The sequence below is a fragment of the Amblyomma maculatum genome, chromosome 1, assembly GCF_055883805.1.
Source record: "Amblyomma maculatum isolate TAMU_Amacu chromosome 1, ASM5588380v1, whole genome shotgun sequence".
Classification (NCBI taxonomy): Eukaryota; Metazoa; Arthropoda; class Arachnida; order Ixodida; family Ixodidae; genus Amblyomma; species Amblyomma maculatum.
In genome coordinates, this window is record NC_139344.1 from 432,885,860 (window position 1) to 433,030,038 (window position 144,179).

The 144,179-nt window shown below is 45.1% G+C and overlaps 2 protein-coding genes across 2 annotated transcripts; both read left to right on the forward strand.

The window, feature by feature from the left end:
- The first annotated feature begins 6,439 nt into the window (after positions 1-6,439).
- LOC146209416 (uncharacterized) lies at positions 6,440-61,008 on the forward strand. The gene is made up of 5 exons (XM_084587406.1): positions 6,440-6,646; positions 37,010-37,161; positions 46,776-46,873; positions 46,973-47,053; positions 60,657-61,008. The coding sequence occupies exons 1-5, from the start codon at positions 6,560-6,562 to the stop codon at positions 60,809-60,811; spliced, it is 573 nt and encodes a 190-aa protein (XP_084443532.1). The 5' UTR covers positions 6,440-6,559; the 3' UTR covers positions 60,812-61,008.
- A 30,410-nt stretch (positions 61,009-91,418) lies between these two features.
- On the forward strand, positions 91,419-139,316 carry LOC146209417 (fatty-acid amide hydrolase 2-A-like). The gene is made up of 7 exons (XM_084600155.1): positions 91,419-91,802; positions 121,981-122,200; positions 125,306-125,515; positions 131,022-131,141; positions 135,273-135,424; positions 137,506-137,601; positions 138,395-139,316. Exons 1-7 carry the CDS (start codon positions 91,614-91,616, stop codon positions 139,004-139,006), a joined length of 1,599 nt encoding a protein of 532 aa, XP_084456281.1. The 5' UTR covers positions 91,419-91,613; the 3' UTR covers positions 139,007-139,316.
- The last annotated feature ends 4,863 nt before the right edge of the window (positions 139,317-144,179 follow it).

The following is a 144,179-nucleotide window of genomic DNA, read 5'->3' on the forward strand; positions in this document are numbered from 1 at the left end:
TCTTCACTTAAACAATATGCCATAAGCAAAAAAAAATCGTTCTTGCGGATTTCTGACCCATACCGTGTTATTGGTAATTGCAATAGAAACAAGTTTCGCAACACATTGCCGTTGGTGCGACGCGCGGCTCATCGTCTGCACGCTTGCTCCGCTGCTAAGGCGCCACCGAAATTTACTTCGTTTACTGATACAATGAGATCGTCTGTAAGGCAGTTCTATGAAAGACCATTTACTCTAGCTCTGAGCAATTACAAAGCGCCGTCGGATGTGCCTTCGATGCGAAACAATTTAGGCCGAGCGACGACTAGGGAGTACAGCTCGGCGAGAGTGCCGTCGTCTGCCGTTCCAGCAGGCGGCGCCGCTTTCGTAAGCACTGCTGTAGGTGCTACGAATTTCTCTTCTTCGTTCATGGTACAGCTGAGAACGCACGTTTTCCGTCGTTTTGCTCAACAATACGTCGTGCAAACGATACTGCTACGACGTATACACAACGGCGATTCGATGTTGTTGCGCCTCAGGATGAACACCAAGGCTGCATAAAAACGTCTACTGATGGCACTTTAGAGTCTATTTCGTTTATGTGCCTTTTAAACAGTTGTTTAATTTGAATGTATACATTATTGAAGCAGGGCAGCTCAATCGTATATCGTAATGGGTCGCACTTTACGTTAAACCAATGCGGCGATGACTGGAAAGCATCTTTCGTAGTATCTGAATTCCGCGTTCGGTAGCTGCCCGTACGGTTCATTCGATGTGTGTTTGTGTGTACAGTTACCATTGTCATTATAAAATATGATTGAAAATACATGTATCGTGAAAGATACAACATATACATCCCAATAGGTAACTCTGACGAGTTCGGCCTGCGGAAGCGGAGCGCAGTCCTTCGCAGTCGTCCCAGCCGCTAGTGCTGTTTTCAACAGCTCGCGCCATGCCAAACGGATGATATATGGTTGGCTGGCGCTCATACAAATCACAAAATAGCACCAAGGTGTCGGATAACTTTCACGAGCACCGCAAAACAGCGCTTTTACTCTGCCGCATCGCAGCATCAACACACACAGCACAGCCCAAGATGGCGTCAAGTGGAGCAGGAGCGTACTTTCCCAATTTGGCTCACATGGGGCGCCACCTTAATCTGAAGACTGCGCCCAGGCATCGAAACTAAAATCGTCTATAGGTACACACGTTGAATCATGTGGTGCACCTAAGGACGGGTCCCCTACTTTACCCTGGGATGTGCACAGAGCCCAAACCGATACAATTTTGTCAGGTGTCACACACCTACCTTCAATTCACGCGTAAGAACCCCCGTCGAGCTCACTTTGCGTCGAGTTTTGCGTTCGACAGGACTCACCCCTTTCCCTTGTCTGCTTCGTTTGTAGCGCCCTTTCTGCCATACATTTTACATAGAGATTCAGGGGGTTCGCTGAGCTGATTCAGGGAATTGTACCTGCGCTAAAACACGTTTTTCATGCGGTCCGAGGTAGCTTTTGTGGTAACGCGCCATTCACATCGGAGACCATCGGACTGGCGTCCCCGGTACAGCTAACCTGAACATCTTCTTCATCAAAAGAGGCACTCACTAGCCCAGATTGAGTGAGAGGGCATCTTACTTGAACTTGTTCTTCCTCCAAGCTCTTCGGTTCTCAGAAAAATGCACATTTAACTGCTTGCTTTTCTCACACTTCCCTGTCGGTTCGATCATGACCTTGCCTTTTCTCATAGTGTACATGCTTTTTTGACTATTATAAGTCGCATCATTATCAATTGTCTTCAGTTGCTCATGACGGGGGAGCCCAGTTCCGGTATTTGCATCCAGTGGTGATGGGAAAGTTGTGTGGGATTTGCACACTACGGGAGCTCAGATTGCTTTCCGTAACTTTGTAGAATCAACTTCTAAAGCTCCAGCTAATTCTGGGGCCATGACATGTGTGTTGTTTACAGCGTCTCCTCCTTCCGCATGGCTGTTTTCAATAGCTGCTGTTAATGGGCAGGTTTTGCTGCCACATTCATTGCAACTTACCGGTATTGGCGCTCCTTGTTGCTGCGCATTGCAGAGCCTGAAATTAGACGTCTTTTCCTAACATTGTAGCACCTCTAAGCTGTTTTAGCCTAGCTACCTTCTGCTCTAACTCCTGCCCCCTTGCTACTGCCATCATGAGCAATTTCGGGGCGTTGATCGTATACAAGCGCTTTTCCTCCGTTTGCTTTGGCCATGCAGTTCAGCCGAAAGGTGGTTTAGTTCGCCTACTCCGCTCACAGCTCGCCCCTCACACTGAGTGAAGTTTGGCAAGCATAAATATCCATTCCTCCTGAGTAAAACTTTCCCTCCTGCGGCTCGAACACATGCACAGAGGCGTTCACAATGCGCCCGAGGAAACTCACAGTTTCGATGCGTGTGTCCACATTATCATCCTCCCGCTGTTGTAGTCTGCTTCCACCTTCGGTGTAGGTCTCGATGACTTCACGCACGCGACTGGACACATTCTTGTCGCCGTCGCCTTTCTGTGGCTTGCTTGAAACCGGTCAGTCTTTCCCGAGTGCAGCCACCGCAGCTTCAGGTTACTGGTCCACCGACGTGTCCTTGCTGCTGTCTCTCCTCGCATTCTTGAAAGCAGCTGCTGCTTTCCTGTTTATAGCCTTCTAGGCCTGTCGCTTTATGGCTTGCTGTTGCCAGGTTGTCGCTCCGCTTCCTCGCAATCCTTTGCTGATAGTAACATGATCTTGTTTGTTGCGTCGGTAAAGTGGCCGACCTGGTGGGCCCGTTCCTCTGCTTCCTGAAGACTTTTCGAGAGTTTCCCGTACCAGAGCCAGCCGTGACGCTTCAGAGACATCCTTGAGACGACGAATATTATGGTAGGAATACTGAAGGATCAAGATTTGATTCTTATTTGTAAGTATTTCAGAATTGCAACTTTAGGCGCTTAGAGATATAATTGCAGCAAATAAGGGTAAAAAGGAAAATCAAACACACTTGAAACTGGCTGCCAAGAGGGGAAACCCCGTGCTCGGCGAAGCCGCAGTTGGATGACATTGGAAAATAGCCCAGAACGTTGGACTTGACTTCCGGACTATGTTATAAAACCTCGAAACAATACCTTACTTGTTTAGACAGGGCCTGCAGCGTGAGCGGTCTGCGAGGCCGTCTGATCTTTTCCTGTCAGCCTTTGCCATTACGGTTAAAGAATAGGACATTAGCGTGGCGCCCCTTGCGTAAACAACGCGAAACTACTTCTAACACACACATTTAGAGACATGTTCACACTTCCCGAAAATTGGCACTATATTTGCACTTATAAAATACTGTCTGCATTATTATTACTTACAAACAGGAATGCTAAAAAATGAAAAATTATGAGGTTGGTCGTTAAGACTAGCGTCAGGACACAGATCCTCAGTAAAGCGGACGCACAATCTCAACACCGTGAGAATGTGTGTGACACTGCAGGCACTGTATTGCAGGAGTAGTAGTAGTAGTAAGGAGTTTTTTATTTACATAAAAAGGAAGTAAAAGATGTTCGACAGCCCCGACATCTGCTATCTAATCATCAGAACCACCTGAACTGCACTGCTCGAGTTCCTGACTACCTTCAACCAGTCAGAACCAAAAATCAATGTGGTTGGTTATATTCATTTGGAATGCCGACAACACCATTTTTACCACGGAAAGGAGACCCCGACGCTCCACAGAGCAAACATGCGGCAAAGCGTGGAACATCAGGAACATTCGACTAAACAACGCGAAAACAGAAAGGGGGCCCCGTCTGGCCCAAACCATCGTCCCCTGTGCTTTGAAGCGAGGAGTATATGGGTACGTTACTGGAAGTGCGCCCCTTTTTTCCGCCGACCGTTTAGTCAGTGCGTCACTGTACACTGGCAGAAAATGACGTTCAGAACGTGTGAGGAATCGTGTCTGTCAAAGCGTTGGCGTGCCGCATGGACCAAGTCGACCCGGCCTTCACTTGGTAGAGTGCAGAGACTTCGGGTTGAAGAAGGATTGAATCTTCGAAGTTGGTAAAATATATACAAGCAGATTTAATGGCACTCTGAGAAAACTTATTTACATGAAAAAAAAAAGGCTACTTCCAAAACAACTGTGCAAACTACTAAACCTAAAAGCGTTTCAACACTCTTTACCAGTTCTAAAATCTAACCCTGTTCTAGAACCTGGTCCACATCAGAAGAAAAGCCAAGCACTCACCCACACATGCGATCGATCATGCGAGCTGCTCTCTTGCTGGCCGATTGTTGCTCCTGCTTGTTTCTTGAGATGCCACCTCCGATCACCAGATGTTGTGGCTTGTAGCTTCAGATGCCACCTCCGATCACCAGATTCTGACCTAACGCTGGTCACCAGTTGTCGTGACGCTGGGACTAAGTCGACCCGGCCTTCGCTTGGTAGCTTGCAGCGACTCCGGGTTGATGAAGGATTGAATCTTCGAAGTTGGTAAAATATATACAAGCAGGTTTAATGGCACTTTGAGAAAACTTATTTACATGAAAAAAGGGTATATCAGCAAAATCGCAAGCGTTCAGAGTTCATAGCGAGAAGCGTCTGGATGAGCCATTTACCCAGGGCTCAGAGCGTCATTTCGTGCTCTGCAACGTCCTTAAATCCCCTATGTCCAGCCCCTCCCTGAAGATGCTGACCAATCAGTTCCAGGGCACATCCCTCAGATATCGACAACCAATCGAACACATCCCTGCACTGATCGTCTGATGCACTGACTGGTCCAGTATTGTTTCGTCGGGAGTGGTTACTTGTTGTCGGGTAGAGCTTGGGAACGACGAGGAGGTAAATTTCGATTCTTCTGTAAAGATCCGCTATGTTGGTTCCGGCAAGTGGATTTCCTTCTCAGAAACCCAAGTGTACGTGCGCGCCACGAATACTGCTCCCAGCATTGTCCTTTTCCGGCAACTGCAACTCTTTCCTGCATTCACGGGAAGTCCTCTAATGGCCATAATCCTCATGCTCCTTTCTTCTCCTGTACGTCAGCGGACGTGTCACTCCGATCGTCTCCTTTGGACAATAGGCATTCCTCACTTGACAATAGCGCCTCTCGACGGGAAGGGTGAACATTTGAACAAAAGCACTTCCGGCTATTTCTCACAGGGCGACGTTTCTTTGTATGTTTCTTGACGTTCCCTTGACAGGGCCAAGTTGACAATTGTAGGGTCACGACAAAGCAAACCATGCTCACTCAAAAAGATTCATGTGAACACGCTCACTTAGTGCCCTTGCACAAACAGCACATATCAGTACCATGCCCACAGGCGCACAATAATGCGCGCAAGCGCGGACCATGCACGGTCACAACAGCGTGGTGACTTAACCGAAAGGCTTACAATGCTCCTGCTATTCTGCTGCTCCCTTAAAGGCCAACTGAAACCAAAACAATTTTAGCTTCAATGTGATTGGTGAGTTCTACAACTAAACCAGATGAAGTTTTATACTCCGTAGAAAACTAATTCTGTGTTTATAGGCGTTTCAAACCTCTGTACCAGACGGCGCGTGGACATGGCACTGTGTCATGGAGTTGGGAAATTTACCGCATATGACAGAAACGGGGGAAAGCGTCCTCAACTCGGACCCATTCTATGCTAAGGGTCTCCCATGATGAAGTGTTTATAATTCTTGACGCGTTAACCATGCCGAAACAGTGTGCAGCCATCAGGGAACTAACGCGCGTGGCGTACAAGGAACACGCGCGTCGCATATCTTTCAGGAGCACGGAGGGCGGCGAAACTGCCTTCCTTGCGGATGGTTTACGTTCGTTCGCAGCGCTGTAAATTCATACGGTCGACTCTCACACCTCTCATAACATCCGCATAAAACCACTGTCCAGTCGCTGAGGTTTCTTCAAGAAGTTAGAAGCCGCCGGTATGCTACAAGTACAATGCCTGAAGACCCGATCGCGCAGCTTTCTACGTCATTTATATCTCTTAGTAATGGTCGCTCTTTTTCTAGTTTCAGGTCGAGAAATGACAGTTTTTGTGAGAGAGTCTTGCTTCGCTCGATTTAGTTTGAATATTTAACTCTTGGTGTGTTTTTCCTGGTGTGCTAATATAAAAAGCTGCTTTTATGATGCGAAAAATTTTGTTGCAGTTGGCCTTTATCTTCAGCTGGTGCCAGCCTTCGTTACGCATTTCCCACTTTCCTGCTCGAATTCGGAACCTAATGCGATAATCTGGATAACGAATGGATCTGGAATGCGATAACGATAAAACCGACGTTTTACAATACTTTAGAAAACCATTTACTTGGCATAAACTTGGCAACAAACAGCTTCAGTTTGACCTTTGCGTTTTCCTAATGTGCAACGATCAATCAGACCGAACACACGAAATGTCTCACAGCATTAAACTTCCACTTGGCGAGGTGTGATGAATATTTGTTGCTAAGGCGATGAAATGCCCAACGCAGCTGCTCAAACAGATGGCACTGCATAGATAAGACACGACTGGTGTGTCTCTTTGAAACACGTCTCAGTAAAGCCGACACTTACGGTTGCGAGACATAACTCCCGGTTTGTCGGAAAAACAAGAGAGGAAAGAAATGTTCTTGTTTAGCCAAGGCTTATTATTATGTGCTGCTATAATGGGTAGAAGTGCCACTGAGAATTTGTCCGGCGGAGCGAGAAAGGTGAGAAGCGTTGAAGTCCGTCTCTTCTAAACAACTAAAAGCAATCGATTTCGCATTGAAGGGCCATGCTAAGACAATTCTCTAAATATGCTTCTTTTTATATTTGGATATGTGATATTTACTTAGTCAAGTTTCTGTGAAACTGTAGTTAGCGCATGCACTCTAAAGCGGTGAAATGAGTTCTAAATGGCATGCATATGTGCCATGGCCTTATGACGGTGCCCATATCCTCGTGGCGCGTTGCCCTCCCGACGGAAGCTTTTCTATGCGGATAAGGTGCTATAGGTACTGTTCACAGCCTTTCTTCTTTCGTCGCTGTAAATGATCCTATTTATCTTCAGGAAACATAATAATATTCCGACTCAGTGAATGAGGATAGCGTCTCAGCCGAGCCGATACATGATTGGGATAAATCACTTAAAAGTCCCAACAAGCCATAAAGTTTTTCACCACCCCCACAATGTGCAGAACTGATATCTCGAGATATTTCGGGGAGTAAAAGAAAGCGGGAGGTCTATCTGTCGTACTTAAATGGGCCACACGAGTGCATTCTTGGCACTTGGGCTTTAAATATGATGCCTATAAAATATGTTCACAATATATTATATTCTTGCGCAGAGTATCTCAAGGAATAAATGATGTACATTGTTGGATAGAAATAGAGGCTGGTGTCTGCTCCCTAGCGTCCGCATCATTTTCAAAATGATTGGGATAGATTACATTATAATAACCTTTGATATAAGAGCTGTTGCACTAAACAAAAACCCAAATCGATTTGTTCAGACGTTGAAGAAAATTTGTGATTATCACAGCTGGAATGACAACAGCGAACGCCGATTTAATGTCATTGCTTTCTTGATGCCCAATAACGCAAACTTTCAAAAGGGAGGGTAAACCAAGCATCTAAAAAAAACAACTTTTTACTTTGTCTATACAGCCGTCGGCAGTTGATTGTTGGTAGGTTTTATCACAACACAAAATTATATGTGCTCTTATTGAAGGTCATGATTACAACGATATCAGTATTAAAAGAATCTATTTTCAGGAGAATTACTCTTTACGTAAGAACTTAATCGCAAGTTCCCGCAGTTAGAAACTGCCGCCCGAGGTACAGTAGTATTCAGTAAGGGGTGTGTGCGACAACCGGATGTTGTGATGGTGTCGCTTAATACGTGTGTCGCATGGGTTGGATTATCCGTGTTTGTGGTAGCCGCAGTTCTCACTAACAGCGGGCGGTTTACACGGCGGACCCAACGGTGGTCAACCAGCTGAATACAACTGTCTCGAAGTGAACTCACTGAACGGTTCCCCTTGTAATCGCGAAATGGGGGCGTCTATGTACTTAAGGGGCCCGTCAGCGACCGAGAGTGAAAGGTGCACGAATTGAGCGGCTTCAGCATCACTGACCTGCCGTGTATATGATGTTTCTAGACCAACACGTACATAGGTAGTTTCTAGAGAGCCTTAATTGGCGGTTTTATACAGCCCTCAATTACGGGCAGGCAGCGTAGTAATGCGCAGGCATGGTTTGTGTCAGCTGTTGCTAAGCCGAACGTACATCGAAAAAGGAAAGAGGAATCTGACTTGAGCGGGTGAGCGGGGGGGGGGGGGGGGGAGTTGTACCATAGAATCTGGCAAGTATTATATATTCGTGGCACCCTAGTGTGCGAGCTAATCTTAGCAGTGCCATCCACATCCACAGCGGACATGGCGCTCTCCCGGCCGCTACTCTCTAGTCGTCGCTAGGTTTAATTTGCTTGGCATCGAAGCCACAAGCGGCTGGGACTTCAAATTGGCTACCGTGAAAGCTAATTGTTTACGCATGCCACTGCCTGAGTGGTAAACCTGTTCGCTGTACTAAAACAATATTTGACTGAATTCAGCGACTCCTAAGCAGTAAATCTGCCGTACAAGTTAACCGGATGAGCCATGCTACACCACAGCAGCTGCTATGAGGCTGTGAGCACGGGGAAACATTTTCTTATCATTTAAAAAAGCACAAACGAAGACAACACGAAAGGGATACCCGCTAGTTTTGTTAGTGCTGTTTTAGAACTCTCATAAAATTATTCCATGAAGGCGTTACCAACAAGCTAAAGTTACAGTGTCAAGTTATCCTACATACTGATTGATTTTTAGCATGCCGTAACCCTAAAGGTTAGCATTCGCGAAAACAACACAATTTAGCATTAGTTACTGAGAATGGCTTGTGTATCCATAGACGAAGAGTGTTAGCGCGAACGGTTGGAGGGAGATACGGCTGCAGATGTGGGGTGGATTTCATATGGCCCCTCAGCGCACTACAGCAGCGGTATCAGATGTTTTTCTAAATATTGTGTTCCAGTAAACAAATGTATTTCTAGAAACACTGTGCTCTGCTTCGACGGCACCAGTTTGTTTCATTCAAGAGGCAAATGGTTGCCTTAAGTGAGAATGGTCGCAGCCAGTGCGACAATGACGAGGAGGAGGAGAAAACATTTATTTATGATGATATGATTTAGGAAGGGAGGTGCGTTTCGTTGTGGAGCTGAGTGGCAGACCCTATTCCGGGATGCCATTGGCCGCCGCCGCTGCCCGAGCTCTCTGGATCAGGACACGCTGGGCCTCCAGGTCCGAGCTGGACAGGGCCGCCTCCCAGCCCTCCCTAATTGGCTGTTTTTGCGTTTAGTTTTGTATTTTGCTGACAGGCCCACACCATGTGGTATAAGTCAGCATACTGCCCGCAGAATTTGCACCTACCCGTGAATGTCGGGTCCATATGGTTTAGTATGGCTGTATTTAGAAAACACCTGGTTTGTAGCCGTCTAATGTGGCACATCTCAGATCAGTCGAGACCTTTGGCGGGTCCCGGGAGTGCCCTCCTGCAGAGGCGTAAGTAATTTGTAATGTCCGCATAAGTAATTCTTAATCATTTGCACTTGTAACTGCAACTACGGATTCAAATAATCGCTTCCCTTTTGACTAGGGTGTATAGTTTGTAGAATAGGCGTCTCTCCTGCACGCACGCCTATATAAATCCTGGTTTGAAATAAAAGGCATAATAACGAACGATTGAGATAAACAGGAGGTTGCACACCATAACGTTATAGCAGCACATTGCCATACAGCTCTTTCTGTACCTCGGCGGGTGCCCCTGTCATGGACGCCCTTAATTTGTTTATTGATTAGCACTTTTTGCTTCGCTATTGTTCGTCTAACTTTGGGGGAGTACCACGACTGAGAAGTTGAATTATTTAATTATGAAGATTTCAGAAAGTATCGATGCTCTACAGAGGTCTAAGAAAAGAAACATTTCCCATCGAGTTTGGTGATTTTTTTTAATATATTTAAGTATTATATTCTTTCGCTACCACTGCAAGTATGAGCACAAACAACGCAGCCGAACATACTCCACTCACTTGCCGAATTCCAGCATGTAGACAGCTGTCCGCCAAAAGACATGAGAAAGAGTCTTGTTTCTACAATGGCTGATTCTGTTATTGTAGTTAGAATGCTGCAACTGACATATGGTGCCATGGATTTAAACCCACGTCCGAGCTCTGACTCGGATTCTGAGTCTAGCACTAACTCTGAAATGGTGAAAAAATTCTAAAATAACGAACTTGAAGCAAGTAGAATCAACGGTTACTTGTATACAAGAAATCATCACGGTAATCAAGACGAAAATGAGCAGATTGAAGCAGTGTGCATAGAAAATAGCCGAATACAATTCTTCTTGTATGAATAAAACTAAGCAAGTGCTATGTTTAGCAGCCAACCTAAATTATCTGGAAAACAGGAGCCGACGCAATAACCTTCCCATTTATGGTGTAAAAAAGAAGATTCAAGGAAAGATGCCTTAGTACTTGAGGATAAAGTCATGCAAGATATTTTTAAATACATTCTCGCAATAGAAGTAGCCCCAATACATAGAATACGTCAAATCGGAAACTCCAACAGCGAACGCCTCCGTCCAATCATGTTAAGACGTTTTGATCTCTATGAAAAAGCTAAAAGGTTATGTCCATTTGTTTTAAATCTACTGGGTCAGGTATTTCTATAGGTGAGGACGTTTCAAAGAGAGTAAGAGAGATACAAGCAAACCTTTGAGCGTTCTGCAGCGGGAAAAAAAGCGAATGGAGTGAAAGTGTCACTTGGGGTCGACAATTTGAAAGTGGACGGGAAGTTGTAGATATAGAATCCACAACAACACTGCAGTACGGAGGCATCTCGCTTAAAGGCTTCGGCAATTGACAAAACGACAGACCGGCGTAAAAATTGACAAGGGGGCAAATAAAGCTCTTAGACATAACTCCCAATGGTCACACTTTTTTTAACAAACACAGCATTCCTAAAGGCATAATACTGTCTTATCAGCCACATATTCTGGTCATAACTGAAACGTAGTTACATACAGAAGTGCACGACTCGGGATAATCCCGCAATGGTCCTAAACTATTCGTAAGGACCCAGGCACAAGAAGTGGAGGAGTCGTGATGGCAATAAAAAACAATATTAAACTTTCTCGCTTGGATGGCATTGATGGCCATGAAAGGGTATGGTGCAATAGAGTATACGCGTGCAAACGCATACTCCTCGGAGGCGTGTATCGACCTTCCAGTGCTCCCGCTGACTATCTCAAAGTAATGCACGACTACCTCCTCCTCCTCCTCCTCCTCCTCCTCCTCCTCCTCCTCCTCCTCCTCCTCCTCCTCCTCCTCCTCCTCCTCCTCCTCCTCCTCCTCCTCCTCCTCCTCCTCATCATCATCATCATCATCATCATCAGCAGCAGCAGCAGCAGCAGCAGCAGCATCATCATCAGCATCATCCTGACTATACCCACTGCAGGGCGAAGGCCTCTCGCATATTTCTCTAACCCGGTTCTGTGCGAGCTGCATCCCCTTGATTACCTCATACAACGGGCCAATTCGAGATCCAAAATAATTAATACAGGAGTCTAACTTGCCAGGAATCAATTGGTTAGACTCGTCGCACTACAAAAAATATGCGAAAAGCCCAAATTTGAGTACCTTTAGTTTCTCATTATTTCAATTATACATTTGATATTCAAACTGCCGGTTCCAATGCTTTCTTACTCGGTCTCATGCATGCTTGTTAGAAATTCACTTGAAAACTGTTCAGCAAATGCTACTGACGGAAGTGTTAATCTAGACATGTCCATTTTATCTTTCAAATAACACTGTCAAACCATCTGTTACAATTGTTAAAGATTACAAACGGGCTTATAACATACAGCACTAGCTCACCTAGAAGCTTGTTACCCAGCATTTGAAGCAACCCACAAAGTTTGCGCTATGTGGTCCTATTTAAGCAAACTGTTCACTTCTGCGAAATACAATACATTCCTTTGAAGAAAAAACGCGTCAACCCACAATATCCGTGGATAAGGAGAGAAATTATCCATCGTAAAAGAAAGATTAAACTGCAGCGCAAGCGCTGCCCATCAAACGATCTTGATAGCCTTGTCAGTGCGCTCGAGGATAAAAGTCGCACCTCGAAAACGCATTTCTTCTCGGAGACGTCACCATCATTTATGAAGCATGACCACCGATCGTTTTGGCGCTACTTAGCAAGCGATGAATCCTCATTTTCTGAAATAAAAACATGCGGTGGAATCATAACTAATCCTGACAGTATTGCAACAAAATTAACGCGTTTTTTTTCAGTGTGGTTACTGGCTTTCGGTTTCAAGTGCTTGCACTGATTAATACTCCGTCACTCATCCCACGTCTGAAATAAACATCAGTGAAAATGGCATTTTCTGCCTGCTGCAAAATCTGGACATAGAAAATCTCCGAGGCCAGAAGACATCTCAAATAGTTTCCTAATTAGATATGCTTTATTGACTTCCAAATGCCTATTCAAAGTTTCACTCTGTCATTTGAAACCTTAAAAATCCCAGATGACTGGCGAAAGCCTATACAGTTTCAATTCACAAGGCGGTCCCAAAAATGAGCTAAACAGCTATATGCCGGTTTCTCCAACAAGCTGTACTTCTAAGATGCTTTTTTAAATCCAAGCCCCCGAAAACTTTATTGTAGTAAGTACAAGCCACAAAAAAAAAATTGCTTATAAATTATTCTCTGGATCGCAAAACTCGAAGAAAGCGGGAAGAGTACAAGGTCAAGGGAAATATCTCTCGCCATAAGGAGATAAGATGACAGAATTTAGGGCCTCGGTGGGGCCCATGTAGGCAAGTTGGATTGGGGCGCCAATCATAATATCTGCGTTGGTTCGGGATAGTACAGGTGGCTCCCATATATTCAGTACTTGAATTAAATAAGGTCTCATTTCTGCACTCAGAAAGAAGAGTCCCTTTTGGCGTAGTTCAAGACAGATCTAACAGAAATAAGTACTCTGTGTGTCCAAATCAGCACGAGCGCATACGGGGCAGCCCATACTACATCGCTCTTAGTCCCACGTAAGCAGTGGTGCTGCAAAATAATGGGCGGGCCCCCATACTGTCTTAATCTTTCCTTTATGTACTGCCAGAGATCGGTGTAGTACGAATGAGAGCTCTATACGGGCAAACCATCGTCAAACCCAAATGTGGCGGCCTACGCTATATCGATTTATGCCCGATATTGGCTGTAATGAGGCGGGAAGACGAGCAGCCCCCATACTTCCCCAGATTGGTCCCTAGACATAGTATTTGAAGGCACGTGCAAGAGTGCGCTCAATGCGAAAATGTCTACCAGGCCAATTGGAGCTGTCCACACAAAACCGCTGCATGTCCCATACTGGTCATAATAGACACTTGCATGTCCTCGTGTTTCTTAAATCATAAGTAGAGACCGGATAGTTGGCAAACGCCTATTTTTTCTGCGCATCGTAGGCGCACCATTTTACCATATCACCAAGAACATTGTTTTGAGAATGTTTTAATTACTAGTGTTCGAGCGCCTATAATTGCTAATCTCTAGATTTAGTGCCTATAAAAGCCTGGCGAGCTAAACTCTTCTTCAGCACTCGTCTCGTGTTCCTTTGCTGTCGTGTTCGTCTGTCGCGCTGTTTTTCCATCCAATATGTTCCACCAACTCCCTCGTTTGGCTATACTATAAAAGCCTATTTCCGACGTTCATGCCTAAACATGGCGATAATTTGGCTAAAGCACCCCTGAAACACCATGCAAAACACGTGAGCTGAAAACGCCGTAAGAACTGTTTCCCCGTTATTGATATTTTCTTATATCACAGTAAATTGGATAAAGCACACACGGGAGCTAAAGCCGACGCAGAGCCGGAAGATGCGAGTTCTGAATATACACACGATGGCTCCGAATAACAACAAAGAGAGAACGTCGCCACGAGCCGTAAAAGAGGGAAGTCGAGCTGCACATCTTTCCGACCGACATAATGAAATCTTCAACTCGTAGTGCAATGCGATTTGGAATAGTAGTCATTCATGAAACTCACACCAGCTCACCTGGTATCCGGTGGTATGAGAGATACACGCAATAAAATAAAAATCATTCCTCACTTTGGTACAAAAGGCTCTCGAAGCACGACACAACCATGTGAGCAGCCTTATCGAGCACACCATTGTTGCTAAATTCCCAAGAGGGAGACTAAGAAGGCAAGTAGGTCTTTCTCACAGTTCTCAAAAAGGTGCCCCGGCAGAATTCCATGCCCTAACGTGGGCAGTTGACTGATGCTACCAAGGACAATATGGGATCGTGGTTGGAGTCCCAAACACCCACCACACTGCCTGGAGATTCATACCTACAAAAGGAGGGTCAAGTGCACGATCTATGTAGCATATAACCATGTGGAATTGCTGTACACATAACTAGAACTGGCTTGTGGTTGAGAGACACTTGCGACTTGAAGCTCATTAGGGGCACCGAACAATTGGCATATATCAGCCTCCAAGAGACCCTTGGTAGTAATAACCTCTAAATAGAAACCCAAATTTCCCATTTAGATCAACACTAATTGCACGCCGGACGCTCGCCTTACGAGCTGGAACACATTCGAGGCGACGCCGCCTACTATCGACTGCTTACCGAGCCGCAAATGTCACAAAAAAATAAAATCCACCTTTCAAAAAAACACAAGCTGCGGACGCCCTCCTCCTCCATCTTTGGGGCGCTGGGCGAGGACCCTTTCGATTATGTAAAAGGCTGGAAGAAACAGGACACTAAAAATCGGATTGTCGAAATCGCCAAACTGAGCAAGTTATAGGGCGAACACATTGGAAGACACAGTTCGAACTTATTTTGCGAGGCTTTTAAGGAATTCTGAGCACGCGCAAAACAAGAAATATTCTCAAACCTCTCAACGGCTCCACGGAGGTGTAATCAAAATCCGACAAAAACTTGGCTCGAAATAACATGCCCAGAATGAACAAAGTAAGAAATTCTTAATGAGGTGATGCAGCAATTCATCAATGGCCTTCTGATACCTCCATGCTACATTACGCGCCCAACATTAGAAGGGAGCCGAGAAGAGGCTCCAGACAGAAATTTTATGAAACCAGTACTACTGGCGACCCTGGAGCAACTCACTCAGAATACCGCCCATGGCAAGGGTCGACTAAGCAAATGATTAAGAAGGGTTCAATGCTGCTCAACCGAAACTGAAGCGAAAGCATTAGCTGCCGGGAACCGAGCGTTCTTCTTCTTCTTTTCCTACTCCTTCTTTTTCTTTTCCTTCTTCATTTTCTTCTTCTTCTTCTCCGTCTTCTTCGTTCTACTTACTCTTTTTTCTTCTTCTTTTATAGTTCAAACACGGACATGGCACGCAGAGACGAGCGGTTAGACCTGGCGTAGTATTGCTTTCGCAATAAAAAACAAAAGTAACTTTGCCCAAGAGACAACGATATGCCTCCTTTAGCAAATTAACAATAACTGAGGTGATCATCCTGAGGTGATCAAGATTTCCAAGAACAACAAACCAAGGCTATGAAACATGGGACCTACACCCTTCACCTCATGAACAGAGATGCAATATCAGCACAAGGTCCTTCCTCATAGAGCACTTTCAATATCCAGAAAAATACTCAATATGCTCCATATACTCAATATTTTCAATACCACCGCGACAAATACAGTAAGGCTGTCAATCTTGCAACAAATATCAAAGGGGTGTAGGACAATGTCTTATATGCCGCAATTCTTCCTAACGCGCAGGTTGGAAATTGCTGGTAGCGACTACAATATTCCTTCCTAACATCGTAAGCCCGGTGAAACCAAAAATGGACGAATTATGCGTTGCGGAGTCCACTCCGAAATGGTGAATTATATCACCCCTCTTGATAAATATTGCGAAGCTGATACTCCCGAAAGTTATCGATAAAATAAATAGCATGCCTTAATTGTCGGCGATAGAAAAATTTGCATTCGCGCCACCTGCCCAAGAGAGCAACAACACGTCCTCCACGAAGCTGTCCCTTGCACGAACTGCTACTTGAAAGATTACGGAATGATTTGCATCCAGGAAAATATTCACTCCTGCTTCTCAAATTGCGAATTCGAGGAAGCGCGTATAGATGAAATACCTCATCTAGAAAACATTCTTGATGGAACACTTATCCATCAAATCGACGCTCTTCATTCATGGCTTAAACATCCAGAAGGACGGCTCGGGCTCCATAACGTTCCCCGAAATATCTGGCTACTGTTACTCAGGTGGCACACCTGGTAGGCAGCTTGTTTGCAAAAAACACAGTATAAAAGCCAGACAGCTTACACGTCATCCAGGCGGTAATCATAAGCAGCTTATTATATAAACAACATATTTAGTTCTAAAGAAAGCCAAAGTCGAAAACGGCCGCACTTTCAATCGCCAAGTCACCAAAATTATCTAAGGAGCATTTACTCGCGGTTTCCGCTTTCGGCTTCACAACACGAGGGAGGAGCTTACCAAGGCCCACGATGTCAGCTAATTGAAACGCTCAAAAATTTAATGAAACATCATGTGCAACTGTCAAGAAAATTGGATACAGAGGATACATGTATTCAAAATCCAAGCAGCACAATTGGAACAAAATAAGCTAATATATCACCGCCTCCCCCTATCCTAAATATATGCATCCTACCTGCAACTGCGACTGTCGCCAAAGCTTGAGTTGGCGCCCTTAGAAAATAGACATACTATTGCTGAAAGATAAATGAGAAGAGAACCGGACTCATCTAGCGTCAAAGATTCCATATTTACAGACAGGACCCCTGAAACTAAGTCAAACAGATGACACTGACGCCGCATAAGAGGGAAGAACTACCTTAGCTCTCTCCACCTTTAAGAAACATGCTATATTCCTCACTGATTCACAGTGTAAATGCAGCAATTACCAAAGCGGAAGAATGTCCGGCACAGAAACTGAAATCCCTCGTCGTACCGCAGCACGCCACCTCGATCATATGGACTCCAGGACATATGCACGTAGAAGGAACCGAAGCCGCAAATACCTCTGTCCGGGGATATGCTAAACAGGGATCATAGCCACTGTTATAACTGAGAACCCAAGAGTTCCATCCTTACTGACATTCATAATTTAATATTAGAGTCAGGAAACTCTCCCGAAAAAATGAAAATAGGCCGAGTATCTGTACTCTTCAATGGTGGTCACGTAAACATGGCCATAAATTATCATTCAATATCTGTTCTTCCAGTGTTTTCTAAGAGAATTGGAAAAAAATTATTTGTAGACACATAAGATTTCCGACAAAAAAAAAAACGTTATCATAACTGCATAATAGGAGTTTATAAAAGGTAAGTCGCAGATTCCGCTTTGTTTGCACTAAGGAAAATAGCTCACTGAATATTGAAAAAGACATGCTTACTGCTGCTGTTTTTGCGGATTTCAGCAAGCCATTCGTTTGACTTCATCACGACGACCTTCTTATTAGCCTGCAGTATCATGATATTCTTGGAAATTGTTTATCTCTGCTTGAATCTTATCTGAGGCCTAGGACTAAGTGTGTTTCTATAAATGGGTACATGTCTTCTAGCCTACCAATTACACACGGCCTCCCGCAAGGCAGCATTTAAGGCAGCTGTTATTCAACACATACATCAATGATATTGTAAACAGATACATCGACACAATTATCATATATGGTGACGATAGCACTATACATTTATTTGGGACGAATAGCGACAGACTTATAAAGGAGTGCAATGAAATCATCGAAGAACTTTCCACTTAGTCACAAAAAATGCCATTAAGGCAAATCCTAATAAGGAAAAGGTAAATATATTACGCGCTCTATATGAACCTGCTAAATAAGAAGCCATATTAGTTTTGAACTTCACAATCTAGAAGTCGTTAATGAGCATAAAATTCTTCGTGCTTATTTTTCGTCAACCGTAAGCTGGGATACACACACTAACTACATTGCGGAAGAACGTTCATCCGTAGCAGGCATTGTATCGCGTTTTCAGAGGCTGCTCCCAGTAAAGGCTTATCATGAGATGTATCCCGCCTCCTTCATTTCGTATTTAAACTATTGTTCTTTGGTTTGGGGCACCACAACGCAGACCAACCTCACAAAGCTCCGTGGTTTATAAAAACAGATAATCCGCTGTATTGCAAATATTGCCCAAATGTTAACTACAAAGCATGCTTTCCATTCCTTAAATATCGTTCAAATAGACAACCTAAAAATATATTGATTACTTTAAGCAGCCTTTATTCCATCTACGTAGAATAAAGAATTTTTATCTATAGTCGCTCTTACCCATTTAGCTTCTAATCTGCACACAACAATGCCCAGATGCTTCGGAAATCCCACATTTCCACATGAATTGCAAACGCAAATTAGTAGCTCGCACCTGCCATTAATGCTTAATATGTATAAAGACAAAAGCAACCTAACTCCAAATCAACTGCGTCAGTACTTTGTGAAATTATGAACCATATTGTTTGCTTGCTCGTAATCCTATATTGCAGCAATGTGGTAACAATATTACTTTCTTTACTGAATATTCATTTCATGTCTTATTGTTTCATATTGAATTCTATCTTTATTTTGTCCCAAATGACATTCTCTTTTATCGGGTTCTTGCTTTTAAGAGGGCTGTTCTCCTGAATTTTAGTGTTTCATATTACCTTTCACGCAGCCGTATGGGTCGTGCAGGAAAAGTCACGTGCATGATTGCGGCAAATGGTCATTAGCAGGAGACATGGCAGGCTCAGATTGGCGCGGTGCTTGTATTAGAAAAATTATATATTAAGGCCAAAATTACAGCACCAGTTATCTCTGGGTTTTCGTTCGAAATGGGAATGTTAGGTGGGATACTGTCCACTGGCTGCCTTGAATCCGTAACGATACGACGCTACAAGGCGCAGCAATAAAGCTCCTGAGGCTTGTTTCAATTGAGGCTTTATAAATGTCAGGTGTTCTTTCAGGTGAGTGCTAGCTTCGAAAACGCTGGAAGTACTTATCTACAAACATTTTAATACTGATTACTTACTGGAATGAAATTCTGACGTCAGCATAATGCTAAAATATTAGGGCAAGGCAGAAATGTAGAAAAGGTTGAATCCTACGTGTACCACCCGCCAATAGCACAAGGGCACAATGGTTTTGAGGGAACAAATTTGAGTTGTTTAATGTGCAGTACAAATCAATGCAACAGGTAGACATGGGCTAGCACATACTGTAAAGGTGAAGCTATTCAAGCTAAAGCAATTAAGGGGGGACTTATAGAGAAGGTTGCCAGCGGATCATGGCTGAATTGATGAAAGTAGCAAGTTTAATGAGGAGGTTGTAGAATTGATATAAATGTGGCTTGGCTGACTTCCGTTGTGCGATGCATGCGCGACGGATTCGTAACCGTTGGCTTTGCGGAAAAAGACGTCTGGTTCTGTGCTCAAACGTGAATTTTAAAAACGTTTGTGGCAATCGAACCAGGAAAGTGAGTGCTTTTCTGTTCGTGAGTTCATCATAGCCCTGAAGAGATATACCTAGCACTCGAATGGCGCATGCCAGCGCCGTTGCCGGCTTCCCGGCGATGGTGCGGTGTGGCTTGCCCACCGTCAAGTGAGCTCCGTTCAAGCACTTAGCAGTGAGAACATAATCTGACATCTCGAAAATAACTCAAAGGCACAGGTACGCGACGACTCTAACAAGGCTCAACCTCTTTTACCGCAGGAATGCATTTAATGGCTACATTTTCGGCTCGTTGTCCGTCCTAGTTCCGTACACCAAGATGGATCGTCATCACCGTGTCGACCAGTCTATCCAAACATTTTTAGAAAATTTGTGCGTTAATTCAAAATAATGTCAGGTGATTAAGTACTAAACGTGAATGTCGTTTCCTGATTTCCTACATTGAATAATGCATTGCAAAGATATAAGATTGTTATTCTTAGAAAAATGATACCGTAGTCGAGGCTAGACAAGTGGCGCACAAGGCACAGTTTATGTGCGCCGCAGTTTTGCTTGAATGGCGCTAATCATACCAGATGATACCAGTTGTCTGAAAATTAGTCCTATACTTGTGCTGTGAAGAAGAAGATGAGCACTTTTTGCTTGACGCTGACGAAGAGGAAGCAGTCTGTGGAATTGTGATCAGCCAGGTCATCGTACGCTTCCTCGCCGATGGTTAGGATAGGATAGGATTGTGATAACAGTCACAGAATGCATATCCAACGTTCTGGCAGCTCACATTTCTCACACTGTGCAAGCTGCTATGGTCTCTCCTAGGGCACCTGGGCATTCACTATCAATGCAGCACTCATTAGGTGCAATGTCTTGCGCGCAAAATGAGTCTCTTTCCGCATCAACTATGCAAAATTCCGACAAGTCAAACGAGGCTCATGATGCAGATATGGGAGAGACAGATACGCGAATTCTAAAACGCAGTGGATCTCCGTTGTCAAACCCTTTATCACCGCGCCCACAGGCAAAATAAAAAGCAACAGCTAGGCTCTAAACCAAATGAAAACATTTTGGGGCAGGCTGTTGCTGCTGCCCGTACTACACAACCATAAGAACGTTAAAAGTTCTTCAGTGGAACTGTAGATCTCTTCTTTCAGCTACTACAGATTTAGTTTATCTTTCTTGAAAGCAGAATTCAGTCATAATTGCTTTGCAAGAAACTTGGCTTACAACTGAAAAACATTTTCACTTACAAAATTATCGATCATTCCGACAAGATCGGCAGTCAAGAGGTGGTGGGTTTCTTCATAATTTTGTCATAGGGCTAAGATTTCTTTTCAATATTCTACTTTAGATTTTGAAATTCCAGGGTTCAGTCCGTTTACATAAGCGAATGTTTATTTCCCTCGTGGTGTTCAGGACACCAGATCTCTAGGCCACCTACTAGTTAATTGGGAAAATTCGGTTATTTTGGCTGGAGATTTTATTTCGCACCATGTTTCGTGGGGTTACAAGACGGATCCCTGCGACAAGCGTCTGTGGGATTGACTTTCAGACAATAACCTTAACTGCGTGAATTCTGGTTAACCAACTTTTTTCCGTGCTCACAGTCAATCTGTGATAGATTTAACTTTTTCCAGCACAAGTGTTTCTATACTAAATTGGTCGACAGTTGATGGTGGCACCTCTAGCGACCATATACCTATTGTTTTTGAAGCTAACTGCCGCTGAACTTCGCCGACATCTCAGTTGAGACCATACGTCAACTTTAACCAGTTTCACTCATTTTTGATTTCGCCTCTTGAGTCTGTGGTTGAGGCTACAGAAGAGTTAAAATCGCAAACATTATGCCAGGCTTTTGCATCATGTCGTAAGAAGTGTGAATTCTTAGTACGTGCATCTAAAGGCAATACATCGACAAAATGGTGGAATGCAGACTGTTCGCGTGTTTATAGAAGAAGAAAGGCTGCATGAAAGAAGCTCCTTCACAACCAGTGCCGCAAAAATTGGTATGATTGTAAATTTTTTGCAGCTACATTTAAACGGAAAGTCGCACAAGCGAAAGATAATTATGATACCGAGCATTTCAATTACCTTTCACAATCTAATAACCGACGTGCACTTTTCAGGTTTTTAAAATCACGGAAAAAGATTCCTGTCTCAGGAAATTTACCCTCTTGTGTATCGACTCCTAAAGAAGCTCTTAAAACAGAGAAAACATCGCTAAAGGTTTAGAAAAGCGTTTTTTGTCAACACTTCCCAAATCTCCGATTTTGTGGGCCCAGAATATACGGTTAAGGATGTCCCTAAAATTACATTTTCTCAGCTTTCTTCGATTGTAATTACATTGCCAGCTGCTGCGCCTGGCCCTGATGGAGTAACGTCAAAAATGTCAAAGATCCCAGGTAGCACAAAGTGGGCTACGAAGGGTGGGCCCCGGCGGGCTCGGTTTAGGCAATGCAGGACAGCCCCGGTGGGCTCAATGTGGGTGCTGCAAGAGGGGCCGACGTAGGCCCGAAGGGGGCTGCCGACAAAGCCCCAATGGGCCCCACTAGGGGCCGATGCAGGCAGCCCTTGCGGGGCTGCCCACATTTTTCCGGCATTGTTAAAATGGCACAACCCGCCAACTCCCCGAGATGGTCCTACTTTGGACCGATTTGGGCAGCCGCTTTGGAAGAACATTTTTTTTTAATTTCATTTAGCCCCTCAGATAATGACATAGGACCAATGCGGGTTCTATAGCGATAGCCGCACTTGGGCTTGCCCACATTATTCTCATAGGGGTCCGACGCAGGAAATTGACGGAAAGCCCTAGTCCCAGTTTTCTCAATCAATATTTGTACACATAATTAAGTAATTATTTTATACATGTCTGCACTTTCTAAACAGCCACAATATTAAATTTTATAATAATTCATAACATTCATCTAGCCAAAATGACTTCATGTACATCTTGTTCAGGCTATGGAGATGTGTGTTCTGAACAGTAATATTGTGCTGGGAGTTGCAGGCTGTCCAAAGCAACCACATAAGAGGCAACAGTCAGCAATCAGTTTGTTTTAGTATTTGTAGCGCAATTTGTATGAGTGCGAGAACTAAAGGCGTGTACATTTCTAATCGACTAAACATGGCAACAACTGTTATACAAATCATCTATAATAGTAACTTAGGGCAACATCTAATGCAAATAAAGGTTGGAAACTGATTACGCAATTGCACGCACGCCTTCTAGCCCCATTACGGCCGATGTGGGACCTACACCGGTTTTGTGTGGGCAGCCCCAAGTGGGCTGGGTGTTGGTTTTGAACCTACAGCCCACTTGCTGTTGCACGGGCCTTCAAATTCCCCACTAGGGACCAATTTTAGTATCATGCGGGCCCTTCCGCCTTCCAGCCCCATTACGGCCCATGTGGGATATAAAGCAGTTTTATGTAGGCAGCCGCAATTGGGCTGGACGTTGTTTTTGAACCTAGAGCCTACCTGCTGTTGCACGGGCCTTCAAAGTCCGCAGAAAGGAGCGATATCGGTACCATGCGGGCACGCCCGCCTTCCAGCCCTATTACAGCCTATGTGGGACCTAAAGCGGTTAAGCTAAGGCTGCCTCATTTGGGCTTCACGAGGGCTTGCCCAAATTGAGCCCTTATTCATATTTCACCTGCCCTCAAGTAACCTACAAGGCACCGATTGGGGCAGCATGTGGGTATGTCCGTTTTCTTGTCCCACTACGGCCGATGTTGGTCCGACAAAGATTTAATGGGGGCGGCCTCATTTCGGATCTATGAGGGCTTTCCCATAAAAAGCCCACATTTAGGTTGGATTGCCCTCAAATATCCGGCAAGGGACCCTTGTGGTCTGGATGCAGGAATGTGCTCTGCATTAGCCCAAGAAACGCCGCTATGGGACCGAAGTAGGAGGAGCAGGGGCAAGCCCAAATGGGGCTTGCCCACTTTTGCCCCATCGGGAACCGATGCAGGTTTTATGATGGTTGCCCCAGCCTTACTTGCCTACATCGGACCTACTTGGGCCCCACATTCTGTGCTACCTGAGATCCTATTTGAGGTGTCTCCAAATTTCTTGTTAGAATTGGTAAATTACTCAATTATTCATTCTTGGATACCTGGTGACTGGACAGTAGCCAAAGTGATTCCTTTACTGAAACATAATGGTGGTGGCTATACCTTGGACAATATCAGACCAATATCTTCAAAATTAAACTTGGTAAAATTAATTGAAAGGGTCGTACTCCAACGGGTTACCGAGTTTGTGGAACAAAAACATATCCTTAGTGCCTGTCAAATCGAATTTCGCGCAAAATGTTCAATATGGAATGCACATACCGACCTTGAGAGTCGAATTCTTCTTGCGCGGCGCAAAAAAATGCATGCTGCATCAGTGACTCTCGATATAGAGAAGGCTTATGATAGTGTAGAGCCCCGAATTTTATTGCACAGAGTAGAAACTACGTTTTCCACAATATTTAATTGAGTGGATATCTACATTCCTAATAAACACAGTTTTACTGTTCATTGAATGGATTGCTTTCTGGCAGATATCAACAAACCAGAGGTGTCCCTCAAGGGGCAGTTCTCTATCCCGTGCTCTTTAACATTTCAATGAATTCAATTCCCACTCATCAAGATGTTCGCACGTATGTCTATGCGGATGACGTGTTCTTTACGGCTGCACCTGACATTCAATCCCTCAACAGGCACCTGCAATCCTGCAATCGTACCTAAGCTCCCTTCAAAATTGGTTATGTGACTTAAGATTTACATTAAACGTTAAAAAGTTCACTTTCCTTGTTTTCCAAATTCAGGATCCGGTAAATATGTCTCTAACATTTAAGCAGGAAATGATTCCTCAAGTTAAGTGTTTGAAATATCTAGGGGTGATTTACGATGACCATCTGGCATGGAGGGATCACATGGAACATGTTGCTGCGAAGGGGGCTCGTGGTGTGGGTATGTTGCGCAGGTTAAGCAATCTAAGGTCTGGGATGCGGCGAGATGCACAATTTAATGATTTATGTTATGTATGTCCGCCCAATTATAGAATTTGGATCTGTGTTATTTTCTGGTTCACCTGCTTACAAAATTCGCCCGCTTGTTCTTTTAGAGAGGGAAACGCTTAGATTATGCCTTGGGCTCCCCAAATTTGTGGCTAACAATGTATTATACCTTGAAGCCTGAATACCACCGTTGTTAACCAGATTACAATTCTTCACTGTCCAGACGTATCTAAAAATAAAAAAATTACAATTCCACCGCTCCCTATCAATTTTTTGTTGCGAGCCAGACTACTTTTTTGGAGTCGGATGGCCTCGGTTACATACCCCGCAGGTTTTGTAGTGCAAAATATGTTACAACCATTGCACGTAGTCCTTTCTAACATCCTTCCAACAAAAGTAAGTGCATCGTCGGTTCAAATTTTCTATGATGACATTTTACCAAATAATGCAAAACACTTATTGCCTCACATTTTAAATGGATTATTAGAAGACCATTTACAAAGTTTTTCCGTTAGCATAATGATAGCAACTGATGCTTCTCAATTTAATAAAAAAGCCGGCGTTGGATTATACTGTCCGCTTTTAGACTGGGCTTCTTCAGTCCGTCTTCCGGATTTTACTCCAATTTTCCAGGCGGAGTTGCTGGCTGTGGTGCTTGCTCTGCGCAAATTAGACCCACCATACACAACAGCGGCTGTAATTAGAGACTCTTATTCCTTGTGCTTGTCGCTTTCTTCGAATATGAATTTGTCGATTTTAAACACCTTTCTTTCATTGCTCCCCTCACATTTTAGCCTCATACATATGTGTGGGTACCAAGCCACAATAATGTGACTGCCAATGAGACTGCTGATAGATTAGCTAAAGAATCTCTGAATGGCCCTGTGTTGCCCATCCTTCCGGCAACAGCGTACATAACAGCAGCACGATTTCGGAGGCGTGCCTTATTAAGCACGCAGTCTGGATCTGTTTTATCATCGGATGACTAGCTGCATATCAAGTATTCTTGGAATAGGAAATCATGTCAATCAAGGCAGACTGAGGTCTCTCTAACCAGGCTACGCTGTCGTATTCCGCCCCTAAATTTCTATATACACAGGTTTGGTTTGGCGCTATCTTTGGGCATTCTGCTGGGAACTAGAAACAATAGATCATTTCTTGATATTTTGGCGCCGTTTTACCATGATGAGAAAACGATATTTAGAGAAGCCGTTACAACAGCTGGGTCTTAATTTGAGCAGGCAAATCTTATTATCGTTCGGTGCCACCATGCTTGGGCACAGCCACAGGCCCGTTTTTAACGCCATTCAAAACTTCTTAATAGAAACAAAACGTCTACCTTGCTAATATGTTTTGAATATTTATTATGTACATATAAATCTTGATATTCTCCTTGCGTGCGTTAGTATTTACTCTTTTTTATTTTTGTTTTTCATATTTACATTTCCTTCTCTATTCCCTAGCATTTATTTCTATTTATTTTTCCGATGTAGTTATACATCTTAAAATCTAATATCTCTGCACCCTAATTCTTGGCCGATCCCCCTGTGTGGGTATGTGCCATCAAATTAGAGAACAACAACAACAACAATCGTGCTGCTTTGATCATCGTGCGCTCCCTCGCCGACTTCGACATGTAGATTAAACCTTCTCTCACAGTGCATGTATGATTATTTTGTTTTTTGCATACCCAACTCGTGAACTGCCCGCTGTTTTGCTATGATGCCGTGAGCTCCTATAATGGCGTCGATATTAGTGGAACTTGATCGGCGATCGTCTAGAACGTTCAACGATTAATCAACTGTCTTCTGGAGCGGCAGGCGAGAACGCTAACCATGGGAGAAGATCGGGCGCTCCTCTCATCATCTGCGTCGCATTTACCTCGACGGTAAAAAATTGCAGTTGTTCCGAGTCTGCTTTCGTCAACTTCTTGGAGTCATAAATATTATTTTACTCTCTTCAAACCCGTACCATAAGTGTATCTTGTATTGATTATATCGTTGCCCGACCAGTCCATTTAACTATCATGAACGATGTGTGTAGCTTCAGTTACCACATGCCGGTATTCGTCGTCTTGCGAGATAGCAAAGTTGCACAGACATGATTAAAATTGTGCTTCCTCTCAATCTGTACATTGTTTGCGCTAAGAGAACATGCTCCAAACGTATGCTTTCATTCAGGGGAATAAGCTAGGCGTAGCATGGATTCGACCACCAATTTTTGTCGAGGTCGTGGCTTTTGCGCCATTGCTTTTTTCCAGAACCAAGGCCCTTGTACTTGCAACCCCTATCACTTGACCAATAGTACAGCACCTGTTGGAAGTGAAGGTGTTAGCTCGATATGCTTGCTTTCATCAACATGTATTAATCATACGCTTTCTCAGTCAAATAATTTGTTGGTGCCTCATTGACGCAATTCTAGCGTCATTTAATACCCCTTCAGAACAGTGGGAACGGCCGCTGGGCGGCGGCGAACAGCATCACTCTGTTGTTGGTATTGCCAAACTCCCTTGTAGAGTCGGTGTTTTGCTCTTGAGATTTTGCGTATTTACTCGTGGGATTTAAAAGAAGGTTCTACTTAAGCTATAGGACAACTCAGAGGGCTATGGAACGAAAAATGGTAGGGGCAACATTAAGAGATAGGAAGCATGCAGTGTGGGTCAGAGAAATAACTCAAGTTAGTGAAAATCTAGTGGAAATTAAGAAGAAATGGGCATGGGCAGGACATGTAGGGCGAAGACAGGACAACCGATGGTCACTTAGGGTAACAAACTGGATTCCAAGGGAAGGAAAGCGTAGCAGCGGGCTGCAGAAAGTTAGGTGGGCGGATGAGGAGAAGTTCGCAGGGGTCCAGTGGATGCAGCTAGCAAAGAACCGGGTTAATTGAAGAAATATGGGAGAGGTCTTCGCCCTGCAGTGGATATAGTCAGGCTGATGATTATTATGACTCATGGGATTATAAGTTTCATGTCCAACCATTTATCTGGGGGGGGGGGGGGGCGGCATATCTTCGCAAAACGGCAAATCTTTTCAAAAACAGTTGGAAATATTTTTAATTTTTTATAAGACAAATGAAGCTGATGGTAGGACGGAAGGAACGAGAGCCACTACTTTATAATCACCGGGACAATATATTTTTGAAACAAAATTTCATATCACCCTCTATGGATTCTACGCTCTGCACTGTATGGCTCATTGCTCAGGCCTTCCACTGATTGTAACGGCATCGATATTTGAGGTCAGGCATGTTAATTAGCCGAATTTCGCATTCGACTTTTTAGAGTCAAGATGGAGTTAAGAATTGTTACAGTGTGAACTTCTGATAGTTGTCTATACTTTAGGTATTTTCATCTCTGGAAACATCGCCTGCTGTGCTAGGTTCAAATCAAACGCTTTGATTGGTCTGAATCCTAAACATTGTTGAGAAATATGCCATGTAATCAGGTGGAAATAATGTGTGGAGTGAGATGTGATGTTGGTCATGTTACGTCGCTATTATAATGAAAGGCGTTGCCAAAGAGTGTCCAACTAACGCATGACCACAGTTAATTTTTATACCAGTAAGTTGATGCTGAAAATTATCTTCCAAACTAGGCTGCAGCAGTACCTTGATCGGGAGACACCAGACGTGCAAACTGCGATGATTACGGGAAGAGGAACTGCAGACAAGCCTTTTTTGGATCATAGAAAAACAACAGGATTTCAAAGGCCTATCTACTTCTACTTTATTGAGTATAAGAAAGCGTTTGATTGCGTAGATCACAACAGATTGTGGCAAGCTCTCCAAGAGATCGGAGTTCCAGCTCACTATATCAGTCTCCTGAGGAAACTATCAAGGACATGAACATAAAGTCTGAACTTAGTATAGTCTCACTGATTGGTTCTTGATTGAAACAGAAGTGGAACAGGGCTCCATACTGGCGCTTTACCTATTCAACCTGTAGGCTGAGTGCATAACGAGGAAGGCCGAGCTGGATGACTCTTCAGCTGGAGTGAATATTGCTGGAAAACGAATCAACAACCTTATATAGGGATGATACCGCTTTAATTGCAGAAAGTGACGGGGAACTCAAAAGACGCCGATACGTATGAAAGAAGAGGGTGAGACGCTTGGCCTTCAACTGGACATTAAGAAGACAAAGATTATGGCATCTTGCACTATTACGACCTGGACCATAAAGGGATAAAAGTAGAAGACATGATAAATTTTATCGTCTTGTGTTTCATGGTTACCTCGGAAGGTGACTGCTCATGAGTCCTGACATTAGCAGACACAGGCTTCTGAGAAAGAGAGCCATGGCTATAGCCACGACCTGCTAGCAAAGATCACAGACATCACACTGCTAACTTAGAAATGAATAGTTCGTGCTATTGTTTTTCCAGTTGTGACGTATTTAGCCGAGAATTGAACTGTGAAGAAGATTAATCGCTGAGGATTTGACGCTTTTGATGTATTGTGCTGTCGGTGACTATTGCGTTTCTCGGAATAACAGAAAATAAAATCGGTCGATACTGGCGAGCTTAAACGTTTGTGCTTACTGGAAAGTCAAAATTCATAGTTAAAGCTCCGCTAATTTGGTCATCTTATGCGAAGAAAGGTGTCACTGGAGAAAATCTCAATGCTGGGACTGATTGAGGTACACAGGAGAAGTAGGCAGCAAACGTGGTGCTTAGATGGCATCCTGTAGACACTGAAGCTGAATCTGTGTGATATTCAAAAGGTAGTGTGCGACCGTTCAGCTTAGCCTGATATGGTGTTTATGGTCACGAAAAGTCGGACACGACTGAATGACTAAACTGAGGCAAGTGGTGATTTTCGCATACATGGCAGAACTTGAGGATGTTTCAGGTAGGAGGAGTATGCTATCTGAACCCAGTAGCCACATTTGTAGGCGCCCTTAACCAGACGTGATGTCCTGTAGCCATCATCACTTCTTTCCGTATAATTTGTTTGGTTCAGTAGGATCATCAATCGCAACACAGGATACATTCTCAAGTACATTTTCAAGACACTTTTTAGAGGCATGTTCATATTGTTTCGCTGTGCCGAGGCTTCAAACTGAGGTGCACGGTTCTCTACTCTTCAATTCCCATTTTACCAATCACTAAAAAGCAGCTGATCTCAAAATAAGACACTTTGCCGGCCAGGTATTAGTGTGATTGGTTACATTAGCCCGACAAAAATGACATGTGATTAGTTACATTAGCCATAAAGAAATGAACATCACCGCACAAAGGCACGTCCGGTATATAAATGAACAGCAATGTCACCTGATAACTACCTCCTTCCCGAGGCATGTGAGAAGGAGAAAATACACCAGGCTGCGTATAAAAGTGTTTAGTTCCAATCCGTTTATCACAATATGGCACTTTGTTACCTAGTGAGTTTTTAAAGACATGCTCAAATATTCTGTATGCTTCGCATCGTGACTTGAAAAGCCTCTCAGGCAACTGCTGAAGTATGCATCCGGAAGTTCGCAGCCGCAGCGCAATGTTTTATACTTGCGCCTGTGAAGACAATGCAATTATAATCACCATTTGTCTTCTCATTTCCTTCTTCGGCCTTGCCTTCCTGTCTTCCTGCGTTTGTCAAACGGAATTCGGAATGCCATGCTACTCGAAGAGTAGTTTTCTTTGTGGTAAAAATGTGTTTTCTCCGGAAGCTATTGCAGGTAACACGAAAATCTTCTTGACAGTGTTACGTAGCACTAGAGACGGGCTCCACGCGGTGCACCTCGGCCTTTTTCGCAGCCTCTGCATTGACAGGTGTGTTGTCTGGAATCCCTTTTGCAGGGATTCCTCTATTCTCTGCTCTATTCTTTCCTTTTGGAAGTCTGATTTTCAGAGCTCTGCGAGGTAGCCTGTGTATACCTCATGTAAACTACAGATTTCGAATTGCTCAGAACGGATGTATACTTTTTCAGCCATTTTCCGTTTTCGCTTTCTTATTTTTTGTGTCAGGCCGTTCTCCTAGTGTTGAATACGCAGTCTCTCCTCGTCCTTCTCGTACTTTAACCGACTAACAGACTCGATGCGTTTAGAAGACTGCATGATGGGCACTTTCTCAAGTAGGGACTTAACGATTTAGCTGCTTCGAAGTCTTTTTTCGTTCGCTTACCAGAAGTGTTCATTTATTAACCTTTGCAACAGCTTTCTCTAGTTGGCTCCCATATAAGCCAATTGGAGAGATACGGTTGCCATAAATACGTAAATTATTTTCTTACACTAGGAAAGCGGCGACGAGGTCGGTACTTGTTTGAAACATGTATCTTTTAAATGTGCATCGATCAGTAAGGCAGCCACTTCTCAGTGGCTGCGCGCATAGCGTCATAGATCTCGGCTTTATAAATAAACTCAGTTGTCACTGGGAATAATTCCTCCAAGGGATATTTAGGATATTTAGGTATAGTGGGCTTCATCTGATGGAGCTTTGAAGTTGCTCAAGTAACAGGAATTCGGGCATTGGTCTGAACGAGGTGGAACTTTCGACATGCCACCCGTTAGGCTCCACAGTTAGGTCGAGCAGTCATTCACTGAAGAAACATTTCGGTCTTAAACGGTTTCATTGGACAGCATTCGATATAGTCTTGGTGGTGGACATGTGCTGCAAATACTGGAAGCTTTCTTTCGTAGCATTAGGCAGATGTTAACTACAGCGCAGGACGTCTCTGAGACATTTTTGTTTATGCAGAGCCTTCGATCTTTCCAGGGATTCACTTCTAGCTGTTGTTTTCATAGCGTGCGCCGTATGTTCCTATCTGTGAGATGGGCTCCGGAGGAAAGCAAGCAGGTGAGGCCTGTCATCCTCGGCTGCTTTTTTCTCAACAGCCTTGTACAGATTGGCTTTTTTTTTCCATAAGCGGGGAAACTATTCTTCAATCGAACTGATTTCTTTCAGGAGGATGCAGCTCCTCCAGGGAACGCAACAGCTGTGTTCTTGAAACGGCTATCAGTAGTAGTGATCGCCTGAAATGTCCAGATGTGATGACGGAGTAGCGCCAAGGTTTCTTCCTCCGGTTTGCATACTGCAGAACTGGTGTAGATTTTCAGCCACTTCATCATCATCATCATCAGCCTGACTATACCCACTGCAGGGCGAAGGCCTCTCCCATATTTCTCCACTTAAACCGGTTCTGTGCTAGCTGCATCCACTTGACCCCTGCGAACATCTTAATCTCATCCGGCCACCTAACTTTCTGCCGCCATCTGCTACGCTTTCCTTCCCTTGGAATCCAGTTTGTTACCCTAAGCGACCATCGGTTATCCTCTCTTCGCACAACATGTCCTGCCCATGTCCATTTCTTCTTCTTAATTTCCACTAGAATGTCGGTAACGTGAGTTATTTCTCTGACCCACTCTGCACGCTTCCTATCTCTTAATTTTACCCCTACCATTTTTCGTTCCATAGCTCTCTGGGCAGTTGAAAGCTTCTACGAAGATGTGGAATCGGCAATGCGAAAAGTAAAGACGCAGTATACTGTACTAATGGGAGACTTCATGTCAAGGTAGGGAAAAAACAGGCAGGAGACAAGGCAGTAGGTGACTATGGCATTGGTTCTAGGAATAGCAGGGGGGAGTTACTAGTTGAGTTTACAGAGCGCAATAACTTACGAATCTTGAATACCTTCTTCAGCAAACGGAAGAACCGGAAATGGACATGGAAAAGTACGAACGGGGAGACTAAAAATGAAATCGACTTCATAATGTGTTCAACCCCCGCCATTATGCAAGATGTAGAGGTAATCGGGAAAGTACGATGCAGTGACCACAGGATGGTGAGGTCCCGAATAGCTTAAATCTGAAGAAGGAACGGAACAGATTAGTAAGAAAGAAACCCATCAACGAATTAGCGGTAAGGGGGAGGGCAGAAGAGTTCAGGTTCTCGCTACAGAATAGGTATTCAGCTCTAACTGAGGATGGCGACATTACCCTAGAAGCAAGGAACAATAATTTCAGAGATATCATTACTGAGTGCGCGGTAGAAGTAGCCGGTAGGACAGTTAGAGAGGATACCGGTAAGCTGTCTAAGGAGACAAAAGATTTGATTAAGAAACGCCAGAGAATGAAAGCTTCGAATCCAACAGACCGGGTCGAATTGGCCGAGATATCAAAGCTAATCAATAAGCGCAAGGTGGCCGATATAAGGAAGTATAACATGGAGAAAATTGAGCATGCTGTAAAGAACGGGAGAAGCCTTAAAGCGGTAAAGAAGAAATTGGGCATAGGCAAAAACCAGATGTATGCGATAAGGGACAAGGCGGGCAACGTCATCACGAATATGGATAAGATAGTCAAAGTAGCCGAGGAGTTCTATACAAATCTCTACAGTAGCCAAAGTAGTCAGGACCGTAATGAGATTGGCGGTAGGGAAAAACATTCAGACGTTCCATCAGTGACGAAGGACGAGGTCAAGAAAGCATTAGAAACTATGAAGAGGGGGAAATCAGCTGGAGAGGATCAGATAACTACGGATTTGCTGAAGTACGGGGGGATATCGTGTTAGAAAAACTGGCCACCTTGTATACGCAGTGCCTAGTGTCATCGACGGTACCGGAACCATGGAAGAATGCAAACATTAACATCATTCATAAGAAAGGGGACTCTAAGGACCTTAAAAATTACAGACCAATCAGCTTACTGTCTGTTACGTATAAGGTATTTTCTAAGGTAATCGCTAATAGAACCAGGACAACCTTAGACTTCAATCAAGCAAAGGATCAAGCAGGGTTTCGGAAACGGTACTCTACTATCGATCATATCCATACCATCAATCATTTGATAGAAAAATGCTCGGAATATAACAGCCCTTATACATAGCATTCATTGATTACGAAAAACCATTTGACTCAGTTGAAACCTCGGCGGTGATGCAGGCATTGCGAAATCAGGGGGTAGACGAGCCGTACGTGAAAGTGCTGGAAGATATACCGGGTGTCCCAGCTAACTTGAACCAAGGGATACAAAATAATACATTTGAGGTAGGTCAGTGAAACCAATTGCATTCAACTGCCAGCCTCCTTGTGCACTACAGGCAATTTTTTGTTTTGCAATGACTTAATTAGCTAATTATGTTAATTTGTCTAATTTTATAAATATCGACTTTAGACCGAACATGTGAATTGGAAACTTGTAGAGCACCTTCAGAAACCCCCATTCCATTAATTGCGATAAGGAAAGTCTCACGTGTATCTTTTTTTCTGGGCTCAAAAGAAAGCCCGCGAAATACAAACAATACCACGTGACTAGCGCATTTGTGCGCCGCGATTGTGGTGCTCTCAGTCGTGGTTTGAGCGAACGAAATTAGCGGCGGCCGTGTCTCGGCCCCGTTAAAGCGGCAGGCCGATATGCCTGCAATGGCTTCTTCGCCCGCTTCAGACAGCCGGCCCACGTGACGGTGCAAGTAGCGGCGAGAGCGGCGAGCCGACACCACGGAGATTCTAACAAGGCCTGCTTCTCTCCCATCAGCGAACGTCACGACAAACGGATGAGCGATACGGTATCAGCCACTGAATCTGCGCATACTGGCTTGGGTAAAAGGGCGAGATGACATCATGTGACTCGACTAAAATTAGCGCTGCATCTTCATTTGCCGGTTCTTTATCGTTATCCGCTTGTCGTGGTGTAGGCTGCTGCAGTGCGTAGGCCTGGCCAAGATCGCGGTGGCGACGGGCGAGCTGGAGCTCGCTCCAACCATCGTCAACATTTCTGCCTGCCGCTGCAACGGGACAATCGGGTCACGGCCACAGCTGATTTCGTTCGCTCAAACCACGACTGAGAGCACCACAATCGCGGCGCTCAAATGCGCTAGTCACGTGGTATTATTTGTATTTCGCGGGCTTTCTTTTGAGCCCGGAAAAAAAGATACACGTGAGACTTTCTTTATCGCAATTAATGGAATGGGGGTTTCTGAAGGTGCTCTACAAGTTTCCAATTCACATGTTTGGTCTAAAGTCGATATTTATTAAATTAGAAAAATTAACATAATTAGCTAATTAAGTCATTGCTAAACAAAAAATTGCCTGTAGTGCGCAAGCAGGCTGGTAATTGTATGCAACTGATTTCACTGACCTACCTCAAATATATTATTTTGTAACCCTTGGTTCAAGTTAGCTGGGACACCCGGTATACAGTGGCTGCACCGCAACCATAGTTCTGCATAAAGAAAGTAACAAAATTCCCATAAAGAAAGGTGTTAGGCAAGGAGACACAATCTCCCCAGTACTATTCACAGCTTGTTTAGAGGAAGTATTCAGAGACTTGGAATGGGAGCAGTTAGAATACCTCAGCAATCTGCGATTTGCTGATGACATTGCCTTGCTAAGCAACTCGGGGGATGAACTGCAAATAATGATTGATGACCTAGACAGGAAAAGTAGAAAGGTAGGCTTGAAAATCAATATGCAGAAGACTAAGGTAATGTTCAACAGCCTCGGGAAGGAACAGCAGTTTACATTAGGTAGCGAAGTACTGGAAGTAGTAGGCGAATATGTCTACTTAGGACAGGTAGTACCGCAGATCCGGACCATGAAAAGGAAATAACAAGAAGAATAAGATTGGGATGGAGCACATTTGGCAAGCACACTTCATCATCGTAAAGAACTAAAAAAAAAGCTTTTTGATCAGGCATCGCAAAGACGCCGTTGCCGGCTCTGAGGCGAGTTTAAAACTGCCTAAAGCTAGCGTCGTGTCTCCTTCGCTTTCGGTGATTTGAGCAGCCTCGTTCCGCAGCCGGGTGTGTCAAGCATGCTAGGAGGTACACTTGGCTTTGACGCGCTTCCTTTGGAGTCAGATAGCCAGCTGGCAAAAAAGAGCTTCTCTTTCTCCTGGAGGGTTTACTGGTGTAACTCCTGGTAGCCTTCCAGGATGATTCTATCGCCTTCTACCTTGTAACCGTTAGGCGCCACGATACTTAAAGGGCCACTGTCCAGGGAAGGCCCTTTTAAGCAAAGGAGCCCAGTGTTTCGATCAGGTACCGGAGATAGTCTGTGCAAAATGCTACAGTGACACGCGCGCCGCAAAGCACCGAAAATACAATTCAAAGCTCTCCCATGCTCTCCTTTGGGAAGCCAGCTTCCCCGTTTCCTGTGCTGGCCCGACGGGCCACAGTAATGACGTACGTACCGCTGAACGACGTCTGTTGGTCCGTCTCGCTGACTGACGGGAGAAGGATGGTCTACCGCTCGCTGCGCGCTTTTCCCTCGCCACGGCCAGACTGAATCCAGCGGCGCGCGCTCCCTCGGCCGTTTTTTTTTTTCGCACTCGCGGAGTGCCACGCCCACCTCCCGCCAAACGCGGAGGAGGAAGGGGAATTTGTCTTGCGGAGGCTAGACGACCTCGGGCAGAAGAGTGAAAAACCTTTGCGAGGAAACGGAAGGAGAGAAGCATGACAGAATCGGGTGATTGCGGTGGCTGTAACTGCGTTATTAGTTACTCTTTTCAAAAACATTTTGCGGCCTTGCGTTCTAGGGGCGAAGTCTCACAGTCACCGGGGAAGAAAATATTTTCGACCGGAGAGTGGACAGTGGGCCTTTAAGCTCGCGATGACTTTCCGGAATTCCGCACTAAATGTGCAAAAGACGGATGCCAGGCACCCGGTCGTGTTTAACTGCGTTTAATCCCACACGCAGCTTATGCAAAAGGCCAAATGGCCACCTACGAATAACTACCAGTTGGAAGCATTCTCGTTGGTTATTAGGCTGCGAGGCCTCAAACGGGGCTGGGAATGTGCAAAGATTTGATTGCTGGTCAGCATCATACTACTATGGGGCAGGAAAAATTTCGCGATTTTTCGTAGATGCGTAGTTTCATACATGCAGTGCGGGCATCTCCATCCTTGCTACGTTCCCACTTAGAGTGCCAGGTACTTATTTGAAATAGTTGGAAGCTGGATTTATCAAAAGCTCGACGACCATGTCCGACAATGTTCTCACGTGGGGTTCCTAATGGCCTCCAATTTCAAGCCTCCCGTATCATTGTTTTCATTTTTTATTGCTGCGAGGCTGGAAACAGTCGACACCTGGCACTGGCAATGGAAACGCTGACGAAGAATGTTGTGACAATTTACACTAAAGCCCTCACGGTAAATATGGATGTAAAGTTCTACAATGAGCACGTTTAGGCTCTCCATCTGCCATGACATAGCTAATTTACAGGTTTCTTGTCACGCAGGCTCATATGAGGCTTCAGATTTGTTATGTAGGAAGAACTGAGCGTGAAAGCTGATTGACGCTAGTGTACACAAATACATTAGCCATAAATGTCGCCGTGCAAGAAACTGAGCGCTAAAAGTGCCCGCGCAGGGCGCCGGTATGAACGGACGTCTCACTTGGAGATGGAACCGGACAGAGGTTCTTTACCAGGGTAAATGTGCTGCGCATGGCGATCGTGAAGATCTTTCATGGTTTGGTTAAATATTGTGCGGCGAGACCTTGCGCCCACATGTCCCGTAACCTGTAGGTACCCTGTAGGTGCTCGCAAGAGTTGTAGATGAATTTATGGCAACTTCAGATATATTTTGTGTTACATTCCAGCTGCTAAATGGTCAGCAACCAATAAAATATGGACTGAAAGAACCACTAAGGACCCCATTTCTCGGCTTGCAAGGGAGCTGCATCACTGTTGAAACGCGCGTGGGAAATTCTCCATACGTTACTCCAGTGGACGTATTCAACGACAGTGACTGGTAAGTGGCAATGGCAAACAATATTGTGTAACAACCTATAAAGCGTTACATAAATTCTACTTTTATTATTGTTTTTTTCCTACTAGCATTGCGTCTTCAAACCTACTAGCGAAATGCATTTTTGGTAGTGAAGATAAACTGCGTTTTGTTCTAGCAGTACCAATGTAAAGGCTACAGGTGAAGCTTCAAAATAAGTAAGGACAAGAATACGAAGTATGAAGGGACTATACGCACTGATAAGCAAATGGTAGTTAATGAAAACGGGAAATAAAATGTTTCTCTCGTGCTCCTTATGCTCCCGAAATATTTGCTGTTCTTTTTCATGTTCATTCTCCCCTTTGAAGCACTCGAGATAGATTAGTTCTGATATTTTGTGTCTTCTATTGCATTAGCTAAGATACGGTAGCACACTGCGTCAGCCTACGTAACAAAACTTTATTTTTTAACGATACTGCAGAATCACCCCGGGAGAATGTAGGGGTGGGGAGTAAATGAATAAATATTGCAAGACAAACAAAACACTTACATTTCATTCAGTCTTTCTCTTCAGATATACAACACAAGGAAAATATTGCTACTTCATGAAAACAGCTGCACATTGCCGCAGTCCTACATTTTCTAACCAACATTTCAACATTAGTGCATGAACTTTGATGAGTTCGGGATTGTATTTAGCAACAGAGGTTATTTCTTTATACCGAAGTGATTAATCGGCTGGTAAAATGCTATGCTGTAATATATTTGCCACGGGTGTCTGAAACGTTCCTTCAGTATATTCCTTAGGTTGAATTGCCGTGGTATTGCAGGTAAATAAACTTGAATATGGAGGTTAGCCGCGGATGTAGAGTGCATATATAAAACAGAGGACAAACCTCTAGGGTTGTTCGATGTTTCACACTAGCATTTTTGGTGTACGAACGAATGCATTTCTTTTTGCCAGAAGATTGTGATTCTGACAGGACGATGGTCCAAGTCATAAATGTCATAAGTATTCTGAGTGCTCCGGAGGTATACGGAATCTCCCATATAATCCCTGGTTCGTCGTTTTTGTTTTATCTGACAACCTAAATTGTTGAGTACCTCAAGAACAAATGGGATGAGAGATCAACGATATTGCAGAATTTGTGAACTGGACACCATCATATACATGAGCAATTACAACCACCGTTCTGACACAGAATACGGCCTTTCAAAGATAAACTAATCTGCAAAAAGCACGTCAGCCGTTCAGTGTGGACTATGAACCAATTGCTCTACCTAAATTCGTTTTCTATTTCTTTGCCTAGCGCATATGTCCTACATTAGAACACCCGCTCAACAATAAACAAAGTGGATGCCTTCAATAGCTTTTGTAGCAAAAGACACACTACTGCAGATTTTCAAGCCTTTGGCGTGGCACCGTTGCACCGTGGAAGACGAAGAAGAAATGAAAAACGGGTAGTAAAGGACGAAGACCAACAAGAATAAAAAGTAGTAAAAGGAGAAGAAGTAAAAGAAAAGGAAGAAAATGAGGAAGAAGAGGGACAAGAAGAAGAAAAAGAAGAGAGAGTAAGAGAGAAAAAAAAGAACCAAAATAGGAGGAAGAAGACAAAACAGAAGAAGAAGAAGAAGAAAACAGATAACTCTGTGGTTGGTAGAGTCGAACGACTACATCGAGACGTTAGGACAGAAGGTTCGTACGAATAATGCGACGGCGATCCAATAAATCCACGTGTCCGCACAAACATTCGCTGCAGCACTCGCAACTTTTGCTCTATCAGTAGGGTCAAGCCACGCTAAAACCCCCCAACTATTTAACCGAATTTAGCTGAAAGTTAATAAACACCTGTTTATTAAAACATGGTACTTCGAGGCGTGATTGCGTTCACGCATAGGTAGGGTCCTCTGAGCAGCGTCACCTGTCGAAAGGTAGCCCAAATGTTGTAAAAATGAATAAGATAGGATATAAAGTCTGTCGTACTGGTTGCTTCAGTGGCGCAAAACACAAGACGAAGTGCCTGAGTGGCTTCTGAGAATGAAAGTGTTTTGATTTTTAACGGATCACGCAGCCTGAAATCGCTGTTTTTAACCAACGTTGTGTGTTTGTAGAGTTAGGCTCTTTGTGGTGTGAAATCTGATTATAAATTTGGCAATAAAAAAAGCTGTGAATTGACCTTATTTATCTGAGCACTGAGTGAATGAAACATTTGTTTAATTCTTTAGGTGCAACTTGTTTTCTGATTTTTTTTAATCGAAATGTTAAAATAAGCTACCACGATCTTTTTTGTGGTGTGTTTCCGTTCGGGTTGCTTTATGTGATGTTTCTAAGTCTTAGCAGCCGCAAACCCAGCCATGAATACAGCCACGAGGTGGCGGCTCGATGACGGTAACATTATTCAATTACCTTCACCGTAATCATTTACTGCCTTCAGTGAGTGTATGTTACCTTTAGGTTACGTTCAGAGGCACCTCTTGGTAGCAATCGCCGTTTAACCTACTTGGAGGCAACCAGTGAGGAGAAAGAATTTACGGGAGCCTCCCGTTGAAGGAATAGAATTACGCTACTCCAAGGGCTGTAATACCTATAACCTGTGTGGGTGCAGGGATTTCGTCCTTAATCGTACACATCGAGGAGTTGGTGGTGCTGGAATGAAATACAGATGTGTCTAAATTTATATTTTTCCTGATAATAGCGAAGTGACCGTAGTCTATGAAATGTTGGTGTCATGAAGCAGAGATGAAATTCTGTCTGTTGTTTGTCGCCCTCCCAGTGGCAGCTTGCCGTGCTTTCTTGAGTTTTTGAAGAATTTCTAGAATATGTCTCTAAAACCAAAATGCAACTGATTTCTTCTCGAGATTTCGACACTGATATTTTAGAATACAGCAACGCACCTTTGGATTTCACATTTAAAATATCCTCAAGTGGCGTTACCAACATAATTTCTAACCCACTGGCATCACATTGTCAAGATAAATCGCCACTGGATCTAAATAATATGAACGTCGTAACAACCATTCACTGCACCGGTAGGCGTGTACGTGACGTAAGCGACCACTGCCCCATGCATCTTATTCCAAGGACACAAAAGGTAATAATTTGACAGTCTGCGACTCTTTCTTTTCAATGTATTACAGCTGATGCAATGTAACCTTTTAAATCAAAATATGTGCGTTTGACATAGACAGCTAGGGCATATTCCGCTTTTATTAACACCTTTGTGCGCTTACCCGAGTATTTCTCTTTCAAACAACCGGAACACGCTCAAAGAAAATAAAAACGCACGGAATCAAGCGATGTCGCATGACAATATATATCTCATTAAAACCCCTGCACCATTGGTTCCTGTGAACGAGTCCGCCTGGGCCTTTTAAAGAATGCAAAAAGACACCGAATAAACTGAATGCCAAGATCGAACGGAAAGCTTATGTGTTATCAACACTTAGGGGCAGATATATCTAGAGATCAGCATAACCTAGCTTGTAAAATAGGGAACAAAGTATCTGGCCGCAGTAGCTTCAACTCCGCCCAAGCTAAGATGCTTGTGGACGGTAAGAAATTCACAAGCAAGTCATTTGTAGATTACTTCGATAAGTGCACTCTTCGTGACACAGAATAAAATATGAAATATAATGGCTGTGTCTATATAGCCGAGAACTGGGCCGGCTTGCACGATAAAGTCCGAGCTAGGTCCAGACTTAAATGGTGTCTTTAGAAAGACCAAGCTTATTTAAGACGGCTCGTGTTCCGAACGTCGAACTCTTCGGGTTCATGTTCACCAGAGTGGCTTCCCAGAACGGCTTCAGCAACCACTTGGGGAATTTTTCCTCGTAACACAATCTTAAGCCGCAAAAAGCAATGGCACGGATTTTGCACAACGCAAAATTGACGGAATGTGTACATCTTACAGCAGGGACAGTGCCAGCGCATCCCTGTATTTCCCTAATTTCTCTACTTAGACACCTGGCGTCCTTGTGTCTTAACCATGACAGCACTAGAGTCGTAATCATACAAGCGACTTATTCAAGTCACGACTGAAGCCCAGTCTTGACTCCAGTCTTAAGCGTCCATGCTAGTGGCCTATTCTTTAGACTCCAGTTAAGTCTGGACTTAGCTAAGACAGTCTTAAGATTGTTTTGTGCAAGCGGGCCCTGGTGTTCTTTGTTTAAGCTCATCTATGTACAGTTCAATCCCTCAAAGACGTAAACCTAAGTCAGCAATCATGTTTTCAGTTTTAGGTTTTATATCTACTATTTCAGCGCGTAGTAAGTTCTGGCCATCAACGATTGATTGCAAGATTGCTGCATTTGTAGGGCCAGGATGTGGCTCAACATCAGCGCACACAAGACGTTTCAGGACAAGAAAGCATTTATAAGTAATTTTACAGCACTGGTTTGGACACGGGAGGATTAATAAAAAGCGACAATCACTCCTAATAGATTTATAGCAAAAAACAACCAGCACAAGGAAGAAGGGCTTAGTTACAGCCATTGTTCCACCTCACCCGCCGTGCCCACTGAGGAGGAAATCGTGCGTGAACTCTTTTATAGATGAAGCATCCGATGACGTCACAGTTCTGGGAGAGATGTCTGGCAGAGTGGCACTGTCATGTAGCGGTGGTTCCAGTTCAGTCACATGCTTGCCGATTGGTGATATGTTGATTGAAGACAGCGGGGAATCGCCAGGGAACACGCAACAGGTTGGGGCGCCTCTAGCGACTCAGAGCATGAAGCCCTGCACAAGGAAGAATGGCTTAGTTACGGCCATTGTTCCACCTCGCCCGCCGTGCCCACGGTTGCATTCGAAGCTTTTATACTCTAGCGTTTCTTAATCAAATCTTTCGTCTCCTTAGACAGCTTACCGGTATCCTCTCTAACTACCCTACCGCCTACTTCTACAGCGCACTCAGTAATGATATCTCTGAAATTATTGTCCATTGCTTCTAGGGTATTGTCGCCATCTTCATTAAGAGCTCAATATCTATTCAGTAGCAAGATCTTAAGTTTTCTGCCCTCCCCCTCACCGCTAATTCTTTGGTGGGTTTCTTTCGTACTAATCTGTTGCGTTCCTTCTTCAGATTTAGGCTAATTCGGAACCTCACCATCTGCATCGCACTTTCCCGATTACCTATACATCTTGCATAATGGCGGGGGTTGAACACAGTATGAAGTCAATTTAAGTTGGTTAAGTACCACAATTATTTTAATCTCTGAGGCGCTTCGGTTTGCCAGGAAAGTATATTTGCTTTTACAACATGAAATAGCTCACACTGTAGCAGCTGCATTGAGGCAGAAGCGAACTTATGCTGTTCTCCTTTCCTACTGTTCCTTACCCGTCGACTGAACTGGCGTTGACGCGCCACTGAGCAAGCTAAGAGTGAAGGATGTTGAAAAGACACCTGTGTTCAGCTCCAAGAGGGAGGAAAATAACAATGAAGGTAGCACTATGGCCAACAAAAAGAAGAAGGCTCTGTTTGAAAGGTCTTATTTAGCGATCCTTACCGAGTTCTGCAGGATCCTACATGTTCTGCGCTCCCCCGAGTTTTATTCGGTTGCGCGCGATGGCAGTCCGTTAATGCAGATTTATTGTGAAGCGAAAGGGTATAAGACAATAAAACACCGAGAAAAGCCACACGAGCGCACCCTACGCAAGCTACTTCACTTTCCAAACAACGAAGACTGAGCGACACAATGCGCCAGTGCCGCTTATGGCTGTCGGTGCAGCATCGATACTCAATCTATCATGAGTCATTACTAACCCATAATCATTTTAGACTCTCGTTGCAAGCCGCTTGTAACGCCCACACTGGGCTTCCCGACTGTGTGTCAACGTTTCATCACGTATCTATTATATCAGGGAAAGAGTGCGCATGAATTACTTTCTGGTTCCAATTCTTTCACCCCTTCCCAATAGATTAAATGATAAAGTACAATTGCACAGATGTTTTACTTATAAATGAGCCCTTTTAGTTTTCACTGCAAGCAAAGCTTCAAGAAAAGTGAAGGGTAAGGTGAATGCCAGAAAGTTGGCACTGTTTTTAGCGCATGGCGACAGTGAGCCCGGCTTGAGATGGCCAAGTCCAACTGCCGAACGCACTAGGAACCTTACCCGATCAGTTGTCTACGGAGCCTCTTTGGTGCCGTTCTTGTTATTTGGCCTCACTCGAGAGGACGTTGAGCATCTGCTACCTGCTGACTTCGACCATCTCTCATATTTTCCATGAGATAAACCTACAAAATATCACTGTTTCCTTCGGGTTCTAATGTATTCTAGAATCAAAAGCTCAAAACAACAGATGAGTTTTTACCCAATACACACACCATCGACAAAAATTACTTCCTAAATAAAGCACGTGTTCAGGCTGAAACTGCTCAAAGGGGAACAGTTTACTCACTGAACTCTTCATGAATTCCTTCGCATTAACTCCGTACTTGTCAAACACACTTAGTATAAAGCCGATAGCCTTCCCAAGGGGCTACGCTCTAAATAATTCACTTCCCTTGCAAATAAACAGTAGCGCCATGCATCGTTTTTGCAGGAGAAAGACAATATGTAGATGGCGACTGATATGCTTCGCCGCACTCAAAATTTTCGCGTTTGGAAGGATGACCATGAACACTCACAGCTGTGACATTTCTCTGTTGGAGTATTGCGCCTGCTCCATGTTACCGCTTTACTATCTTCGTTTTATACGCCATACCTCTTGGAATTCCACGAGTAACGTGACGACCATTTTTCACTGTGATATACGGTTGTGATGAGGTATGATAGAAATTTTGTAATCGCAGTCGGCGATAACAAACCAGCGCCGGTAGATAATTTGCCGTAAAAGCGGGTCACAAAGTTGGTTAATCCCTTTCGCTGCAGGCAATTTCCGGTGTTGCCTCCTCGCCCTTCTGCTGTTCATGTTATGCGCCAGGTTAGACTCTTCTCCTTTTTCATGTATTTAGCAACCCTCGATGTCAGTCACTTTTGCAAAGAAGACAGCACATTGGCTTTGTTTTCCGCGATTCCCCCTTTACGAGCGGTCGCCCTCTCCCACATCTCTTGTTTGAGCGGGTTCAATCGGGCACTGAGAGCTAGGCAGCCTCCCACTTGAATGGATACACAAGGGCAAATAGAAATTTCAGAAGCCGAAAAACGATCAAACCTTGGAAGCTGAGGCAATTTCAAACTCATTCTGCGTAGGAAAGTGTTACAGCCTTTGTAGAAAATAGCAAGCTATAATGTTTCTCCGCGGAAGCAGAAATATTTCCTTACAGGATGTCGGCTTTAGAAGCCGTCTGTACACTAAGGACACCATACTTCCGCTCAGAAAGCATCTTCGATCACACCGTAAGAGTTAAGGAAACAAGAAATATCAGGTGGGCGCAAGAAAGCACCTGATAAACTCAGCCACCTAGACATACAGATCAGCCTGCGGAAGACAACCTGTGTGGAGAAAGCCATGTGCACCTTAATTGCGGCTCGCATGGCGACGATTAATGTGGGAAGTTCATGTCTGACGAAGTGTTCCTTAGCGAAGGAAAACAACAGGGTGATAACATCTCGTCCGTGTATACTATTCAATGCTGCAATAACCCTTCGGCGTGGACAGGATAGGAATTACAGGGCAATAAATAGACCGTGTGTACTGACAACATTAGGCAACGGACAGATACAGGCTCCTCCAGGGATATTTGCGAGCTTGACGAGTATATAATAAGCCCCTTAAAATTGAAATACGTAACATTACACAAGCAGAAATTTTTTTCTATACTGATCATTTAACGTTTGTCAAATAGAAATATACCTTGTACGACAACTCGTCATTTGGACACCAAAAGTACCGGAATGAAAGTTAACGTTTAAGAAACCCGCAAAGCTTCACCTAGATCTTTAACATTCTTTGGATATTTACGAAGAAAAGATGGAGGCTGAACTGGTATGATGAGCTAAATATGTACCTTCTGGCCACCAAGTATAGATTACAACCAGATATGCAAAGAATAAAATATTTAACAAAACAGGGGACGACACAAAATAATTATTTGTTAACATGCATCTCGCCTAAACGAATGAAGCACGGCTAGGGATTGTTTTGTGACGTGTGTGTTACGGAGACACTGTCGTCTTTTTCTGTAGAAACAGTCTGCAAAAATCAGTGGCCAGATGGGAAGCCTTATAAAACGCAGGGTAGACACTTGAGACACCAAGATAACCAGAGGAAAGCTGCAAGTTCATGAACGCTCAAGAGCGCTGTTTACTGTCATACCTATTTCATAAGAAGTATGCACGAAATACAAAGTTTTTCACAAACGCTAGATGCCACTCCAGCAACGATTCTGGAGAACAACTTCGAATATTACAGGAACACTTCAATATAACTGGAAGATATAAAACCGAATAAGAGAAACCAGTGCCCATAATAATCAGAATGTGAGACCGAACAAGCATAAGACAACATTCCTTTTTAACTCCCAATATTTGTACATAACTTTCCGAGAAGAGATTATTAGATTAAGAAGCCTGACAGATTATGTACATAACTGCATGTGCACCTTTGGTAGACAAAACTTTATGAACCACATACATAACGGCTTAGGACGGAATCACGCCTAGAACAAACCACATAAAGCTGCACACACCGGTGAATTTGTGCTTTGAACTAAGAAACAGAAAGCTTGCCGCGGACACAAACTCCCGGACCCCCAGGGTGGCATCTATCCAAAGTTACAAAAATATTATGTAATATGTCCAGGAAGCTATGATAGTTTCTGACCTCCAATGTGAAGAGCTCTCCAATATTTTTCATTCAGCCTGGCACTGAAGCAAAGCAGGCTTATATTGAGGAAGCGTTGCCTAGAGTAGAGGCAGGTAGTACTAGCGAGCTCGCACTGCTTTACGGATTTGAATGCTAAAGAGGGCCTAGCTGGCAGAACGGCCTATGCACTCCCAGACTTTGGAGAACAATCCCCCCGTAAAGGACAAATTAATATAGGGCTTTCTTTTCACTGCCGCCTGCTCTACCAGAAGCACGGTCATTTAACGTCTTCACTGGCGTCGCCTACTAGACACGCCGCTGGGTTCAATAGCTTTTTGTAACATTAGCGAAAAGTCGCAGCTCGAAACACGTAGATGAAACATCACTAAGAGAGCGCTTTGAAATGCGTGGCCAAAGAAACAGTCCGAGTTAAAATATGTAGCGCAATATGCAACCGCAGCCACCTTCTATAATTGCAGTGTGCTCTGACATGCCGCTTCATGTAAAATTGCTTATTTTTCGACGATACTGAAAATGTTCGATTACATAAAGAAGCATTTAAAAGTGATGACCGCATAACCTAAGTGATATTGGGAAATTAATGCAAGTGTGAAAGCCTGCTCATTACACTGACCAGAGCAGTATGCTCCATGCAACTATCTATCAAAACTTTGATATAGAACGGCCAACAATAGTTGATCCCCAGAAATGTGGCGCAACAAACCCAAACACGAGCGAAGAGTGTTTGTGTTTGTTGCGCCACATTTCTGGGTATTATGTAGCACCAACTAGCCCCTCAAGCTGCTAATTTGAAATAGTTGATCCCTTATACTTAAATAAATGCCCTGATATGTCTCAAAACAGTGCACATGTATTTCATTCTCTTTACAACAGGGAGACTCACATTTACTCCGCAGACGTCTCTTCTTTCCCAGGACCACAAGCTATGGACGTTATTACGTTCCAATCTACGGATAGGAACAGTTTTCTCGGTGAAAAACCTTTAACATTACTTTTTTGTATTATATCACGCTAGATTTGCTCTTGAGCATTCAAATCAATCCTTCTATGTTTTTGATTACTCTTGGCAGGCAGTGAGACATATCGGCTTTTGTACTTTGATTCAGAAGAAAACTGCTTCGTTCTGAAATCGACGTACGCATCACACGGAGGTGAGAGTATTTTTTAAAAAATTCACCATTCTTGTTCTTGAACCACTGCTTGAGAAATTTGAATATTATGGAACTAAAGTGCACCGTTTGGAAAAATATCTGCCTCTTATTCAGCCATAAAATCTTATCTCTGGCGTAGAATCACTTAAATTGATCCATTAGCGTCAATGTCTAGTGAGTGAACACAGAGGAGAGATAGCGTTATGTAAACAGGCTAAACAGCGTTAGCTGCGGTAGATACCAGCAAAGCCATCTATTTCATCGATTTTGCACTACTAATTACAGGAACCTTTGCTATATCTGGTATATCTCATCATTATATTAGTTATTAAGTTTCATGAACATGGGCATCAAAACGCGGCAGATCGTATGATACTAACTCGAACCCCGTGCGAAAAATGGTTCGGCCATACTGGCCGTTTGAATCTCCTCAGAATACACCGTTTGGGGCGGGAAGGGGCTCATTGCCAGTACCGCACATATTTTAGGGTATTGTAAGGTTAATATCAATTAACAATTTTATCCCCTGGAACATTTCAGGCCATTTCACACTACGTCAAACATTAAGCTTCAAAGGTAAAATATTAGTATACAGATACCTAATTACTAGCGTCCCCTTTTTAAGTGCATGTTGAGAAGTGCCATCTAGCTCGTAATACGTCGAAGGTTGAATATTTTACGGGTCAATAATTATTCCCTCTGCACCATTCTAAGACTACTCCCTTGATATTTTCGAGCAATCATCAAGTCGCCTCTTGCTACCACTGTTTGATAATTTAGCCTGCCATGGATGTCCCGAAACCATAGTGCTTCTCGAATCCCTGCGTCACCGTGGTGCATTGCTGGTTGAAGTGCCCTAAATTCCACAATAGTATATTCAATCATTTTCCTGCTTTGCGTGCAGCAGCAGAAAATGCCATTTGTACTGTGAACGTATTGCCTATAGATTTCGTCCTCTATTACCCAGCCCTAACGTAAATCCCTACCTTTGTACATGTTTGTCTTACCTACACTGTAAAGCTCTATCGTTGGTTTGTCCAGCATTCCTTTTTGCCAAAGGTAATTTTCAGAGGATTTTACTTTTTGTGTGAAGTCGTTTTTTTTATCGTTCTCTTCTCTATGACATTTGCATTTGCAACCCATCTCGTTTTTTTCCTCCACTTCGTATCAATACCGCAGCGGTATAGATACCTGAATATCTTTGCCGCCCAGCTCTTCTCACTAAATTGCCGCAACTGTTGCTCATAGTGCACCTTACCTTTCACCTCCCGCGCTTTGAACGACGGCCATCCCATATCGTATTAACTTGCTCATTAGTAGTTGCTCCATGTGCCCCAAAGCAATTGTGCCGACTGTCCCCTGCTTTATTTCAAGCGCCAAAGTTGTGCCAGATGCGAAGCACAGCACAGCATTTGCAAACGTCAAGCCTGGTACTAATGCGCCTTTCGAGATTCCGCAAACAACTTCACGTTTCTTATATCCCCAGAGCCGCCATTTTTTGTGACAGCTTGCATTCTTTACAATTTCTTCTCTGTGACATCGCTAGTAATCTGTGCCTTCCTTGAACCAAATATCAAGGTACTTGTACGCTCGAAATAACTCTAAACTCTAAATAACTCTAAGTTTAGTAACGTGATTGTGCCGGGCTCATCACTAAACACCATGACTCCTGATATTGCTGCGCTAAATCGTAATGCCAGATCATCTGGCACACTTCCACAACTATCTGCCAAGTCACGGAGTCTTTTCTGGCCATCCGCTAGAAGAACAATATCATTTGCACAGATAAATCAGAGTATGCAGCTAGTTTTCAATTTACCCCGGCCACTTCTGCCATGACACTAATCCGTTCAATTCGAGTTTTCGGTCTATCCATCTGATGTAGATCCTAATTTTAAGGAGATGACTACCGAAGTCCCCTTTTAACCGCAGCACTCTTTGCATAACTCTAGGCTTGCTACTCCACTGCTACATTATTTTACTTGTATATCTCCTTTCTTATTCTTTTCGTTTCCTTGCCCACACCCTTTATTGCCTGAATTTGCCACATCAGGGCGTGGTTTCGAATATCGTAAGTCCCCTTGATTTCTATTCACTCCACCTATTGTTGTCCTTCAATTGCCACCATTCCAATGCATTGTGTGACTGCAAACAAATTATCGTCTAGTCTACGACATGCATGAAGACGTTCCGTAGTTCTTCTAGTACTTCTACCTCCTCAGTCCACCTTTGAAATTGATCTTTGACTCCCTGCATTGTTATCCTATACTATATGGATGTCACTGTTAATGGCCTATAAGACCTGATACGATCTTTTTCACCGTTTACTTTGTATAGAAGGCTCATTCTACTCTCTCGGTAGCATGCTGGGGTATCTTTATTCTTCATTGCGTAACTTAGAGCAGAATGCAGGGTCTTGTTTGTTTCGTTACGAAGCCCTGCAATTAGTCTCACTGGCATGTCGGACAATCCTGTTGCTGTATGCAAAGGCACCTTCATATCCGCTCCTTCCTACACGGATTTGTCAGTGTCGATGTTAAACCCTTCCTGTTTATAATTACCGGCATAAAGGTTAATAACCCTGTTGTCGTCACACTCTTTGATAGTCTCTTTTAGCTGTTCGCAAATGCATTACATGGCCTCCTTATTTTTCAGTACATTATTGTTAGGGATTGAATTTTTCGGTTTAAACCGAAAATCTCCCATAAAAGTACGCCGGAAGCATCTTAACAGGTTCGGATTAAATCGAAAAAGGCCCGAACTTTTTTATGCCAACCTGCGAACTCTCGATGAAGAAGAATATTTCAAAAGTGTTGAATCCAGGGGCATATTTGAGACAGTGGGATCGTTGGTTTAAGTACAGGGGTGAGGGTTTTGAGGCATTGCTCACGGCGTCAAGAATGAGGAAATAGCACAGCCGTGCTTCGCGACCGTCATAAACATGTCAAGTGTCCGAGGAGGGGAGCCTGGGGCAAGGCAGGCACTTCGAGGGGCGAGGGGCAGACCAGAGCATCTGCAGTACAACTGCTTCCAGAAAATCGCGAAGACCAAAGCCCGCCTGTTAATTTCCACGTTACACTTCTCAGACACAATTTCAGAGAAGCACATTTGTTTAAGTGTCTAGTTTATGCAAAACTTTGATGATATACATAATATTTCAGTTACTTGTTTATCTAACGTGTGAATTTGTATTACATATGCGTTTTATCATAGCGCTAATTTCATCAAAGCAATAATGTTTTGTTATAGGACCTTAGCTGTATATATGACCAACTGTACATTAAATGAAAGTGCATAAAACAATACACGAGAAAGAAAAACCAAAATGAACACTACGCCCCTTTTAACTGTACACCGATTCTTGCTATCTCACCGAAAAAAATCAATACTTTTTCAGCAGATAATAGTATTAACCGAAACAAAACTGGAAGTTCTGTTTGCTAATTAACACCGAAAAATTCAGCCGAATTCTAAAAAAAAAAAGAAAATCAAACCCCTAATTATCGTCCTTTTCTTTTATATGGCGGCGCGTCTCCTGATTTCTTGCCAAATGCCTTCAGATGGTTCCAGAGCTTTCTAGGTGCCTGATTATTGATATTTTTTTTTATATTTGCCATCCACCTGTTGGTTGTACCAATAATTTTCTATCTACCAAAGAATGGGCATGGTTGCTTTGTTTTTGTATCTGTGTCGTTTCTGTTGAATGTAAGGCAATGGTGTGTTTTATTTTTGTAGCTTTACAATGGGGGGGGGGGGGGCGGGGGGAGGCCTGGAAGCTGCTTGGTGGCTTGTTGTTGCCTCTTTAACATTTACGTCCCACGAGCATTTTGGTTTCTTCTTTCCCCTCCACTGATTTTTGTCTTTCGTACTAAATTTATTTGCATGTGAATTGCTTATATCACTGCATTATATCGTCCATGATAGATTTGAACCTTTTTATGCGCTTCTCTACCTCTTTTGATATGGCCATAGAATGTTTGTCGTTCATATACCGAAATCCGCTTTGTGCGTCATGTTTCCGCGGTTCAGCGTTATCCTTCCCGCTATACCCAAACCTTTCCATTAATCACTTATGTTCGCTCCCTATAATGTCTATGCCTTTCTCGTGCAATTTTATCCCATCTAGTCTTTCAGATAAAGCTCCCGTCATTATGCATTAGTCAATTCTGGAGTAGGAAACGCCACGTCTTCGCGTGATTACATAAGAAAATTTTCATTCTCTGTTTACAATAAGGTCGTGCTGCTCACACATTGTCAACCTCATTTTTCCGGAGCAGTCTACAATCCATCCAATCCTCCTATACGAGACTTCGTATCTCCTAATAAGAGTACCACCCCTTTCCTCGCAAAAGCCTGATTTCTTCCAAAAGATACTTCATCAAAGCTTCGTTTCCCGGCCTGCTGTTGATTACTGTCCACAAGTACCCTACTCCTAAGAGAACTTCCTTAAGACATGTTGCATTTAACCCATACATGTTCCACACATAATTTGTTCACTCGCTGCCACGTAAGTCCATGTCTAATCCACACTTCTACGCCACCACCTTTGTGTTCTCTACCCTGTCTATTACAACCTTCCCACCTTTAACCTGGGCTTCGAGATCCCTAAGGTGCGTTTCTGTATTTCCAATGCACCAGCAGCGCCATCCAATATTTCGATTTGATACTAATATTCAGACTTACATATATCCGTTATAACCATGATATTTATTCGTTACATAAGCAATTACATTATGTAAATGTGTCCACCTCAATCAGACATATTTTGTGAACCCATATGACGGCCTAGGAGACAAACAGTTCGGCTATATTACCCGCCTACAGAATCACTATATTCAGGGTTTCAAGACATAAAGGCAGTCAGTGAGACACATACTTAAGAGTTAATACCAATTAGCAATTTTATTCATTGAAACTGTAGACTCTTTTTATTTATTTATGTGCTTAAAAATACCTTACAGACCTCAAGAGAGAAAATCTGAAAAGGGGCAAATACAAAAATGGATATTAAAACAAAATCTTAATAAATGTTGTGCATAAACGAACAAGAACCAAATAAGTGTGCAGGTAACAAATTAGTATTAAAATATGTATATAAAATATAAGGGAACTATGAGTCGTGGAAAAATTATTTCGTAAAATACAAGAAATATCCACAAGCGTAAAAGAAGGAAACCGCGTTCAACGCGACAATTGCCACAAGTACATGAAAACAAAGCTCTAGCAATAACGGCTGTACAAATGCTAATTGCTGTGGGGGCTCTCAAGATTCCCGCGCTCTGCTCTCGGGCAGCAGCCATGGCCGCAAAGATCGACAAATGAAGCCACACCCAGCGGGCCAAGCTGTTTATTGGGAGCTCCCAACGTTCTTCCTCAGCATTTCCAGCATCCGCGCGCTTCCGCGTCGCAACGTCGTCTATCTCTCCGCTGCCGAGGCTATCTGTCTAGATGAGAGGAGCGCGGAAAGAAGGCGTCCACAACAGAGCGTTCCCCGATGTAAGTTCCTTCGTCAAATTTGGTGTACCACCGTTTCTAGCGACATCGAACCAGCTGTATCTTTCAGGAATGCAGACAGGACATGGCAGGCCGTGAGCAAGGGGAACTAACCAGACGCAGGTTTATTCATCCATCGCTTATATACCGCAACTAGGAGAGGGCTTGCTTCCTGTGCGTGGAACGCACCTTGATGATGTCATGGGCTTTATCGACACGTGGCTCGAGCCACGTTCGATGCGATACATTATCCCTTGTTTACTAATGAAATCATACACATCACACTGTAGAAGGGACCCAAACTGTTCGGAGCATAGGCTATGGCAATTGTTCAAAGTTCCGGTCATAAGTCAACCTCTGTTGCGGCCTTCGTGGTCGCGATTACCTTCTTGGAGCAGGTGAAGGTTTATTATGCTGGGGGACGCTGACAGGAGCGTTGTCTGTGATATGCCTGTTTTCAGGAAATCGGAAGCGCTGCGGCATTGTGGCTGCAGGGTGCTGAAGTAGAACTTTGATCACCTTCCTGGCTGGCATCGGAACCGATGTCCCAAGAGCTTCTTCGAAAAACCTCCTTTGTTTTCAGTAGGTGCCTTCGATTGTGCCGTAGGATCGTTTCGTCTTCTGTAATGACTTCGTAAGATCTAGGAAACCTTGAGGTGTGAAGGACCTGTGCTTTGGTGGCCAATGTCTCTTTCTTGCGAACAATGTTTCCAGAGTTGAATGGTGGAAGTTGTCGGCTAGAACGACTTGTCTCTCGACGCTTCTGCACATTGCGAACCGGGAGCGGCCGCGCATCAGGCGATGTTTTTCGCAATCTCCTCCCTTGTAGCATTTCATCAGGTGACAACCCGGATTCCTAAGCTATAGATCTATAGGCAAGGAGACCCAGCCAAGCGTCTTGGTTCAATGCACTAGTTTTCTTTAAAATTAGTTTGACTACTTGAACCCCCTTTTCTGCCAGATTTTGGATTGGGGGTAAGTCGGACGGGAAGTTATATGGATGAAATCGTAAGTGCGGGCAAAAGATGCAAAATCGTGGCTTTGCGAATTGTGGGCCGCTGTCCGAGCAGACTACAACTGGTATACCATACCTAGCAAGAATCGCACTTGTTCCTTCAACGACGGCTTTTGAGGACGTGTCCTTGCGCAACTCAAGTTCCGGAAAGTTAAAGCGCCGTACACGCACAGGTATGCCCGTACACCATGCTGAAAGATGTCAATACCGAAACGATACCATGGGTCTTCAGGCGTTGGGCGCAACACCAAGAGTTCTGGAAGCTGTTGGTCGGCCTACATCTTGCATACAGAGCATGCCTGAGCGAAAGCTGCTATGTCCGAGTTCATGCCTGGCCAGAATACGAGGTGTCTTGCCCTTTCTTTGCATTTGTGGACGCCCAGGTGTCCCTGATGAATTCTTTCCAGCATTTATGTTCTCACGGTCTTTGGAATTATCACTTCGCACCCTTTAACAAGACTCCCTGCACTTGGGAAAGCTGTCCATCAAGTGACTTCCATCGGCCTGTAAGCGTTCTTCCTGCCTCTAAGTTTGAAAGCACTTGTTTTAGTTAACCTTCGTGGTTGGTTTCTTCGGCTAATTTCCTAGAGGTATTGTCGGTGATGAGGGAAGAAACAACGCTTGCTGCGTGTACTTCCACGTCGTCGTTTACGTCGTTGATTGTGCTTGACCCGGTTGTTGCCCGCGACAGCATGTCAGCCAGCAGAAGTTCTTTCCCTGGAATGAATTTCAGTTGTACGCCATAGCGAAGGTGGCTCAGGAAGGCCCGCTGTAACCTCGGGGGCATGTCCCCGATAGCCTTCTGCGATATAGCTATCAAGGGATGGTGATCTGTATCAGCAATCCACCCACGACCGTATACTAAGTGATCGAACTTTTCCCAACCCTATACCTCAGCCATTGCCTCCTTCTAAATTTGCAAGTAACACTCCTAAGGCTCCGTAAGGGCACGTGAAGCGTACGCAACCTTGCATTACCATGTTCCTGCAACAGCGCGGCGCCGATTCCAATTTCTGACGCGCCACAGGACACTTTAGTTGCTTTTGTCGGGTCGAACACGGCTAGTAGAGGCTCTTTACTTAGACTGTCGCATAGCTGTTTCCATTCTTGCGCATGATTTACGTGCAGTTAAAGACAGCATTTTGCTTGATAAGACTTCTGAGGTGCGTTGTCCTCTGCGCTAATGACGGCATGAATTGGCTGAAGTAATTGACGACGCCAAGCATTATTTGAACTGCCTGCTTGTCTGTCGGTTCTGGCATATGCAGCATGCACTTTATCAGTGAGGGGCTAGGCCTGATGCCTTCCTTACCGAAGACGTCATCCAAAAACTCGATCTTGTCTACACCAACACAACACTTATCTGGATTAAATGTCAGCCCTGCTCGTTCTGCCGCTAGCAGCACCGACTTCAGGCGCATGTCATGTTCTTGCCGTGATGACCCCCATACCAGTACGTCATCAACGTACACTGACACCTGGAAGGCCCTTAACAATTTCATTCGGTGTTTTTTGGAACACTTCAGACGCGGATGATATCCCGAAGGGTAAGCGTAAAAATTTGTAGCGGCTAAATGGCGTGGAAAAGGTGCAGATTCGAGATGTTGCATCACCAATGGAATTTGGTGGCAGCCAGAAATTGCATCAAGGATCGTGAACACTGTTGCACCTGACAACTCTGCTTCTACGTCCTCCCGGCGAGGCGTCGTGTATGGTTCTGTCTTGATGCAATGATTTGAGGATTTGCCTTTTTCTCTTTCTCTCTTCATGATATTCCTGGGATCCATGCACAGCCGTAATTTCCCATCTTTCTTACGGACATCATCATCATCATCATCATCATCAGCCTGACTATACCCACTGCAGGGCGAAGGCCTCTCCCATATTTCTCCACTTAACCCGGTTCTGTGCTAGCTGCATCCACTTGACCCCTGCGAACTTCTTAATCTCATTCGCCCACCTAACTTTGTGCCGCCCCCTGCTACGCTTTCCTTCCCTTGGAATCCAGTTTGTTACCCTAAGCGACCATCGGTTATCCTCTCTTCGCACTACATGTCCTGCCCATCTCCATTTCTTCTTCTTAATTTCCACTAGAATGTCGGTACTTGAGTTCTCTTCTTCTTACGGACAATAACCAAGGAACTTACCCAATCCGTGGGCTCAGTGACTTTGGCTATGATCCCTGCGCGTTCAATGCGATTCAGCTCTTCTCGGAGGGGTTCTTGGAGCGCGAGTAGCACACGTCGGGCTGTGTGTACTGTTGGTGTGGCGTCGTCACGCAGAACCATTCAGTAGGCTCTTTGAACGCAGCCCGTTCCTGTGAACAGATGGTGAAACTGTTTGGCAATTTCTTCAGAACGGTTTTAGTATACCGTATGTACGCGCGATAGAAGTCCAAGACTTTCGCTGGCTTGTAGGGCTAAGATGGCATGACAGGCCTTGCGTACGACCGAGAAGTCAAGGAACGCACACCGGTCGCCAAGTGCTACCTCCGTTCGAACGGCACCAGCATGTTTGATCACGCGTCCGCCGTAGGCACGCCGCACAGCACTGCTTGGGTTCAGGAGTAGCTTCGGGTGAATTTTCTGATATCATCCTAAGGGCAGCAGGTATGCTTGTGCTCCTGTATCGACTTTGAATTCAAGAGCCGTGATGCAGATTCGGGCTCGTACTGTCCAGTCACTTTCGTTTGTCGTGCTTCTCGACGACATGTCGAGAATGTCGAAGTTATCCTCAGCCCTGTAGCTTGTCTACATCAGCAAAAGGTTTGCAGAAGGTATCAAAATAGTTCGGCCTTTGACATTTCCTGCATATTTTTCTATCTGCAAAACAGCGCCTTGGCCCATGGCTGCGTCCACACCTGCCACATTTGTAAAGCCAGGGTGGTGCCTCGCCTTGACGGCCTAGATTTTTCTTCCGCACAACATCCATCTGGTGTTCTTGCCGTGCCCACACTTTCTGTTGGGTCGCTGCTACTTCCGCTGATTTAGCCGCTTGCTAAGCCTTCTGTAACGTTAGGTGGTGGTCCTGCGGGAACGTTTTTGGAACTTTCTGGTCGGGGATGCCATAAACGACCTGGTCCCTAATTATTGAATCCCTCTGGGAACCGAAATTGCATACACTTGCCTGCTTCTTCATGTCTCGAAGAAATGGTTCGAAGTACTCCCCAGGGGCCTGGACTCTCGTGCGGACGATGTTACGTCCGTGTGCCTCGTTCAGCTGCGCTGAGCAGTATGCGTCAAATTTTTGCACGACGGTTGCGTAGTTGCTCTTGCTTTCCTTCTCGTCGAAGCTGAACGTGTTGACTATCTCGATGGCTTCGTCGCCCGCAACACTCCTCAGAAGCGCTGTCTTCGGGGATTCCGTGCGCGGCTTGTCAGAAGTTTCTGATGCAGTCAAGAAGAAATCAAATCTTTGTTTGAACACCTGTCAGTTCTTCGCAATTTCTCCATCTGTCCTCAGCGCACCCGGTGGCTTCAGGACGTCCATTGCAATGAAAATCTTCGGTTTACCAAGACAAGACATCCACTGCTATGCCACTTCTGACACCATATATCGTCGAGGAACGCAGACAGGACATGGCAGGCCGTGAGCAAGGGGAACAACCTGATGCAGGTTTATTCACCAATCGCTTATATACCGCAATTGTGAGAGGGTGTGCTTCGTGTGCGTGGAACGCCCTTTGTTGATGCCACGCGCTTTATCAACGCGTGGCTCGTGCCACGTTCGATACGATACACCAGCGACCATATTTTCACACTCCCTTTTCGAATAGCATCTGGCGGCTCGTGAACTCACCTGCCGAATGCGAGTCTATCTTGGCTCTCTACTCTCCTGAGCTGCTGAACTTTGAACCTGTGATCAGCGAGCTCCTGCAGCATTCTCACCCGCTTCTCCGCCATTCCGACTGCGCGTATTTGAGCCAACTGGCAAAACGGACTTACCGCATTTGCGATTATGGCTGGACGTACTCAAACGTGCACTTTACCGTGAGCTGGGCCAGCTGATCGGCTTCCCTGAGTGGGCATAAGGAGAAGAGTCAGCTACAGACAGTAGCTTGATGAGTAGCCCAAGATTTTCTTGAGAATGACTCGGCTACAGGGAGTAGCCTGGTCGAGTGGCCCAGAATATTCCTTGAATGACTCGGCTACAGGCAGTAGCTTGACGAGTAGCGCAGGATCTTTTTGAGAATGACTAGTTCGGCGAACCACACTTTCAGTTTCACTCATGGCCAAAACACCAAGCCGCTAGCTCGGGTCACAGGGGAAGCTTGTTCGCCGCGCCGTGCGGGCGAGGGGTATGTGTATTCCCACACTGTTATTAATGAAGTGTTTGAAGTGTTGTTTGCGAAAGGTATGATGATTACGTGGCAGAGCGATATAGTTCGGAAGGCCATTTCAATGGCTGATGGCTCGCGGCAGTGAAGAAACTTTAAAGCCTGTGTACCGTCCTAAATGCAGGCGTAGCTAAAGCTATAATGTAATCTATGTGATACGTTCGAGGGATGTTGTAGATGTGACAAGGGTGAATTGGTGCCGTGGACGTATTTATGAAACAAAGCTAAAACGGCAAAGTTTTGACCAGTTTCAAATGGATGGAATGAAAGTTCGAGCTCTAGTTATGTTACACTGGTTTTGCAACAATATATACCCGAAATGAAAATACAAGCCCTGTTCTGGATTGGTTCGAACTTGTAACTCAAATATTTCTTATGGGGTTGAATATTCGCGCGTTTGAGTATTCTTTATCAAACGGGCGAACCTCAAATTTTATCTAAATTGTGGTCCTGGGTTGGTCCCACTTCAACGGCCGATATAGTGGCGTATACAGGGTGTCACGTTAAATGTAATCAAGGTATTAAAATATACTGTAAGACCTATACCAGTCAAACTAATTAAAAGCTGTTCAGTGCACATACGCTAATCTGCAGTATTTTTTTGTTCGCCAGTGCTAAGTAAATAGTAAGACTAACACACATTTTTTAATCATTGCCTTGAGAGAAAAAGTGTTAAAACAAAAGTAGATCTTCGCCGAGAAACGTCTAGCTACGAAGCATTGGTTCGTGACCGCGTACCATCCCCGAACCAACGGCCTTACCGAGCGCTTCAACCGCACACTTACGGACATGTTATCTATGTGTGTATCACCTGATCACCGCGACTGGGACCTCGCGCTGTCATATGTGCCATTTTATTACAATTTTTACAAGCACGACACGACAGGTTATCGACAGCGACAGGTTCAAAATAACAGCCAGCCACCTGACAGGGTTTTGAAAGGCCTATAAATAGAAATGGGCAAGATGAAAACCACGGAGCAGGCCGTTTTTCGAGGCGGTCTACAGCTTTCGTTTGACACTTTTCTTTCAAAGAAATTAAGTTAAAAAGTAGCTAATTCGACCGTACTAATTAACTAAATTTGGTAAATGAAAACAAGCACTGAAGAATCGCAAAGGCGACTCTGAACAGCTCTGAATTTGTTTCACTGTGTTAGGGTCCATCATATTCTTTAATACGTTTGTTATATTTAGCAGAGACACCCGGCATATAAGGAATGGAAGATATGCCTTTTAGCCAAAATGCTGTTCACATTGCTAGCTACCTTACTTTCATCACACGATCCCTCTTTTATTGCCTTTTCGCCTGAATTTGACACTCATATCACCCAAGAGCGACCTGAAAAAACAAACCATTAAGAGCTCACGCTCTTAAAAGTGACCATATGCAATAGTTTCATTATTTAGCATGAAGAGCGATATCATAAGTGTTGAACTGGAATGAGCTATACTTACCTTACCTGTCATGGCAGAACAATAAATTTGGTTGCCTTTTACATGGCATGCTAGCAATGAAAACGCGATCACTGTTTGCATGAATTCTCCTAATGCATGCCCTAAACTTGTCGGATCAATTTTTAAAATCAGATCAACTACTGAATGTGGGGTGATTAAACTCAATTTATTAAATCTACCAAGCTACAAGAGAAAAATTGCATTGTATACTGTATTAGTTTTAATGGCGCATAAGCAGCTAAGGCTATGATGCGCCAAGCACAATGTTGAACCGAGAGAAAAACTCGGGCATTTCATGCAGGCATGGGCAGGCACAGAAACACCGTATTGTTCTTATAGCTATTGCTGAACAGATTGTAAGCTACATAAACACGAGGAAGTGTCCAAATCGCAAGCCTAATAAGAAAAAAGCAATACTTGGCTATATTTGCGAAAACGTGTCTGCAAAACACGGAAGCAAACTGCAATGTGGGGTATGTCAGATTAAGTTGAGATTGGCAGTACTAAATACGTATGTAATAACATGTTGTATATAAATGCAATGTCATGCAAAGTCTTGTCATGTGAGAGATTATAGTTTATTCATGAGTCATAGTCACTTGTCAACAGTCACTCATATTGGAGATCTCAAGTGCATGACTATGGAGTGCATGAATTGTGTAAGTCAAAGCCATGACCATTACTAGTGTCTAACCATGATTCTCAGAAGTGCTGAGTCATAGCACGCTAGAACGCTGAGTCATGACACTTAATAGTGCATAGTCATTATACAATAACAGCTACAAAACTGACTGGCAGCTATGACTAGCAGCTCACTGATCTCGCAAAATAGGCAAGTATACAACAGTTGCTTGTTCCCTTAACTCACCTACGGGGCTGAACCGTGGAGGTAAAAGAAAAGGATTCGACTTCATCTGAGAACAGCGCTGGGGCTACGGAACGAAAAATGATAACAGTAAATTTAAAAGATAGGAAGCATGCAGAGTGGGTCAGAGAAATAACACAAGTAACTGACATTACAGAAACAAATAAAGAAGGAATGGGCATAGGTCGGACATGTTGTGCGAAGAGAGGATAAACGATAGTCGCTTGGAGTAACAAATTGGATTCCAAGGGAAGGTGAGCCTAGTAGGGGCGGCAGAAGGTTAGGTGGGCGGATAAGGTTAAGATGTTTGCAGGGGCCAAGTGGATGGAGCTAGCACAGGACCAGTTCAATTGGAGCAGCATGGGAGGGGCCTCTGCCCTGCAGTGGGAATCGTCATGCTGATGATGATGATGACAATTCTTTCCTATCAACTTTACAGGTTGCTACCTCTTTGTCAAGCTTGTACATGGAGACCAGGATAACAAAGACAAAAAATGCCCATTTAAGACATTGGAAAGCGCTGTTTGCACCAGCATATTCAAAAGCTGCCAAGACGCGTCTGCAGATGATGAAATATGCTTGGCGTGGCTATAATTAGGAGCAATAAAGTCAGCATCGTCAAGCCTCTATATGTGAAGAAAGCACTAGTCAAATTTTAGAGACCCAGTCACCTTCTTTTTGCACCATTCTTTTGCACTCATGGCTCCATAAATATCTGCGCCATGCACTACGTGGGCGCCTCACTGCGATTTCTTTTAGGAGGGTGTTAATTTACGGACAGTTCTAATATTATTTCGACATCAAGAATAAAAGACAACCCTTGCACTCGTGAAACCATGATCGTTTGTTTTTGTACTGGGCTATCTATTTACGGACCGGTAATTCATATTCACGCGCTGAGAAGCCGGCGGTTAAGCAAAACTGTACTATGCAGCTGTCACCTAGGCAAACGCAGGGGTGTCGTTCATCTAGTTCTCCACTCTGGGGCATCGTTGTGGGCGTGTTGATATATTTCAATAATTATTCACGCAAATTATTATTTTGTGACTAAAATACCACCTAGATCTATTGTACGCATGCCTTATCATGTCCACAATAAGTCGAGCAACATGAAGATAATTACTGCTTCATCAGTCTTTACAATGTGGCTGCTAAAGTAAACTGAACAGGTAAAGGCTTAGCTAACTACAAACAATGATATTGTTACCGGGAAACGCGGGACCAAAGTGATGTGCTCACTGAAAAAGACGGCATTCGAAGAACGCGGGCTCGACGAAGCGTTGAGAAAGAGGACGACGCTGACAGAGTGAATACTGCACGGCTACTGAAGTCTTAGCGTCAAGTTCAGCCCATCGCAGTGCCGTTACATTAAGTACATCCACGTAACATCTAGGAGGAGGTCGCGGATTCGACACAATCTGACGCTAGATCTCCGCAGTGGCCGTCACCTCCGAACCATTACGATGAGAACCGACGCGGCTTCATCTATCTCCGCAACACCAACTGTCGTCAAGCACACTCTCGTGACCTTGGCCCGTTCTGCGGTACAGATGAGGTCGATGTCGAGGACTGGCTTTCGCTTTATGAGCATTTTAGCCAGCAAAACAGGTGGGACGCCACACTGATGCTGGCCCCAATATCTTCTACCTTACTGAAACGGCACGCATGTGGTTCGAAACACATGAAGCAGATATACCCTCCTGGGATGTTTGCAAACAAAAACTCCGTGACCTGTTCAGAAAACCGGTTGGCCGTCACCTTGCCGCCTAGAGGAACCTCGCCACAGTGCCCAGACATCTACCGAGCCTTATATTGCGTATATACAAGACGTTCTGGCCCTCTGCCGAAAAGTGGATAAAGGCATGACAGAACCTGATAAGGTGGGGCACATCCTCTAAGGCATAGCCGATGATGCCTTCAATCTTCTACTCTATCGGGACTGTACTATAGTTGACTCCGTTGTGCAGGTCTGTCGACATTTCGAGCAGGCCAAAGACAAACGGGTTGCACGTCGCTTCAATCGGCTCCCCAACACTGCCCCTAGCTCCACGTGCGAGGATCTGCCGACCCTAAGGCAACCTTACAACACTGAAAATGTGATCCGCATTGTGCGTCGTGAACTGGAAGCGCTCGCACCTGCTGCATCCAACTCGCCCTCCTCGGACAGCAGCCTAGACACGATATCCCTCATTCAAGCCGTCGTTCGTCAAGAGGTTGCCAACTTGGGCGTCCCCTATAGCCACACCGTGGAACACCACAGTTCGAGCCCCGTCCCTCCCATGGTCGCCACAGCTGCGCCCCGCAACACCTACACGCCACGCTACCGATACCGCAATCCTGATGAGTGGCGCACCCCTGACGACAGGCCGATCTGTTTCACGTGCTCGCGTATTGACCACATCTCTCGCCACTGCCGCAGCCGCTGGACATCACCACCTCGACGTTTTGCTTACATTGACCGCTACTCCGATTACGGTCACCGCCGTTTCACGCCTCGTTATGAGCCGCCCCGCACCGAGACTACTACGCCTCCTCCAGTGTCCAGTCGCTCTCCTTCCCCGCCAGCCCGCCGTTCCCGTTCACCTCTTCCTACCCGCAGTTCCTCGCCGTCCTCTGCCGGCCGCTCCACGGGAAACTAGCCAATGCAGCTCCCGGAGGTGACGCTGTATTGGCACCCCGACCTGGAAATCCTCTACTGCTATTTCTTCGCCCTGTAACCTCCTCTCCCTGTTCGTGGATGGTGTTTCTGTCTCTGCCCTCATTGACACTGGTGCCCAAGTCTCGATCATGAGCTCATCGTTTTGCCGCCGCCTCAAGAAAGTACAGACCCCCGCCGCTTCGCCCACCGTTCGTGTTGCCGATGGCAGTACTGCTGTCGTCACTGGGCTGTGCACTGCCCGAGTCACCCTTGCCGGTCATCACATCCCTGTTTTTCTCACCGTCCTCAATCAGTGCCCTCATAATGTGATCCTCGGCCTTGACTTTTTAATGGCCCACTCTGCCCTTATCGACTGCTCTAGCGGCCTTCTTCGTTTGGACCTACCTGTCTGCTCAGAACATCCTCCATCTACACCCCGCCTTCGCTCCACCGAGTTCGCTCGCCTGCCCCCTGACTCTGCTGTTTACCTACCTCTGTCACCTTTCCCGCCTGTGCCTAACGGTGACTATGTTGCTTGCCATATCACCGAGCTATTTCTTGACCGCAACGTCTTTCTTCCTCATCTCATCGTACGCGTTACACAGAACAGCACCTACCTTCCTATCCTGAAATTCAGTCTGTCACCCCAAGTTCTCCCCGAAGGAATATCCCTTGCTACCTTGTCTCCTCTCACAGACTGCACCATTTGTGCACTCACTCCTGGCCCACATTCAAGCGTACTTCCAACACCCGTACTCTCCACCACAATTACCGACCCTATTTCCGCAATGATTGCCTCTGACCTCAGCCCCGAACACGCTCAGGACCTGCACAACCTTTTGTTATCCTTCTCCGACATTTTTGACTTTGCTGCCGGTTCTCTGGGCCAAACATCAGTTGTGACTCACCGCATTGACACCGGCAATGCAAAGCCTGTACATCGGAGGCCTTATCGTGTGCCCCTTTCTGAGCGCCAAGTCATCCAGCAGGAGGTCGACAAGATGTTGGTCAACGATATCATCGAACCTTCGAACAGCCCCTGGGCATCTCCTGTCGTACTCGTTAGAAAGAAAGACAACAGTTGGCGCTTTTGTGTCGACTATCGACATCTGAACAAGATTACAAGGCAAGATGTTTACCCGCTGCCGCGAATAGACGATGCCTTGGACTGTTTACATGGAGCCCGCTACTTTTCCTGCATCGACATTCGTAGCGGCTACTGGAAGATCCCTGTCGACAAACAAGACCGCGAGATGACAGCTTTTGTCACACCCGATGGACTTTACCAATTTAAGGTTATGCCTTTTGGACTTTGCAACGCCCCTGCTGCGTTTGAACGGATGAACTCCTTACTCCACGGCTTCAAATAGACGACTTGTCTATGTTACTTGGACGACCTGATTGTCTTCTCGCCCTCGTTCGAAAGCCATCTTCGTCGCCTTTCTTCCATCTTGGCACTTTTCCGACTTGCCGGACTTCAACTGAACTCAAAGAAGTTCAGTTTTGGTCGCCGCGAAATTAAAGTGCTTGGCCATTTGGTGAATGCCACTGGCGTGCAACCCGATCTGGACAAAGTTCTCGCTGTCAGTGCTTTTCCATCTCCCCGTTCACCCCGTGATGTCTGCAGCTTTATAGGACTGTGCTCTTATTTCCGCCGGTCCGTCCCTAACTTTGCCGCTGTTGCTCGTCCTCTCACCAATCTGCTGAAGAAAGGCGTTTTTATCTCATGGGGACCAGAACAGGCTAACGCATTCTCCACCCTCATCGCTGTTCTCACCAATTCTCCTGTGTTAGCCAATTTCATCCCGACTGGCCCGACGGAACTTCGCACCGACGCCAGTGGTCACGGGATTGGTGCCATTCTTGCCCAGCGACAACGCGGCAAACACTGCGTGATCGCCTACGCCAGTAGTCTCCTGTCATCAGCGGAACAGAACTATTCTATTACGGAACGGGAGTGCCTGGCTCTCGTTTGGGCCGTTGGAAAATTCAGACCCTACTTGTTTGGCCGACCCTTCCCTGTAATTACCGATCACCACGGCTTATGTTGGCTCTCTTCCCTCAAGGATCTTGCTGGCCGCCTCGGCCGCTGTGCACTGCGCTTGCCGGAGTATACATTTACCGTTGTATAAAAATCCGGTCGGCTCCACCAGGATGCAGACTGTCTGTCCAGTTATCCCGCCAATCCCCTTTCCTCTACTGACCATGAGTCGGACCCCTGTGTCTTCTCTATATTGGACTTTTCCCACATAGCCGACGAACAGCGCTTGGACCCAACCCTCAGCTCTCTTATCGACCGCCTCCGCACACACAGCCGTGACTCTTCCCTCGCCCTGTTCTTCCTTCATAGGAATACGCTATACCGCCGCAACATGCGACCTCATGGCGCTGAGCACTTACTGGTCGTTCCCCAACACCTACGCTCTGCCCCATTTCGAACAAATGCACGACACCCCTACAGCTGGTCATCTTGGCCTCTCATGCACATACGACCGCGTGCGCGGCGTTTCTTCTTGCCTGTACTCTACCGCTCTGTCCAACGTTATGTAGCCGCTTGCGACCTCTGTCAACGCCGGAAGAAACCCCCTGTGCTACCACCTGGACACCTGCAGCCGATTGCTATCCCGACTGAGCCATTATCTCGTGTTGGCCTTGATTTCCTAGGGCCCTTTCCCGAGTCCTTGCCAGGTAATAAATGGATCGCTGTGGCCACCGATTATGCCACGCGGTACGTGATCACTCGCGCCATTCCAACCAGCTGCGCCTGAGATGTTGCTGACTTCGTTTTGTACGACGTCATACTTCACCATTGTGCTCCCCGTCAACCACTTACCGACCGTGGCCGCTGTTTCCTTTCCCGAGTTGTCGAGGAAATGCTTCGTTCTTGATCCGTTCGGCATTAGTTCACCACTGCGTATCACCCTCAGACGAACGGCCTTACGGGGCGTATTAACCGCACACTCACCGACATGCTCGCAATGCACGTATCCGACAGTCATCGCGACTGGGATATTAGTCTGCCATTTGTCACCTTTGCATATAACTCTTCGCGTCATGACACTGCTGGATACTATCCATTCTATCTTCTCTTTGGAAGAGACCCCTTCTCTTCGACACTGCTTCCCGCCGCTGGCCCCGTCACAACCCATCGCCCGAGCCGACACTGCTCGCCAGATTGCTCGTCACAATCTCACCTCCTCTCAAGAAGCTCAACAACGCCGCTACAACGCTCACCACAGCGATGTGCACTATCCTCCCTGATCTCTGGTGCTGCTCTGGCTTCCGTGCCTTCGTGTGGGGTTGTGTCAAGAACTTCTGCCTCACTACGCAGGGCCTTACCATGTACTACGCCCAGTGACCGACGTGACCTACGAGATTGCACCGCTCCACCCAAAGTCACCGACTGCTACATTCACTTCCGAAATCGTACATGTCGCCCGCCTCAAGCCATATTACTCCCCCTCCACACCGAAGGCCTAATACGCACCGGGGCGTTGTCTTTTGCCGAGGGGGTTGTGTTACCGGGAAACACGGGACCAAAGTGATGTGCTCACTACGCGGGCTCGACAAAGCGTTGAGAAAGAGGACGACGCTGACAGAGTGAATACTGCACGGCTACTGAAGTCTTAGCGTCGAGTTCAACCCATCGCAGTGCAGTCACATTAAGTACATCCCCGTAACAATATTATCAAGAGATAATTGCATAAAGCTTTCTTAGATCACGCAAATATTACGGCAGCTCATGAGACCTCACATCCGGAAATGAGACGTGTGCTGATATATACGTAATATACAGGCTTGCTGGAGAAGCCATATTCCTGCAAAGGCATCCGCTTTTATGCTTTGGTGGCACTGCAGCTACAACACTGAGTTGCAAGAAAAGCTAACAGGCGATCTCTGAGATGGTTATCCTTCATCAATCAAGATATTTTATCAAGGTCGGTTAGGTTATGTTGTAGGTAGGACTTCTTTAGGCGGATTGCAGTAATCGGGATTCGGGGAATACAGACGCCAAACGAAGCATGCAGGAAGTTTTCATACATGAGGAAGTTGGAAAGTAAGGAATCAGTCAGCGGATGCTATGAACTATCCTAACAATAATGAACTGTGCTGCCCTGCTTACCACGTCCAACTGGTTCAGCATATGCAACTCGCTACATAGAACTCTGGGGACCAAGCACTGCTGGGACCTCCTCAGAACATTTTTGTAACCCACCACCACTATGACGCTCAAACAAGAAAACAGAAAATGTGTAATGCACCACAACGCTCTCAGGGTACTCAAAACTCCGCGATATTAAAACAGCATGAGAGAACAAACAAGGGTTAAAGGGCTCCCCCTCAATCCTTGTTCAGCTGTTTTGTAAAATAAAACCGAAGAAACGGCAGGATGGAGGCACGAAGACGACCCAGTGTGGTACTGACAGCGAACATTTATTGAAAGCACATTAGAGTTATGTGGATTAGACGCGTGTAAACTGCAAAAATTACTAAATGACTGGGTATAAACTCAGCGCACAAAGCAACTGGAAATGTCAGGATAACTGGGTTTCATGAAAGCAGCTAAAAAAACCCTCAAAGACACGGTGGGCGCAAAAGTTAGAAACAATGAAAAGACCCCATACCAGCAGTGCAAGGAAAACATGAAAACTGGACAAAGCAGATACATCCAAAGTCAGCAATACCTTGTCATGGAGTGAAACATTCAAAGGTTCCAATACTTTGTAATCGTGCAGAAACGCGAATAATGAAAAGCATGAATGGCCGAAAATAACTTAGTCATGTAGACAGACACAAGCATCCTCTCCACAGGAAGGACATAGAGGCATTTTCAAGAGTTATTATCAGGGTGTGACCTCAAGATATCCTCAACCTCGACTATTTCTCGTTCCAACTGCCCCTTTCGTTTTCGTATAATCGGCGCGCAATTAAGCTTCACGGGATCTTATCTAGAATGCCTGTGGCTCATTATACGTGCTTTTTGAATACCCCATGGCACAAACTAATGGTTTCAATGTCTACTTTCCATGGCTCATTATACATGCTTTTTGAATACCCATGTCACAAAATAATGGTTTCAAGGCCTACTTTCCGACAAACTGCTAAGTTTTGAAAGCTTATAAGGCGCAGACAAAACCACATCAACTGTAGATACACGCAAAATTTTAGCATTAGGTGAAACGTTACGCAGATATGGAACAAGTAAAGCATTTGGGACTAGCCAACTGTTGAAAAGGTGGGGAGCTTTCTGCTAAGTCTTAGGAAGCTTTTAGAGAAAGCCCGGAATGTGAAAGGGAGGTTGGGTAGCCTGCATTACAGAGTCTTTCAATTTGAAAGTGAAAGGCGGATCTGATGTTGTGCAGACATGCATGATTTTAACAGGGCAGATCTCCTCGTTTGATAGCTGGAAATTAGAAGAATCACAGAGCAGTAATGCTTTCTCTGATTACACATAAAATCCCTGCATACTGATCAGAATTATGAAAGTATAACTTTACGTTATACTTGACGCGTTTGAATTGTGGTGCTGGCGGAGACTCTTGAGAGTTCCCAGGACTGCCGGAAGATCAAATCAGTCGATATTGTCGACCATAAACTCTGACTGCTCATTGGAGGGTCAAATTCTAAAGTTAAAGCTCAGCTACTTTGGTCATCTGATGAGAAGAGAGGAGACGCTGGAGAAAGATTTGATGTTGGGAAAGGTTGAGGGTCGCCGGTGAAGGGGTAGGCAGCGAACGCGATGGTTAGATGGCATCCTTGATGCACTGCAGATGAAGTTATGTGATGTTAGGAAGATAGTAAGAGACCGGAAAGCGTGGCGTGATATGGTCCATAGGGTCACGAAGAGTCGGACACGACGGAACGACTGAACTGAACTGAACCTAATTTATCAACCGAATGGACTCATTTTTCAGAAGCTCAAGTGTAAAGGTTAGAAACCGATAGCACCTGGCAAACGCCCCCAAGTAGCAAAAACTGGGCTATGACGTGGAGGCCCGGGTTGGGCCAGGATTGGGCCCGGGTTTGGCCCGTGGGGGCAGCTCATACGGGCCCAATGCGGGATTTTCAGCACGTACCCTGAGGGCCCCCGTGGGCTGCCGAATTTTGCCGCGATTGGTCCAAATTCGTATCCGTGTGGGCAGCCCTAATAGAGATGCCCGCATTCAGCCCAGATAGCCGAATTCGGGTAGCCTACCAGAGTCACTAATGAGTCCTACGTTTCTGCAGGCAGTGCTGCCCCATTGATCAAGGTTTTAATTTTTAAGTCGAATAATTTCTCCAATACCTCAGTTGCACCGGCGGGGGCTATACGGAGGCCAGTGCAATTCGGCCTGGCCTACGTGCTGCCCGCATGGGTTTAATCTGGCATATTTAAGGCTGTCCAAGTTTCATTTTTCATCAAGTATGAAACATTTAGCTCTATTTCATTACCTTGTATTCGACAATCAGTAACATAAGAGAAACTTATTCCCAACATTACAATAATGTGGGCTGGCTCACATCACCCCAAAAATGTTATTCTGAGTATTTATATCGGTGGTGTGTAGAATATAAATGGCGCAGCAAAATTTTGGAGGTGGCTGAGTACCTTCTCGTAAAGCGGAACAGTTACTGTTCCATATTTTCTGGCAATACGGCATAATTAACGTAATTTTAGAGTACAAATAGACAGTCTTTAATCATGGCATGGATGTGCTTAGGACAGTTGTGACCTCGTTGACCTCTTGGGAGGTCTGCAAGAACGAATTTGTGCGCACGTTTGCGAACCAGCACCAGCGACAGCACACCGAAGATCTCCCCCAAGCTCGAATTCAGGGCCCTGCCGAATGTGCGCTGAGCTTTGTAAAGGACGTGCTGCGCCTAATTGCTCGCGCGGACCCACAGGCTACGGAGGACAAAAAAGTGCGCGCTTTGATGCGGGGCGTCCGAAACGAGATATTAGGCGGACTTATACGCGATCCGCCGATTACAGTAGCCAGTTTTGTGGCCGAAGCAACTAACATTGAGCGCACGTTGGCCACGCGAATTAACCGCTATCAGCATACATGGCAGAATTACTTTTGAAAAGGAATTAAATTACATTACTAATTACTTTGCTGAAAGTCGCAGAAAAGTAATTAAAATACATTACTCATTACTGCTCCCAAAAAGTAATGAAATTACATTACAATTACTTCTACTGAGTAATTAAATTACTTTTAAATTACTTTCTAGTTTCCATCCATGCAAAAACTAACCAAAGCTAGTAAACAAAACAACAACTTGTTCTCCAGACGCGAAGCACACACGATCTTTCGTCTTCCCGCCAAATTCCGTCCTAGAGAGCTATTCCTTCTCTCTCTCCTACAGTACGTGCCATTACAAAAACAAGACTACCTCAAAAAAAAAAATAAATAAAACACGGTCGAACGGTCCTGAAATGACCGGCGAACCTAGCATCTTACTGGCCCGGAGCTGTCTCCGCCATTTGAAGGGCCCGAAGTAGCTAGCTTATTTATTGCTTCCGCAGTCCCAAGAATCGATGTCGGCACGTTTGTGCTCACTGCTCAGTAATGCTCAAGCCCCGGTGCCTCACGTCATGGACCCTTCTGCCTATCTCCCCCAACCCCAATCCTCCCTCGCCCCGTGGTGTTGAGTGTAACCAGGCACCACTGTGCCCTAGCCGACGCAACAGGGAGTGGCGCTACGCCGCGCTCCAAACTAGTTTTCAGCTCCAGCCTTCTTGCACCATCTCTCCCTTCAGCATTCCCTTGACGCCTTGTATCCTGCTGCTTGTAGAATGGTTGAGGTCTCAGACGCACTGTTCTGCTCAACTCTGTCCCCCTTTGCCGATCCGTTACGCTGGTTTCGCTTGCCACACGCCGTTCCTGCTTTCGCGCCACTCTACTTCATCATATGTTGAAGGAGTAGAGGCGCATTTTAGTAAAAGTAATTTCGAAAGGAATTAATTACTTTTGCTGCGAAATTACTGCCAAAAAGTAATTCATTACATTACTAAATTACCAAGCCGAAAATGAGTTCATTACTTTACAAATTACCGAGGAAAGTAATTAAATTACAATAATTCCATTACTGTAATTCAATTACTGCCATGTATGGCTATCAGCGACTGGGACTCCAATGTCTCGAGCCTTGCTTCGTCTGAACCTAGTGATGCTGACCTCACTGATATCCGAGAAGTCATTCGCGATGTGGTGCGCGAAGAGCTCATGAGGTTTTTCCCAGCTCCTGAGCAGCTTTCCCGAATATCCATCGCTACGGCCGTTCCTGAGGAAGTGCGACAGGCACTCACACCGGAAGCCATCTCTACTGGGCCAGTGATTGCTGCTACAAAACAACAGCCGGCTGAAAGTTCTTCTGCCGTTCTCCGTCGGCCTTCGCCCGTACCTCACCAGTATCAACGGGTTACGGATTCTGGGCCTCGACGCCAGGAATTCCTGGCGCGGCAGGACACATACTTGAAGCCGCGGAGACGACGAAAAACCGACATCTGGAGAACTGCGGACAGTCGACCATTGTGTTTCTACTGTGGTGAACCGAACCACATGTACCGCTGCTGCCCATACCGAGATCTCGTACTGCGAGGATTAAGCCGGAGCGACCGACTACCTAGTTACGGCGAACGACCCCGAGATATCCAGGAGTATCTTCGACGCACTTCATCCCTGATGCGAACCTATGACCGGGGTTATCTTTCACCCTCTTCATAGCCGATGCAAACCGATGACCGTGTATCTCGCTCGAACTCGCCACGCCGCCCTCCCACGCCTCCTAACGGGTCTCGCCGTGAGAGCGTCTCCTCTTCCTCGTCGGGAAAACAGTGCGGCGACGCCTGGAAGTGGCATTGCCGAATTCAGCCGAAAGAAAGAGCGTCCACGTACGTTTGACATCACGAACAACGGCACACGCGGAAGCGAAAACGGTTTGGCTGCCTCTAGTAATGTAGGGTTATTATCGATGCTGTCACTGCACTCGTTAACACCGGCGCCGATTACTCGGTATTCAACGGAAAATTATGTCGCCGAATTCGCAAGGTGACCACACAGTGGGATGGGCCTCCGATACGAACCGCAGGAGGTCACCTCGTCGTTCCAGTTGGAAAATGGACCGCCCGCGACGAAATTCACGGTGAGACATGTCCCGCCAAATTTGTGGTCTTAGAGAATTGCTCCAAGGATGTTATTCTCTGAATAGACTTTCTTTGTGAGTATGGACCAGTCATCGATGTAGGGCAGAATGAGTTGACTCTCCGAGAACGTTCTTCATCGCCGAGGTTTCGAAGAGCCCCCCCAGTTGCGCTTAAAGTTGGTGCCGAGCATGTTAACTTGCCACCGCTCTCGACAGTATTTCTACCTGTTCGAGCCGAGACCCCCGCATGTGGCGAAGGCCTCCTGGAAAGAACTGTACAAATGTTGCTCTCGAAGAGAATTGGCTTTGCGAGAGGAATAGCCGATGTTCAGGGAGGAAGTGCGAACATCTTGGTGACGAACTTTAGGAACGAGTCGCAGCACGTGACAGAAGGGGCAGTTATAGCACATATAGAAGAGATAAGTGATGGTCGTGAGGCTGTTGTATTGCCTGAAATAGATATTCCGCCAGACCCGCACGAGGAAGAAAAACCCTTGCAACTGAACATCGCGGAAAAACTTGAGTCGTCCCAGACACGCGAATTACTCGAACTTTTGCGTCGTTACCGCGATTGTTTTTCAACGACATCCAGGGTACGCGAGATGCCCGCCTGTCGCGAAACAGATTTAATGTCGATGGCGCGGCCCATCCGATTCGCCAACCGCCGTACCTAGTTTTCATGAAGGAAAGAGAAGCAATACAGCAATACAGGACCAAGTGCGGGAAATGCTACATGACGATGTCATCCAGCCTTCAAACAGTCCGTGGGCCGCACCTGTTGTGCTGGTAAAGAAAAAAAAACGGGACGCTTCGATTCTGTGTGGACTACAGGCGATTCAACAAGGTGACAAAGAAAGATGTGTATTCACTGCCCCGAATCGACGACACACTCGATCGGCTCCGCTGCGCCCGCTATTTTTCTTCTATTGATTTGAAAAGTGGATACTGGCAGATCGAAGTGGATGAGCGAGACCGAGAGAAGACCGCATTTATAACACCGGATGGCCCTTATGAGTTCAAGGTGATGCCATTTGGCTTATGTACAGCGCCTACGACATTTCAACGCGTCGTGGACACTATGCTCGCCGGACTGAAGTGGAAGACGTGTCTAGTTTATCTGGATGACGTTGTTATCTTTTCAAGGGCCTTCGCTGACCATCTTGTGCGCCTCGACGCTGTTCTTTGTGCTATACAGAACGCCGGACTCACAATCAAGCCTTCGAAATGCCGGTTCGCATATGGTGAGCTGAGGTTTCTTGGGCATACAGACAGCCACAGAGGCGTGAAACCAGATCCCGATAAAACAGCGGCCATGGCATCCTTCCCACCGCCGTGAGACAAGAAAACTGTCACAAGCTTCCTTCGTCTGTGCGCTTACTTCAGACGTTTCTTTCGCAACTTCGCCCAGATCGCAGTGCCGCTAATCCACCTTACGAAAGACAGCGTCGACTTTGTGTGGAATGAAGAGCAAGAGTTAGCATTCAGGCAACTAAAGCAAGCCCTTTTGTCATCACCTATATTAGGCCACTTTGATCAAAATGCCGACACTGAACTCCACACGGACGCTAGCAACAAAGGACTAGGGGCATTGCTTGTAAAATTCCAGGATGGCACTGAGTGTGTTATTGCTTACGCAAGCCGAACTCTTTCCAAGGCGGCAGGCAATTACTGAATAACAGAAAAAGAGTGACTCGCCGTCCTCTGGGCCATAACCAAGTTTCGGCCTCATATGTACGGCCGCCCGTTTTGTTGGCTGGCCAATCTTAAGGATCCCGCGGGCCGGCTTGCAAGAGGGAGCCTTCGGTTACAGGAGTACGAAGTCACGATCCTACATAAATTCGGAAGAAAACATCATGATCCTGACTGCTTGCCTCGAGCACCTGTGGAACCATCACCAGGCGGCGCAGATGATGAGGAAGACAGCTTCCTTGGGGCCTTGAATCTTGACGATATGGCAGATCGTCAACGAGATGATCCACAGCTTCGTCAACTGATGGCGCATCTCGCAGGAGACAAAGATGCGGTACCTCGGGATTTCCTGCGTATTCTGCCTGCATTTAAGGTCCGGAATGGTGTCTTTTACAAGGAGAATTTCGACAGCAGCCAGAGATCGTGACTTCTTGTCGGTCCGGAAGAGCTGCGCAGTGAGTTCACTGAAGCGTGTCACGGCGATCCTACCGCTAGTCATCTTGGATACACCAGAACGCTTTCGCGTATTCGAGAAAAATATTATTGGCCGAAAACCGCAAAGTACGTGCATCAATGTGCAAGAACCTGTAGCGAGTGCCCAAGGCTAAAACACCTCCTACGCGACCTGCGGGCCTTCTCCAGCCAATTGAGACACCGAGTGCACCGTTTCATACGATTGGAATAGATTTTTGGGCCCATTTCCTACGTCGCAATCAGGCAACAATTACATTATCATAGCGACGGGCTGTCTAACGCGCTACGCGGAGTCTCACGCACTGCCGTCGGGAACGGCTGCTGAGGTAGCCAAATTTTTCATCGAGAGCATTGTTCTCCGGCATGGTGCCTCAGCAGTGCTGGTGTGGCGGAAGTGAGTTCCGCCGCGTTTGTGGCGGAACTCACTCAGGAAATCTTGCGCCTAACCGGCACCACCCACAGCCGAACCACAGCTTCTCATCCGCAAACTAATAGACTGACGGAGAGGCTCAACAAAACTATAGCCGATATGATCGCCATGTACGTGGACGTCGACAATCGGAACTGGGACGAGGTACTGCCCTATGTCAAGCTCGCTTATAATACCGCAGTCCAGGAGACCACCCGTATGTCCCCCTTCCAGCTGGTGCATGGAAGGCAAGTCACCACCATGCTTGACGCTATGTTGCCTCGCGCACCGCCAGATGACGTAGCTGATGATACCCGGCTAGTATGCGAACGCGCAGAGGAGGCTCGAGAACTGGCCAGACTCTACACACGACAGCAACAGCGTATCGATGGTCGTCTTTACAACCTCAGGAGACATAGTGTCAATTTCCGCCTAGGAGACAAGGTGTGGGTATGAACAACGGTTCGCTGTATAGGGCTTTCAGAAAAACTCATGAATAGGTATTTCGAGCCGTACATAGTTGTTCGTCGAGTCGGTGAACTTAATCATGAGGTGCTTCCCTGTGTAACGCAATCATCGTCACACCGTTCCTCGCGTCCTGACATTGTACACGTAGTGCGGCTTAAGCCGTATTACCAGTGATCCCCGAAAACCCTTCCTTCTACTAGCAAATTTGGGTGCTTTTGGCTTGTGTGGCGATTATATGCTCAACAGCTGAATACGCGAACGTATTCACCCAAAATGAAATATTTACGCTCAAAGCTGTTCAGCTAAAGCCGCGCGTTTTTGCTGTAACAGATATAGCCGAACTGGTTCACCGAAGTAGATGCTGGACGAGATCGGTCTTCATACATTAACCAGTCGTGGGAGGCTACAATGCGTCAAAGTTCTATATCTAATCCTGCATAACAAGAGTAACGTAAATCCTGACACTTGAAGAGAAACTGGGCATAAGCATCACCTCACACTCCAAGAATAATCTTATGCTAATAGCACATAGTTTCTCGTATTTCCCGCGAGCAGTGCGGGACTGGAACTCTTTAGATCAGTGAAATATCGACAAATTCGTTGAATTTCCCGTAAAATTTATATTGCCAATCAAGAGGAAGTGATTACATTATTAATGTGTTTGTTTCCTCTCTATATATAATGTGAACCTGTGATGACGGTAATCTCTGAATGACTGTATATTTCATTTTAATATTTCATATGCTTGCCTCTTTTCCTTTTTTCTTTTATTGTAAGAGTTTTTGATTTTACCCTTCTGCATTCATATGTGTGAATGCCTGTAGAGCAAATGTCTACAGGCCCTTATAACCCACGTCTGTAAAAATGCTTATTGGGGTCTGATAGTGTTTCAAAATAAATAAAATAAGACAAATAAATAGACATCAGCACATGTCTTCATGATAGAAAGTCTGTTGAGTCTATTTAAAGAGATGGCATACATTTCTCCAGTGAAAACTTCAACTGAGGATGACTTTCACCCCATACTGAAAAAAGCTATCTTGCGCCTAGAAGAAATCGGCTTTAAGGTTGTGGCAGTTGTTTATGACAATAATGCATTAAACCGAAAATTACGAATGAAGTTCTGTGAATAAATGCCGTTGATGTTGTACACTTACTAAAGTGCATACGAAACAACGCAGGCAGAAGCTTCTTATATCCACTCTAGGACCTATCTAACAGTAGACAGCCAAGAAAACGTTAGGAGGGCCTCATTCAAGGATTTAAGTGAAGCGTACCACATTAAATCTTCCGAAGTTTTTAAGTGTGGCTTTGGTTTAACATCTAACGCCCTGAATCCAAGCGATTTGGAGCGCCAGAATGTTAAATTTGCGTTGCAGGTGTTTAGCCCGCATATCGCAGGAGTCCTCCTAAAGTACCGCGAGGCAATTTCTATGTACCATGAGGAACAAATGTATGCATTTCTAAGCATTATCATGCGTCAGTGGAACATTGTAAATATAAAAGCATCAAACTAGCGAATACGCAATCGCGATGTCTTTGAGGCGCCAATATTGTGCCTAACAAATGACCCCAAATGTACATTCTTGGTTTGTTAATAATGTGGCTCCATGTGTAGGAGCTATACAAGCATGATACTGGTGTGCTCACTAGAGAAACAGGGAATGCTCTGATACTCTCTTCTCACTCATTGTCGTAGCTTTCAAAATACTGCATTACAGAACGCGAACACAGATATGTTCTCCTCGGGAAAGCAGAAATTGATTGCCCGGAGAGTCGCTTCGGCCAGTACCGTCAGATAATAGGAGGAAATGTTGCCAAATTTACGAGGCAGAGGATAGAGTTCGTTTGCAGATTACTCTGCCTGTAATGAGATGAAAGAAAGAAAATTTTCCATCAATGTCACGAGGTAAGTGCACATATGCCTGCAAGTGCACATATGCATATTTTGGCAGTTATTGCACTCATGCAGCATTGAAGGTTCCTAAATATGAGAGCTGCCGAGAGACCTTAGTTGTTGACAAAGATGAGGTGAAGCTAGAAAATTAATCGGATTCAATAATCATCTGGTTATAAGGAGGTGGCTCGAAGCGGCTGTCACCATTTGTCATCGCTATTTTTATGCATACTGAAGGTGTTCTTAATAAGCTCACTGAAGGCCGTTGCTCTGAACCTTTATGGGCTAGAAATCAAAAGAAAATTGTCAAGCAGCTCACATTGCAAACACTGCCCCCGCTTCAAGATATTACAGAATGTGTAAATGGCCACACATATTAGCTCCTGATTACACTTGTTGGAAACTGTGCCACCAGTGTGTTGCTGAATAATGTATGCAAACAGATAAATGATCTTCAGCGTGTCGCGAAAAAGATTCCGCGACAAAAAGAGAAGCACGTATCTTCATGGACAAGCAATCCCTATATGTCTTTAAGTTCCTTTCGCGCTTTTATATCCTGCCTTATGTTGAATTGAAATTGTATCAATTGTTTTGCATTGACTAGAAGTAAAATGAACTGTAAGGAAATATTGGTTTGGTCAGCTTTTAATTATGTTCATGTTTGGCACAGCGTTCGGCATCAATTATAGCCTTTCGAGCGCCGGGGTGAACACCTTTTTCTCCTACAACCATGACCTCAACGCTCGTGCCTTTCCTGTCTGCAATGACATATTGTAATCACGCATAAAGTATAAAAGTATTCATGTGATGGGGCCAAGATAATGGAGTGAAAAAAGCTATAACGGTGGGACAATTTAAACTAATTTCGCCAGCATTTACTGCTTACAAACAGGAAGCACTTATTGATGTATTATTAGAAAAACAAAACAAAAAACAGATGAGCATGCTAAAACAAAGTGACTAGCATCGGCCAACTTTATAGCCGGTCGCAAGGAACTCATTATTAGTGGGTGATACGTGAATACGAAAGAACAATATTCAACAACACATCCACGCCCAAACGTGATACACTGCATTCATATGACAGAGAAATGGGTTAGATACAAAGTCGCTTCGCTTGCTCGCTCCAGTAGTTCGTTGAAATAAAGAAAAAAACAGTTGGAATCCTGAGCTGTATAGGTCATTCATTCGTAGATTACAAAATTCACAGCGTCAAATATTGCGGCTGACCACGAACGCGATCGTAATAAGGGAGCTCCCGTAACGCTATTAGGCGGCTCTACGGCGACGGCGCCGCGTTCAGACAGGCAAAAAGCCATCGGCATTTGCGTCGTGAGGGAGCCTACGTGATGGCACGTGACGCACAGGCCTTGCACCCTAAACACCGTAACCCAAACCAAATCAATCTTCTCCGTCTTCTAAAAAACCCTTTTCGCGTTATACATTCTTTTTTATAATTTGCTTTTTTCCTTCGCAAAGTAACAAGGTAGATACCATGCTAGCGAAACCTGCATAGACCCTATGAGGACCGACTGAGTGAGGCACGAGTTTCTTTGCACCGCCACATCCCTTGAGAACGGTTCTACATACTAGTGCAAATAAAAAACAAATAAAAGGCATGACGTCACAATGACGTGACAATGACGTATGTTTGGCCCGGATGTCGAATCTTTTTCTCGGGGACCCAAAAGACAAGGCCAACGACGACGAATACTCAATGATGCACGGCTAAGTCGCAAAAAATTACTCCCGTGACTGCTGTGGAAATTTAGTTTGGAAAACCATTTGACAGCGAATTTCAGGCAACTCTTGCTGTTGAACAGCGTGTATTCTTAACAGGCTTCTACAAGTATCGTTCAGACTCCATCGTCGTTGGCCTTGCCTTTCTGTGCGAGGGATGTAAACGAATGCAGCTTTTGCACCGCTAGTTACATCCAAATACATTCTTCAGGCATGCATTGGTTTGATGAATGACAAATGGGCCGTAGTGCTCGTGCAACAAGAAACACACAAAGGCAAAATTGAGTATCGGAGAAGCAACAGCAGTTTATTGTCAGCTCTCAGACGTGATCAAGCAGCAACGTGGTGCAGTAAATGGAACAGAAGGCCTTAAAACAAGATGGAATATACAGCTCCAATAATAACACAAACTAGTATGTCGCATCAGCAGTGAGGCCTAGCTTGAAGATAAAAAAGACACATAAGAAAGCTTGTACTATTAACACACCTTTTTACGTGTGTATAGTCATTTACAAGATGAATTGTGCACAGCTATGTGCCTACAGAATAAGGGAATACAAGCGAGGGATAGCGCGCATGGAAACGAACGCTCTCCACAACAATTAAATACAGCACTTTGTGCAAATACACTGTACATGAAAGCGTATTGTAAAATAAGCAGCCAGTTTGCACTGCCAAGGTTCCCATCAACCCAAATATTACGCAACTGAAATAAATACATGCCTCAAAAGAACGCTTCACTAACAACCGCAATAAAAGGTCGGACATATAAATGAACTCAAGTTTTTAGTCTTTGTGCCTGTCTGATGCCTTCACATGAGCAGTCCCATAACAAAATTTGGCCTTCCCTGCCTCGGAAAATAATGACGACTAACTCATGTGAAGAAGGAAATCATTTCATCATATACAGCACCGCTGTACACTGCGAAGAATGTTTTACTCTTTTATCATGAATGGAAAGAAGAAATGGCTTGACTGATACTGTCTCGAGACTCAAGTGTCTCAATAAAAGCCTTACAAATGCATTCACACGCACCAAAAATAAGCAACAAGCTTTTCCCATGATGGTCATGAACACCAGTGCCTTATCGCAAAGATTCCACCCATGCATGCACAGTATCCACAAGGTCTTCAAACGTATCGAAGAGTCTATTGCAGGACTTTTGCTGAATGTATAACTCATCAAACATTATATTGCAGTCATGGCCTACTGTCTAAAATGAAGCTCCTTCAAAAAAACCTATTTGTAAGATAACACACCTTCAAACCGAAATGCATTGTCCTGACTTAAGGTCGTATGAAAACTTGTCTAAATTACCTGTACCCCTTTTGGGATGAAAGTGACGTTTCAAGGCAAATGCTTTATAGCAGCTGCTGCAAAGGCAACTAAAGCGTTTAATGCTGCGGAGGTTCAACCAATGCTGCAACTGATGACGATGCATATTTGCCCATATCTTTTACTATTTCGGCCAAGGTCCTCTGGCGACGTCGTTGTGCGGACTGCTGAAGTTTCTGGAAGAGCTCTTGGAGCCGTTGGTGTTTCTTTCGGGGCTGGATATTTTCCTGGTGGTAGGACAGCGGCTATTACAGGAACCTGTAAGATGCATTAGAAACAATTGTAAGAAACGCGTGCCACACTGCATAACATCTGAAATGAAAACCAAGTAGACTCTTCGACTGAGCCTCACCGCTACCAGCATATCTCATGTATAGTACGCATTTATCATAGCGGTAATAATCACCTATATAAACTCATTATTAGGCGCAATAAAAGGAAAGTGGACATTTCGATTTGTTTGCAATTCACTAAGAACTCGTGTGCTTTATTTAAGGTTCTATTCGAACAATATAATAATAAGTGCTATAAAGTTACAGAGGAGCATGTGTATTCTAATAAACGGGCGATGACAGGGTTGTTCAACTTATTGCTATTGTATACTTCTGTGAATAACATACAGGTCTGTGATTCCAGGCGCCAAGTTTTAGGGCCTAGCATGCGGTACATATTTTAAAAAAACGCGATAGAAATAGACATTGAGAGGCTCCTCCCATCGAAAGCGACCGCAATTTTGAAATAATGGTGTGACATCACTGAGGATACGCGGTGGAGCTTCATCTGCAATGCAGGCTCTTGTTTCAGAGGAGTTGTCCCTCTCTCTCTTGTGAGTGATTGACACAGTCGTCGTCCCTCATGCAGAAGATCTTGATGAAGATGCTACCACATGAAACCGATACAAAGTAAGGCATGTTTTCTTCAACATAAAACACACACAGTCAGTGGGCTGCACGGTTAGGTTTCTTAGTTTATCGACGCAATGACCTGTCCCATTATACCGGTCATGACACCAGCACGACAAACGGGCACCTATTTCCGTAGTGTGAGGTTTTCGGTACGCGAAGCTGAGAGAACTCATCAGCAGTCAGTCGCCAGATCTGTTTCGGTCAGATATCGGTGACCGAGCGAGAACTTTACATCCGATGAGTTCGGGGCTTGAACAGCTGCGCTTGTTTGTACCTTAACCGTGTTAGAAAAAGAAAACCAAGCAGCTACACTTTATATGTTTCTTCTTGTTATCAGCACGTACCTTGGCGTGAAATGTTTGTCGGTGCCGAACTGCGATGAACAGGCCTAGCGCGTGGGTTCGGGTCTAGAGTTACGGCGATTACGGAGCGCGAATTCAAAAGCTTTAGCGGTTCGATGTGACCATCGAGTGTAGTTCTGGCAGTTGTGATCCCACATTCACTACAGTTTACATCATAAACCGCGTGCACATTGAGCGGGAAGCGTCGATGTGACCCTCTCTGGCTAGCGCAGCAGGCAGCTGTCGGTGCTGTTTGTGGGTACCCGGCCGGCGCAGGCAGAGCATCCACGGTACTGAAATGGCAGCGCAATTCTAGTTTTTCAACAAACAAAGGTGCAACTGGTGCTGAAATGATTGGATAGTTATAGTATTGCTGCCTCAGCTTGCATTTTATGCCGTGCGAACGACCAGCATTCATTCAGTCATTACAAATGATGCAAGGAAACACGCTGAGGCGCAGTCTTAATCTGCAAATCGGTCGCATTGCTGCTGGAGTTTAGGGCTCACACACTAAATACTAAATGCTGTAAGTTTACTGTGTTTACGGTGAAGCATTCACGAGTCATTTGCCTCGAGAGTCGGTCGCAGTCGCGCACGCAGCAGCGGAGGAGGCGAGATGGAGACGGTGGCGGATGGGAGGCTCTTTTGTTCGGAACGGGCGATGAAACGTGTTCGATTCGCGGTGGGTTTTGCGATGACTGGACTGAAGCGGCTTCGGTGGCACATGTTTTCGTGCGCTAATCGCGGCCAGACTGAACATAGTCTTGCAAAAATGATTTACCAGCGGAAAATACTTAAGTTTGAATAACACGCGCATATAACAGCAATTCAAGAGGTACTGCTCTGTTGAAAAATTCTGTCTGTTCCTCTAATGTCGCAAGGTATGCTCTCTCATCAACCTATGCTTCTTTGTGATCTCCTCTTAATTTTTGGACTGAAATTGCGACTGGCAATAGCTCAGCAACCGGCAAAACAACTCTAACCCTTCCCCCACTTTGCCGCACACACGGCGGAAGGAAACGTTGGTCATGTGCATTTCTATATGTGGGAGCGCCTGATGCTAAATAACTAACTCTAATAAAAATAATATGCTTTTGATTGCATGCTCAAATATTACAGAATGAGCCCATCGATTTCGGCCTCCTCTACAATCTCTAGACGAAGCCCAAAACAGGTTCCTAGGATCAGAAAGGTCGCATATTACAGTGAAAGCTTGTCAAAGAAAAAAGAACATGCAAGTAAAGTATTTCTGCTGAAAAAAAAAAGAACTTTCAGTCACCACCGGCCACGGCGTGCATGAAAGAGTGCAGCCAACAACGCGAATAACAGATGACATGTGGATGATATCTCGTTATATATATCGAATGGTTGCCAGACAACAAAGCTGTTTTCGTTATTGTAACAAAAATTTATTTTAATCGAAGAGACATCTGGGCGAGTTGGTATGGTGACATGATGGAAAAACAGCGCTACCGACGTGGACGGAGGTGAGGAACAAACAGGACGGGATCCGTCCTGCTTGTTCTTCACCTCCGTCCAAGTCTGTAGCGCTGTTTTTCCATCATGTCATTTACTTTAAACCTTTCTACTACACCGAATGAGCTGAAACTTCGAGGATTTATAATTTCACGTGTGGATTGTAATGAAATAATCCATTTATGCTCAAATGTTTGAGGTGATGACCCCTTTATTGTATTATACAACGTAACAAAACCGAGAACTCCCACGAAGAATTCACACCATGCTGCTGGGCTCGAAGAGGCGCGAGATGTCACCGCCGTCTCGTCAGCGTCATATATCAACAGCACTTCTTTTCAACATATTTTTAATGTAGCCACATATATCCCGTAAAATTACGGTCCACGCGCTTACTTGTCAGGAACAACTTCTCGAGCGATTTCATGTAGTTAATGCTGGTTAATGCGACGCGGTAACCTAAATGAGCAGCAAAGCTAACATGCTGAAGAACACCATCTGTGCAGAACGCCACACGCCCAGAAAGGAATTTAAATGCTCGCCTGCTCACCTTCCGAGTTAAAATTACAAAGCGACGCATTCAGACGCCGTTTAAGCAGTGCATGCCACCACTTGCCGCGAACGTCTCCCCTGAGAAGTGCTGAGGCAGCACAGCCTGAGAAGCTTTAACCGACACAAGGTTTACCGCAGCCAACACAACGACATGCCCCTATGTCTGACGCATTAAAAACTACGTTTATGTTGTGTGCCGCTTCCAAATGGCAACAAGAAGAAGTGAAGATACGTTTATTCATCCGTGTGACGATACAACGAACACACCGCTTAACCACCATCTTCCCTAACGCAAGCCCATCGCGTTCTGGAAGGTTCCGCCGGGTTTACAAGAGCGAGAAAGGCCGCTAAAAATAAGGTGCACAGTACCGCGTTTTTTTAATGAAATCTGGAAGATAAATTTTGTTATTTTGTCGTTTTGTTTTTGTTCTCTACTCAGTAGGTCCAATATTTATATCCCATTTGAAGATGTCATTCCAAGCGCTTGGTGTCACTGGCAGTGTGCTTATGTCTGTGTTTTGTTCCAAGCAATGTGACCATGGGGTGGGCCCTGACAGTACTGTGTTGTTATCCTTCTCAAAACAACGAATAATACGTGCCACAGTTACACACATTCAACTACTGTCTGCAAACTGCTCACTTGATTTATTTTTCCCCAGCGTCGTGGCCCGCACAAGAGAGATTTGCATTCTGAGGACAGAAGAGCATGAAGTACATCACTGTTTACGCACCAATGAACGCATTAGAAGCAGAGTAGAAACGAGCCAAGTATTACCTGAGTTTTATCCCATCTTTGGTAAGGTATTACGGAACGTCTTGGTGTTCTGTCTTTGGCACAATGTGCATTAATCTTGAACGTGCATGTATTTTGATCTTACTTTGTTTATATTTTCATCATCATCATCAGCCTGACTATACTCACTGCAGGGCGAAGGCCTCTCCAATATTCCCAGGTTCTGTGCTAGCTGCATCCACTTGACCCCTGTGAACCCTCTCTGCACGCTTCCTATCTCTAAACATTACCCCTGCCATTTTTGTTACATAACCGTCTGCGTTGTCCTCAACTTAGGTAGAATCCTCTTGGTTAGCCTCCATGTTTCAGCCCCAAAGGTGAGTACAGGTAAGATGCAACTGTTGTATACTTTCCGCTTGACCGATACCGGTAAGCTGCTAGTCATATTCTAAGAGTACTTGCCAAATGCGCTCCATCCAAATCTTATTCTTCTTGTTATTTCCTTTTCATGGTCCGCATCTGCGTTTACTACCTGTCCTAAGTAGACATATTCGCCTACTACTTCCAGTGCTTCGCTACCTAACGTAAACTGCTCTTTCTTCCCGAGGCTGTCGAACATTACCTTAGTCTTTCAAAAGAATGTCAGCAGCTGTTATGTTAATTATTATCCTCATTTACACATACCCGTAAGTGGCTAGTGAGGTCCTACGTTGTACTCTTGCAATAAAGAATTAGCGACACCATATAATTGTCTAATGTATATAGGACTGTTTATTTTTCTACCGCCCCTTTTGGCTTTGCACCCAAATCATCAAGCTATAGAAAACGGTAAAGATTGGTCGCTAAGCTAGGCTACGCTTTTTTTTTCAGTGCAGTGGAGCCTACGGAACCGCACTAAACCTCTGATCTCTCGGCGCGGAACATTTTGCACTCCGTGATAGCAGATCTCATAAAAGCCTAGTATATTGTGAATAGTCGAAATTTAAGATATACATGGAGAATACTTCCATGCTTTCCGCATCCATAGTAAGAAAAAGAGTTCAGGCTGACTAATTTGATGTGACGCGCCTAAGTACATGAAACATCAATGGATCTGGTTTCGTAGGTAGAAAATATTAATATTTTCTTTGCAGAGAGGAATTTGGTAGCAGATTTGAACGTATTTTAATTTTTCCATTCAATTATATGTTAATAATACATTTTGACTATTTTTTAAATTTTTTGATTGCATCCTTCAAGCATAAAAGCTTTGGTATTTCAGTTATTTTTCCGTGAACTTATTATACTCATCATATACTCGTCTGTTATAAAGGTTACAGGGGCGAAGTGTGTGGGATGACGTGACTAAAATTGTTCTGCCGCACGAGGATAAGCGTGGGGCTCTGCCATATTTTCGAAATCGCTGGTCTTCCTTCTTTATATTGTCACGATATTGGCGACTAGGGCTAGGCTATCAGAGCCGGTGCAGGTGGAATTATAAGGTCCAAGCTTTAGGTACGTCCATCTAGTCCGGAGCCTATTCACTTCGTCCTTTTTCTCCGAGCGCCACTTCAACGTCTTTCGCTGCGAGCGCCCCCTGGCATTCCTCCCTCCTTAAGCGTGACGCACACGACACACGTGCACACAGGTGGCCAAAAGCAAACGAAAAAAAAAAGTTTGCAGATGCCGTCTTTCAGTTACCGCGTAAAATACGGCTTCATGCGTAGGACATGAACTGTCTCTGGACGAGGTAGCCGACGGCCTCTCTGCTCTGGGCCATCTGGGAGGACCTCATAGTTAACGTCGCTGAGGCGCCGAAAGACTTTATATGGTCCGAAGTAACGACAAATTAGCTTTTCTGATAGGCCATGGCGTCGAACAGGAGTCCACACCCACACCTGGTCCCCGGTGTTGTAGGAAGCTTGTTTGTGGCGGAGGTTGTACCGGCGTGAATCCTTGTCCTGTTGCTGGGAGATGTGGACGCGTGCTAGTTGGCGTGCTTGCTCAGCATGTTGGGAAAAGTGTTCGGCGTCAGTAGAAAGCTCGGTATCTGTTTCGCAAGGGAGCATTGCGTCCAGCATCGTCCGAACCTCTCTGCCGTAAACTAGGCGAAACGGCGTGAAGCGTGTCGTCTCTTGGACTGCCGTATTGTACGCGAATGTCACATATGGTAGGATAGCATCCCAAGTCTTGTGCTGGGCGTCGACATACATCGCCAGCATGTCCGCAATGGTCTTTATAAGCCTTTCAGTCAGCCCATTGGTCTGCGGATGGTAAGCAGTAGCTTTTCGATGCGCCGTACCGCTGAGATGAAAAACTTCGGCCATCATTTGTGAAGTAAAGGCAGTCCCTCTGTCAGTAATAATACAGGTCGGAGCACCGTGCCGCAGCATGATCTGGTGTACAAAGATATGGGCAACCTCCATGCTGTACCACTAGGTAACGCTTTCGTCTCGGCATATCGAGTCAGGTAGTCTGTGGCGATGATTATACAGCGGTTGCCCCCGGAGGATCGAGGGAAAGGACCGAGAAGGTCCATGCCGACTTGATCAAACGGTGCGCGTAGTGGTAATTGGGCACGAGAAGGCCTGCAGGCTTTGATTGCGGAACCTTCCGACGCTGACATTGCCGACAGCTCTTAACATAGCGCTTAACGACAGTTGCAAGGTTAGGCCAGTAGAATGTTTTTCGTATTCTAGCAAGTGTGCGAGTATAGCCCAAGTGACCAGAAGTTGGGTCATCGTGGCACGCGGAAAGGATTTCCTCTCGCAGAGCTGCGGGTACCACGAGGAGGTAGGTTCTCGAATCGGATCTAGAGCTGTGCTTATAGAGTACACCACTTCTCAGGCAGAAAGTTGAGAGGCTCCGAGAAAAGCACTTAGGTATTGTGGCTGGCTGACCTTCTAAATAATCGATCAGGGCTCGTAACTCTGGATCAGCACGCTGCTGATGAGACATATCTGAAGCATCAACAGCTCCGAGAAAACTGCCAGAGTCACCCGTATGTGGTGAAGCGAGCTCGACGGGCGCACGAGAGAGCGCGTCAGCATCTCCATGTTTATGTCCGGACTTGTAGACTATAGTAAGGTCAAACTCCTGTAGGCGAAGGCTCCATCGCGCCAGGCGGCCGCATGGGTCACGCAGGTTGGCCAGCCAACACAAGGAATGGTGGTCAGTGACCACTTTAAATGGGCGACCATAAAGGTAGGGACGAAATTTTGCAGCCGCCCAAATTATGGCGAGGCATTCCTTCTCAGTCAACGCCAGGGGGCTCTCGCAGCGAAAGACGTTGAAGTGGCGCTCGGAGAAAAAGAACGAAGTGAATCGGCTCCGGACTAGAAGGACGTACCTAAAGCTTGGACCTTATAATTCCACCTGCACTGGCTCTGATAGCCTAGCCCTAGTCGCCAATATCGTGACAAATCTGGTGGAGGTCAAGTCTGATGTCCCGTACCCCTCGGCTAAGCAGGAGTGCTGGTCATATATTCGAAGAAACGCCTGTTCACCGCACAAGCCGCAGGCAACGAGGCCTACCACCTGAGTTTTCCCCATCGGCTATGACTACCGGCAGCCACGACGTCGTCGCAATGCCTGGAGCGGCCCCTACTTACGTGACGATTCAGAACCCCCGCGTCCCAAAGACCTTTCACGGGGAAACCTATGAAGACGTCGACGACTGGTTGCAGCACTACGAAAGGGTAGCTACCTTCAACCTCTGGGATGACGCCGCCAGGCTTCGCAACGTATACTTCAGCTTTGAAGATGGCGCTCGGACATGGTTCGAGAACCATGAAGACCAGCTGTCATCCTGGAGTGAGTTCAAGCGTCATCTTGCGGCTGCTTACGGTAGCTCAGATCGCCGCGAACGGGCCGAACGCGCTCTCCAATCTCGGGTTCAAATGCCCAACGAGACGGTCGCGGCATATATCGAAGACATGACACGCCTCTTCAAGCGGGCAGACCCTACAATGTCCGAGGACAAAAAGCTGCGCTACCTTATGCTTGGCGTTAAAGAGCAGCTTTTTGCTGGCCTGGTGCGCAGCCCACCGAAAACTGTCGCAGAATTCCTTGCGGAAACATCCACAATAGAAAGAGTGCTTCAGCAGCGAGCTTCGGCACAGAATCGTACCGTCCACGCCACCTCCGTCTCTGCCGAGTTACCATCGCATGGCATGGACGCATCGGCGCTACGTGAGCTCGTACGTTCGATTGTGCGCGACGAACTCAGACTGCTGTATGGCGCACATCAACCACCTTCTACCTCCATTGCGAGCGCCCCCTGGCAATATCCTCGATTTAGGGTCTAATTGATGTCTTCTGAAAACCGTTCTCAGTGGCCTCACAAGGATTTGGCCAAACTGTACAAACCTGTGTATATTATAGTGCATATTTGTGTGTTTAACATACCTTAGAAAAAAGTTGTTCTCCTAAACAGCAATAGCCGCAGATTAAGGTTACCCACCTCATACGGCCCACTGCATCGACAGAACCGAGAGCGGCGTTTTGGGAACGCAATTTTAAATGAAAAGAAAATAGCTCCTCCCGAAAAATATCTGACTTCTTAATAGGCTAGTAGATACTCGCTGAGAAATTAGGACGGCCTTTATTCAGCGGAGCGAGAGAAAATGGGAGAGGCCATGACACTATTGTGTGCTCAGTTGTAGCGGAACTCTCTAATGAATGCGGTTCTTATAGAGATAGTCAATAGAGAATAGCGTGTTCTCGACCGACATTGAAGAACTATAATATGCGGTACCTCATTAAGGACTCTTATGGACTGTCAAAAAATTGATCCAGTCCACTAGCAAAGTCAATGTTGAGAATGCAGCAGGACTAATCACTGACAGTTTTATTTCGTTGTTGGAATTCGACCTGAACTCTGCCGTTGTTACGTAAGAACGACTGTCGTTATTTCTTCAGACGAAAGATATATCTTATCCTTCCCTGTAGTGCTTGTTTATTGTGACATCGTCCTCTTGGTTGTAGGAGCCGACATTAGGTGTATCCTTGTAGACACGCTTAAAGACTATGTTATGAATTTGCAGGGTCGCAGCGGGGCACTACAGCAAGATGACCAGCATGGCAGGATTCTCATTCTGAACAGCCCGTGCCGAGCTTGCGCTCCGGACACGCGCAGTACATCTTTATTTTCTTCTAACACGGCTGGTAACGCTGACCTCAGCGCCTCCGCTTTATAGCGTCGGCGAGCGCTTTAAATCTATACACAGGTGTGTCGAGGATTCCTTGGCTTTTCTAAAGACCATTCATGAGCGTAAGCTAGCTGGTATACAGTCGTGAGGACAATGTTGGTGTTCTGAAACCACAGTAAAGCCCTCAGCTTAAAAAAAAGAAGCCTCAACTAATAGCTAACTCCACTTCTTAGATATCGGGCTACGATTTCTGAAAGAATGGTAATGTTGGGTGTACAATTGATCGTTCAAAGAATGGGTGGCTGGAATATAATGGCGATCATGATAGCCTGTGAAAGAGGTGATTCTATTGAACTCCTTGCAGAATTTTAAACAAATTATGTATGATTTCTTCTTTGTGCGAAATCGTTCTGCGGAAATTTAAGCAACGTCCTCATATCACAGGTTGAGTATCACGAAGCCGCCTGGTGGCAGTACTGCATGTCCAGACGATGTACAGTGTGGTTGACAGCGCTTGGGCACACTTAAAGAGCATAGAAAACATAACTGACGATGAAACATGCTCCAAGCTTCAACTTTATTCCATAACCGCCACAACACTGCTCACATACCCGTAAACAACACCGACTAGCGGAAATGTTTACGCTCGTGGCATAAAACGTGGTAAAGTAAAAATAACCAGAAGAATGGAACCGCAAGCGACAAAGCCCGAACACGGTGAGAACAAAACAGGCAAGCCATTTTTAAGATGCCAACAAGTGAAACTGTGCCGTAATTTGACCAAAATAATTTTCAAGAACTGGTCCCAGAACATGTGACTAAAATCATACATACACACAGATCAAGCGTGGTGAATAAGGACAAGGGTAGTAGGCAGTAAATAATACGCAACAATCACAAAATGATGACTGAGTAAGTAAACAAAAAATTAGAGGCAAAGGTGAAGCCAACAATTAAAACAGCTAAACGCAGAAGGTGAAGTGCACTAAACAAATAAATGGATATCAACGAAGAAGAAAAAGCACATTAGAAACAGAGATGAAGCGAGCATTTAACACAGCTAAATGATGAAGATGAGGTGCATAAAACAGAAAAGTAAAAATGAAATATCAACAAATGAAATCTACGAAACGCAGTATGGATACAATATATGATGGACTTCAATATCTGTTAATGAAGCAAAGTTAACTATCCTGCTAGTTAGCTCGGCATTATTTCGGTCGAGAACCCCCGCTGACAATGCTATGCCGAAGAAAGCGCACTTTGAAAGAAGGACTTGTACGCGTTTGTTAACTGCTAGCGCCCTTTATGATCTGTAATAATTTTCTACTCCGAACATTTGTCTTCGGATTCCATCATGTCTTTTATTTTGTTTTTTTTTTATTTACTTCAAAATTTTGATATTCAAATTTGTTCGAAGGCTTCACTTTATTTCATTTTCAGTGTTGTAAGCTTAAGTAGTCACCTTGCTTAAAATAATGGTAGTTTGCCCTTTTACATTTTTTTTTAAATTTTTCCCCCCATATGTTCAATACTTCTCCCCAATAAATTCCTTTATCTGGAAGACCTTCTTGTACACTTCATTTATTCAATAAAAATATTTTTCTTAATGTAGGTCCTCAGTTCCTGACAGTGAACTATAACCTAAAAGAACAAGGGTGAAGCTCGCCCACATAAGCAGAGCTTTGTATGATTTGGTCGTTGCGGTTTAGTGGCAGAACTTCAGTTAGTACAAGACACATTCGCTCGGAATGTTCGAAGTAACTTCTTGCCTGGTAGAATTTTTACGCAAAAAAAGACAGGACTTCTATCCAAGCACACTTTTGCCCCACTACTTGTTACCCGCAGCGGAGCAAAACAGCCGCATTTACTTGCGTTTTCAGTGACTACTTATGATTCCATTATGTTCATAATAATAATAATAATAATAATAATAATAATAATAATAATAATAATAATAATAATAATAATAATAATAATAATAATAATAATAATAATAATAATAATAAACTTTCTTCTTTAATATTTACGAAGCTGGCACGGGCACACCAAAGCATAAATGGGCTTGCAGGGCAAATCATAGGTTTTTGAAATTAACATAAGGAGCCACGCACAACACAACATTAAATATTTACACTTGCCGACGAGCCCGCATCGCCCTGTCGGCGCAAGGCCGACAGTGTTGAGTAATAATGCCAGCCAGATACACGCGCGTAGCGACAGCGCGTTGACTGTGCAGGAAGTCGCAGCGCGCTATCTCCCGCCAACACTTGTCTATTTTAGCCTCGCGATAAACGCGGCACGCTCGCCGCAACCTTCAAGTACTAGAGTGCCGCCAGCTACGGAACCGTGGGAGCCGCCAGTTTTGCCCAGAAAGCCTCTCGCTTTGCGCTATACCAAATTCCTCAAGTTCTGTCTGCTTTGTTGCCATTTTGAGGAGGAATTCACATCCACAAGGCCGCAGGGTTGAGTGCGGAGGGATGGCCAGCTTCCGCGAAGGGCTATGTGCCCTCCTTCTGGAGGCGTTCGTCTTCTTCTGGTGCAATACTGTCCGCTTCCTGTTTTGGCTGCGCTACGTCTTGGTGACACCTCGCCGGGCCCCGCCCATCAAGAATGAGCTTCTACTGCGCTCGGCTACCCGACTCGCCGCCGACATCCGAGAAGGCAAGGTGGGCCTAAGCACTTTTGCTTTATTTGTATAGACAGATAATGACTCGCAGAGTATTTTGGTGGAGAACGAATTAGTGTTCCGATCTCATCTTGGAATTCATCATAAATTGGCAAAAAAGAAAAAGATGCGGGCGAAAGCGAAGCCTTTTTTTCCCTTGGTACGAGCACTAAATGAGATGGAGTACACCACAATCACAAAAGCTCTTGACAGCATAACTGTTGCTAGAGGAGCGATTAATAATAACACTTCAGGTAGATTTTCTAGGTTTTTGTGCACAGATAGCCTCATGGTAATCTTATTTACTTTTTTTTGTTAGAAACTTGTCGCGAGAATCGACAACAATGCGCAGGCTCATGGACGTTCTTTGTTCTGAATTAGGCAGCGAGGCCAAAAGTTATACACTTTTTTGGGAGCAAAGGCTGAGTTTGATCCATAACAACAACGACCGCTAGAAGTTCTCTGATCATACTAAAATTTTAAAGTGGTATATTGTAAGTTTTAAATACCACTCTCAATAAGGCCTGCTCCAATTCAAGAAATCCAGTTATTTATGGTCAGACTTTCCAGACCCCGCTGGCGTTGCACAGTGGTTACGGCGCTCGACTACTGTTCCCAAGGACGCGGGATCGAATCCCGGCCTCGGCGGCCGCTTTTCGGTGGAGGCGAAAGGCAAGGCGCCTTTGTGCTGTGATATGTCACTGCCCGTTAAAGAACCCCAGGTGGCCAAAATTTCCCGAGTCCTCCCCTACGGCGTCTCTCATAGCCTGAGTCGCTTTGGGACGTTAAACCCCAGAAACCAACCAAACCAACCAACATGGGTGGAGTGGGGACAAAGTATGCCAGGGGAACGGCCCAGCCGAAAAGAACCTAAAATGGTGGTGCTTCTATAGTGTCTTCGGTTTGTTCGTAGAGAAGAACTTATATTCATTGCTCATATGTTTACATTAGTACGAGACTGGTTACAACAGTGGTGTTACATTCCCTGCGCTCGTAAGAACCAGTTTCACCGTTAACGTCGAAAGAAGAAATTACATTAGACCTAAAGAACAAAGCGCTTGTTCTTTTTTTTGTAGCAATATTTCCAAGAGATATTCATCTGCTGCGAACATTTACTATTTCTCGTCGTGAAACAAGCTCCAACCCGCAGTTTTTACCTCGTTTACCACAAGGTACGTTGTTTGTTGAATAAATTAGAGGCCTGATCTGTACCACGTGATTGATTTTTTTTGTGGGTAAAAAAGATCAACGTTTCAAACCAGTAGCGCTTGGGGTAACGCTTTGTATCTAGCCTGGTGCCGTCTCGGGCGTTTATGGGCACTACAGCGGGAAATCTTCATGGAGGCACACAGTGATTAAAATGGGGAAACGGAAGGGCGCGGTTAGGGCTCCTACAAAAATAGAAATTCCTTCATCCAGAACACGTCCATTCATACCCACATGACCGTCGGAGCCGCGCTTTACGTCACGCGGATTCTACGTGCTAGCTATACACATAATTGCGCATGCGCAACTGCGTGTATAGGCGGAGGCGAGGCACGGCGGCCGCCGCACAGTCGTTTCGAATGGAGAAAAAGCAGGCGGCTGCTTAGCGGTGATATCGACAGGAGAAGCTCAATGCCTCGGATCCAGTAGTTGTCGCCTGGCAATTACCCACTCAGCAGAGAAAGTATGTATAACAAAGGGCCAAGGGGAGGCAGAGACACTTCAACAGAGAGAATAACGTCTGACCAAGCGGAGACGCCAGGATGCAGAGCCTAACAGGCGGCGCATAGCAGCTCAGATGGAGCCTTCGAAAGATCAAGTGAAGCAAATGACACCGAGAGAAAGAGGATGGAAAGGCCCGTCGAGTAACTGATTATAGCATTGGACTGTCAGAAAGTTCAAATGATGTGTGACGACCAAATGCTCTTCATAGCTAATCAATATAAGCTCAACAAGGATTTGGCAACATGCTGAATCCAGAAAAACGTAGTTCTCGCTAGGTATATCCTGGTGGGATGGCTAATGTTTTACTTTGTTGAATGCAACGAGGCGTAACTGTCCCGTTACCAGCAAAAAATGCGCTGTTAGGTGCGTGAGGAGAGTGGAAGATAAAAACGGAAAATAAAACAGAGGTGATCTGAAGCGACCGACTACCAATTTGTTTCATTTTTCAAGCCCCACCTGTCCCCAGTAAAGCTAAAAATAAGCAAATAGCAAGCTAAATAATATACATCCAAACTCAACAGACACTTTAAACAGTTTATTAATCAATTGAGGATATATAGCATCACAGTAACAAAAAAAGTTGCGGAACTCTGCGTTGGAATCACACGTCTCGCTGCTTCTGTGCTGATCCTGCTGCTGAAACTGAGTTGCAATTAAGTGAAAAGCAAAACTGCCTCAACCCGTGAATAGCGTGGAGGCTTAATTCCACCACGGGTCTCTCCATCGTTCTCGATCTTTGCGCGTGTGGGGCATACACGGTCGAGTATGCAAACACAAATCGAAGCATTTCGAAGCGGTGTTTCGATAAGACGATTTGTGAGGCATGTCGCGTGTCGAACTGCGCGATGGGAACGCGGTACGACAAAGCCATCGCGTTCGACACTTTAGGCGTAGCTGAAGCCTGGGAATTTTTTTTTGTCGCTAAAACAGAAGGAGTTCCTACTGCAAGTACCAACGTGCTTAATGAGCCGGCCAAAGATAAGAAGTAAGTCAAATAAGAGAGACTCAATAAGCGCATAACAACTCATCTAACAGTGTGCAGATTGCATCGCATTATGTCAAAATTAGTTAAATATTCCAATTCTAACACGAAATGTTTGTAGCTTCGCGGGTATGTATGTATGTATGTATAACTTCATTAAGGAGCCGGGAAATGGCTGGTTAAAGCTTTGTGACGCTGGCCAAGCGGCGACCCGGGGTTAGGTCCTACTCAGCACTACCTCATTTGGCCCGTTTGTGGCGGGATGTGAGGATTGTACTTTTCGAGCGCACTCCGGGTTTATATATATATATATATATATATATATATATATATATATATATATATGCAGACCAATTAAGAGGAAATGAGGGTGCTCGTTATAATACATGAAGGAAAGAAGCCAACAGCCGGCGAGGCCAAGGAAAGCGTTGGGGATGGTACTTTGTCTTTTTTTTTAATGTTTACTTGGATATCACGGAGATTAGTAATGTAATCTATTTAGGGGAAAGATAACACTCTCAAGGTTCGTATACAGACACCATAAATACCCAAGAAAGTAGCAGGGGGGACAGCGGCCGATGTAGCTCAGTTGGAAGAGCACCGGACGCGTTATTCGGAGGTCGTGGGTTCGGTTCCCACCATCGGCATGTTTTTTCTTCTACTTTGTGTTTAATTGTCTTTCCCCTAAATAGATTACATTACTAATCTCTGTGATATCCAAGTAAACATTAAAAAAAAGACATATATATATATATATATATATATATATATATATAAAGTCAAGAAAAAGCAACCTTGTGATGCTTACACAACAATTTTCTACAGCGTGCACGCGGCTAAACGAAAGTGAAAACCGTGAAAAAATAGCTTTTGAGGAAAATGTATCATCGTATGATGGGACTTTCCGATAATTGGAAAGTGCTACATCCGGTGCGACAACCATTTCTTCATTTCTTCATTTCCTATTTCACGTATATATTTATACATACATACTGCAGCCCATTTTGGTGTTATTGCAGAAGAGGGGTTAAGAAAAATACATACTAAAATTACTATTTCGAAAACAAATTTAAATAACATGTTTACACACGTTGTTGATATGATATGGTTCAGACATTGTAAAAATGAAAAACATAATGAAACAAAACAGAGTAACCACAGCACCAAAAAAAAAACAATTAAGGGGTATCGATGGCTGATAAAGATGCGCATAATGGAAGAGACCACTTTGTGATAGGAAATGTATTCAAAGGTTAAATTTTTTGGGGGGAAAGGTGTGTTAGAATTTCAGCACTGGTGAAGTATGGCTTCAGATTAAAGCTATAATGATTCATGGTTGATCGGGAAATATCGGGGATAAGATAGACATTATGTGTACATGATAAATTGAAATTTTCTTACAATGCAATAAACTTCCATTATTTCATATGTGATACATTTCTTAGAATAAAAGGCAGCGCAAAGGACGAAGATGGAAGACTTTTTATTTTAAGATATTTATCATCAACTAGCCCAACAATAAGTTTTATTGAATCCATGTGACTTCGAACGGGCTGGGGGGTTAGGCACAAAGTGGACGCAGCACAAGGTGAGCAATGGCGATCATACCGATGATATATGAACCTGGTGCTATTCTTTGAATGCTCCTGATTATTTCAATTTTACAACGATTATGACTATTTCAGACTGGAGAAGCGTATTCAACTACAGGGGGAATTAGGGAAACGTACATTGGTAACTTAGTCCCTTTTAGAACATTACCAATGTTCTTCTCAAATGCCGAAACATTTTGATGGCTTTAGAGCAAACGAAATTTCTATACTTTGACCACGACGTGTTAATAGTAAAAATAACACTTAGATACATGTATTCGGAAGTGATGGGCAATGGTGTGTCGATGAAAGCGTATTTAAACAGTGAAGGCGACGTGTTGTTTTGTAAAATATTTTGCATACTTCAGGTATTGTACCAAGAACAAAAACTAGTAAATGAGGCGTTAAGTACCAATCGATCTTGGGGTGTGTTCTTTATGTGATATAAAGCAGTTGTACGCATATGGGCCTATTCGTTACGTGGTATGACTGCTATGGTAAGGAAGGCAAATCATTTTTAAGATACATAATAATCTAATGCTTGGAAAGAGGCCTTTTCCGGACGAAGTATGTCGTCTATTACGGTTTTTAATCATACCAGTCTCGATTAAAAATTATTGGAACCGCGATAAATCTCACTAAAGCAAAGGTTCCGGCGTTTACACTTGGTTTTAGATCAAAAAGGTGTGCAAACGGACATAAATTATGGTATTCCCAGCCTTGTGCGAAATTACAATATATCTAGGCATCTGCAGATAGCACACAGCACTTCAGCCGGCGCAGAGGTGTTTTGGTGTCTTTCTATTCTTCTAATCGGGTAGGGCGGTGCTTGCTCCAGGATATTCTGCTAGGTCAATGACCTTGCTGTCAAACATTCTTGAGTGGTACAGACCACTTGTCTCTCGCCTCATGTGAAGGCTGTGGTAAACAATAAATTAAATGCGCCTTCCCCTCCGCACAACAATTGTTCCTGGCTTAGACCAGTCGGTTTCTACCGAAGCAGCTTTGCACACGGCTTGTTTTAGAGTACGCAGGCATTCTATCTCGTAAAGAAAGCAAAAAAAAACACGCTTGCTTTATTTATCAGAAACGAGAACATTGTCACTTGAGTGAGGTACGGTATTAGTGCAACGCTTAGTACGACCTCTATGAGGCGACGTGGCATATAACTAAATCTTTCAGCTAACCAACCATTTGAACCTGAAATATTACTTGTAATTTACAGGGCTTTTATTTTTCGTCATGTCGTTTTGTATGATAGCATGAAAGATATATTCCGCGGTGTCCTTTTGGGAACAGTTCGTGATTCCGTTACTTACAAGGCAAAGGAAAACTGGATTTCTTGATAGGGCTTAATGTCCAAAAGAGACTCAGGCTATGAGCTATGCTGTAGTGGAGGGCTCCGAAACATTTTAACCACCTGGGGCTCTTTACCATACACTGACATCGCACAGCCTGCGAGCTCCTTGCTTTTTGTCTCCATCGAAAAGCGGCCAACGCAGCCGGGTTGTAAAATTGAAAGTTACCCGTTGCTTTTCACCGACAAATGCTTATTTCTGCAAGGTATAATTTTTCTTCAGGGTACAAATAAGTTGAGCCCAATTACGGCTGCCCATGGAAAGTCGCAGTGGGCACCAAATTGGCCGTACGTGGGCTTAACACTCCGAAATTCTCCATTTTCCCCTTAGGGTGTCATTTTATTTACGCAGTTAATATCATACTCGCTGCTAATTGCCTCTCCTGGAGACTTCACATAACTGTTCTAAGCATATTCATACCGTTAATAATGACTACCTTTTTTTAACGCTGGCAACTATGCTAATTACGCATTATTGGCAGACAATATGCACGAGTAACTGTTACACTTTACAAGTATATTGTACTGAACTACCACCAAATCTTCCGTGCGCCATTATTATTATTATTATTATTCGACACACAGCACCGAAATAAATTTTGAGACAAACATTTAGGGGCATTGTGAGCCAGCCCACATTATATCATTGGGAATAAACTTCTCTTATGTTCCCGAGTATAGAATTCAAGGTAAAGAAGTAACTAGTGTTCAGTCTGTGGCACTTGAGAGTTAAGAAACTTGGACAGCCCCGAAAATATCAGATTCAACAAATGAGGGCAACACGTGGGCCACCCTAATCGGGCTCGCCTCCGTAAAGCACGCACTGATACTATTCGGGTTTTGTTTGTATTAACAGACATGAAAATTACTAAAATGCTGGTCGATGGAGTGCATCTACCTGTAAAAAAGTGAGCCCATTAGTAATTTTGGTATGCTGCCCACATTTGACTATCTCGGCCGAATGCTGGCGGCCCTACTTTGGATGCTAACGCAGGGCGAATTTGGACCTATCGTGGCAAAATTAAGCAAACCAAACAAAACCTCTCTAGGCACAAATTGAAAATCCTACAGTGGGACCGTATGGGCTGCCCCCATGAGCCCAGCGCAAACCCCCATATCATAGACCATTGTGTTCTACTTGGGACAGAAAAAATAAGCAGTGCCTGAGGTCGCGAGCCTCTTTAGCTGCTACTATGCCCTTAATTGCATTCGTTCATTACGCTAGTTTATAGAAGTTATGATACCACCTCATAGCTTAGAGTAAACAGGGGTTATACACTGCATCACGCCGAAATTTTGTTTGAATTGGCTTTTTTTGTTGCATTATTTAGCGGCCCTTGTAAGGAGCATTAATAAATTGCAAATAACTTGTCCCTTACTATATAGTGCTGGGAATGAGCATTAGACATTACCAACTAAATCAGATGGCTGTTTAACAATGATGCATGGTATTTATACACTATACGGTGTCTTCAGCTCTTAAGGAGGATTTAAACCTTATCACTTTTTTTGCCCACTTGTTTCTCAGCGGTATGGAGGAGGACAAAGTTAGGTTTTTATATTTTTTTAGAAGTGGAATTGTGCTTCCATATCAATTTTTTGTTGCGAGCCAGACTCCTTTTTTGGAGTCGGATGGCCTCGGTTTCATACCCCACAGGTTATTCTAGTGCAAAATCTGTTACAACCTTTGCACGTAGTCCTTTCTAACATCCTTCCAACAAAAGTAAGTGCATCGTCGGTTCAAATTGTCTATGATGACATTTTCCCAAATAATGCAAAACACTTAGCACCTCACATTTTAAATGGATTATTAGAAGATCATTTACAAAGTCTTCCCGTTAGCATAACGATAGCAACGGATGCTTCTCAATTTAATGAAAAAGCCGGCGTTGGAATATACGGTCCGCTTTTAGACTGGGCTTTTTCAGTTCGTCTTCCGGATTTTACTCCAATTTTCCAGGCGGAGTTGTTGGCGGTGGTGCTTGCTCTGCGCAAACTAGACCCAACATACTCAACAGTGGCTGTAATTACAGACTCTTATTCTTTGTGCTTGTCGCTTTCTTCGAATATGGACTCGCCAATTTTAAACACCTTTCTTACATTGCTCCCCTCACATTTGAGCCTCATACATATAGTGTGGGTACCAGGACACAGCAATGTGACAGCCAATGAGGTTGCAGACAGACTAGCCAAAGATTCTCTGAACGGCCCTGTATTGCCGATCCTCCCGGCAACAGCGTACATAACAGCAGCACGATTTCGGCGGCGTGCCTTATTAAGCGCGCAGTCTGGATCTATTTTATCCTCGGATGAGTACCTGCACCTCAGGTATTCCTGGAATAGGAAATCATGTCAATCAAGGCAGACTGAGGTCTCTAACCAGGCTACGCTGTCGTATTCCGCCCCTAAATTTCTATATGCACAGGTCTGGTTTGGCGCTTTCTCCTGCCTGCGCATTTTGCGGGGAACCGGGAACAATAGATCATTTCTTGATATTTTGCCGCCGCTTTACTATGATGAGAAAACGGTATTTAGAGAAGTCATTACAACAGCTGGGTCTTAATTTGAGCAGCCAAATTTTATTATCGTTCGGTGCCACCATGCTTGGGTACAGCTACAGGTATGTTTTCAACGCCATTCAAAACTTCTTAATAGAAACAAAACGTCTACCTGGCTAATATGCTTTGAAGTTTTAATCTGTACATTTAAATCTTAGTTTTCTCCTACTGCGTGCGTGAGTATTTACTGTTATATATTTTGGTTTATCATATTTACATTTCCTTTTCTATTCCCTAGCATTTATTTTTTTTTCCGATGTAGTTATACATCTCAAAATCTAATATCTCTGCAACCCAATTCTTGGCCGATCCCCCTGTGTGGGTATGTGCCATCACATTAGAGGAGAACAACAACAACAACAAAATGTGCTGAAAAAATCTTTTTAGCATTCCTTACACAAGACTTCTGTTTTGACCTTAGGCCCCGTAGACGTTTTCAAGATTTTATCCTGGATGTGGCTTCAACCAGTAACGGAACTTTCTAATAAATATAACAGCCATGAATGCGTCAGCAGGATGGTATGTTCGCACATGGGACACTTTCAAACATCTTTATCGATACTCCTTCTTACTTCGCCTGTTCGATGCTTCTAAAAATAATCAGGCTCGAAATATTCGCATCACACGTGCTCTGCTCCGCCCATATGGTACAGCGGCTAGATGGGCGTTCGACTTGCTCTCTTCGAGAAGCACTCTTAGACTACACTGATAAACGCAATGAAACAAATGGACAGTAAAAGGCTGGCTCTTTTCACTTATCTGGCTTGCTACCGATAAAATACCCGCAGACCACCGGACGGAATAAGTGCTTGCCTGTTGCCAACGTTACAGAAGCGCCTGTTGCAAGGAAACGATTGATTGATTTATAGGAAGGGAAAAGCGCGGTAACTGTCTCACTTGTTTTCTGTGGAAAAACTAATTTATTTATAGGAAGAGAAAGGCGCGGTAACTGTCTCACTTGTTTTCTGTGGACACCGCAACCGCGCTGTAAGGGAAGGGAGGAAGGTGGGAGTGAAAGTGGAAAGAGAGAAAGAGGAGCCGTAGTGGAGGGCTGCGGAGTAATTTAGACCACCTGGGGAACGTTAACGTGCGCTGACATCGCACAGCACACGGACGCCTCTTCGTTTCGCCTCCATCGAAACGATTTCTGTGGAAACTGGAAACCTCAACCGTGCCGTAAGGGAAGGGAGGAAAGCGGAGTGAAAGTGGAAAGAGAGAAAGAGGAGCCGTAGTGGAGGACTATGGAGTAATTTCGACCACCTGAGGTCCCCACGCTGCCCACACAGTCCTTTTTTGGGTTACTTGTAGGCAAATGCAACGTATATTCGTATTCTTTGGGGTAAAAATAAGTTGAGCCCAATTGGGGCTGCCCATAGAAAGCAGCAGTGGGCATCAAATTAGCAGTAGGTGTGCTTAAAACTCAGAAATTCTCCATATTCTCTTTAGGGTGTCATTTTATTCAGGTAGTTGATAACATACTCGTTGCTAATTGCCTCTTCTGTTGATTTCACATAACTGTTCTAAGCATATTCATACCGTTACTAATGGCTATGCTTTTTTTGCGCTGGCAACTGCTTTAATTATGCATCATTGGCAGACAATATGCAGCAGTAACGTTTGCACTTTACGAGTGTGTTGTACTGAACTACCACCAAATATTCCGTGCGCCATTATTATTATTATTATTATTATTATTATTATTATTATTATTATTATTATTATTATTATTATTATTATTATTATTATTATTCGACACAAAGCACCGAGATAATTTTTGAGACAAACATTTAGGAACAATGTGGGCCAGCCCACATTATAATGTTGGGAATAAATTTTTTTGATGTTGCCGAGTTTAGAATTCAAGGTAAAGTAACTAGTGTTCCGTCTGTGGCACTTGAGAAATAAAGAAACCGGGGCCGCCCCGAGAACGCTTGATTCAACACATGAGGGCAACACGTGAAACAGCCTTAGGGCTGGCCTCAGTAAAGCCCGCACGGGTACAATTCTGGTATTGTTGGGATTAACCGACATGAAAATTAAAATGCTGATCAATGGAGTGCACCTGCCTGTACAAAAGTGCACCTCCCTGTACAAAAGTGCGGCTCATTAGTAATTTTGGTAGTGGCCCGCATTTGACTATCTCGGCCGAATTCGGGCAGCCCTAATTTGGCTGCCAACGCAGGGCGAAGTTGGACCGATCGTGGCAAAATTGAGCAAAAAGAGAATTTATTGGGTACATACATACATACATACATACATACATACATACATACATACATACATACATACATACATACATACATACATACATGCATACATGCATACATGCATACATGCATACATGCATACATACATACATACATACATACATACATACATACATACATGCATACATGCATACATGCATACATGCATACATACATACATGCATACATGCATACATGCATACATGCATACATACATACATACATACATACATATATACATACATACATACATACATACATACATACATACATACATACATACATACATACAAAAACGCACATTACTCACAAAACGAAGCACTGTAAAAACGCTATATGTTACATAAGCATAATAAACTAAAAATACCTTGATTCCCCTGAGAGAGGAAAACAGTAGAAACGAGGAGGGTTCTAATAAAGGACGACAGGCATCTCAAGTCTGCTGCCTTGTACAACATAGAAGCGCGTGTACCAGCGCCGCAGAAACCGCGTCTCGCCATCAGTTTCTAACTGCCCAGACAGATACTTCCAGACGACGAGGTGCAGCCTCTGCAAGGCTGGGTACATTGCTTGGGCGGAAGTGCGGCGCGCCTCAGCGAGGCACCTGCGACGCCACAACACAAACAGAACCACACTGAGCACAAGGTGTTCAAAACGGTTGCGCCGGTGCCTGACGGCGGGGTTCATGGGGAAGTTAAACATTCTATATGCGAGCCGCCACATTGTTCTCGCAACTACACATTCGAAAATAAACATGCGCGAGGCTCTCGGGAGCACCGCAGTGTGCACACTGGTCATCGGGTACAACACCCCATCTGGCAAGGCGCTGTCTCGTGGGGAGGACGCTCCAGCGCCTAAGCCAGCCAAAATCTCGCACTTCATTTGGCAGCCGACAAGCTTCCCACGCTCACCATTTGCGTACAGCGGTCTGTCGTTGCTCATCAGCTGAAAGCCTGCAAACGGCTACTAATCCACTGATGCGTATGGCGGGTTGGTCGCCTACATCAACATCTGACAGGTCTGCATCAAGAGGCGACTTTATCTCGGCAACCTCGCGGTAAGAAGGCATGTCTGTCCGCATGTGGAACGAGGTAATTTTCTGGTGTAAGCACCATGCTCACCCAGTAGCCCCTGTCGGTATGCAAGGAAGGCCAAGGCCTCCCCTGCTCTTCGGAAGGTGTAGGATGTGACGGGCGACTAGCGCTGTCCTGCCATCCCAAACAAAAGTCCCTATAAGGTACGCGAGTCTGTTCACCACCCGGCGCAGGATTGTCGCGATACGCGCCACATAAAAGGTGAAAGCACACGCTCGTGTCTTGACGACACTAACTTTAGCGTCGAGCGCGAGGTTGAAACGCGCTGCATCAGAAAGGGCGTGCGTGGCTCGCGAGAGAACTACGTCCCATGTCCGGGGGGAGTCTCCGCTTGGCTCACACAGTAGGCCAAGTACACGCACTGCGTCCACAAACGGTACGGCGGCGGCTAAAGGGCCCCTGAACTGACAGAAGTGGAAAGCGTTACTTCTCTTTGGTTTGAGCTGCGCTCCTGATACAGCTGTGTATTCTGAAAAGATGTACAAAAAACAATGAAGCTGTAATTGTTACGCAGGAAAAGTGAAATACCGTCCGCGTATGCAGATACAACGACAGCCTCCTGTCCTACTGATGGAAAACCTCGAACACGCCTGTCCGCGGCGACCCTTCGCAGCAGCGTGTCGAGCGAAAGTATGAAGAGTACCGGCGAAAGCGGGCATCCCTGACGCACTCCCCGCGTAATTGGAAAGCTGTCGGCACTTTGGCCATTCAGTACTAGTTCACTGCTAAGATCTGTGTAAAGGCCGCGTAGAAGCTGAACAAATTCGTCAGGAAAACCAAATGAGCGGAGCACGGCGAACAAGTAACCATGTTCTACGCAGTCGAAGTCCTTTACCTGGTCCAAGGAAACAAAAGTTCCAGTGATCCGTTTGGCAAAGGCGTATTCGAAGACGTCTCTCGTCAGTGTCAGCGAAGCGAAAACCGATCGTCCACGTACCGAAAAGGACTGGTATGGGCTAACCAAGCCCTGAAAGTAGATTCGCATCTTACGGACAAGCAATGTGGCTACAAAATTATAGTCAATGTTTAGGAGGGTAATCGGTCTCCACGATGAGGGACTCGACGGCGTCATGCCCTCCTTCGGTATTAGAACGATACGGCCGATACTGAACGAGGGCGGCTTGGTGCCGTGCTCGAGGCAACAATTTACGAGCTTAAGTAAAGAAGAACCGAGAATGTCAAAGAAAGTAGAATAAAAACCGGTTACAATTCCGTCAGGACCGTGAGCGGTCGACTGGTTCATGGCGCCTAATTGAGCAGCCCACGCGAAACCTCTCTAGGCAGAAATTGAAAATCCTACAGGGGGACCGTATGGGCTGCCCCCATGGGCCCGGCGCGGGCCCCCATATCAAAGCCCATTGTGTTCTGTTTGGGACAGAAAGGATAAGCAATGCCTAAGGTCGCGAGCCTGTTTAGCTGCTACTATGCCCTTAATTGCATTCGTTCATTACGCTAGTTTATAGAAGTTATGATACCACCTCATAGCTTAGAGTAAACAGGGGTTATACACTGCATCACGCCGAAATTTTTTTTTAAATTGGCTGCTCTTGTAGCACTTTTTAGCAGCCTTCGTAAGGAGCATTAGTAAATTGCCAAAACACTTGTCCCTTACTATATAGTGCTAGGAATGAGCACTAGACATTACCAACTAAATCAGACGGTTGTTTAACAACGATGCATGGTATTCATATACTATGCGCTGTCTTCAACACTTACGGACGATTAAGCACCTTATTTTTTTGCCTATTTGTTTTTCACCGTTATGAAGGAGGCCAAAGTAAGGTTTTTTATGTTTTTTCAGGAGTGGAAAAGTGCCGAAAAAATTTTATTAGCATTGCTTACACGAGACTTCTGTTTTGACCTTAGGCCCCGTAGACGTCTCGAAGATTTTTTTCTGGATGCGGCTACCGCCAGTAACGGAACTTTCTAATATAAATATAACGGCCATGAATGCGTCAGCAGGACGGTACGTTCGCACATAGAACACTTGCAAACATCTGTATCAATACTCCTTCTCACTTCGCCTGTTCGATGCTTCTAAAAATAATCACGCTCGAAATTTTCGCATCGCACGTGCTCTGCTCCGCCCATATGGTACAGCGGTTAGATGGGTGTTCGACCTGCGCTCTTCGAGAAGCACTCTTAGATTACACTGATAAACGCAATGAAACAAACGGGCAGTAAAAGGATGGCTCGTCTCACTTATCTGGCTTACTACCGATAAAATATCCGCAGAGCACCGGACAGAATAAGTGCTTGCCTGTTGCCAATGTTATAGAAGCGTCTGTTGCAAGGAAACGAGGAACTTGATTTTTCGCACTCTCGAACCATAATGCGTGCTTCATGTTTGCCTCTGCGCACAAAAACCTTACACTCTCAGCATGCGCTGTTTTAAGATCAAACGCTAGCACAACAGCCCCTCACCTAATGACAGATGCCGTTTCTACGCCGACATAGACAATTGAAGAGTCCCACGCTCTATTGAAAGATACGAAACCATAAAGCATTAATTTTTTAGAAATATATTTTAAAGGGATGATGGCGCGGACAGAGTTCTCTGCAGGCCGAGACGGTCTTCAGCACCCGGGGCGATTGACGCTGATAGTGCGGCCCCGCGCTGGGTAGATCTGAAGACTTGAGAAATTGAAGACCGCGCAAGAATTCCGTGCTTGCTGTAAGCAGTTCAGCACCTCTACCACAAATGCAAAATAAATTTGCGCTCGCAAAGACTGGCTGTATTGTATTTGCGGAGGGATAATTGAAAACAGAGCTGCCGAACAACTCCAGGTCTATAGCGCCCAGTACAAACACACCACTTGTTCACGTTCCACGCAGGAGCACAGTGTTTCCGTCTTTGTCCCTTGACAATATTTCAAGATAAGAAACGGGCAATATTAGAGTTACTCGCTATTAGGGATGAAGTAATAACGAATGTTAAGGGGTCATGACTACGTCTTCTATTATAGCCTTGGGCGTACGTTAAGAGCCCTCATAAAGACAAAAGTGCACTGTTCATTAAGCAAAACTTCTGCACCTAGTTAGTGTTCTAAAAAGGTAACTGTGTCACATACCACTGAGCAGCCACTTAGATGGTGGTTACAAAGAGTGAAATTTCCACTCAAAATTAATCGACGCTCTTGGACTACCAATTTAAGAAGTTTAAACTCGAGTGTTAACATCAGGCTGATTAATCAGAGCTTTGTCGGCAGCAGTTGGGAGCTTGCCACAAGCAGCGATATTTGTTCCACATTAAACCCTAAGAACGCGCATCAAATGACGATCCCTTATAGGTATAGCGAAATGGACGGGTATGGAAACCTGGGCACTTCGTTGAAAAACAAAATATAAAAATACCGTATTTGAGCATTTGTTTCCGAGTCAGTATAATAGATTTGTCATCCCATGCGTGCTATTATGTTTAGCAAATGTATTTCAACCACCTAAAGAAAAGACTAAACCGCCACATAATGCTGTTCTGTGGTTTCCGGACTTAAAAAAGACATTCTTAGGCGTATTGATACCGATTGGTACTTCCTACAGTTTCATGTATCTCAACTTACTTCACTTTTTATAATTGCATTCATGCGAGCTTCTTCATTATTTTTAAAATACACAAATTTTCTTAATTTTTACTACCACAAAACATTCTTATTTTGTAATTTTATTGCATGCCGCCTATTTCTCAGGGAACTACGTAAAGCGTGGAACCATTTGTACACAACCGCAGCTTATGCTGGCTCTGAAACGTATCTTAAGTTTACATTATTCGTATTTTAATACAAATCGCTTCGGTTTGTGAGTTTCAGTAAACATAAAGCAACCGAAAACTACCTCTGAGAAGAGCTTTTGATAGATATATATTTCCGCATAAAAGCTGCGGCGTCGAAATGCCTTTCCGAGACCCTCTCGTTAGACAAATGAAGTCAAGAAGGCACATATATCAGACTTGCCCCATGGGCAAGCAGTCTTAGAAAAATCGCTGACAGACATCATCATCACCCAGACTATATCCACTAAAGGGCGTTCCGCCGATTAACCCGGCTCTGTGTTACTGCATCCCATTGATAACTGCAAACGTATTAACCTAACGCGCCACCTAATTTTACGCCTCTCCCAACTACACGTCTTTCCCTCAGAATCCTATATTTGTCACGCTTATCTATCGTCAGTGATCCTCTCTTTTTAACCCTTCCTTCTTGATTTCGAATATAATTAAATTAACTTGAGTTATTTCCCTGGCCAACTTTGCACGCTTGCTGTCTGTATAGAGATAGGAAGGTGACTGACGCGTACATTGATATTGTATATACAAGAAGTATGACAAACATTTTGTTAACAGTAAAGTATTACAGCAAAACGTACTTGTGTTTATAGATCGTATCTTTCGAGGTTCAAGAATGCCAATGAAAAAGCCAAAATAAATTTCGTTATCTTTCATATCTTTACTGGCCGCTTAGGCAGATTTATCGAGGTACTACTGAGCAAATCCCTTCTAGGTAGGTGAGGAGACAGCTACAGACCCATCTGCACCCGGCCACAACTTTATCTCTCATATCAGTTTATTTATTTATTTATTTATTTATTTAACAATACTGCCGCTCTCAATCGAGAGCCTAGCAGACGGGCAAAACACATGTTATGTTACAAGCATACAATATAAAAGAAATGAAAGAATTCTAAACAGTTCCAATAAATGCGGACAACAAAGTATGCAATTTTTGGGAAAAACAACTGAACAATACTCGCAACAGTATGGCAGCATTTCATAAAAAACAAACAAACAAAATAAAAAGATACCAATAGTCGGTGTACCCCATATTATTCCTATGAATTGTTAGTAACGTGTAAAGGCAACCGGGAATAAAAGTAAGAAGCATTAATGGTCTCTTGTGATTAACTCTAGTTGGGTTACGAACTGCGACAATGAATTTGTGTTTTTTAGAGATGAGCTTAGCTGATTCCATTCTCTTATCGCGCGAGGAAAGAAAGAGTACCTGAATGCGTCGTTAGAAACTCCGATACTCCGATCTTCAGCCTCCAGTTGATTGCGTGCAGCGTATGCAGTGACTGTTTTCGCATGTACAAAACGACCGGCAATTGCAATGCACAGGCAATATTGTATTGCTCGGTCAGTGCTATCAGCCGTTGTAGATCAATTTTGATAACAATAGCCAATATGAGAAAATCTGCGCCCTGCCTAGTAGCCGATAGCATGTTCTGAAAAAAAAAAAAAAAAAAAAACGCTTGCCAAGGTTTCTGTCGGGTGAATAGGAGGGATCGTTTGCGCTGAGACTAACAGTTTGTCAACCCCCATCTAAAGTTCACAATCGATTTTGCGATTATTGAAATCATTTTCAGCTTCTGAAATGCGGCAGTCTCATTAATTGCAGCCTGCAGGCACGCTGACGCGAAGGGAAACTTAGGTTGGAATCAGGAAGAAAGAAAACATTTACTGTTCTTAAGTTGTTTTCGTCTATGCATCAGAATAGCATGTGTCGCCAGCTGTCCATCAGTCACTCAGCAGAAAGTAATCAAAAGGACAGCCATTACTGCTCCATTGCAATGTATATGGTAGCAAAAAAGAACGGCATGTCGTGACATAGTTTCGATTGTCCGCCAGGAAATGACTCCATTTCGACTTGAAGTTGATTAGGTTAGCACCCACACCCCCCTCCCATCCTTCGCTGGGATTGAAATTCAGTTTTTCCTTATGTGTTATAATATCAAAATGGCGCAAACTTCCCTTTCATAGCTGCTGACGTCACGAATACTGCCATGCTGTGAGCTGTATGCTCTAGCAGTAGCCGAAATGAAGCGTATAGCCATCGCTTCATTGGCGCTATCGTGTTCATAAGTTTGAAAGCAAAGAAAATAAAAACGCAAGCAGAACTTCAGCGACCTCGCACCCGCAGAGCTTGAGATGCTTGTTAAAGGTGGGGTGGCTGCTCCTGGCCCTACGGGGCTGGGGATGGTAGGCCCCCGTCGTTTTGCGGTGGGGGTGCGCCTGCCACCAGAGATTGTATACCTTTTGTAGGCCGGTATTGCACCAGCCACCGCTTCGGGGGCCGACGAAGTATGTTGCGACGCGCGTGTTTCTTTCTCCTGTCCTTCATTTTCACTGTTCTCCATATTCCCTGTCCGCAAAAAGCCGCAGAGGTGGCTCAGCTGCAGAGCAGTACTAGGCGGATGAATTTTTTTCTCTTCTTCATACAGTTGCAAAAATAAAAAAAGATAACCTGCTTGTTACAGTTGGCCGCCGCTCGACTACCAGGTTAACAGGAATATCGGAGCGCCGATGTGGCTTGAGTGTCGGCAGTAAGCAAAGTTAGGGTGTAGCCGCTCACATGAAGGAAGCACACTGATGACATACATGTAACTAGTAGGAAAGAAATGCGTACAGCCGGTGGTAAATAGCAGTTGCTAAAAACGAGGGCGAGTCAAAAGAAAGTGAGCCAACCCACCCTGCACAATAATGGTTCGGTTCATTATCTGCGAGCCTTGCGCTTAGCCCACGGGCATCTCACATTTACGAAACTGACACGCATGTGTGAGGATAAATGTTTTTCTAATGCTCTTACACTGGATTGAATACGGTGCCGTGATATTTTCACGTGTTGGTGACAAGGCCCATGATAACAAATGAAGTCTGGCAGTGCGCTAAGTAGTAGTAATTTTTTTTTTTTTTGTACGCAAACTTGCCATAAGACATATTATATAAACTCATGTAAATGGTTTTCCGTGAGGAACCGGAGCAGGCTCCCGCTCTTAGCGTTGTCGGTGAGCCATTTAGAAAAGTCATCTTCCCTTGTTGTGGTTAGACCCACTTCGCGCAGAATCTTTGTCCTTGATTCCCTTGTCCCTGCACAAGTCCATAGCAGGTGGCGAACATCCACTTCTGCAGCTGGTGTGGAACACTTTGGGCATGTGGTTGATCCGATTTCAGCTTGCGATTCCCATCGGCATTTTACCGAGTAGTAATTGGTTCACAGAAAAGGTGAGACACCGCTAGGGGGCCAAATGGAGCGGACGCACCCCACATGACCTCCTGCTTCGACGCCGTATTTTACCCGGAAAACATCAACGCTACAGAAAGTGAGATACTCCATCGGCTTCCACTAATCAAGCTGAGTCTGCTGATAACAAATTTTCATCTGTAAGTCTAGATTTCACCATCTTCTGACCGTTCGCAGATCTGAAGCGGAGAACGCCGCGCTAAGCCTAGCAGCTTCGGGCTATCGGCCCGACGAAACGCTGCTCAAGCTAACGTGGGAGACTCCAGGGATGGCTGCTGACAACGCAGCGGCATCGACCGAAGCCACGACACCGACTCAAGAGACAAAACACGAAGAGAACGCTACCAACAACTCACAGAAGACACTCGACAGCGGAGGATGGTTCGTCGCAAAATACCACAAATCGAAGCTGACTGCAGTTCCGGAGACCGGGACAGAAGCGGCAGGCAAACCACCACCGAGCCAGCCCAAGCAAAAGGAAAATCTTATTCGCAAAGGCAAACTACCTCCACTGCCGAAAGCAGACTTCAAAATCATTATTAGACCAAAGAATGGGCTCGACATCAGCCAGCTGAGCACGCATCAGATGGCCATAACTAAAGCATGTGGACACCCAGACATTTGCAACGAAGGCAGCCTACTTATACGGCTGCACAACGGATATAACATCGCCATAATCAGCACGCCAAGCAAGGAGACTGCCAACGTTGTACAGAACATTCTGAGACTACGCTTCGGTGCAAAAGACTACGCTGTGACGGCTTACGTTGCCGCGCCGGACAATTCATGCAAACGAGTGATCCACGGACTGGATGTCTGTACAACACCTACCGAATTGCTGTCCCATCTTAGGGTACGCACCCAAGGAGTGAAAATCCTTTATGCACGAACGCTTGGAAAATCTCAAAGCGCCGTCATAACATTCGAAGGCAAGATCGTTCCCCGCTACGTTTATTACTACGGTGGTGAGACGCGTTGCTACCTCTACCGATTATCGCGCCAAGTTTGCTATATAGTTTGCTATATATGCTTCAAGCCTGGGCATAGGGCGGACGTATGCCCGACACCTGACGCCGTTGTGTGCTCGAACTGCGGTGAACCAGTCATTGAGGACGGTCATTCGTGTGAGCCCAGGTGTGCGCTGTGCAAGGAAGCGCATCCCACAGGGGCAAAGGACTGCAAGCAACGCCTAAGAAAACCGAGGCGTCCACGGACCAGAACGAAAGAGGAAACCGACAGCGCAGCAAAGGACGATGGCGGCACGGGCGGACGCGGCCGGGCTCGGAAACGCTGGTTCAGCTCAGATGCTACTTCGCCATCTAGGTCCAGATCGGCGTCGCGCTCGAGATCAAGGACCAGGGAGCCACCAGAAACAAAAAAGTGGCAGCAGCAGAAGAAGATAAAAAAGGAGGAACAGAGTAAGTTGAGCTGGGCAGCACAGCTTTTTTCTACTTCTCCCGCTGTTCCACAGAACACGAACGCGCAGGCACAATTAAGTAAAAACACAGTGGACAACTTAACGAAGTGCAAGAACTAAGACAAACCATTGAGACACTCAGGGCGGAAAATGCTGAACTGAGACAGAAACTTAACGACCTTATAGAAGAGCTCAAAGCCCAGAGAACAGGGCAGACCGACACGAACGCGCGAACAGATGAAACTCAGCCAGCCACCATAGGGCGGCAAGAATTCGCAACTGCCATGGCAGCCATGAACAACTCACTAGCTAATCTTAGTAATCTCATTTCTAACATCCAAGCAGAGGCGCAAAGAGATAGAGAACGCCTAGTACAATTCACGAGCATGAAATCCAGAGGCAAACCCTATAATAGGCCATTGACCGAGCATGGCGAGGCACCGTAAGAGCTCGGTCAAGTTGGAAACCCTTGAAATATGGCAATGGAACTGCCGCGGGATCAGCAAAAAGTGGGGTCTTCTTAAACAACATTTTTCTTAAACATCACAAATTGTACAGTACCGCCAGACATAATCGCCCTACAGGAAACCGGCTACTCACCCACTCTCCCGGGTTACTCAGCATATGAGGGGCAGGGGGAAAGCAAGGTCTCCACGCTGGTTGCCAAAACTATCACCGCAATCAGACACGACATCGACGGAACGGACATTGACCACGTTCTTATCGAAGTCATTACCGAAAAGAGAAGCCAAGAAAGCCTCTTCCTGCTTAACGTATACACCCCGCGCAGCCAATAGAACGCTAGCTTCAGCTACCTGCTGGGCAAGGCAGAACAAGCAGCAGGCAAGAGGGGTCTTCTTATCCTTGGGGACTTTAATGCCTAACATAAAAGCTGGGGCTATGTCAGAGAAACTCCGAAAGGCAAGGTTCTAGCCAGAGAAGCTGATCGCAGAAGCCTCAGCCTAATCACAGATCACACCCATCCAACGCGAGTGGGAAATAGCATCAACCGCGATTCATGCCCAGACTTAGTGTTCGTCAAAGGAAAAAGACAGGAAAGATGGGAAAACGACAGGGAGGCGCTAGGCAGTGACCACTGCATCTTGCGCATCCAGATAGAAACTCTTCCGATCAGGAAAAAATATGGCCAAGCTAGACTCACACAGTGGGGAGCCTATAGAGAGACCAGGGCGGAGTCCGAGGATACAGAGGTCAAGGACATTAAGGATTGGGTAGAGGGTATCAAATCCGACTGGGAAAAAGTCACTAGGAAGGTCATTCTCACCAACAAAACGCCCAAAGTGGATAAACATCTCTTGCACCTCTGGGATGCTAGACGGGGGTTGCTAAAGAGATGGAAAAGGCAGAAGCATAACAGAAAGCTCAAGCTAAAGATCGCCGAGGTCACAAAACAAGCCGAAGAATATGCGATGCAGCTCTCAAAACGGGACTGGGACCAGAAATGCAACGATCAACAGGGGACTCTAGGTTTGGCCAAGACGTGGGCATTGCTAAGGGCTCTCATAGACCCAACTAAGACCAAATGTGAAAACCCTAAGACAATCCAAAAGATCGCGCACCAATTCCAAGGTACAGACCGGGAACTGCTAGAGAACATCAAACAGCGATACATCGGTGACGAAACGGGCGCCGACTACAGCTCGCCATACACGAGAGAAGCAAATCCCACTCTTGACGAACCTATTATATAGAAGAAGTCAGACACGCTGTTATGTCTGCCACAAAAAACACCACCCCAGGCAAGGATGGCATTACCAACGCCATGATTAGGAACTTGGACGAGAATTCAATCCACAGATTTACTGCATTCATTAACACACACTGGGAGCAGGGAACCATCCCGAAAGACTGGTCTCATGCGGAAATAGTAATGATTCCTAAATCCGGAAAAACTTCCAGCCTGGAAAATCTACGACCCATTTCATTGACGTCATGTTTGAGAAAGGTATACGAAAGAATTATGCTTCAGAGGTTGCAGACCCACCTGGAGGACAGTGACCTCATGCCGCACACTATGTTCGGATTCCGAAAACATCTATGAACACAGGACATCCTCCTGCAGATCAAGGAGGAGGTGCTTAACACAGTCCCGAAATACGGAGAAAACATCTCGCCCGCGCTCGACCTCAAAGCGGCATTCGACAATGTCAGTCACAGGGCAGTGCAATACGGGCTGTGCAACTTATATTGCGGGCAGAGAATACACAGGTACGTGAAAGCCTTCTTGAGTAACAGAACCGCCACCATTGGAATAGGCGGCATCAGGACAGATACCTTCCTGACCCCCAAAAAGCGAACACCGCAAAGCTCAGTGATATCCCCTATGCTCTTTAACATTGTTATGATCGGCTGAGCAAAAAAACTCGAAGAAAATGAAGGAGCCAGACATGCTATCTATGCTGATGACATCACGATCTGGGTGACCAGGGGATTCTTAGGAGAAAAGCAAAACTGTCTGCAAAGAGCAGCAGACGCTGTCAACGCATACGCTCGACATTTCGGCCTTGAATGTTCTCCGGAGAAATCTGAGGTGCTCAGAGTCCACAGAAGAGAGTACGATCTGCACAACTCCATAGACATCTACATAGGAGAAAAGAAGATCCCGGAAGTGTCGCAAATAAAAATCCTAGGCATGCGGATACAAAGCAACTGCCGTTTAGATCAATCAGGCAGCTAGCAAGTACCACCGCGCAGAGCACGCGAATGATAGCAAAAATCTCCAACAGAAGACGAGGCATGTCCGAGGAGGACACATGTAGGCTAGTACAGGCCCTCGTTGTAAGCCGAATTGTATATGGCATCCCCTACCAAATTCCGCTCGAACAGGAAAAAGAACAACTGGAGGCAATCTTGAGGAAAGCCTACAAATGCGCTCTTGTACTACCAGTCAACACCTCGACCGAAAAATTCAATAAACTGGGCATAAACAACACAGTGCAAGAGCACATCGAGGCCAACCTTCTCGCGCAGAAAATAAGATTCATGCAGACGCAAACGCGAAGGAACACGCTAAATATACTGGGCATGAGAGATGCTTGCAGAGAAATAAACAGCACGGGCAGCATACCGAAAGAAATGAGAGATCATTAAGGTCAACCCGATTCCGAAAAACATGCATTCAAAATACACAAGGCCAGAAGAGAGGGGAGATCCGAGGCAAACGAAAGAAGCGTCGCAGGGACAAAAAAAACATTTTGTAGTACGTCGACGCGACCACATACAAAGAACAACGTGGAGCGGTAGCCAGTGTGGTTGATCATTAGCTTAAAGAAGTCAACTGCGCCTACTGCGCCTCGATTAGGAGCAACAACATTCTCGAGGCTGAGGAAGCGGCAATCGCTCTCGCTATCACCCACCGGGGTGAAGAGGCTACCACAAAAGTAATTACGGACTCGCGAAGGTATAGCAGCGGACGCATATCCACTGTGGCCATCCGCATACTCAAGGCAAGAAAAATCAGCTTTTCGATGTGCTTCATAACGTGGACACCAGGCCATGAGACTGTCAAAGGTAACCAACGTGCCGACGCCAATGCCCGAGCATACGCCAAGCGGGAAGCGCACAATGACGGGGAACCGGACGCAGTCACTAGACGCTATGGAGCCATCCTTGAACATCAAAGAGCCTTAAGGAGGATCTATCTACCTCCTCACGAAGACCTCAATAGAGAGCAGTCGGTTGCCTGGAGACAGCTACAGACTAACACATACCCCAATCTGAGTCTACTCAGTAAATTCCACCCCACTACGAATGAAAATAAATGCCCACTATGCGGAGAACCCCCTACACTATACCATGTTACATGGGCCTGTCAAGAAACACAGGTAGCACCAATAAACACCACACCAACACCGGAGCAGTGGGAGGCTGCGCTGTCCTGCTCGACGCCTGACGACCAGCTCAAGCTGATTGACAGAGCGCGCAAGACGGCAAAGGCCACTGGGGCCCTGGACTGAGGGCCCCACCAACACCGGGAGAATTCCCTTTGTGTAAATGAAGTATTTCATTCATTCATTAATTCACAGAAAAGGAAAGGCGCAGTATCTGTCACACTAGCTCTGGGGACACCTGAACCGCGCCGTAAGGGAAGGGAGGAAGATGGGAGAGAAGGTGGAAAGAGAGAAAAGGGAGCCGTAGTGGAGGGCTACGGAGTAATTTTGACCACCTGGGGATCTTTAACGTGCGCTGACATCGCACAGCACACGGATGACACTTCAATTCGCCTCCATCGAAACGCAGCCGCCGTGGTCGGGTTCGAACCCGGGAACTCCGGACAGTGGTCGGGCGTCTTACCACTGCACTAAAGAAACTCTTTATAGGGCTGACTTGCACCCGCCTAAGAACTAAGCGATTGGGCGGCTGCAATACAAGCAATCGTGCTCGGCGGTCATCGACCATAGGGTGCCTGTCTCTCCCGTCAACGCTCAATTTATAGGAAGCGAAAAAACGTCTATATAAAACCACAGCCCATGGCTAGCATAACCTGGAACATTGTAGAAACGCACGAGACTGGCTATGATTGAATAATTGAAAACTTTATTTAGTGCATGGGAGTTCTCGGAGTTGTGGGAGAATCTTCGAGATACAGCTTGACGCATCTTGCGCGACAAAGAAAATGATGCAACACCGTCTCAGGACAACAGACATGAATAAATAATGTGCAATCGATCCGCGTGCTGGACTCAGTACTTACAAGGCCACATGCCAGCGGCTGTCTAAAAAGAACGAACAGATTCGAATGCTTTGCGGCATTGCACCCTCCTTAAAAAGGCATCGCCTCGATGCATACAAAACAAACACAAAAAGTGAACACAATAGGAGAAATTAAAATAGCTAAGGCCTTTAGCGCACATATTAAGGCTTTAGGCGCACAACATGGACTATTTCTGAGCGCTTCATACGCCGCTGAGATGTAGTCACGCCGTCGGGGATGACTTTATAATTAAGCGGTTCGCTGCGCCGAAGGACGTGTTTTGGGCCGAAGTACTGCCGCAAGAGCTTTTCACAGAGTCCGCTGCGGCGTATCGGCGTCCAATCCCACACTTGGTCTCCCGACCTGTACTCTGCGTAGCATCATCGGAAGTTGTACCGCCGGGCATCGATGCTTTCCTGGTCTTTGATGCGCAGCCGGGCGAGTCGTCGGGCTTTCTCTGTACGCTGCAAGAAGGCGGTGACGTCAAAGCTGTCCTCGCAGGTTACGTGCTACAGCTTTGCGTCGAGTGTCACTGTGGGCTCCCTGCTGTACACAAGCAAGAAAGGGATCGCTCTGGTTGTCACCTGAATCGCCGTGTTATATGCGAAAATCACTTACGGCAAGATGGCGTCCCAGGTCTTGTGCTTGGCGTCGATGTACAGGGGCAGTCAAAAGTTCCCAGGCCACAAGCTCTGCTTAGAAGTATACTCAAGCAGCTATGACGACCCCAAGTCTCAAAATATCCGTGGCGGATAAAAGAAGCATTATTCTAACCTCTAATATAATTGATATCGTTAATAAATCGTAAGTGCCAGAATATGCCGGCGGCAAGGAGACCCTGTGGCCTGGGAACTTTTGATCCCCTCTGTACATGACAATCACGTACGCGATCGTGTTGTTCCCTTGGTCTGGGAATGGTACACAGTTGTTTGTCTATGGTTTGTATGACTTCATTGCAGGATGGCTCGCGTCACCTCAGCTGCAAATGTCGTTCCCTTGTCCGGGATGAGAACTTCTGGGATAACGTGCCGCAAGAGAATTTGTTCGACAAGCATTTGGCGACATTTGCCGCGGTACCAATTTGTAGTGCTTTTGCTTTGGCGTAGCGGTTAGGGTAGCTGCTGGCCACGATTATCCGATTGTTACCCGTAGATGAAGGCGAGGGGGGATGGGGGTTGCTCTTGGCCTTACAGTGCCGAGACTGGTAGGTCACTGCCGCTTGCGGTGGGGGTAGCATGCCACCATATTTTTAACTGTTGTAAGCCCTCATTGCACCCGCTACCGTTTTGGTGGTGGACGACTGCTGTTATGACATGCGTCTTTCTCTCTCTTCGTTTTCTTAACTCTCTATTTTCCCTTCTGTCTGCACAAGGCAGCGGAAGGCCCCGCCGGGGTTGTGCAGTGGTAAGATGCCAGACTACTGTGCCGTAGTACCCGGGTTCGAACCCGACCTCGGCGGCTGCGTTTCGATGGAGGCGAAACGAAGAGGCGTCCGTGTGCTGTGCGATGTCAGCGCACATTAATGATCCCCACGTGGTCGAAATTACTCCGTAGCAATCCGCTACGGCTCCTCCGTCTTTCCACTTTCACTCCCACCTTCCTGCCTTCCCTTACGGCGCCGTTGAGGTGTCCACAGAAAACAAGTGAGGCTGTTACCGCGCCTTTCCCTTCCTATAAATCAATCGGGCAGCTGAGGTGGCTCGGCTACAGAGCCAGTATCAGGCCCGTGTATTTATTCTTCTTTTTTCCTTGGTTGGTTCATAGGAAGGGAAAGGCGCAGTATCTGTCACACTTGCTCTGTGGACACCTGAACCGCGCCGTAAGGGAAGGGATGAAGGTGGGAGTGAAAGTGGATAGAGAGAAAGGGGAGTCGTAGTGGAGGGCAACGGTGTAATTTCGATCACACGGACGCCACTTCGTTTCGCCTCCATCGAAACGCAGCCGCCGAGGTCGGGTTCGAACCCGGGTACTCTGGCAGAGTAGTCGGGCGTCTTACCACTGCACCACCCCGGCGGGGCCTTTTTCCTTCAGTTGCAACAACCCATAGATGAAGATGGAAAGGGGCCGAGAAGACCTATCCCGATTTTTTGAAAGGGCAGGCTTGGGGGTGGTATTGGGTTCAGTAGTCCAGCTAGTCTGTTCGGCGGGGTCTTGCGCTGTTGGCACTCACGGCACGTTTTCACGTAGTGGGCAACGTCGGCAGGTAGTGGCAGGCTAAAATTACTACTCCTGGTTTCGATGCAACGTGCTCGCAAAACCGAGATGCCTACTGTGGGCTCATCATGATACGCCTGCAGAATTTCCTGCCGGAGGCTTTTAGGTACAACAAGAATAAGTGCGGTTCTTTTGGGTGCGAAGTTCTTCACAGCGAAAACCATGATAAATGACGCCTGAATAAGCAGGGGGGGGGGGGGGGGAGCTGTTTTGCCATGCAGGACCGGCTTAGTCTTTGAAGTACTGGTCCGTGCGCTGCTGGAGCGCTAAACGGCTGGTGCTTACCGGTCCCAAAAAGGCGGCGTCATCATCGTCTTTTAGGGGAGCGTCAAAGGGAGCACGGGATAAACATCCTGCGTCGGAAAGCTTGCGGCCTGACTTATAGACTACGGTTTTAAGTCAAATCCTTGAAGTCGTAAGCTACAACGGGCAAGGTGGCCGGAGGGGTCTCTCGAATTTTCCAGCCAGCAGAGCGCGTAGTGATCGCTTACCACCTTGAATTGTCGACGGTATAGGTACGGACGAAAATTTGAAGTGGCCCAGATGATCCCGAGACACTCCTCGTTGAGTAATCGTTGAGTAATCGACTTCGGCTAGTGTGACAGATACTGCGCCTTTCCCTTCCTATGAACCAACCAACCAACCTTTCTGGACGGGCCTGCTATCAGGGTTTACGTTCTCCTGTTCTTCATTCTTGTAAATGAGAACAGCACCTAGGCCCAGACTGGTCGCGTCTGTATCTCAGTTTCGGCGTTTTCATCAAGGTGGCCTAGTAAAAGAGAGACTGTGGGCGGCGCTTAAGCTCCTCGAAGGCTTCCGCTTGCGGTGCTTCCTATTCAAATGGTACGCCTACTTTGTAAGCTACGTCAAAGGTTTGACGAGGTGCGAAAGGCTCTTGACGAATTGTCGGTAATACGCGCACAGTCCGAGGAATCAGCGCACAGCTTTCTTTTCACCGGGCTGTGGAAAATGTATGATCGGAGCTGTTTTTTTTGGGTCAGGACGAACTCCAACTTTGCTAACGATATGACCCAGAAGCATCTATTCGTAGGCTGAGTGACACTTCTCTCCTTTGAACGTCAAACCTGACAACTTGATTGCGTCAAGTACTTTTCGAAGTCTTCTCATGTGGTCTTCAAAGTTCGAAGAGAACATAACAACGTCGTCTAAGTATAGTAGACAAATTTACCATATCAAGACAGCTGGTACCGTATCTATTACTTGCTGGAATGTCACTGGTGTGGAGCAGAGGCCGAATGACATTGCCTTAAATTCGAAAGGCCGTCTGGCGTGATGAACACAGTCTTCTCGTGGTCTCTTTCGTCGACTTCAATTTGTCAGTACCGGCTCCTCAGGTCCGTCGACGAGATGTACTTAGCGTTACAAGCCGATCCAGTGTGCGGTCAATGCAAGGAAGAGGGTAGATGTCCTTCTTCGTTAGGCTATTCAAGCTGTGGTAATCAACGTAGAAGCGTAGTGTGCCGTCTTTTTACTTAATCAAAAGACTGGTGCCACCCAAAGGCTTTTCGATATCTGGATCACTTCATCACGCAGCATTTCCTCAATGACCGCCAGAAGAACGAGAGGTCTCATCTCATCTCATCTGACTCATCTGACCCGGTATCGAAATGAGGGTGACGACTTCTTATATGCAATTGTGACCAGGGACGAGTCATGGTACCACCACTACGGGCCTGAAACACGATGACAAAGCTTATAGTGGAAACCTTCGAATTCACCCCCCCCCCCCCCCCCCAAAAAAAAAAGAAAGCAAAGGCCGTTTTTTTTTCGGCGGAAAGATGCGATTAACTTTTTTTTCCCAATTGTCAGGGGACCAATACTGATCACATTTGCTAAATCTGGAGAGACTGTCCATCGCTTCGGATATTGTGAAACCCTGGATAGGCTGCGTGTTGCAGTCAAGAACAAACGACGTTGAAAATTAACGATTGAGTTATCTTGCTCCACAACAATGCCTGTTCCCATTAAGTAAAAAATTTAGCGCAAAAAAAGAACGCAAAGGACAAAGAAGAACACATAAGACGCTTGACAAGCGCTTGTCAAACGTCTTATGTGTTCTTCTTTGTCCTTTGTGTTCTTTTTTTGCGCTAAATGTTTTACTTAATGGATCACCAACAGCCCGGCAACATGCTCTCCTCAACTGCCTGTTCCCATGTAGCTAATGTGGCTAACGCTAAACTTGCAAAGTTGAAGTGGGAAATGGTGCAACATGCGCCACACATCCCAGACCTGTCGCCTTCCGACGTCCACATTTTCGGGCAATTGAAATAGCAGCTCAAGGGAACAAGATTCGTATCTGATGATGACGCTAGAGTCAGTGAGACTTTTTGAAGCAGCAACCCAATGAGTTTCATTAGACGGAAATCACGAAACTTGTTAGTCAGTGGAACGTGCGTATAAATCCACATGGAGACTAATAAAAAAGTACCTTTTTGTCACATATTCGCATTGGCTCACTTATTTGGCTCACCCTCTTATTTGGCATTCACAATGAAGGTTTCAACATGCTATGCGCAATTCTCCCGTTCCTGTTCAGCGCAATTTCTTTCGCTTCCTTCGCTGCTATATTAATGCGAACAAAGAGAGCTGCCTTTCATTAGAAGCTCGCTTGGGTTCTCACAGATTAGGTGGCGTACTCCAAAGCTGGCAGCATCGCTACTGAAATAAATATCCCACATTGGAACCCTAAAGTGCGATAGGGCAAAAGCCTCTATTGCGCTGTTGTGCGAAGCCCTCCATTGCGGCGCCTTTTTCTCTCTTTGTTCACTCCCACCTTCCTCCTATTTTTTACAGCTCGATTAAGGTGTTCGCAGAAAACTGTGAATGATACGGCACCTTTTCTTCCCCTAAACCAATTGCAAACGCCCTCCGATGCCTGCTGTACTGCGTTTGCTTCTCTATGCTGCGAGGTGCGGAATTCGAGGCTTGGATAAAGCTATGAATTCCTTTCACTCTCGTTGACTGTGGTAAAATATATATGTTGCTTCGGCAAGAGATTCAGTGAAGCAAATATGCGCCTTTAATGCGCCCTTATATATCGAGTAATAGGTGCATCACAACAGGTGTATTTTTTAATGAATAGGTTACAAGAGTCATCTGCTATTTATTACTTAATTCCGTGCTCTCTACATTTGTATAATCTGCGTCAATTGGCGTCAGTTGTCTTGTATTTGATCTCACTGACTGGAATCGATGAATTATGCTCCATATTTCATCTCCGAAAAATGTAGTATCTGAATGCTTTCCAAACACGAATCGCAGCTGAAGAGTGCCGACCTAGTTGGAGCGTACATCCGTCGCATCAAGGAGTTGCAGCCCTTGCTCAACGCTGTTGTGGAGGATGTGTTCGATGATGCCCTGCGCAAGGCCGAGGAAGTGGACCGCCTCGTGGCCTCCGGAAGCCGCACCGTGCAGCAGCTGGAACTAGAGCAGCCGCTGCTGGGAATTCCGATCACCACAAAGAATTGCGTTGCAGTTAAAGGTATGGCTGCAAAACCGTCAGGGTCTGCCTGTTCGTATCGCAATTTTGAGCGCAAAACATATTTTGTGAAGGCAGGACTCGTGCAATGAGAACAGGCTTGTTAACAAAATGTTATTTATGATATGGCCTATCGAACAGACTCTACTGTGCAAAAACCGGCTCATTTAACTTCGATAATCGCATCAAGAATAGACTAAAAAAAGTTTTTATAGAGGTGCGCTGCTCTGCGAGTGCTCTTAGAACTGAAGGCGTAGTATAATGAAACTGCTAGTACAATTTCTAAGCTGCAAAAAGCATGCTGTTAACTAAGTGTGAAGTGAAATGGGCTTGCTGTTGATCATTAAGTCTTTTACCCATCATCATTCTCACTGTATAATGTTCAACAATTTTTCCACATTTTCGCAAAAGAGGCAGCTAATAAAGGAGAAAACATCTCAAGTGGACAGAATGTATTCTCTGCCCATTGTACGGTTTATTTCAGGGAAATACACGAGAAAACAAATTTGGACTGTGCGATTTCAGTATATATATATATATATATATATATATATATATATATATATATATATATATATATATATATATATATATATATATATATATATATATATGCGGAAAATTTGACAGACCTTTAACTCGGCTAAATTTATTTAACCAAAGCAAGAGCGGCCCGTTTCGCTCGACCCACCTCTCTTCGTCTGTGTGTGGAATCTTCTAGGCCACCCCCTCCCCTGGATGATCGGATTCTTCCTGTCGTCTTCGTCTCTTGTGAGTCACAGAGGCTTTAAGAGGCTATCGCCTGGAACAACCATGACGACTGCAGCCGATAAGTTGTCAACAGCTGTTGCAATGCGTTGGTACGGTTTAGAGGCAGTTGAGGCTGTCTAGAGACAGAGCGAGAGCACGGCTCTGGTGTAACTGCGGTTTAGTTACGTCATGGCTAACACGGTGACTGAGCAGGCGCGAGCGCTTGGTTCCGGTGGCAGCGGTGGCGACTGAAATGATGTCATAGCTGTCAAGTGCTTTCAGTTCGATTAAATGTTAACATTGTGCACACGAGGAAGAAGATGCGGAGGGCAGTAGTAAAAGCTTTTGCTTTTCAAACAGAAACGAAACAAATATAATGCTTGGAATGCTGCAAAAATTCAACAACTATGCATGCCGAAAGAATGGGAAAATATTCCGCGACAGTGTTTTGTGCTTGCAGAAAAGAAAATATTCTTTTGTCTTAGTATCCCGGTGGCTTTTCAAATTTCGTTCGCTAGTCAAGCGTTTGGTGTTGCCAGTGGAAATTACGTTTACTTGAGCCTCACAGCCATAATTGCATAATTGCACAGCCAGCTGCAAGCATACATCCAATTAATTTATCAGCAAATATCATGCAATAAATGGTTCTATTTATGTTCCGTAGCCTGCCGAGTTAAGCAGAAACTTGCTGCCTGCGAGTTCAACTGCACGCTTTATAGGACGTTTAAACAATCCTCGCTTTGAATTTCCAGAACTGATGCACTTTTAGGCGCACTGTGAGAAATGCCCTGTTCGTATTAAACAGTGGTTTGTTGTGAAGATTTTTTATATATTTAAAGGTTTATTTAGGAACTCCTATACAATGTGTTGTGTCGGAGAGAGAACGTTGGAGAAAGCTGACAATAAACTTTGCTTGCATTAGGTTGATAACTGGTTCCAGGAGTAGTTATGAAACGTTGACTTCAGATTTTGGTTTTTCAATTTTTCCGCAAAAGTTCTTCTTGAATTTGTCGATACAAGGCAAAGAGCAACTTTACAATAATAAGGCTGGCACAAGGCGCAGGAAGAGAGTGGGAACAGGTCGTCTGTTAATGTCATAATCTCTCTTTATGTCTTTGATTCATACCACCTTCATGACAGGGCCTATAGCATCACTTAACCCAGTTCTAAACAAACGCTGAACATGGTGATTTTTTTCTAGAATACGACCTTCCTCCCAAGCCATAAAAATGAACTTTAACTTTTATTTTCAAAAGCTGCACTACACCTGTTTATTTCGTGCTACATAGGGAGGCTACAACAATTGTGAGGTTATTCGCGGAACCACAAGAAATAAAGTAACCTACTATGCGCTTGTTGGCGGCTACGTAAACGCTAGCAGTTTGGAGGAAACATTGCCCCGTCCTAAGCACTTTGCATTTGCAGTGCCTTCGTAAGATAATCCTTGGCCAGAAGGTTCTTGGGTTTTATAGTTAACGCAATAACGGCTCCTTTGTACGCGCCTTGTTTTGAGTGCGTAGCACTATTAGCCACAATCACAGATTTTGCCTATGTCTGCCTCAAATCGCGCGCTCTCTCTCTCTTCGTGAACGTGAAGGGGAGAAAGAGAAGGTGAAGACAGGCGCGTCGCGTGGCTCATCATTGAGGAAGCAGTGCGGCCGCATAGCTACCGCAGAAGTCTCTCTCTCTGTCCATCCGTCTGTCCGTACATTTGAAGAAGAGGAAGGGAAAGTGGCGACGCCCGCATCACGCGGCTTAACACTGAGGGGGCGGAGCGGCCGCATAGATGCACCCAATGAGAGAGTAAGACAGTGAGAGAGGGGGATGTCAGTTGCAGACGTGGCTGCCGGGCCCCCACTGGGCAGCGTTTCACAAACTTGTCTACTCGGGAGTGAGCAGTCATGTGTCGCTTGCGCGTCCTCAACTTCGGGAATCCACTCCAGACCTTTCGGCCGCAGAACAGTGCACGGTGAAGAGGTGCATTGTGCCTGTTTCGTTCATTTCTGAAGGTGGTCTAAGGAAAGCTGAGGACGCGGCTGGGCCGCGCCTTTACGTTGCATCGCAATAGATGAAGCCGGGGCCGTACGTTTGGCACTTCAGCGCAGGCTCGCTGTGCTTGACGAGCTGAAGTACAACAGTTTGCTACGCAACTACTTCGTATCTGATTAACTATGCAAATAGGCCGCAATTTTGTTGTTTATCTTTCTCGCACGTTAACAACGTATCTAGTATGAGAAGTGCCGCAGGTGTCCAAATTCAGGCCAGAACAGCGCTCTACATGCAGCGAAGGCATTTAATAAAAACGGAACACGCTGACCTGACATGCACATGTTAACCGCGGTTGCCTTTGACATGCAGGAATGCGTTACGACGTCGGGTCTCCATTCAGCAAGGGTCGTCGTGCCAGCCAAGACGCGGCTGTCGTGGCAAAGCTCCGCGCAGCCGGAGCGATACTGGTGGCGATGACCAACGTTCCCGAGCAGCTGCTATGGTTTGACGCGGAGAACAAGCTGGATGGAGCCACAAAGAACCCCTATGACACCCGCCGGGTACCCGGAGGAAGCAGCGGTACGTGGTAAAACTCGTAAAAGCTTCGTAAAGCCTTCTCCAGTTGGAGAAGTCTTCCAGTCCTGAACGGCAATTTTTACAACGTCTATTAGCTTACCACGGCATACAGTTGCAATACTGTTAGGAGTCAAGCAAATTAAAGTAGTTAATTAAAATTAATAATTAAAAAATTAGGTCAGCATGGCCACAGCGATCTTGTCTCATTCGTATTCGACACCTCGTCTGTCTGTCATGTGCGGTGCGGAGGCGCCGCTAGCGGGCACACGTCCGCCTTGCACACTCTCTCTCACCATCGCTATCCACACCTGAAGACGGCCCGGGCGCTCTGGTTGCAGCTCAGCACTTTTGCAGGGGGGCGTCCTTTGTCGAGAGTTGGCGCTCACATTCGGTCATCCCGTTTCACCGACCGCTCCTGTCGAAATTGTCCTTGCATTGCGAATTTTCTTAGCTTTAGTTCTTCGATCATTTCCTTTGTGAGTGCCCGTTCGTCGTCGGAGAGTCGGTAGGGACGAAATTTCGCTGGCTCCGGTGATGTCAGCTGAATGTTCATTTCAGCGGCATTTGTGCAGCCGATCTCTGAAACGGCGCTTGCGAAGCAGTCTCGATATTAGCAAACAATCTTTTCGAGTTTTTCTCGCTCTACATGAGTAACACCTGGCCCTGTTTTGATGTTCTCGCTAGGGATCACTGAATGCTGAACAACACTGCTGTCCGACGTACTCTCTCGCAGTGGGGTATCGTTCAGGTAGCAAATTTCTGCTCGTGCGATCCGCTCGTTCTCTTTGATGGTCAGGTCATGATTAGAAACGCTCGTGATCGGGATGCATGTTTCATTAGCCCCGACAACGCTGCGGACACAACGTGCTATGCTCTCGACCTTCTTCTGAGCTGAAAGTCAACAAACACATCGGATCATGTTGCGCTGCCTGTGGCGTGGAGCATAACGAAACCGACGTATTGTGGGGGTACCACCGTTGTTTCCTTCGTCCAAATGCATGCGGGTCGTTCTGGAAGCTCTGGGATTTCAGTTGACTGAAGCTTGTCGTTGCTATCCTCCACGTTATCGTGCACCTCAAATATCCGCACGGTGTTCTTCCGCCTGACAATTGTGACGTATGGTTGCTCAGTAAATGGTTGACCCACAAGTATGGGCAGGAACTGGGACGCGTCGGACACAATTAGCACAGGAACGTCCGCTGTAGCTTGGTCGACCGTGAGTGACGCGTGTTTCTCCACACGGTGTCACGTGCCCTGACCCGTAACACCATATGGTGAGCGGCTTGATCAACTTCGAGTAAGCGATTCCGATGCGGTCTGCATTTTTTTTTCCGCAGAGTTACGCATTGGCTGCCGAGAGCGAAGTATGATCATATGTCGGAGCCGTTTGCCTTCGCCATCATGACATACTTTTAGTTCGCCTTTTCAGTGCCTAAGATATCAAATACGACGACGTTCTGAGCGACGCGCGCTCCTTTCTGCTTTTGCTTTGCAGTCGTTTTTTTGATGACCCACTCGCTCACACGCTGTGCATCGTGCCCTCCATGAGGTGCGGGCATTTGAGGGACTCGTGCTGTGCTCGCTGCAGCTGAAGCAGAGTGGTTTTCCCCTTACATTCCATGGCGGCTTCCTTTTCGCCCTCGGAGGGGCGTCCCTGCGGTTGGTCGACACCGTCACACCGGTTCGCTTTTGTGGCTATAGGTGTTGGACATGACGGGAAAACGAGCATTCGGAGGCGATCTGGTTTGAAAGTTTTGGAAGCGATGTTTCCTAACCTTTCTTCAAGGCACTACAGGCAGTGAAGAAGGTCCTGTGGTGGCTCGTACGTGCGTACTCTCACTGCTCCAATGACCTCGTCATCGTATAGCCCCGTTATGAAGTACTCAATGTAGGCTTCATGTGTGAGGCCGCAACGGCGAGCTTTGGAGAGCTTGTCATAGTAATAACACTCGATGGGCTCACCTCGCTTCTGTCGTCTCTCCTCCATTTCCCTGCGGAGTCGTTGAGATCCCGCTGTCCTGAGAAAGGTGCACTTAATTCCTTCTTTCCATTCCGGACAGGTTTTGTTGATGGAGCGGAGGGAGTCATACCATGTTTTCTCAGGCCCTTCCAAACTTAAGAGTGCATTTCCATATGTCAGCCGGTCGGACCAATGGTAGACTTCTGTCAAGTCGTCCACGCGCCTGGCGTTAGAGAGCTCGAAGACACCGGATCAAACGAGGGCACTACCCGAGCAGCTCTGCCGCGCTGACGATGGGTGTAGCCGCTGCTTGCTGCATCTGAAGCAAGGCAATTCCATTGATAGCTTCTCTCAATGCTGCCTGAATGCTGGCTTGTAGGATTTCTGCTATGTTGATCGTTGACTGGGGGTATCTGAGGTAAGTTTCCGCTGGTTGCCGTGTCGTAGAGTGCGCCTTGGCCTGAGTCGTCGTTCCTGCCATTGCTGCCCGGTCGTCCGCCAACTTTGTTGGTCTATCCGTTGAAGATGCTGCGCTGCGGGTGACTGGCATGGTGGGGCTGGACGGTTACTTCATTCGGGCGTACATTGCCTATCCCTCTCTGAATTGTTAGGAGTCAAACAAATGAAACTGGGGTTATTAAACTTTTTAATTACAGAATTAGGTCAGCATTACTACAGCGATATTGTCTCGTTCGTATTCGACACCCCGTCTGTCTTCTGTCTGGCGCGGCGCGGTGGCGCTACTGGCGGACGCACGTGCTCCTGACTCGTCCTAGTCACACTCTCTCTCTCTCCATTGTTCTCCACACCAGCAGACCCGTCGGGCACTCGGGTTGCAGCTAGGCACTTTTTGAGGTCGTCGTCCTTTGTCGAGAGTTGACGTTCTGAATACTATAAAATAATCCCACCTTAAACGGGAAGAATCTTTGCTACACTGAACAGCTTCTCTTCTAAAGTGTATTCGTTAAAGGTTGAATTGCTCCCAAACGAGTAAACATTTTACGACATGATTACAGCGAAAGTAATTCTCACAAAACGCCCATTGATTTGGGCCATTTTTCCCGCACCACAGTATTTCGAACCCGCCATAGGTCGCTCATCAACTTTCACATTGCTTATTTAGGTGCCCGCTCATATGAGACAGGTTTCAATTATTCCTGTTGCTCGCCCAACGTTTTGCAATATTGTCAAATGTGGCAATTTTTTCAAGGGAGTAATAATAGAAATACTGGTCTAGCATATATCTTGTAATTACTTAACACACAAAGGCTAAGCGTAGAGAGGTAAATATAAAAAAAACGTACACAACAGTTACGTTTTCCAAAGGAAGGCATCACCATGGAGTCCCGTATAATTACTCTTAAAAGTCACTAAGATAAGCTAGTTGTAAAGCTTTTCTTCTGCTCCTGCACTCTAATGTGTCAAAGCACACTCAGGTCATAAAAAGCTAATCTTCTGTTTATACATTTTAATCCTTATGTAGTTTTTCGGAAGGGTTTGGTTCACTATTTACGTGAACGTGATGCGGGAACGTGATGCTGGCGGTTCTACGTATGTTACCGCCAGCGTCACGTTCTAATTGACGCTGGCGTTAACACAAGACGTTCCGCGTCCACCGCTATAATTGAGGGTGGCGCCGGTGAACACTCTCAAGGTTCGTATAGAGACAACATTAATACCCAAGAGAATAGCAGGTGGGAAGGCGGCCGATGTAGCTCAGTTGGAAGAGCACCGGACGCATTGTTCGGAGGTCGTGGGTTCGGTTTCCACCATCGACACGTTGTTTTTCCTTCTACTTTGTGTGTAATTACCTATCTTCCAAACAGATTATACTAATTTATGTGATTACCGAAGTAAAAATTAAAAAAAAGACAAAGTACAATCCCCATTGCTATCCTTGGCCTCGCCGACTGTTGGCTTCTTTCCTTCATGTATTATAACGAGCACCCTCGTTTCCCCTTCATTTATCTGCACATATATATATATATATATATATATATATATATATATATATATATATATATATATATATATATATATTGCGAGCCTTCCGTGGATGTTCTTTAATTTGTACATGCCATGATCTTCCTCTTTCATTTGTGCATACCATCATCATCGTCCGGCGGCGCCAGCTCCGGCATGCGCCTGGGTTTTGTCATCGGATTAAAACTCTAGACAAGGCATCGCTGGCCTTGCCGTCACGACCTTATATATAAATATATATATATATATATATATATATATATATATATATATATATATATATATATATATATATATATTGCTCTAGTCTTAACGTATATTTTCACCGTTATCTAGCTGTTATGCACTTTTGCAGATCGAACCACTGTAATGGTGTATTATTTTATATTAACAGGTATAGATATTTTATGTAGTTATTTTATTTTTGGTGACTTCATGCCTGCTTATTTTTACCCTTTACTAGGGAATGTTTTTATAAAAGTGAAATAATCCATCAGCCAGTGTCTTGTTTTTAGGTCCCAAGTGTATGCTTAGACCAGAGAATGCTCCTGAGGTCACTGCCAATTTGCGAGTAGGCGACTTCACACACTTGTTCCTCCTATAGATGCCTGAAAATGTTTTTCTCGGCTAACTTCTTCGTGGACTTGACTGCTACGTCACCATCGATGCCAAATTGTGTAACGGTCGCGTTTTTAAATTTTTAGGTGAAGCTTGTCGATCCGCGCTTGCTGACTGAAGTAATAGGCGTTGAAAGCTCACCACGCACTTGTATGTTTTCAGGAAAGTAGGAATCTCTTAATATAAGTACATATTTCCACCTAGCGTTGCCACTTTGGACATATTGCCCCTTGTACGTGACAATATTTTTAAATACCACCAGTGACGAGTTACGAACGGATGACGAAAGGAGGAGAGAAAAGCACGCAAATCCGACTGGGACTGGCATTAGGTTTTACTTCTGTTTGAATCTTGTTCACCATCATTCTTCACGGTTTTTTTTTTCTTGTCTTAATACAGGGATCTTTTTTAACTCAATTTCTTGAGCCTAAAGCCTGCACGACAAAAAATGCTTTTGCCGTATTTGTTATAGCTTACTCTTTCTTCTATCTCACTTGATTGTTCACCTATCTCTTCCTCTGAAGGCGGATGCTAATCGACATTTTTCTCCTGGTCATCCTTTGTTTCTCTACTACCTTCTATCTCTTTAACCGCTTTTGCTATATGCCTTCTTTAATACACCATCTTCTTCCACTCTTTCTTTAATATGTATATACATGCCCTTAGCCAATAGGCTTATTCCATTAAGTGCTCATTTTTTCGATGAGCACCAGCTGGTCACAGCAGTACATGCAACGACCACCGCCTGCTCCTCATACTTTTTTTCTCGTTCACGAGGGCAGAACAAAAGTGTATAGAGTGTATACACGCCAGTTATTCTTACATTAACTACAGCTTTGCTGCGTTCGTACGAAGGGTTGCTGACAGCTCTCTTTGAATCAGATGTTGCAAGGTAAGACACGCATCTTGCAGCTCTGTTGTTCACTGCGCAACCAATTTTCTCCGTAGGTGGTGAAGCCTGCTTGATTGCTTCGGGCGGATCCGTACTCGGAATCGGCACAGATATAGCAGGGAGCATACGGCTTCCAAGTGCTTACTGTGGAATCTTTGGTCACAAGCCGACTGCGGGTAAGAAAGCAAAACGTGGTGTTAAGAGCTGTGAAATATGAAGCAACATTGCGCCGCTTTGCTATTTTTTCAATGCCAGGAATCACACCTGAGACACAAGGATGAAATGTTTGGTGCTTTAAAAGCAGGCCAATACTATCACTACAAAAAAAAAAAAAATTCTGGGGATGCTTATTCGATGCTAAGAATGCAGTTTCAGATATATTCTGCGTCGCAGCCTCTTTGACTGCTAGCTTCTACGTCAATGCGCGCTGAGAATAGTCACTACCTTCCTGTTGTGTTTGTCAGGGAAAAACGCAAAGTGCGTGCCCTCAAGGGAAAAGGTCAGGATGAACGCCGATATGAACTTGATGTTGGATACATGAAAACATATCCGGTATATTGTAAGTGCGAACAAACAAGAAAAGGGACCACTGACGTTAATAATAAAGGTCAGTCATGATTCAGTGCTATCAACGTGCTTCAATCTTTTTTACACGTCTTTCACGCCATTGCCCAATAACGTATCACTAACATGCCCGTCCAGCGCTAGAGCTATCATGCCCTAATCTTTCTTAACATGTACACGTAGCGGTATAATCTGCAACCTCCACACTATATCAGTATTTCATTCAAAAATAAAATCAGGAAAGTACTACCGGCTGTGAATGGCTGTAAATTGATAGATATGTGACCAGTAAGAGCACACATATTTTGTCGCTGTCTGCTCAAGTAAAAATTTTGGTTAGAACGTTTCTTCTCACCGCGCATAATTCTCCTATATACTCAGATTATCGGAACTGCTCATTTACCACTCTCGGTTTATAAACTGCTTCCCGCAGAAGAGGCGACTAGTCACCCTGACAAAGAATATTGTTAATTGAATTTTTCTACGCGCATTTCATTACCTTGAGAAAATTAATTGAAGTGACTCTGAGCTATGGCGAATTCACTAATGGGCCGCTGAGATTAGACCTAAAGACAATAATATTACTGATCCCTACTAACTATCCCTATTCGCAAATAATATTCACCGTGATAAGTTCCAACCTAATTGTTTGTCAAGCCTGTTTTCTCTACTAAGGAATGAAAATTATTTTATTCAAACACTGAATCCCGCCTCTTAGTTCTACCTTTGCTACTAATTACAGGTCGTTGTCATTCGTAGTTCATTCTAGAAACCTTCGCGCTCCACATTAAGGCTTATGTTTCTACATCTGTGTATGTAATTAACGCCTTTTGTGCATTTGTCCAATGAACTGAAGATCCGGAACCCCGTCCTGTTGGGTAAAGTTATGCTTCATGAAACACGTAGAAGAATAGGTGACAACGCACGCGCTCACACACACACACACACACACACACACACACACACACACACACACACACACACACACACACACACACACACACACACACACACACACACGCACACGCACACGCACACGCACACGCACACACACACGCACACGCACACGCACACACGCACACGCACACGCACACGCACACACGCACACATGCACACGCACACGCACACATGCACACGCGCGCGCGCTAAGACGATGCTGCACTGACAACTCATTATTTGTACACCAATACCTTCTTCCTTCTCAGCTGCTAAGTACACGCCACTTCATCTTTCTGTCAGTGATTTAAAAAGTATTTCTCTTTCTTCGATAAGAGAACAGAGGGCGTAGCGACAAAATCTTCGCAAGCCAAAGATATCTCCCAGGCTTCTAAGACCTCTCTCATCAACCTTTCCCTAATCCTGCTCAGAACCGCTACGTTATTAAGGTCTTCTGAGGACTTTTCTTTCTTGCCTAACGTACAGTCCTTGCAGTGCGACATTAGGTTACTTTCAGACTTATCCCAAATTGGAGAGGCACGTTTTCGTGCCCTGTCATTAATGCATCTCCCAGTCTAGCTGATCTATTTCCTGCTACAGGACAAGGCAATCTGACAAACAGTCCCTTGGATGCATTCGGAATATTTTGTACGATGCACTGTTTACATCCTAATTTATTGTCGTTCGCATTCGCTCTCGCACGCATACTTTTAGCTTTCATGGGATCCGTAGAAAAAATATATAATATAATGTTTATATATAATATAAATAATATGAGCTCGTTGACGTAGAGTGACAAAGGATAAGGAATGAACATCTGATGCAGAGGAAGAAGAGATCTCTTGTGGCTTATATCCATGGCTTTACTCATAACATGATCAAGATTGGTCAAACATTCGGCATTCATATAATTCCTATGGCTCCCAACAAAGCTAAAAGTATGTTTAAGAGAGTAAATATGAACGAAAATGAATCAAGATGTAAAACAGCGGAACCGTACAAGAGATCTGAATGCATCCAAGGGATAGTAAATCAGATTGCCTTGTTCTGCAGCAAAAAAAACATCAGCCACACTGGGACATGCATTAATGACAGGATAAGAAAACATGCCTCTGCAATTTTAGATAAGTCCCGAACTAGCCTAGGGTAGCACTGAAAATACTGTCGCTATGTAAGAAAGAAAAGTCCCCAGCAGACCTTAATAACGTAGCAGTTTTGAGGAAGAATAAGGACAGGTTGTCGAGAGAGGTCTTAGAAGCCTAGGCGATATCTTTGGCTGGTGAAGATTGTGTGAGCACGCCTTCTGTTCTCTCATCGAAGACAGAGTTCAAATCACTGGGAGGACAGTGAAAGATGAAGTGGCGTCTACTTTGAAGTTGAGAAGGAAAAAGGTATGTGTGTACAAACAATTATTGTCAGTGCAGCATCGTCCTTGTTTGTGTGTGTGGGGGGAGGGGGGTGGTGCGTGCTTGTGTGTGTGTGTATGTGTGTGCGAGTGCGTGCGGGCGCGGGCGTGCCCTATGCTGCTGCGTGTTTCATCATGTCTGACCAACCAACTCAACGGTCCACTGCATTAAAGTTATGCTTACGCGGGAATGTGGGAATGATTTGAGAAATATTTGGAGGAATGCGAAGAATGTAATCGTTTTGCGAATTCATTACTTGTTGTCTATGAAGCTAATGGTTTGAAATCTTATCTGTCAAATTCAGAGGATTGAGCCTTTGATACCTCTTATTCAAATGTCTTTCTGGGCGATTGTTCCAGTTACAGATACGGTGTCCACGATTGGCATTACGATAATTTAAATTATGGCGCAGTAGAATGAATTGGGGAAGCAATATAGATTAATGTACAACAAAGCGCAGTATATATGGCGTGGTATAGGATCCATAAGAAGTTGTCATCAGTTATACGTTGCCTGATATTGTTTGCTAGATTTACGTGCCGAAGCTGCTCATGCAGGAGGGGATAGTTCACGCACGTGCGCCACTGTATTGCATGCTGCTATGTCTTTTCTGGAGAAATGCAAAGGTCGCGGCCGTAATTCAATAACAGTAATTTAGCCTCCACCTCTAGAGCCATTTCAATTAATAAGTAGTAGGAATATAACTCAGGGAAACAGCCGCAAGAATAAATAATATTGCGATAACACGGCCAAACCCAAAATTAGTAGCGTGTCCAGTGGTTTTACTGTTTAAACATCATAAAGCCGAAAATGGTAAAAGAACCCCGTATTAAATTCAAGGTAGTTTCACCAGTTGCCCAGTCCCTTAAAAGGTTGAAGCATAAGGTTTTACAGTTAGCGCTTAGACTCGACTGCTAGGAAGAGGTTTTCTTTTTGAATTACAAACCAGAAAACTTCATAGATTGAACAGGGGGGCTACACATAGTTACACCCAAGAGGGCATTTTAGTGTGCTTATTGGCGCTTGAAGAACGGATAAAAACAGCGCAGAAACAAGGACGTGACCCCACAACACGGTTACATGCTTTCGTAAACCCTACAAAACACGGAGCGATTATTAAGTAGGGAAGACTATATTGAAATTCAAGTCGGCTGCTGCAAACAGCGTCTGCCAAATGAATTGGAATCACAGCACGCTAATTAAACCCTGACAGATGGCCTTTGGGATCTACTGAGCACGACTAATTTAAAGTTGTAGGCGCACCCATACCTTTGTCCGTCCTTCATTGGGCCTCCTTTCATTATTCTATCTATACGTTCGCATTCGCATGTCCGTTACTCAGCGTATGTGTTTCTGTGTTCTCAGAAATACAATATAGCATATTCACTGCGTATTTCTCAGGTGTCCTTTCACTCGACGGACTGCTTCCCGACGTGGGCACCATGGTCAAGTACAACACCCCAGGCCCAATGTGTCGATATGCGGAAGACATGCCACTCATGCTAAGTGTCATGGCAGGGCCCAAAGCAGCGGAACTTCGTCTCGATAGCCAAGTAAGGCTTCCCAGATTCGGCAATATCTAAAAAACTTATCTTTGTCAATATGCAGACGCTTCTCAATTTATCCGCGTCATGAATTGCGTTGAAGAAGGGATTTCAAAGGTAGCTTTAGGATATTTGAAAAAATATACTACGGTGTGACCAGGAAACGTTTTCGCTATAAGCCATAACACCATAAAAATAGGAAAAAATTAAGTCGATTGCGAAGCCTTGTTCAGCGCGCTTGTGATAAGATAACCGGCATGCTGTTATTATGCTTCCGGTGCTGTTTTACATATTTAACGTCTCACAACTATCTCCGTGCAGTTACGCGAGCGGAGCTTAAGGTCAGCCCAAAATGTATATTTCCCCACAGGCAGGTATTTTGTTTCAGCACACTCCCATTAATCTTATATTAAAGGCAGCATACACTACTGAAGATATGGGGTTACTGTTCATATTGGGCTCCCGCAACAGGTGTCTGCATAAGTAGCGATATGAAAGGCTATTCGGTTGCTGTAATGAGGACTTTAAATAGAAAAATATATTTCTCTATGGCGCAGAGGATAAAACTCCACAGTGAGATGCTGGTGCAATAAATAACTCAGATTGCGAAATTGCGGGACTGTAACAATTAACGTAATATAAATTTGTATTTTGCCAAAGGATTATCCTGTTACAAAAAGGCCTGCTGGCAATTAAATTCTACCAGGCATTTCAATTCCCCTAAAAATTTTAAAGCACCAGAAACATACAGTCTGCAACACACATTACGACCACGACTGTGTACACTCATCGGTTGTGCTAAATATATAGTGGTGTGAGCGAAGACAAAAAAAATGTGCGACATTTTACTCCCTCAAATTGAATTCCTCGCAGTGAGATTAATCAGACCAATCAAATATTTTATTCTTAAGAAAATTTGAAATAAGAAATTGTGCTATCAACTTTGCATTTGCTTATAATTGGCACGGTGATCCACTGGGCTCAAGGTGTGATCCTCTTATGACAGTTCGAACATGACAGGTCAATATGTGCGATTGTCTATGGGTGCGAGTTATATTGTAAATCTAGGCAATTCTGCAGAGTTTTCAGTTTACGGTGAATGCGACACCCTGCTTACTTAAGGCGCCACACTGCTACCTCTCAGGATGTGTTGGCTACGAAGGATACATTGGATGTATGTACATATCGCGAATATGTACTTGAAAGGTTGTGTCCGGACACTAGTATTCAATATCAGGACCCCAATTTTGGCTCTCATCCTACTTCCCCTCCTCAATCATTCCACGCGAACATCTTGCTATGCCGCCTGTCGACCATACGAATCTTTCCACATAAATGTTCCCATTCACTGGCGCCTCCTCCTGAAAAAATGATTCTTAATAATCAGTGCCACTAAAAATGAAATATTTGCCCAGAAAACACGTCGTCGTGTCGAATATTTGTCCAGCGCATTGAGCCTCCCCATCAGACTTTGTTGATTTGGAAATTTTTACGCTCACGCTCTTAAGTTACAAACACCATGAAATGTCCACGAAAGCAGAAGAACGAACTCCGGCGCTCTAGCCTGACTCGTAGTGCACCACACGCGAAATTCGGATGTCATTTGAAAAATAAAAATGTTCTGTTATGCTTTCCTCGGAATCATGGACTGTTAGCTCCCTTCATGTCTATTTTAAGCAGAAAGAGTAAGGGGGGGGGGGGGGAGAAGGGAAGCTAATTTCCTCTCCGTAGCTTATAGGCTGCGTGCGTGATCAGCTAGGAAAAAATTAAGCAAATATTTTGCAGGCCTCGTGTATTTGAAGGCCTATATTGCTGTGAAACATTAGCCAATTGAATCAATTACTGCCGAATGGTACGAATTTCAATTTCGGTTTGTCGTTCTGTGATCAGTTGTTTGATGTACAGCGACTCCTGCGTTAACTATTATGTATCTGTTACCAGTTTTGTTTACTATGAACAATTTTACTCGCACTATTACTGCCCTCATGAAAGCTTCCTGCAATTTATGGGCAGTTTGCTGGAATTTAGCCTCACCAATTCAATTTAAAATGTGTGCATGATGCAAAATATTCACATATTTCTCTTCTCAGGTTCTCCTGCGAAATTTGAAAGTGTTCTACATGGAGGACGAAGGAAGCTACTTGTTGAGCCGAGTGAAATGGGAATGCCGAAAAGCAGTTAGGGATGTGAGTAGCTTTGTTTTACCTTGAACCATTAGGAATGAAGTAAGCAGCATGGGTGTGGATCTCTCTCAGGAAGCATACTGTGCTGCGCATCAGCGAAGTATTTTGTATCGACATCGATTCGTTTTCTCGCAGAATGGGCAACTCTCCTAGGGCGCATTGGGTCCGAGCAACTGTTCGGAGCGATGACCTTCTCTTAACATCTTATTTTCTTCTGAATAAACACCCAGGTGTAGCTCCTTGTTGATCGACATGTAGATCATTAGATAAGAGTTCTATACGCCGTTCCGTGAGGAATAGTGACACCTTTAAAAATATTCCTGCGGAGCTTTCGTTATACGGGCGCTCATCACAAAAGAGAATTTATGAGCATTTGGGCCCCGGAAACGACGTAAATAAAGTTGTGTTGATTTGGCTGCCAAGGACAGCAAAGTGCCCTGAGTCCTTGCAATGATGACAGGCAGATACGTATTAGCCGATTTTTCTCGGTACAAGCAAAATGTGTCGGAAGTAGGTGACAATCCTTTTCAGTTGCACGTTAGTTTTCCATGCAAGCGATACACGTCACCATTTATACGTAACGCTTCGAATGCGCGTCAAATGCACACCTCCTGCCCTGAACTTCATAATTAGGTGAGTTAAACTGAAATATTTTTCTTCGCCCATTATTATTCTTTTATTTGCCGTGACACTAATTCAAATTCCAAATTTGAATCTTTTTGTACTCGTGGCTGCCAAATTCTCTACAACAGAATAATCTCAATTATTCCGGTTGGGTATATTTCTGTCTCTGCAGGTTATCGACTTTGTACGCAACGATCACGGCGTCGAGGTTAGTCGGCTCGAGGTTCCCGAGCTGCGTTACGGAATACCCAAGTGGATTCTGGCCTACCAAGAATCCAAATCGCGTCCACTGCACGACCTCTTCAGGCCGGGCTCCACTGGAATAAACTACACCGCCGAGTTCCTCCGCATCATGACCGGCAGCTGTCCCAACACTGCCGCCGCCATGTTGCTCTGTTGGGCGTCTACGTTTTCTTGTTTGAGTTCCGAGCGCGCAATAGCCGCCTTCCGTGGTACGCTGGATCACTTGCGAGACTACTTGGAGGCCCTTCTGAGAGACGACGGCGTCTTCATCCTGCCCGCGACTACGGCTCCAGCGGATTACCACCACCAAGGTTTGTTCTTTCCCGATGGCTTCAACTTCACGTGCGTCTTCAACGTGCTTCAGGTGCCGGTCAGCGTGTGTCCCATCCTTCGCACGGCGGGAGACGGCATGCCCGTGGCGGTACAAGTGGTGGCGAGCCGAGGAAACGACCGACTCTGCTTGGCGGTAGCCAAGGAAATTGAGAGGAAGTTCGGGGGCTGGGTGGAGCCCGCCCGCGCGAAGCAACGATTGAGCGGATAGACGCGCGAGCCTCATGTGAAGCTCACATTACGTCGTTAGTGAAGAAATGGTAGAGGGCAACAGAAATAAATAGTTCTTTTTTTGGACCACATTGCTCACACAAGATTGTTCTTTGTATTGTTATTGTTCAACACATCGTTATAAATGACAGAGAGATCAATTCTGATAAATTATCAAGATAGTCCCAAAGTCCTGGCGTAAAACATGGGTTGAAAGCTCAACATATAGCATGCAAAGTTGTGACATTAAAGCCATAGAGGTATATGTGGTGCGGGGAGACATCTTCAATAAAATAAATCATGGTAATCTTGATGCTTTGTCTTTATTAAGCAATCAGTTCGCCTTCAGTGTCAAACGCATCTTTCACTCAGTGAACTGACACCGTGGAAAAAGCGGCAAGAAGTTTCTTAATGTTACGGGTCAAGATAATACGCTAGTGTCCACCATCAATCCTTCGATGCAATCAGCAATGTCCTGTAACGACTGGCGGTTCTTGATCGTGCAAGCATGGCGCTCACACCGGAGATGTTTAGTTGTGGCCGGTTCTTTGATTTTGCGTGCTTCTATTGATTCTGTTGAGCATTTCTTAGGTGCAACATTTGCAGTGAAACTATTTATTTGAAATGTAACCACTTCTATTAGAGCAGCTAAATAGTTGGCGCTGATTATAGATTTTGTTTTATTATAGGCAACTGCTATATTTGGCCATTTTTACTGAGTAACCATGAATGACGGCCGGGTGTCGTCATCAGTAAGGCAGTAAATATACTGTGCAAATGTCCACAACTGTTTGCTGGCAGCCGTAAATGTTAGCTTTGTGAAAAAACTCCTTTGGGAAAGATGTTTTCGTGGCAAATAATCATAAGGTAATTTAAGATACAATTTAAGAACATGTTTGTAAATAATCTGACGTTTATATCGCGCTCTTCAACTACTCACAAGCATGCTGGAAAGGGCAGAATTATTCTACAGCAATTGGGTTCGAAATGCCGTAAGAATGTTGCACAGGAAACGCACGATATATGAAAACGAAAAAAAAAAACAGCTTGATCTAAAATTAATTTTCCCGCTTATTAAGCTTACTCTAGCATTATTTTGTCATTTGTACGCTATATGTGTTATTTATATCAAGAGAAGTTGGGAGCTCATCGCTACTCTTAGCTTTGATGGAGATGGTGGTTTTGCCATGACGGAAGTACACGAAATTCCCGACTTACTGCCACCTTGAGTAGTGCAGTTTCTTCGCCATTTTCGACAATCATGTTTATGAATAATCAAGACATTTTTGAATTCCGTACACCGTATTCACTACACTTGTTCATAACAGGGCAGAAAACATACGATGTGCAAAAAACATAAGCCGAGAAATAATTATTTTAAGCGGATTTGCCAATCAATTTGTCGCTTCCTCTGAATTATGTCTTTACACTATTATATGTAACCCGCGAGCAACGCTTGCAAACGTTAAACTAATTGTTACTAGCTTTTGATGCTAGAAATATTCGTCCACAGGGCTGATGAAAAACTTCATTTATAGCATTATAAAATTATACGGTTGCACTGCAAAAATTGCTACGCATTATAGTCCAAACAGCCGCATTTACTATGCGTTCGTCCCTGGCAGTTAATGGCCTACGCGTGACTTGATTCACAATATCTAGGAGACAGCATCCCATGCTTTAAAAACGTACTCCATCGTAACAATTTTTAGTTCTTTTGCTATAAAAAAGTTGACTATACACATCGCGCACCGCCTACAGGAGCGCCACTGAAATTCGCCTAGCGGTCGTTTTTGAACATCCTTTAGGGATACGATTGGACGTTGCTCATGGGTCGCTGCTAGAGTTACTGTTCTCCGCGGCAATTTCCGCTTTTTGTTTTTCAGACGCTGCCGATTTCGTCTACGGTGGCCTGAATGAACAAATTAAGATAGCCCTTTGCGTACAAGTGAAAACATTGATGATGTGTAATCATCTAGGAGAAACGAATGCGTGCAGGAACCAGGATCACGCCCGTCCTGTCCACTTCTTGCCTGTGCTTCGCCCTTTGAGCGGATTTCGTTCCAAGTTCACGCGTCAGGGCCCTGTTCAAAACAGCTGCAATGTTGAGCCCCATTTTGTAGTAAATGCTTCACCGGCTGATCAAATAATTCAACGAAATAGTCATTTTCATTTTATTTTTACTTTGCAAGCTCATTTCATATCAGCACATAGCGATGCGCTTCGGCCCAGTATATGCGACATTTTGCGGCTCGCGCCGTTACATTATGCCAGCACAGCAATATTATAGTTATATGGCTTCGTCGGCCGAATTCACAAGATTTTAACCCGGTGTCACTAACAGTTCTGTGTTGCAGAGATTCCGTCGTCGTCGTCGTTCTCCACGAACAGAAAACATCAATGGGACAATAAAATTCGGGGGCAGGTTAAACTTTCCATATTTAGGTAGCATTTCGCAAGGAAATTCCGTAACCTAAGGAATATAATTGAGCGTAAATGAAAACGGCCTCAACTTTGAGTGAGGATAGAAGTCCAAATCAGAACTAAACTTCGTTACGCGAGACAGACACGCTTCTCATAGGTGACGAAAGCTCGCTGGCTCAACCTGAATAATGTGCGCCAACAGAATGCGCGATTCGAACGGGACCGACAACGAAATTGTGCTGCGCAGTAAAACGCGACGATTCAATAAGCGCACCTATATTTAAAGCACACTCACGCGATCAGCCACCACGATGGATTGGATTGTGGAAGGAACACGTTTCATTGAGTCACAGTCGTACACTGATAAACGAATAAAGCGAGCGCTTACAACCTTTGATAAATTTTATGCTCCGTAAAGCTCATGCGCTTCTGTAAAATTCCATAATATTTGAGATACGGCTCCCTTATATGCATTCACGCTCTTGGATTCTTGTGTTGCATTCAATGAAGTTATTACCTGGCCCTCATCATATCCGACTTTACTTTGCATCAAGGACTAACAAAATGTCTAGGTAAATTAAGCACTACGAAAATAGCAGCACTGTACTAAATAGAACTATTACCGATTTACGCAGTTACAAACGTTTTGTCTACTGTAGCTAAACACGAAATATAGCGATAGTAAAAAACCTCGTTATGGCGGGCCGATGATATTTCAAGGGGTTTCATATCGAAATAGAAAACAGGAATAACAAGCTGCTTCTTAGTGCAAAGCGAACCCGAACATAGCAATCTTGGTCGTATTGCTTGCCAAGTTCGGACAATCTCCAGCGCGTTTCACAGTTTTAGAATATGAACCCAAGGAACAAATATAGGCATATAGATGCTCCGCACATTGCGTCACAGTGCCCTAACAGCGGATCTGTTTATGCATCGATGCAAACGCTGTGGGGTAACAAATTCATGACGCGACGACCCCATATCAACACACGGCTTTAGGAGGTAACGCGACCGGACACGCTCGCTGATTTGCTTAGCAACTCCGCAACAGTGGCACGGCATTTGTTTTTCACGTCGCCTATATATGGGTTCTGTCCTAAGAACATAACACAAAAAGCGCTCCGCAGTGCAACTAAATAATAAGTACGATGCACGTGAACGTGCACTTCCTTCACCTCAGATCGTCCTAGTAATCACGCTTAGCCCTAAAACTAAAGTTTGTCGTTTTTACATCACGCAGAGTCAGAGCGAAACGAATGTCTGAGAGCCAAACAGAAACTCAAACTCGAAAACGCACGAAATAGAGGTGCTGTAGCAGAAAAAAAAAACATATCTATCGCTATCTCTACGCTGTACAGTCGTTGTAAATTTTGGCCTCTGCAGCTTTTGACATTTCTGAATTAAGATATTATACGTTCTATTTTAGATTCTTCAAGGTTTTCTTCACGGTCAAATCAGGAGCTTATCATCATCATCAGCCTGACTGTACCCACTGCAGGGCGAAGGCCTCTCCTATATTTCTCCAATTAACCCGGTTCTGTGCTAGCTGCATTCACTTGACCCCTGCGAACTTCTTAACCTCATCCGCCAACGTAACTATCTGCCGCCCCCTGCTGCGCTTTCCTTCCCTTGGAATCCAGTTTGTTACCCTAAGCGACCATCGGTTACCCTCTCTTCGCACTACCTGTCCTCCCCATGCCCATTTCTTCTTTAGGAGCTTATACAATCTGCAATTATCACCACTCCGCCGGGGTGGCGCAGAGGTTACGGCGCTCGACTACTGTTCACAAGGACGCGGGATCAAATCCCAGCCTCGGCGGCCGCTTTTCCGTGGAGGCGAAAAAGCAAAGCGCCCGTGTGCTGTGCGATGTCAGTGCACGTTAAAGAACCCCAGGTGGTCGAAATTTCTGGAGTCCTCCACTACGGCGTCTCTCATAGCCTGAGTCGCTTTGGGACGGTTAAACCCCACAAACTAACCAAACCGTTAATAGCGACTGCACATATACAACCTGCGGTCTTTGATAGGGAGACCAATTCGTACGAAAAGATAAATTAGGAGAGGTAGTGAAAATTGTTTGTGAATACGATATGAAAAAATCACACTTTTAGAATGGACTGTACAGTAAGTTGTTGAAAACGGGAATCCGAAGGAAGTACCCGAGCCTCAGAGTATAAGACACTGAATGCCACAGAACTAGGAAGGCCTAGGCAAAGCTGCAATCCTTGCCGTTCAATCAAGAGAAGTGGTCGAAGTTTTTAAGCCGCGCAGTCTGTAAACAAGACTCCGCCGAATTCCTGAATAGGGCGCACATAAAATTTATAGATCATAACAAGGGCAGCTCTTCTGATTCCATATCTCCTGTGGCTGATGCGACGCAGTAGACCAAAGTCATGCTCCCCTTTTCGCTTAATATGTTCAATATGAGGTCTCCAGCTCATGGAAGAATCGTAAAAAACGCCCAAGTACTTGAGTGTTGTCCCCTCAACTAAAAGCTTTAGATGGTATGAAAGAGAAATAGAAACAGGTTGATTGACCGGAAAGTCTAGAATGATGCGTTTATTGACATTTTGAGTAAAGGAAAGATTATCTAGCCAGGATTCAAGAGCATTTAAGGAATTCTATAAGGTATGATATAAGGTATGCACATCTGTGGATGAGGAAAAGAAGGCAATACTGTCTGCGTAGACGTACAGGTCAACATCGTCTCGCAAATGTATTGAAGGAAGGAAAATATTGAATAGAAGAGGAG

What these genes read in the sequence shown, in the direction of transcription:
- LOC146209417 (XM_084600155.1), top strand. Translation starts at nt 91,614, where the DNA reads ATGGCCAGCTTCCGCGAAGGGCTATGTGCCCTCCTTCTGGAGGCGTTC. An exon ending in GAATTGCGTTGCAGTTAAAG is followed by an intron (nt 122,201 to 125,305) that starts GTATGGCTGCAA and finishes TTTGACATGCAG; the next exon opens with GAATGCGTTACGACGTCGGG. An exon ending in GCCGAAAAGCAGTTAGGGAT is followed by an intron (nt 137,602 to 138,394) that starts GTGAGTAGCTTT and finishes CTGTCTCTGCAG; the next exon opens with GTTATCGACTTTGTACGCAA.
- LOC146209416 (XM_084587406.1), top strand. Translation starts at nt 6,560, where the DNA reads ATGTTCTTGTTTAGCCAAGGCTTATTATTATGTGCTGCTATAATGGGT. An exon ending in TGTCCGGCGGAGCGAGAAAG is followed by an intron (nt 6,647 to 37,009) that starts GTGAGAAGCGTT and finishes GTTACATTCCAG; the next exon opens with CTGCTAAATGGTCAGCAACC. An exon ending in GACGTACGCATCACACGGAG is followed by an intron (nt 47,054 to 60,656) that starts GTGAGAGTATTT and finishes TCAACTTTACAG; the next exon opens with GTTGCTACCTCTTTGTCAAG.